Genomic DNA, 144,179 nt, shown 5'->3' on the forward strand with positions numbered 1-144,179 from the left:
TTACCGATTGTTAGTGGATGTTACGAACTGCCGCCTGATAGACGCCCTTTCTTTTGCTTCGTACCCCTGTACACTGGGAGGGGCGGGGGCGCTTTGTCTGTCGAACACGCTTGCCACAGGAGACCTGTATCAACGCCTACTGGCTGAGTTCCCTGACATCACCACGCCCACATTCTCATCAGCGGTGGCTAAGCATGGCGTGGAACACTACATCACCACAGTGGGTCCCCCAGTCTATGCACGGGCCCGGCGTCTCGACTCTGCTAAGCTCGCGATCGCCAGGGAGGAGTTCGCCACTATGGAGCACCTCGGCATCGTGCGACGCTCCAACAGCCCGTGGGCTTCCCCCCTGCATATGGTGACCAAAGCTGATGGCAGTTGGCGTCCCTGTGGTGATTTCCGTCGTCTAAACAATGCTACCACCCCGATAGGTACCCTGTACCACACATACAGGACTTTTCCGCTCATCTAGCCGGTGCCACCATCTTTTCGAAAGTGGACCTGGTTCGCGGTTACCACCAGGTGCCGGTCCACCCGCAGGATGTCCCCAAGACAGCAGTCATCACACCCTTTGGCCTTTTCGAATTCCTACGGATGCCCTTCGGCCTCAAGGAGGCAGCGCAGACATTTCAGCGCCTTATGGACTCTGTCTTGCGGGACATGCCTTTCCTGTTCGTTTATCTGGACGACATTCTTGTGGCCAGCGCGTCCGCAGACGACCACCTGACACACCTCCGGGAGTTGTTCGGCCGGCTCAGTGAGCATGGTCTCATCGTCAACCCGGCCAAGTGTGAGTTTGGCCGGTCATCTATCACCTTCCTGGGCCACCACGTCACCCCGCAGGGAGCCGTCCCCCTCCCTTCCAAGGTGGACGCCATAGTCAGTTTTCCATATCCACGCACTGTGCAGTCCCTACAGGAGTTTCTGGGCATGGTGAACTTTTACAACCGTTTCCTCCCCCATGCGGCCCAACTCATGCGTCCCTTGTACAATGCTTTGCGGGGTGGGAAACCGGCAGATGTGTTGGATTGGTCCCCGGAGATGACCGATGCTTTTGATGCTGCCAAAACCGCGCTAGCCAATGCTGCTCTGCTGGCGCACCCGTCTCCGACCGCCCCAGTTGCTCTTACCACGGACGCCTCTGATTACGCCGTGGGCGCTGTGTGTGAACAGTGGGTGGGCGGAGCCTGGCAGCCGCTGGCCTTTTTCAGCAGAAAGCTCCGTGACAACGAGAGGAGATATAGCACCTTCGACAGAGAGCTCCTTGGTCTTTTCCTCGCTACCCGCCATTTTCGTTTTCTGTTGGAGGGCCGGCAGTTCACGGCTTTTGTTGACCACAAGCCACTGACGTTCGCCATGGCCAAGTCTTCAGAGCCATGGTCTGGTCGACAGCAGCGTCAGCTCTCTGCCATCTCTGAGTACACCACTGACATTCAGCACGTGGCTGGAAAAGACAATTTTGTCGCCGACTGCCTCTCCCGGGCTGTCACGGGGTCTGTCCACTTGGGACTCGACTACGCAGCAATGGCCAAGGATCAGGCCGTGGACGCTGAGGTACAAGCCTACAGAACGGCCCCCACGGCGCTGCTCATGGAGGATGTGACGTTTGACACGGCCAACGCTACACTCCTCTGTGACGTCTCCACGGGCCAACCGCGCCCCATGGTACCTGCTGGCTGGAGGCAAAAGGTTTTTGACACCATCCATAGCCTTTCCCACCCTGGGGTGAAGGCCTCCACCAAGCTGGTGGGAGCCAAGTTTGTCTGGCCAGGCCTGCGGAGGGATGTTAAAGCCTGGGCTGCTGCCTGTGTGGCGTGTCAGCGTGCAAAGGTGACTCGTCATACCAAAGCTCCTTTAGCGCCCTTCAAAGTGCCAGAGAGGCGTTTTGATCATGTGAATGTGGACTTGGTGGGCCCATTGCCCCCCTCCCGTGGTTATACTTACCTCCTCACCATGGTGGACAGGACCACTAGGTGGCCAGAGGTGGTTCCCCTGTCTTCCATTACATCAGTGGAAGTAGCCCGGGCGTTCATTATGGCTTGGGTGGCCCGTTTCGGCACACCATCGGACCTCTCTTCGGACCGGGGTCCGCAGTTCACGTCAGAGCTTTGGACAGCAGTCGCCGAGGTCCTGGGGGTGAAGGTCCACCGTACCACAGCCTACAACCCACAGAGCAATGGGCTTTGTGAGCGGTTTCATCGGGACATGAAAGCTGCGCTCAGGGCCAGCCTCACGGACAACAATTGGGCTGACCGCCTCCCATGGGTTATGCTGGGCCTTCGCTCCGCCCCCAAGGAAGATCTGCAAGCCTCATCAGCCGAGCTGGTGTACGGCCAGCCTCTGCGCGTTCCGGGGGAGTTTCTTCCAGACGCCACGGCCCCGTGGTCGGTTGCTTCCCATCGTGCTGTGTCTCGGGGGATTGCAGACGCTTTTGTTCCCATTCCAACGTCTCACCATGGCCTTCCTCAGTCCTACGTGCCCAAGGATTTACCCTCAGCCAAGTATGTTTTCATACGCCATGACGGCCATCGTACCCCACTGCAGCCCCCCTATGATGGGCCCTTCCGTGTCCTGGCCGGAGGGTCTAAGAACTTTGTTGTGGATATGGGGGGCAGGCCTGAGCGGGTGGCTATAGACCGTCTCAAACCTGCTCACGTGGATATTGGTGAACCGCCTCAGCTGGCCCAGCCCCCACGGAGAGGGCGCCCTCCTGCGGCGGCCTCGGCCCCTGCCCTTGTCCCTGACACTGTCCCTGCTCCGCCTTTTGCCCCTTGCCCCTCTCCTGTTAAGCGCAGCCGGTATGGCCGCCTCATCCGCCCCCCTATACGTTGACTCTTAGGGACTGTTTTGAATTGGGCTGTTCGGTTTTGCACTAGTGAATAGTGTCCCTGTTCGTTTTGGGGACTGTTATTATGGGTGAATTCTGGGGGGGCCTGTGTGGTGCCCACAAGTTGAACATATAGAGACATTCACCCAGAGACTGCCCCTTTAAGGGAGCGGGTTGCGGGATATAGTTTTTCCGGGTTAACGTGGTGAGAGAGTTGTTTACATCTCTCGCTCTACCGCTGTACCGCTGTTGTGTTGTATTGAAGTGGAGAGTAAAACTGACTCGACGTACATCTGTCTCCTGTCTCCTCACTTATTACACTATCAAAATTACCTTCCATTGAAATGATTCATTAAAATGTACCACTCAATAAAAAAAATGTATTTTTTTTTGCAAAATTGATAAATATCACTTAATTAATAAATGTGGAATATATAAATCCAGATCATGTGATCAAAACTGTAAACTCTTGATCAGTGAAAGTGAGCATAATTATTATAATCTAAGCCAGTTTACTTGAAATAAACCTTGTTGTTGTTTTATTTTTTATTTTATAAGTCAAATCATCATCAGTTCAATCCAGATAACATGTGGTCTGAATTCATCATGTAGTGTTGTGGTGAATAATGTCAGTGTTTTCTTTCTATATCTGTCATGTGATCATCCCACTGCTGCTCTCAGTGCTGTAATGAACACAAATAATTCAATATATTAATATACTTCACTTTCATCAGAGCAAAGAGAGTCAATGATGAAGTGTTTCAATAGAGGACGTTAAACACTCTCATTAGATGAGCAACCCATGTGATCTATATTACGGCCTTTGACCTTCCAGAAAGATGAGTCAATCCCACTCGATTATACTTAATTTAATTTCTGTCTATGACCTGTTTTATTTGTCTGTGATTCGTATGTCCCCCTTTTGAGATGCGTACATATAACGGGTGAAAACAATGATATCGTCAGTGTTAGATACAACAAACCACATTACGCATCGGTCAACAAGGAGCTCATCACAGATATTACCATCGAACTGAAGGACGACCAAAACAGCGAAATACCATTCTCTTACGGTAAAGTCATTGTAAAACTACACTTTAACCCTCAGTCTGAGGATTTTTGGGGCCCTGGAGAAGTTTTGACATGCCCTGACATTTGTGCTTTTTTCAGTTATTCATAAACATATTAATGGAAAAAGTGTTATTACACTGTATTCAGCACAAACTAGGCTACAATAATATGTGAGGAACATGTATGTACATGTTTGTATTTTTGAAGGAATAACGTTTATGCATGGTAATTGAAAAAACAAAAAACTTAAGTCACTGAAATAAATATATATTAAATCTGTGTTCACAAGACTTCTGGGTATTGGAGGTTGTAGACTAGAGTTTTTGCTTCAAAATGAGGTAAAATTATGCTGCCTGCTTGTTCATATAAAACAATAGAAAGATTTAAATTTTCTAAAACATCTTTGGTCAAGAAACACAGTATGCGTGGAAGCATGAATCATCATGAATAATGGGTGATTCTCACCTGAGAAGACAAAAGAACCTCTAATGAGCTGCATATTAATGAGCTCTTTCAATCAGGTAGGCTGTGAAAAAACCCTCTGTGATCATGTCTCAAGCTCATCATGGTGTATATCAAACATACAGAAAAAACAGCAATACTGTGAAATATTATTACAATTTAAAATAATGGTATTCTATTATATTCTTTAAAATATAATGCTTTTCTGTGATGCAAAGTGTCTGAACAGTTATGTTACCTCTATGGCATTTCATATAGGCTTTTAGCTTAAAAGCATGCACATTTGGAGAAATATTGATGGATTTTCATGTTTATGTCAATTTTCTATACAGAGGAGTAATATTTATTCAATATTTATTGTCATCACTATGAACGTTGGATACTGTGTTTTCAATTCATACTTGCAGCCGGAGGGTGCTCTGTGCACCTTTAGTCCACAAATTAATCTAAAGAAGAACAGGAACCAGGGACTAAAGGCATGTCTTCTAGAGGTCGCTAACCATGGCTTTAACATCCAGATAAACACTTTTCAAGACAATAAATACACGATTGAGACGATGTATGCAAGTGCCTCAGAATTTGCGTCTGAATAGCTCTGGCTCATTGGGTGTGGCCGCATTAGCGGATAATGAGCTGAATCACGGACTTCTGACATGGCTCTCTTTTCATACAGATTACATAAACACAGAATTTTTGTTTTCGATTTGACTTACACGATTTAAAAACCTGACATTTCAACGTTTCTTTAGACACAAGTCTAATTTTTTTGTCATTAGTATTCACTAAGTTACAGTTCATTTTCTGAGAACTATCAGATTGGACTTCGTTCAGAGGGAGACGAGAGATCACGCATCATGTTAGTTTTCTTTATTTTACAAAAAGCACAACATTTTGTTTTTACTATGAGTGTACACAAATAAAAGAAGATATTCCACATATTAAAATGGTGTAAAATGGTGTAATGGTCTACACCGCAAACAGCAGAGTGGTGGAACTGTTGGCGCCTATTCACAGCGATATTTTCAAGAAATATTGATGATTAAACTGATCAGAGCCAAAGACGAATTCTGTCTGATGAGGGACGGCGATGTGGCGTACAAATTAAATATTATGTCAGTGAGCCTATTTGTCAAGAATGTCTCTGTATCACCCCCTGTGAGACTGGGTCATGCCCAGGCTTTGCTATCGACTACCGCAAAGTACCCTATAGATTGAAATTTCTCCATACCAGCGGGGTCCCGTGTTTCGAATCAAGAAAATTTGTTTTTAGGAACGCTACCAAAATCTATCGTCTTGGCTATGGTCGATAACAATGCATTCACAAGAGCCTACAATAAAAACACTTTCGTGTTCAAACATTACAATTTGGAGTTCCTAGCAGTCCACATCGATGGACAGCAATTTCCCGCCAAACCGCTACAACCAAATTTTGAATCTAGGGCTGCGGTATGAGAATTTTTTCATCTGGATATGGCCTCTGGAAGACATGTTAAAAACCAAACGCTCTCTATCGACAGGGATGACTTTCTAAATGGATACACCCTTTATGCCTTCAACCTCACACCTGATGAAGAGTGCGGTCAGCACATATCGGTCATCAAGTCTGGCAACATCAGACTCGAGGCACACTTCCGACAAGCATTGCCGCAGACTATTAATTTATTAGTCTACACAGTGTTCGACAGTATCATTGAGGTGCAGACAGGTCCTGGTCTAACCGCAGACAGGTCCTGGTCGATTACTATTGAAATGAACACCATGCAGCTCACTGGCATCATGGACAAAATTTCATGCGACGTTCATTTTCTTGGGATACTCCCGAATGATCAACTACCTGAAACGCCATTAAGGAACTCGCCATCCGCATCAATAATTAACACTCACCCCGCACTGCTGCCAGATGAACACTGGTTGGCTGTTTATTTACATAGCGATGGTACCGGGTATTTTTTCGACAGTTTTGGAAATCCCCTCGACAGCACCTGCTTTCTAGGAGCCTTCAAAAACTTTCTGCTAACCAACGCTTCTCAAGTAATATATTCATCCAGACATGTGATTTCACATTGGATACTTGCGGGCAACACTGTGTGTTTTTTCTGTATCATTTGATCAGCGGCCGTAGCTATAAAGATGTGTTGAAGCTGTATAGCAATGATTATATAAAAAATTATAAAATGGTAGCATACTTTGTGAAAAGATTAAAACCGAATGAGTGTAATGAAAAATTCTCATGTATTCATTGTGCGCAAAAGTGTAATGCTTATGAATCATCTTTGAGTTTTCAATTTGCATCGATTATAAATAAAGACTTAAAACTGAAATCTTTTTATTGTGTTTTTATTAAAGCAGACAGAACATATACACAACATTTCATGAATCAAATATTAACAAGACATTTTAAAATTCTAACCATTGACTTCGATCGATAGACAGTGATTTAAACATGGGATCTTCTGAAGCACCCGACATGCCTGCTTTTTTCTTTTTGTTTTTTTAGAAAACGATCTACGTTCTGCTGGAATATGAAAGGACTTTCATATTCCAGGGTGGCTGTCATGATCACAGTCTGCTCCTGTCAGTTCCTGGACTACACTTCCCACAATCCTCCCTGCCAGTCACATGTTCACTCTGCACCAATCACCTGTCGCCACATACAGCCATGCACACACTCCTCACTAATCACTACACCCAGCTGCAGCTTGTTACCTGGACTATAAAAGGACTCTCACTCACACCATCCAATCGCGAAGTCTTGATTACCCAGTGTATCATTTCCGAGCGTTTCCCTGTGTTTATTGTCTGCCTGTTTATTGTTACTGATCCTGCCTGTTTCCTGTTTATTGACCCGTTGCTGCCTGTCCTGACCCTTGCTTTGTATACCGACCTGTGAGTGATATCTGCCTGTCCTGATCATTGCTTGTTCCTTGACCACGATTCTGCCTGTCCCTTGCTGTTCCTGTTTGCTCCTGTTTGACCCTGCCTGTACGACCACTCTCACTTTAATAAAAGCTGCAAATGGATCTCTGCCTCAGTCCCGCTTCGTTACAGTGGCAGTATTGGGTCTCTATAAAGAATTAATTGCCTGTCTAACATTATGATTTGGCACAGTAGAAAACGGAATGATTAACTCGGCAAAGGTGTGTATAAACTCCGACCATCCTGGGGGTCTTCTGTCATCCCGGACCTTTTGCAGCGCTGTGACATTTTTTATCAAATCAACCATGTGCGAGCCGGGTACGGCTTTTCACCTGAACACAAACTCCCCCGACTCGTTCCATGCAGTCCTTTAGCTTTAGACATTTTGTCTAATATGTACCGGCTGTTTTTCACACTTCTTGATGGTACATTCTTCAGAACTTCACTCACAACATCATCCGCACCTCCGTCATCTTCAGGGATACTTGGTGGTCGTTCATCTTTATGGGGTGGTTCAGAATTGGGTAGTGACAACGTTAAAACATTACTTTCCTGTTCGCCTTGTTTAACGATCGTCAAAAACTGGGTCAGGATGTTTGCATAGAGTTTGGCTTTTTCGTACTGATTCAAATCAGACCTGAGTAAGATTTTCCTTATGGAAGTATCCAGATCGTTCTCTACAACCTGTTGAATATTTTCAGAGGTGGGTAGAGTATCCAAAAACTGTACTCAAGTAAAAGTACAAGTACTTATAGAAATATTTACTCAAAGTAAAAGTGAAAGTAAAAATCCTAATAGTTACTTGAGTAAGAGTAAAAAAGTATCCAATAAAAATCTTACTCAAGTAGCTCGTTACTAGTTACTTTTATTATATATATATATAATATACACACACAATAGCATGTTATTATTTAATGTTTATTATTTAAATAGATATTTAATTTATTATCATAATTAGATATCTTTGCAACAAACAAACATAGAAGAGACAAGCATTATTTCTAGCATCTGTAACCGAATGTATCGCTACTATATTAATAACGTATACAGCTAACGTTACATTTTAAAGAAGAGAGATAATATAGCGTTATTTTACTGTCAAATGTCGAGAGCACATTATTGTGACACGAGAGCATATCAATGTAATGCGCGAGCGCAAATCTGTCCGCTCGCGCGCGGATTTCCTCTGCTCTCGCGCAAAACTGGACGCGCGCTCTTAAATATACAGTGCTCTCTTATGAACTGCCTCTCCTCTCGCTCAGATGCGTGTGCACACTCAAACTGTTTCCTGCGTGCTCAAACTGCACATGTGCGCTCACGAATCTCTCCTTGCTCTTGCAGAAATTAATTTGCTTTTGGATTAAACGCTGTCAAAAGTTATCAACCAATCAGAAGAGACGACTGATCCATGAAATGATACGTGGAATCTTATTGGCTGAGAGTGAACTGCGCCTGGAATTCTTTCTACAAAAATGGATATTTCATTTCTTTACAATTTAATAATATTTAATAATATTAATCAAAATGCAGGACATATCTTAGAAATGGCTTGGAATGGGGCGCTTGGATGTTTTCTATATTAATAAGCTTGTTTGTCTAACTGCATCACATTACAGGTCAAACCCCACTGAACGATTTATCCAAAACCATCATATTAGCCAATATCATGGACCAAAACATTAAATTAAACATTAATTAAAAACAAAAGATTAAACAACTAATAATGTTATAAATCAGTCTATTTAGAAATGTGTAAAATGTTATAAAGCCTATTTAAAAATATGTATTAATTTAAATGAATTCATTACAATATCGTTTGAAATTAATGAAGATATCATTCGTCCAGTGTTTTTAAATGAATTTCTTGAATGAATGATTCTGATAATCAAATACATTTTAACAGTCACTGGTCACCACCTACTGGCAGAACAGTGTAATAACATTAGTTTCAAAAGTCATTTATTGCTAAAATCAGTGTATATTCGGACTATAAATTGTTATTGCAATACTTGCATTATTATTTAATGTTTGCAACACAGAAGTAGCAATAGTGTGTTGTTGAAAACGCTTTGTGAAGCTGTTTAAAACATATAGTTCATGACCACTGCTTTCAGCGGCAATGCAAAACCAGGTTTAAATATTCCAGTATGTTCGTAATTTCAAAGGTTTAATAGACATAACCGAATCGTTGTCATTTAGGAATAAGATCGTGTTATTTTGATTAATCATGCATACATAAGAGCTTAAGTATTTTTGTATGTCATGTTTTATACCCGACCTCAAAAGAAATTGACTATGGTGGCAGGGACGTGCACAGGGGGGTTGCTCAGGTTGCCCGGGCAACTGCCCATATGCCCTTTTCGACTCACGTTGCCCTTCCGAGGTGGAAAAAAATAAATAAAAAAATCGTACAATGGATGCAGAATTTCACGTAGGCCTAGATAAAAAAAAAATCGCAAAGCCTCATTCACTTCCATATTCGGGCACCCGTCTGAAAGTGAAAGTCAGTAGGGGAAGGGCAAACTCTGTTTACGTGGCTGCAGCGCTGCACGCGACCGGCACCTGAGCTGAGCCTGCATGAGCGGCACTAGAAGGAGATTGTCGCGGTTGTCGGGTGAGACGACTTAACGTTGTCGGAAAGGTGAGTAAGGTTATAATCGTTAACGAAAACGAACGAAAACTAGGTGGGAAAAAAAATCGTCGTTAACTGAAATAAAAATAAAAACGAGGCATTACAAAAAAAAAAACGATAACTAACCAAAACTGTAATGTGTGTTTGGCAAAACTAATGAAAATAAAATAAAATTATACATTAAATGTCCTTAGTTTTCGTCTTTGTCAATGTCTTTCATAGAGCAAACATTCAGCTGCATTTCATTTCCCTGCGTCTCTCACTCACGCGTCTCTCATACTCGCTCGCGCACAGCCCCTCCCCTCCGTGCACACCGCGCCTCCATGAGAACGAGGCCGTTTCTCAAAACCAAGTTTGCAAACTTCGGACTCGCATCCTTGGTAGTTATGACTTGGCAAGTTCGACTCAGGAGAACGAGCTCCCGTGGACGGGAGAACACAAGTCCGGTGATTCTGCAAATGGAACAGCAGCGTTCTTGATAACGTCACTCAGCTCGCTCTGGCTTCTCCGGTTATCTCTTTATGTATATTTTAGCCAACAATAAAACGAAATTTGTTATAAAACACCACTCTGCCTCTTTTCGTTTTATTTAAAAAAACAAACAAAAACATATTAATAGTCTCAGGCAACGAGTGATTGATTATCTGCAATGTGCATATATTTATAACAAAACGAAATATTAAACAACCCTGCCTCTTTTCGTATATATTTCAAAAATATTAAATGTACTATTTGTGCTTACTCTGATTAACTTCACTGTAATAAAATGAAATAGGCTATAACATAAAACAAAACCATGTCTCTTTGTTTTATGTCAGTTTTAATGATCAATAATAGCCATTATAAAAGGTAAGAATATACAATAGGAAATAAAGCAAACAATTCAGTCAAGCGTACAAAATCAGTGCTTTAGTAGGATACAAAAGTTAAATAGCCATATATAAAGTTATGAACAAACGTCACGTTGCCCTCAGCCAAAACGGAGCCAGCGGCAAACGTCAGAAGGACTAGCCGAGATAAGGCTGCTCTCGGCTGGGTACATGAGCGCTGAGCGTCCGGTGATCGCCTGGATCTCACAACTCCGACAACGTCAGATCAAATTGTCAGAAAGGCGCAATCTGTATCAATAAAACACAAATTTGAGCTTTAAACCAACACATTCTCACCTGAAAAACTCTTAAAACTACATATCATGACATAAAAACAGTAATATGTTTAAATTATGCGGGGTTTCTCCTTTACTATTGACGCTTGCTGGTTAGTGCGAGATGCATTCTGGGATACCTGGCTGTCTCAAGTCTGCACAAGTCACCTCTCGATGCATCCTCGATAAAAAGGGCGGATCAAGAACACATCCGGGAATTTGAACTGAACTTGGCTAGATGTGAACTTTGAATTGGCGTGTGTCTCAATCAGCTCCCTAGTTCAGTAGTCAGGGCACTAATCAGGGTATCAGCCACATTCACTTTCATTATATACTGATTCACGACCTAGGGAGCTAGGGAGCTGATTGAGACACAGGGTTGGAACAGTACTTGGACAGCGACTGATGACGTTTCACAAGTCCACGAGAGCACAAGTACAGACAAGTACGCATATTGAGAAACGGCCCGAGTGTTGGAAGCAAGTTCGCGAAAGGTTCGTATCTCGTGAAAACCTTTACACAATCACACATTAAAAAGTGGTATAAAAATATTTTTAATTCTGAATATAATTTTGTCAGTGTGTTAATGTAGACCTGAGAAGCGATTGCTACTTTAGAAAGTTAACTAACTGAGCTGTGATTCAAGTAAGGAATAATTGACGACGGGCCGTTGAATTATTAGAAAAATAATGCACACCTGAGGTGGCGATTCGGTCACGACTCGAAGCGGAGTCAATTATTCCGCTTATACCTCGGTTATTCTCAGTCCTTCATATAGCCCGTGAGTTTTTTTTTTTGTTTTGTTTTTTTTTGGGGGGGGGGGGGGGGGGGGGGTGTTGGTAGGGGAGTGCCCTTTTTTTAGGTCAGAGCAACTGCCCCTCAAAATTCCTGTGCATGTCCCTGTATGGTGGTATATGTGATCTCCACATTTTAAGTATTAAGGGAATGATGATCTGACCTGATCTTGTTCGGTCTTAAATCAGAAGATGTTTGTTGGTAATACTTTACAATAAGGTTTCATTAACATTATTTAACTGCATTAGTTAACATTAACTAATAATGAACTGCACTTCTACAGCATTTATTAATATTTGTTAATGTTAATTTCAGCATTTACTAATACATTATTAAAATCAAAAGTTGTATTTGTTAACATTAGTAAATGCACTGTGAAGTAAACAACCAGCTGTATTTTTAACCTTAACAAAGATTAATAATTTCAGTAATGTATTGCACATTGTTAGTTTATGTTAGATAATACATTTAACTAATGTTAACAAATAAAAACCTTATTGTAAAATTTTACCTATTTTTTATATAAATTTCAACACAAAACGTATGACCACAATAACTTTAAGAAACATTTTTTGTTTGTTTGTTTAGATAAATTGGGGTTTGACCTGTAATGTGATGCAGTTAGACTAGGTTACATTTGATAAATATTATGAAATATCCATTTTTGTAGAAAGAATTCCAGGCACAGTTCACTCTCAGCCAATAAGATTCCACGTATCATTTACATGGATCAGTCGTCTCTTCTGATTGGTTGATAACTTTTGACAGCGTTTAATCCAAAAGCAAATTAATTTCTGCAAGAGCACGGAGAGATATGTGAGCGCACATGTGCAGTTTCAGCGCGCAGGACACGTTTGAGCATGCAGGAAACAGTTTGAGCGTGCACACGCAATATCTGAGCTAGAGGAGAGGCAGTTCATGAGAGAGCCCTGTATATTTGAGAGCGCGCGTCCAGTTTTGCGCGAGAGCATAGGAAATCCGCGCGCGAGCGGACAGATTTGCGCTCGCGCATTACACTGATATGCTCTCGCGTCACAATAATGTGCTCTCGACATTTGACAGTAAAATAACGCCATAAGAAAACTCTTTACATGTGCTCGTGCTCATATCTGAACTTGACACAAACAATGATCAAATACACATCGACGGATCTTCTTCGGTCTGTTCTCCAAAATGTAATCAAATGTATATTTCTGCAGGCGCGTGTAAACTGCTTAACTGTGTCAACGCAAAGCGTTCATTTTCAAGACGAACAGGTCGTTGGCGCCGCCATTGCGCAATAGTATATGTATAAATTAATGTATAAATTAAGATATATGCCCATAAAAACGGTAAAGAAATACTACATACTTTTGTTATAGTGACGTAATAATCTGTTTGGTTGTAAAATGTCGGCTATTGGCTGTATCATGAAGTAAAATCAAATGAAATCGATAGGCCTACCTGTGGAATTGTTCACAGACAGCATACGCAGCTCAACTAATAAAGGTCTTCATCGCTGGCAAACAATTGGATGCATTTGCAGATTTGCTTTTAATTGACTGTAGGTCCACTGCCACTTCATCCGCTCCAAGTGAGAAACCACTTCAAACGATTCAGCGCGTGCAGGAACTGAACAAATCATTCAAACTGATTCGCGAATCAATTTAGACAGCTTTACTAACTTGTTTGATCAAGTCTTTGAACAGAATCGACTCAAAAGAGTGATTCATTTGTGAATGGGGCATCGTTCATGAAAAAAGAGACAGTGCGCATGGAATAAACTACGCATTTCTTAACATTTACAGTATTGAATTAAAATAAAGTAACGAGAGGAACGTTGCCCATTGTAGCAAAGTAAAAGTACAGATTTTTCATTACAAATGTACTCAAGTTAAAGTAAAAGTACCCACATTTTAATCTACTCTAAAAAGTACAAATTTTCCAAAAAACTACTCAAGTACATGTAACTCAAGTAAATGTACTTCGTTACTACCCACCTCTGAATATTTTCACGAACATTCTCATTTTTCAACATTTCCAGTTGATGTTGTGGCACAAAATACATTTTCACAGCATACTCCACCCTCAACCGCGTCTAGATGATTAAGCTGGAAATAAAGGGTACTGCAATGCTAAGGAGCAGTAAAAGAAATCCTCCAGTCTGATTGAACACTCGCTTCTTGGCAGATTTTTTATTGGAAACAAATTTCCTTTCTTCTGCTTTTAAGTTTTTGGTACTGTCGCTGGTTAATAGGAATCGTACCATAGAGAATGTTAAGGGCCACTTCGCACAATGTTGAAATGAGTTTGTCAGACGCGTCATTGTTTAGGCGTAACTTTATGTATCAGTTTTTACAGCGGTAGATGTTTACAAAGTCTGGCAGACATGACGGCCAATCATGTTCTTTTTTTCAGGAGATAAAGTCAAGTCAAGTCAAGTCAAATTTATTTATATAGCGCTTTTACAATTGGTAATTGTTTCAAAGCAGCTTTACATAGATAAACCACTTGGCGTTCTGAAAGCAAGCCTGTTCTGAGACGGTATTGTTCAGGAGTTTTTGCTTTATATTCTATCATTAAATATCCAAAAGGCCTGCTGGTAGCATCTTGATAACACTCCATAAAGTATTTTGCATTTCCAGGATACATTTGACGTCCTAGCACCGCTACTTGATTGGCATAAGTAAGCAAGGACAATAGCGAAAAATGGCAGATGGAGCAATAATAACTGACATGATCCATGATTACATGATATTTTTAGTGATATGTGTAAAGTGTCTTTCTAAATGTTTCGTTAGCATGTTGCTAATGTACTGTTAAATGTGGTTAAAGTTACCATCGTTTATTACTGTATTCGCGGAGACAAGAGCCGTCGCTATTTTAATTTTTAAACACTTGTAGTCTGTATAATTCATAAACACAACTTCATTCTTTGTAAATCTCTCCAACAGTGTAGCATTAGCCCGTTAGCCACAGAGCATATAGCCTCAAACTCATTCAGATTCAAAAGTTAACATCCAAATAAATACTGTACTCACAGGAATCGATGCATGCATGCAGCATGAATGACGAACATCTTGTAAAGATCCATTTGATGTAAACGGTAGCTTTGATAAGACTGTAATAATTTTCGATCGGTTAAAAATCTTTGAAAATTATTTGAGGGTGACCGATCGGATAGGTTTTCCTAGCCTGACAGAAAGGATATAAGCTTGTAAAAAAGAGTTTATAAGCATTAGTACGTCCCCCAAACAAGGCATCTCTCGAAGGGTCCATCACAGAAGGGTCGGTCCGCTTCATCTTTTCCCATTCACACTCCCAAAGAACCTCAATTTGCAAACCGTACGCATTCCGCAGAATATCAACCTTGTCATCAAATTGCCTCCTAAGAACCCCATAGGGCACTCCTGACATGGGGTGCATCTAATAGGGGTCAAAGCGGCATTCATGACTATGATGCAAACATCCATTGTATTCTAGCCCATGCCATATCCCTGACTTTTCGTAGAAACCGTCTAAAAAGAAACGACCGATTGACACTTCACCGTGGTTTGCAGCATGATGAATATCCACATCTCAAGTCTTTTTTCCATACTCGAGTCATTCGATCATCGCACGGTGCTTTTTTCCCATACAGGATGTGTTTTTTAATGGCCGTTGTAACAGTAACTCGACTTACAAAATCGCAAACAATTGGGGAAATGCATGGTTCTTTTAGGATGTTTGTAACAATCAGCATCAAAACATACATTGCAGATGTGCTTGCATTGATGATCTCTAGTGTTTGAGTAGCCTTTGAAACAAAATTTGCATACATAGTCAACGCCGATGAATGCCTTCAAATTCAGAATCCTATAGTAATGATCGTTGTACAAATAGACACCGTTTTAGGATGAGGTTCATTGTGATTTTTGTACGTTTCTAACAAACCGGCATTCGTCCTATAAAAAATAATGATTTTAACGTCTAAAATACGTTCAAACACATTTCACCCAAACCAATTTTGTCTTGAATTGAGAAGCCTGCATCATTTTGGATGGACACGGCCAGTCTTTCTAACTCATTGTCGGGCGATTGCGGATTGAGGAAATGCGCAAGGCAGATAGAGAAGCATAATTTATTTGTTATATTCGTGGGACAAAATAACGACATCTTTTTGCATTTGATGACCTGATCAAGTGCTAAATCTGTAAGTTTACGACGACGACTGCCTCCTTGTCTGTTCATGGCCACATCAACTTCGACCCTGACTGCATCATCCGTCAATATCTGTTCATTACTTTGTAAAACTCTCTCAATTTGATCGGTAAAATGGTTTGAATGGGTGATGACAGAGAAGACCCCGTAAGGGTCAAATTGATTACACTAGCATCACCGCCAATGTCTCTAGCAAATTCCATTATTTCGCTAAAAGCATTGTGTAAAAAATGTGGTACTACGCTAAATCTGTAGAGTTAATCTCTCTCAGATTCAGCAGTCTTCGCAATTGCACGCTATTGAAACGGGGTCTCGGTAATATACGGTAACCACTTACCTCCCGGCCCTCACGAATCAAAGTATCAATGTCTGGCTGTGTTAGTCATGACGTACCTGTAGGGGGATCAGGGGGTGCTCCATTGCTGGTTGACGGTCGCACCGGAACTGCAGGCTGACAGTAGATGCATTACCTGCTGATCCGTGTCTGTTATTTAAAGCTCCGCCGTCTTGTGTGAATTGTACGTTGCATGTGTTTAATAATATCTGTAATCGTTCGGACAAATTAATATCAGGAATTTGGTCAATAGAAGATTGCAAATGTTCCAAATTAGAAGTTTGTCGTAATGGTACATCATTAAAAGTTGTTTCTACAAAATCCGGATACAAATTTATCAATTGTTTTAATCTTTCACACAAGAGATGCGGATTTGAATTTTGAATTTCAAGCATACTCTGTAACAAGTCTGAGAGAGTTTGGTCTGGTTGACAGTTGGGTGCTTCAGCTGTGGAAAAATATTTCTCTGCATCCATTTTAATCTTTATTTTTAGGCCAAAAGTGAAAACATAATATGCAATATCACAAAATTAAAGAAAAAACAAAAACAAATAAAGGTACTACAATCAGAAAAAATCATGACATGTCTGTTCTGAAAAAAAGTATTACAATCACATGTAACTAATACCATAGAATTGAATACATAATCCATTATACATTTCTAACTTGAATGCACACAGGTAACCATGGCACTGAGAAGACTAACGGTTAATTGTCTTTCTCTCAACTGATCATTTAATTCTCTAAGGATACGCTCATGATTCTCTTCGACACATGTCTGCAATCTATGGAGAGATTCCTCTAATGACTGATTCAGCTGATATAAGCGATCTAATATTTCAGGAACCAATGCGGCTGTTATGAACTTCAAAAAACTCTATTAACCGCTAACTCTATAAACCGCTATTCTGTCACAATTGATTTGAAAGTTGTAATCCAATTTGTTATGAATCGCTAAAAATTCAGAGGCGATTCTCTTTTGATTCTCTTTGAAGTGGATGCCCAATCCGATATTAATGTCATCCAATCTGCTATTAAGTTCATCAAATCGCCTATTAATGGCGGTTGTACTGTTACATCTCTCTATGGCATCATCTAATCTTTTAATGATTTCACGACACAGAGTCCGAACATCATACTGTTCATCATTTCTGCTATCCGTCCCCTGCACTTCTTCTTTTTCAGCTTCTTCTTCTTCCTTTGTCGCTACGTAAAAAGGATACAGCGTCTGCCTGGCTCTCACTGTAGCCTCGTCGTATCGATCACTGGTCCATGACGAACGATCCCATTCGACGACCTGTGATTCCGTCCATGTTAAAATATCATCCACGGTCCTGACGTGTCTATCTGTATAGAATATTTTTTTTAAAAAATTAAAAACAAATTTTCCACATTAATGGTTGTTATGCTGTGGAATACGTTGATAACTGTAACTGTAAATCTGAAAAAATAAGATAGTCTTACCCTGAGGAGTTTGGTGTGAATTAGATCCTATTATGTTTTTTCGCTTCCTCCGAGGTTCGACGAAGGATACGTCAGACTCTATGTCAGAATCTGATGTGAGGTCGATTATTTGTTCAGCACAGCCGATGCCTCTATCTGTATAAAATAATAAATAAAAAACACCAAAACTACTTTCTATATCAAAGGTAATGCTGTGCATATCATAATATTTTCTATAAAATAATAAAAGAAAGATAGTCTTACCATTAATTACATTAACCTGAGGTGTTTGGCCTGGGGTAGAGTCATCTATGTTTTTCCGTTTCCTGGGGGCTACATTGACGCACACCTCAGACTCATCGTCTGAATCTGATGTGAGGTCTACCGGTTCAGCAGTACTGATTTTCCCCACCGGAGATCTCGCTGCCGCGTAAGTAGCCAGGGCGTCTCTTATCCTATCAGCATCTCTGGTGCTAGGACCGTGTTCTTCAAAATCCTGCGTCAGATCAATAAACCCTGGTTGTGTCACTAGAAGTGCTCTTTCTATAAAAGATAAATATGATTAATATTTTACATTAACATTATATAATATTATTACAAGAACAAAAAAATAAAAAAATACCTGTGTCTGAGACGTGTACGTCATCCGGGGTCCCCGTCACTTTAAACAAATTGGTAAATTTAATTTTGTATAAATAAATATAATAAATAAAATATTCATTTATAGAGATTTATGGCAGTGAATGCATCCTGTTCAACATTTGATCCTATTAAATATATAAAAAGCCTGTTATGAATTTACACAAATAATAAGATTCATATTCAAACATTACAATTAACAATAAACCAGAATTTATCTCAATTAAGTGTTAAAAAAGCAGCACTTTATCATCATCTTGTGGTTCAATGTAGAAACAACAATACAGAACCCAAGCATACTTTTAACAGAAGCAAAATTTTATTTAATGGCTAATATTATGTTTAACTTTACGAAATGAAAAAGGTAGAAAATTAGTACGTGAAATATATAACATTTAAAACAGATTAAACCAGAATTTTTCTCAATTAAAACATTGATTAAACCAGAATTTATCTCCAGTAAAACATTGCATCAAAAAAGCAGCACTTTGTCGCCATCTTGTGGTTCAATGTAGAAACAACAATACAGAACCCAAGTATACTTTTAACAGAAGCAAAAATTGTATTAAATGGCTAATATTATGTTTAACTTTACAAATGAAAAAGGTAGAAAATTAGTATGTGAAATATATAACATTTAAAACAGATTAAACCAGAATTTATCTCCAATAAAACATTGCATCAAAAAAAGTGTTTCAATGTGTAGAAATGCATCATCATAACATCTAAGCAAAAGCATTCATACATTATAACTTTTTAATAATAAAATCAGCAGTATGTGAAAGCATTTAAAGGCTGCATTAAGAAAAACTTTTTCCACATGTTAAATATGAAAATGACTGTAAAAAAAAAATAAAAAAAATCACAGGATCAACCAGTGCTTAGCACGTATGAGAAACTACAAGTCTGCAATGCGTGATCGGGATGAAAAACTACATTTTGTCTCATACAATTATTCGTCAGCATGATCACAGAGTTATGACGTTGTCTTGGATGCCAATAACAACCGAACATAACGTTGCAATCTTAAAGGGATAGTTCACCCAAAAATGAAAATTTTATGTTTATCTGCTTGCCCCCAGGGCATCCAAGATGTAGGTGACTTTGTTTCTTCAGTAGAACACAAATGATGATTTTTAACTCCAACCGTTGCGGTCTGTCAGCCGTATAATGTGGGTCAATGGGAACTTCTTTTATAAGAGTAAATAAAACATGCTTAGACAAATCCAAATTAAACCCTGCGGCTCATGACGACACATTGATGTCCTAAGACACGAAACAATCGGTTTGTGTGAGAAACCGAACAGTATTTATATAATTTTATATAACCTCTAATACACCACTATGTCCAACTGCGTTCTGCACTCGTTTAGTGAGGTCTGATCGCGCTCTGACAACGGAAGTGATGTCTCGCGCTTATACTTCAATGAGTGTCAGACATCACTGCCGTTGTCAGAGCGCGTTTTATTATGTTTGTGTGACCGGCAGACGTCCACAAGGGTCTGTCGGCATTACTTTCATTTTGTATTTGTTTATTTTATATTAAAGATTATTGTTTAAACGTTCACCGGTTCCCGCCTCCTTCTTCCCGTATCTACGAACTGTGTTACAGAAGGCTTTATTTTTGTTTTCTAAGAGGCACAAAGTAGATTTCGTTTTTTTTTTTCAGGAAAGTCACTCTACATCTAAAGATACCAAATTTTGGAGGTCACAGTGGGGCAATGAAATTTGGTTATGGGTCAGGATGGGTCAGAACATTCTGCTGGAGTAGGGATAATGAGGTATAATTTTAATGGTAATATTCTGGAAACCAGTATTGATCCTTCAGGACACTTCTTACTGATGATAATTGTCATCAATCATTTTATTTTGATTATTGTCAACATCTATGGATACAACTCTGTTGCAGAAAACAGTGATTTCTTTAACACGCTAGATCAAAAACTCTCGTATGTGTAGCAGTGTGAAGTATATCCTCGGTGGTTCATTGGGTGATGTCAGGTAAAAACGGTGAACCTATCAGAACCCTATAAAATGGGAGGGCGTTGGTTACCTGGGATGCGTTGTCATCCGTACCACCCCTTTACGGGAGTCCGCCATTTATGAATGGAAGAATGTTTGGTGTGCCGTCCCTGCTTCATGCTGCTGCGCGTATGCTGCCCCTAGTTTCAGGTTCGTACATCTTGTTTTAGGGAGGCTTCTTCAGGGAATATTTATTTATAAAGTTTCTTTTTTGTGTAGCTTGTCGACAAACAACTAACTGCACTCTATGATTAGCAACCACGCACAGTACCGCGCTGTGAACGTCTACTGGTATGTACGACAGTAGGTTGCTTGTTTGTTTTTATGATTTTATTAGTAACTCTGCTATTTCTGTTGGCAGGTTGATTTTAAAGGCCCAAGGGTTTCATCGCTGTATGATGCGACGGAATGCACGTCTAGTGATAAAACGCACTGCTGCCTTGCCTGGGCTTCAATTCTGTCAACTGTGTGTGTGTGTGTGTGTGTGTGTGCGCGTGTAACTGTGGGCCAGATTATCGCTCGCTGTGGAGTGAGTGCACCAATGCGTCAAGCGAGGCCATTCTTTGGCCGTTTTGTGCCTCGAGTGTGTGGGTGATTTGTGGTTTGTTTGTTTTTTTCTTTTTGTTTATCCTTTGTTTTTTGCTTTGAATTGTAAACACACTGAATGTAATGTTTGTTTTTTGTTTAAATTTGAGTTATTCTTTTGTTACAGAGTGTGGTGTTGTGTTTCCTGTTTGTATTTTACAGAAGAAGGGAAGGAGTTTGGCCGCTTGTTTAATGGTTCTACCATTGCCTGTCTGACTACGAACACTGTTTAATAAAAGCTTGCAAATAGATCCTACCCTGAGTCCTGCCTCGTTACACTGGGAAAGGGCTAAATCACAAAATAATTATGGACGTAATTGGGAGCTTTTAAAATATGAATTGGGTAAATTCTTAAGAAAATTTGGAAGTGATATAGCAACGCAAAAAAGATTAATAGAGGATGAAGTTCTTTCAAAACTTTCTGCTTTATCATTTAAGGAACCATTGACAGATATTCAAAGTATTGAATATTCCAAATGTATGTAGGTGACTTTGTTTCTTCAGTAGAAATGACACAAATGATGATTTTTAACTGCAACCGTTGCCATCTGTCAGTCAAATAATGGGAGTGAATGGGAACACAATCAATAAGAGTCGAAAAAACTTGCATAGACAAATCCAAATTAAACCCTGCAGCTCGTGACTACACATTGATGTCCTAAGACACGAAATGATCGGTTTGTGTGAGAAACACCACTATGTCCAACTGCGTTCAGCACTCGCTTAGTGAGGTCTGATCGCGCTCTGACAACGGAAGTGATGTCTAGCACTCATTGAAGTATAAGCGCGAGACATCACTGCCGTTGTCAGAGCGTGAAAAAAAAACCATAAAATGAAAAATATTCATGACGCTGATATAAAATTATTTGTCAGAGTATTGACACTTAATGACATTTTAATGACAAATTCAATTTGTACCACTGTAGTTGAGGTCAAGAAAAGTATTCATGACACTATTATAATGGCCTCATGACAGCCAATGTCAAAACCAACCACATGACAGTTTAATGTAATGTTAACCCATAAAGCTAAATAATGTCAAGTTGTCATGACAAAGACACTGACAGGTTATGATGTATTGGTTTATGTCAAGTTGTCATAACTCAGACATCTCAAACAATGTCATCTTTGCATTAAAAATGACATAATCAAGCGAATGACATTTAATGACAGTTGTCATAAACATGCATAAAATCTCCTTCATATTCATGACACGTGTCATGTCATGATTATGAAGGTGTCATGTCAGTCTTATGCACACCCCTTCAAGTAAAGTGTTACCGGATATTCTCTACAAAAATACTTTTCTTTGACAACTGGTTCAAAAATGACCTTCTGTTAGTTGGACAGCTTTTTAATTCACAGGGCCAGAGGATGAATAGCAGAATGCAGGTGAGTAACATAGCGTTCTAATGATCACATTTATGCAGTGCTGTAAGTGGTATATAAGAAAAGCTATTTGCGTTGTCTTTTTTTAAAAAGTTCTTGACCAGGGGTGCGTTTCCCGAAAGCATCGTTGGTGAACCATGGTCGTAAGTCCCATTGAACTCTAATGATAACGACTGAACTTGCGACCATAGTTCGCTTCGGGAAACACGCCCCAGATTTATCTACAGTATGTCATTGTATGACTGTGTCTTCAGACGAACATTACCTTGTGAACTAAATAATATCACACAGAAGACAAAGTCATAGCTTCATCATTAATTAATGTGATCCAGGCAAAATAGACATTGTTTTTATTTAGACATTTTAGACTTTCCTTAGACTTTTTTAGACTACTATTGAGAGATAACAAATTTAATGGACTGAAATAGCCTACAGCTTCACTAATTATACCTGTATATATGCCAAGTTCTGTCATGAAACTCTAGATGGCGCAGGCTTATGGGTCCTTACCTCAAACTGACGATATTCAGTGTTAACTACTTGACACAATCTTATTGGTTCACAATTTTGGCATATGCAGAAAAATCAACATACTTGTTGGCCATCAGATTTTCTAATTCCTTTAGGGACAAATGGAGTATCCAAATCCCAGTTCCTCTCCCACTGCATAGAGAAATTTAAATGGAAGCATATACCCCTTTTCAGTTAGTAAACACTGTAAGGTTTTTTTGTCAGTGGAGCTTAGGTGGTGGCAGAACAATTCCCCTGATCACTTCACTAACACTAGCTAGCAAGGTTTGAGTGGCCTGACATCTACACCTACTTGATAGAGAAACAGGGTGTGTATAGTAAAGAGAAACTGAGGTGTATAAACCTTTATTTGTACGACTAACAAAGTTAGCTAACTTATGCGCTAAAAGCTTTATGTAAGAAATGACTTAACCCAATTTCTGATTAGGTGGGCATGCATGAGAAATCTACAGACATGCAACTAAACCATAATCCATACCAACAAAAGACAATAGTTTATTCAATCTTAAATTATATGAAGTGTGCGCTACAAACGAGCATTTTTGATGATTGTTTCACAAGTTCACACTTGAATAAAAATTAGAATAAAAAGTATGTGTATGTGGGGTGCTGTCCAGGGGAGGGCTATGTATTTATAGACCTCCTCTTATGCTGATTGGGTAGATTTGGGGACATTTGAATATGCTCCTCACTAACTGTTAATAAAACAGTTATGTAGCAGTGACTCTCTGCTGATTTGTATTTGCCACTTCCAGTTTTCCCCGTTTCCCCTTCAGCTAATGCTGTGATGTAATTGTAACGTTGGCACAAAAAGGGTCTATACAGCATGAGACTGAACTACAGCAGCAGCTACTTGTGAATAAACGCACCTGTGCAGATCAGTAGAAGAACCGACAAGAATGAAATTAGAAACAGTCTTTAACTGACATGAATCAGAGTATTAATAGCTGGAAACTCAGGGCGTTGCATTGTACCATCCCAGAGCATGACTGTCCCCCCTCCCCACTTCTCTACTCTGTTGAAAAAACCAGCATATGCTGGTTAGGTATGTTTTGAAGCATGGCAGCTGGTTTGAGCTGGTCCTTAGTTTGTCATGAGCTGGTTTAATCTGGTCCTGAGATGGAGCTAGTACTTTCAACTATCCAAATACTGCATCTTCCTTTGTGTACAGCAGAACAAAGAAATTTACACAGGCTTGGAACAACTTGAGGTTGAACAACTAACCCTAACCCTAAATGATGACAGAATTTTCATTTTGGGTGAACTATTGTTGTGGCAAATTCAATGTTCCTTCAGTTCTTGTTTCAAAGAAAAACTCTCAGAGTTGAAGTTCCAGGTCCCAGGAGTTTTAACTTTATTGACAAGCAAAAAGTGAGATGCTAGCTCCACATCTGAATCTCTCTAACCAGGGCACAGTTTTTATACATTTTTCTTATCTGTTAAAACAGTGTGAGATCCACCCCTACAGTTCTTTTCCATGATCTCATTTACAGGTGCTCTCCTCCCTTTCTCTTCCTGGAGTCTCCCAAGTACTCCCCAACATTTTTACCACAGTCACTTCACCAATTAAACTGCAGGTGTTGCTTATGCAAGAGATAATTCTCTTTGTAAGGGTGGGGCCGACTGCCAACTAGTCTACATCTTTTGACTTAATCTTTCATGGTGGAATTCTGCCGATTAATGGTCAACCCTTTCTCATAGGCAAAATGAAAGATTGTATCAAAAACAATCAACACTCCCCGGAGGCAAGAAGCCTTCACATGACACCCTTAGTAATGATCTTATTCATTTCTCATCCTCCTGTTGTCTGGTGGAAAACTACCAGCAAAATATGCTTAGTGGCCAAGCTAACTTCTCAGATACATCTGACCCTTACAGTTACGTAGGCCAAGAGGCCTCAAAACACTTCTAGCTTTTATAGTAAGCTAACTAATTCTACAATTGTTTTCTATAGGACAGATAAAATACTCTGTCACTATCCCTTTAAACCAGCTCAAACCAGCTGCCATCCTTCAAAACATACCATACCAGCATATGCTGGTTTTTCAACAGGGTACTCTGGCCTGCACTCACATTGCACTTTACGTACCGGGCTGGAGCACGCTTATGTCATTTTGATGCGATTGTTTTGAAGAAACCAAGAAGAAAAGCACTCTCACTCAGCATAATTGAGTTGATCATTTTGTTAACTTTGTGGCTTAATATTTTTAGTTGTTTGGGGCGCGGTGACACATGGCCCTCTCACAAGCTTAACAGATCTATCGCTTATGCCGCTCAGAAATTTTCACTTAATCATGCTGCTCGTATCAGAAGGTTTGTAGGTTTTGAAGTTCAGGAAGGAATTTGCAGCTTTACTAACCGACTACAATTCACATTCATCAATAAGGTGAGAACGAGACCCGTAATAAACCCAAATGTTTTTGAATGGATTGAAAAGTATACTATCCAATTAGTAATGGAACATGTTTTTTGTTGTAATGATGACAGTAGCGTAGTAGCCCTACATCATGCGGCCACACCTTCAAAGAGAGACAACTACATTCAAGAAACCAGTGCCTGTGGACCAGCGTGTAGTAATATGCATCTGGAGACTGGCCACAAATGTGGAACCATCTCTCATTTATTTGGGATTGGTCAGTCAACTGCTGTCACTATTGCCAATCATGTTGCCTCTGCCTCTCAGAGCAGGATCAGCATGCGTGTACTTGCATAGCTAAACCATACATAGCTAAACCGTGGCTTGTGTACTGCAAATACATTCTGTGTAAAATCCATTCTGTTATCTGTTATCCTACAAGGTGTGGTATCACCTTCAGTTCTGGGATATCAATGTGGGTTGCAGGCAAGGTCCATGATACCAGAGTGTTTGGCAATTCATCCTTGTTTGAGAGGTGTCAGAGTGAAGCACTATTCCCTAGTATCACAGAGAGGTTTGCAGGAGTGCCAATGGTGATTTTGGAGGATGCAGCATATCCATTACTGTCATGGTTGATGAAACTATAGCCTGAAAACCAACAAACAACCCCTGCACAACCCCTTTAACAATGAGTGTGGAGAGGGCATTTCACCTTCTTACGGGAAGACAGAGGAGCTTAATGAAGAGGTATGATTGCCACATCAGTACTATTATCGCAGCCTGTTGCGTGCTTCACACGTTTTTTTTTTTTTTTAAGTTAATAGTGAGTTAATAAGACCCGTGAATGGAATCCTCTCTATTCAAACACCACGTCATATCCCACAAGAGATGCCTTGTGTTCATATTTCTCAAATCTGTAGATTTTTTTTTTTTTTGCCTGGGGCTGGCATTTAATTCATATTGTTCATTGCATTGCACTTTGTTAACATGAACTATATTTTATGTGTTGGTGCCAATAAATTCATATTGTTCATTCCAAGAACAGTGCGGACCTCATTTGGTTTTAAAACAAAACATCAGCGAACACCCAAAATATGTTTTATTCAATGCAAACTCTTAAAGCACTTTCAATGGTAATGGTATTGAAGACATTGGTAATTGCAATGATGGATATGGAATGTGATTGCAGCAGGATGGACACAGAACAGGTGAGTAGCCACACACACACATTAAACAGTCACTGAAGAATATTATCTGAGCACTTTCCTTTGTTTGTAGGATGAGAACACTGGACTGGAGACAGGAGACGAGGAGCTGGAGAATGAAGATGTGGAACTGGAGACGAAAATAAGGTGAGGAGTCTTTAGGTGAGTCACATCCAAGGAGCACATACAGTGGGTCATAGACAAGACTAGACAAGGAGTGTGTGTGTGTGTGTGTGTGTGTGTGTGTGTGTGTGTGTGTGTGTTTCATGATGACTGTGTGTATCTGTGCTTTTCTCAAACTCTATTTGTGTTGATGAAAATCAGTCATTCAGTTATTATTGTAGTGTCACATCAATCATTTTATTATTACTATCAATATTACCTTCCGTTGAAGTGATTCATTTAAATGTATCATTCAATAAAAAATGTATTTTTTTGCAAAATCAATAAATGTACATTTATTAATAAATGTGTAATATATCAACCCAGATCATGTGATCATACTGTAAACTCTTGATCAGTGAAAGTATGTGCACAATTATTCTAATCTAAGCCAGTTTACTTGAAATAAACCTTGTTGTTGTTTTATCTTTTCTCAGAGTTGTCAGATCATTCACTTCTGTAAATTCAATCCTGTTCAGGAGAAGGTTTAAGTCAAATCATCATCAGTTCAATCCAGATAACATGTGGTCTGAATTCATCATGTAGTGTTGTGGTGAATAATGTCAGTGTTTTCTTTCTATATCTGTCATGTGATCGTCCCGCTGCTGCTCTCTGTGCTGTAACGAACACAAATAATTTAATATATTAATATACTTCACTTTCATCAGAGCAAAGAGAGTCAATGATGAAGTGTTTCAATAGAGGACGTTAAACACTCTCATTAGATGAGCGACCCATGTGATCTATATTACGACCTTTGACCTTCCAGAAAGATGAGCCAATCCCACTCGATTATACTTAATTTAATTACTGTATTTGATCTATTGTATTTGTCCTATTGTGTGTGATTTGCTTCTTTGTTCTTATTTATAATAACAAAAATTAAATAGCTAAAATATCTATATTGGGATATATCATTACTGTTATCATTATTTGATTTAAAATGTATTATCTTGAAAATTTTGGTCATATTGCCCACCCCAAAATGGCACATAATATGAAGTCTGATTTATTAAGTCATATACAGTTTTAAATGTGTATTTTTAACTCTTTCTCCGCCATTTACGGAAATTTCTGACTTTCTGTGTTTTCACTGTTTTACGGTAGGGGGCGCTATGACAAATTTTCTGAAAGAGTACTGAATCTCTTGACGTGAAGAAAAAGCAGAAACATGCAATATCATATGTAAACAGATGCATATAAGATGATCAACATTAAACAGAAATAAAATATATATTATATATATTATAATATTATATTATATATAAATATAAATAAAACTGCCTAAAGTTAATTAATGAAATGTCGACCCAGGACGAGGGTCGTTGTACTAAATGCTTAGTTTAGTACAGCAAACCTGCAATATTAGATAATAAAAAATCAAAAATAGAAACATTCTTTGGTGCAAACTTGAGAATGAGGCTGTGAAAACCCTCAATCGATGACGTCTGGTAGTGGAGACTGATCATTGAAATGTCTTTTTTAGATGATCTTGCAACACCAGATTTTTTTCACATGCTTTAGTACCTGAACACATCAAATGTATCAATGTGTTAAAGGGAGAGTTCACTCCAAGATGAAAATTCTGTCATTATTTAGTCACCATTGTAGACTTATATAAACATGTGTGTTGAACAGTATTTATATGTGAAGTACAGCCTAAATTAATTCTCAGAAGTTCTGGATTAAACCACTTTCATATGGATTAGTTTTACAATGCCTTTATGGCCCTTTTGGATTCTTAAAGTTTTGGAAGAATAGACTTTCAATAGAGGAACATTCATCTCTCAGGTTGTGTAACATTTTAGTGTTTTGAAGATGAATACAAATGTTTTAGGGGTTTGGAATGACATAAGGGAGGGTAAATAATGACAATTTTCATTTTGGGGTGAACTATTCCCTTAAATGGCAATGTGAGATACAGTGAATAAAGTTGTATGCAGCCAACCTCATCTTCAGGCAGTGGGTGGGCAATAGTTTGGAAACAGATCATTGTCATGTTGGTGGATGTTCTGTACATGATTAGTGATCGATGTCCGTTTCCCCAGAGCCTCTTAACCACAATCTAATGTTGATTCAGATCAGTACAGATGGGTGATTGTGCTCTTCCTCCATTTTTTCACATCTTCACATCCCCACCTCATAGTACGACCCCCCCGAAAATGTATGTTACTGTTGAACTGATTCATACCTTTTGACATGTCATGCATCAAATATATTCTCTGGCTCTGTGAGCATCTTACAACAGTTCCCACAGGAGCCACTTATAGATTATCATGACAGAATATGCTAATTATTGACTTTAAGATAGTAAACTCCACATCAGCTACATAAATTCATCAACTAACCATTCAGAAACATCCTGTTGCATTCTACATGTTCACTTCTTCTTGAGTCTCCATCATTGTCCAACTTTAGTTTGAACATAAAAGGCCGAACAGTTTCTGACATTTTCAGTGAAACTGCGTGAGGTACTGTAATGTTAATCGGAACTGCTAAGTGCTAACACAAGCTCTTGAAACTCCACCCTCTTCTTGAGAGCAGCAGCTCATTTGCATTTAAAGGGACACATACACAAATGTAGTGTTTTTGCTCACCCTCAAAAAGTGACAAATTGTACATGCTATAAAAATTATCTGTTGGTATTTTGAGCTAAAACGTACTGAAAAGGATTAAAGCTGCTGTAGGGAGTTTTTAGAAAATGTTGACTTAGCCTGAAAATTTGAACAAGCACAACACACAGGTCACTCCCCCTTGCTCTCTGCTGCGCTACAGCCCTCCCTCCACAGCTCCTCCCCCATCACAACGGAGCCTGCCATGAACACGCAGACTAGTAAGCAAGCAGGGCCACCGATGACAGCGGATAAACAGTTATGGCACATTCACTGGTACGGACGAAACATCAACAATATGATTTACATTGACTATGGCCTGCCCATACTTTGACTACAAACTTGGTCCTCAAAACATTATGTATTTTGCAATACATGTAATGTAACTATATGATGTTGCACTATTTCTATAAGTAATAAATAGCTAGTATGATAATATAACGGTAACTAACGTTACAGTATGCAAGTAATTATTCTATTGATATGTAATGCTAAATAAGGTTTGCTAGATATTATTTCAGTAACATGACAAGCCAGTGAATTAGTAGGTTTCAATAGTTGCTTTGCACAGTGCGTGACATTTTATCTGTGTAGCATATGCCCACGTATCAGGATAATCAATAAACTTTGGAATGTTCAGAACACTTTTAGCATGCTGGACTGGGTTGTAAATCTCATTTCTGCTCCGACCGGTCTGCATAAGATGAGCCCACTTGACACCTTTGTGGACCCGTGAGGGTAAACAGAAAACTCCTCACTTTGGTGACTTCAAAGGAACACTACCCCACAGAGACTGTCCAGAACACATTCCAACACACACACACACACCCACCCTTGGCTCCAAGGACTGTTTTGTAAGTTTTGCTACTTGCCTTCTCTCTTTCCTTCTCTACTTCCACTCTTGTACATATGTGTATACCTTCTGTATATATTTTAGACGTATAATCTCTGTAGTCGCAGGTTGCATATATTAAACACATTATTCATGCTCGATTGTTCTGTTTGTTCTTTCAACCGAAGACGGCTCGCGGCTCGATTGTTCTGTTTGTTCTTTCAACCGAAGACCAAGTCACTTTAACGTTTTTCGATCACTTTATGCATTGATGCTATAATAGGAATTTATTCTTGTGGCCAAAGAATAAATCCGTTTATAATATTCTGTGAGGGGCTTAGTTTGCTGGACAAACGAACAGTTTCTCTAAATAATTATGAAACCAGAACTAATCATATATATAATTGATTATAATTCGTTGTAATTAATTAACCATATATGTTTAATTCCCCCTTGGGTCGGTATGTGCATAATAATTATTCATAAAGCTTTATGAATTATTATATTCATATTCCACCCATAAATTGATTAATAACTACGAACCACTACATCGTTACATCTGTATGTTATGCGGCTAGAGTTTTGACACTGAGTCAATGGGCTCCGACGAGGAATTCACACCCACAGCGACTTCGAGGAGTCAACGGGCGGGGAGAAGAGGAAGCTGTGGTGTGCGCGGAGCATCAGGCAGGGGACGGGCAGGCCTGTTTTTGAAATTATCTTAGTTGTGTAGTTCTTAAAAAATGAAACAAATCAAGCAGGGATACTTACTTGTCAAGCAGAAAGATGGCTAACTCTGCATCGGTTTTTAATCCTTTCAGGACACGTAGCTCCCTCCACCTCGGAAAAGCCGCTCCGATATTTACCCTTGTTTTATTTCGGGCTCTATCTAATTTTTTCTTTTTGGCTTTTTTTTATCATCGTCATCTGTCTTTTTCCGTTTACCCGTCTTTATTTTATGAGCAGGTGCCACTCGAGGAATTGGCAGTTAGGATTGTTTGTCCGGCATAAGCAAAGCTGCGGCACACCGGTAATCTTGAATTTGAACGCCTGTACGCACTGTGCATGAGAGGGGTGTGATCAGCGCACACGAGCTTGATTGACACTGCTAAGACAATCCTCCTTGCTCTGATTGGTTGTTTCTTACCGGGAGCAGTGTATTTCTGCAAATGGCAATAGGACCACTGGGAGGAGCCAGAGGAGCTTGATTTTTTTCACAGATTATCTGTCTCATATTCTACTGTCAGGACATAATGACAGGTTTAACAAATATGTAAAAAATACATTTTTACAAAAGTTACCTACTGCAGCTTTAAGGCCAACCAATAATAAAAAAATAAAACCATCTCAAGATTAAAGTCATTATTAAGCGAGATTAAACTCGTTAAATTTCGAGAAAAAAGTCTAAATAAAACTTCAAGAAAAAAGTCAATGAAATGTCGAGAATAATCTCATTAAACTTTGAGAATAACGTCATTATGTTTTGAGAAAAAACTTGTGTGTTTATTCTCAACATTTTATTGACTTTTTTTCTTGAAATGTAACGAGTTTAATCTCACTTAATAATGACTTTAATCTTGAGTTGGTTTTATATTTTTTTTATTATGGCTTGGCCCTAATCCTTTTCCGTGAAAACTTCACATACTCACTCTGAGTACATCAGAGACTTATTTTACATCTTGTAAAAGTTAAAATTATATGACCCCTTTAAATAAGAACTGTTCAGACAATAAAATAACTCACCATCTAGTAATCATTAAAGGTGCCCTCGAACGTTATTTTTTACATGTAACATGTAATATAAGTCTAAGGTGTCCCCTGAATGTGTCTGTGAAGTTTCAGCTCAAAATACTCCATAGATTTTTTTAAAATAATTTTTTTAACTGCCTATTTTGGGGCATAATTAGAAATGTGCCGATTCAGGGCTGCTGCCCTTTAATTGCTTGCGCTCTCCTCCCCCCCAGAGCTCTCGACTCTATCACTGCATAAACAAAGTTCACACAGCTAATATAACCCTCAAAATGGATCTTTACAAAGTGTTCCTCATGCAGCATGTCTTTCGCATAAGTATGGTATTTATTTGGATGTTTACATTTGATTCTGAATGAATTTGAGGCTGTGATCCATAGCTAACAGCTAATGCTACACTGTTGGAGAGATTTATAAAGAATGAAGTTGTGTTTATGCATTATACAGACTGCAAGTGTTTAAAAAATGAAAATAGCGACGACTCTTGTCTCCGTGAATACAGTAATAAACAATGGTAACTTTAACCACATTTAACAGTACATTAGCAACATGCTAACGAAACAATTTACAAATATCACTAAAAATATCATGATATCATGGAACATGTCAGTTATTATTGCTCCATCTGCCATTTTTCGCTATTGTCCTTGCTTGCTTACCTAGTCTGATGATTCGGCTGTGCACATCCAGACGTTAATACTGGCTGCCCTTGTATAATGCCTTTCATAATGTTGTGAACATGAGCTGGCATATGCAAATATTGGGGGCGTACACCCCGACTGTTACGTAACAGTCGGCGTTATGTTGAGATTCGCCTGTTCTTCAGAGGTCTTTTAAACAAATGAGATTTATATAAGAAGGAGGAAACAATGGAGTTTGAGACTCACTGTATGTCATTTTCCATGTACTGAACTCTTGTTATTCAACTATGAGCCACAGAAATATATTATATTTTAAAGCATATTAAAATAGAAAACCATTATTTTAAATTGTAATAATATTTCACAGTATTGCTGTTTTTTTTTCTTTATTTTTGATCAAATAAATACAGGCTTGATAAGCATGAGACTTCTTTTAAAAACATATGCATGAGATCACAAAAATCATGTTATCTGTTAAGAGTGTACATAATATTAACATTAATACAGTAGTTTTATCAGCATGCTCACAGAGGGGGTTTTCTTTTATCTCACTGATTTGAGAATCATAGTGACCAGATAATGACCCACAGATAGATATACATCTCTTAAGTAGGATGTACTGTTATTTAATGTGTTTTTGGATTGTTCTGCTGACGAAACACTGCAAAAACATCTTTCTAAGGAATTTCAGCAGACAAAAACTCCAGACAACATGAGCTTTGGAAAATTATAAGTGATTTAGGAGCTTTATACAGCTTTTTACAGCGGATGCCATTAAGAAGACGGTAAGTCTCCCTCACAGCCTCGCTTTTATTTTTCATTCCCATTACAAATCAAAGATGGCGCTGCTCTGAATAGGGTCTATACGGGACATTATGCAGGTCTTTGTCTTTTCAGGTGTGAACTACAGCATTATTCATGAAGATTCACGCCTTCATGAATACTGTCTTACTCAATAAAAAGTGTCTTACAAAATTTAAATCAATATATTGTTTTATATGAACGAGTAGGCAGGATCATTTTTACATCATTTTGAAGCAAAATTCTAGTCTATAACCTCCAATACCCAGAAGTCTTGTGAACACATATTTAATATTTGTTTTGTGGCCTTATTTCAGTGACATACGTTTTTTGTTTTTTCAATAACCACGCCTAAATGTTATTCCTTCAAAAATACAAACATGTACATACATGTTCCTCACATATTATGGTAGCCTAGCTGGTAGTCATGCTGAATACAGTGTAATGACAATTTTTTTACAGAATAAACAATCCAAGGTCATACACGGGAAAACAATACACATGGAAATGTCACTCAGAAATGTCAGACAGTGTGTGTGTGTGAGAGTACGTGTTTTATAGTCCATCGGAAGGGGATCAGCTGAGCGCATGATCAGTGCCAGGCAGTGGGTTATGGGAAATGAAGTCCAAAAGAGTTTAGTACTCTGGTGACGGAGCCCTCAGGTGGTGATCGGAGGGAGCCACAGAGGCCGAATTTGTGACATTCATATGTAAATTGTGCAAGCTTATTTAGTTCATCAGATCGAAAGATCTGAAAAAATAAACTTACATTTACCCACCCATAGACCCTCCCCTCAAAGAAATGAAGAGAGAAGTGGTTGAAAGTGGACAAAAGAGACAAATTGAAATACCAGGTGTAAACGGGTATGTGTCTCCCTGGTCAACTTGTGATCCGATTGAATGAAACGCATCTTAATACCAGGTGGAAACAATGCCTAAGACCTTTTATTTCTTCATCCTATGGAAATCTAAACAGTGACAGTTTTTATTACATCATTGTCATGTACCATTAGATTAAATTTTTATCTGTTCATGAAAAAACAGCTCCATTGGGCATAGATAGCAGTGATACTAGTTTGTAATTTAAAGGGATAGTTCACCCAAAAATGAAAATTTGATGTTTATCTGCTTACCCCCAGTGCATCCAAGATGTAGGTGACATTTTTTCTTCAGTCGATCACAAATGATGATTTTTAACTGCAACCGCTGCCCTCTGTCATTCAAATAATGGCGGTTGATGGGAACTTCATCTATAAGAGTGAATAAACCTTGCTTAGACAAATCCAAATGAAACCCTCCAAATGAATCGCGCTCTGACAACGGCAGTGATGTCTGACACTCATTGAAGTATATGCGCGAGACATTACTTCCGTTGTCAGAGCGCGATCAGACATCACTAAAGGAGTCCTGAACGGAGTTGGACATAGTGGTGTATTAGAGGTATTTTCTCTCACAAACCGATCGTTTCGTGTCTTAGGACATTAATGTGTCGTCACGAGCCGCAGGGTTTCATTTGGATTTGTCTAAGCAAGGTTTATTCACTCTTATAGATGAAGTTCCCATCAACCGCCATTATTTGAATGACAGAGGGCAGCGGTTGCAGTTAACACTCTGAGGTCTAAAAACGCGCCGGCGCGTTTTGCAGTTTTTTTTTCACATTGCAGCAAAACAGACTTAAAATACTCCGTCATTTTTTATCATAGAGACATAAGTAATATATCAAATGAAACTATAGAATGTCTTCTTTTTTTTGTGTACACTCACAATCAAAATAAAACTTTGTGCTTTTTAAAAATAAATAAAATATACAGGGTGTGCTGTCCTGCCATCTCCGTCTCTGCAAACATCATTCTAAAACGTCACTAAAAGTAACTAAAATAGACGGCTTATACATGCTACATGGACATGAGAGATATGTCTTTGCAAAGCTTTAAGTGTCTACTTTTAAACGAAACAAATAAATTCTAAAAAAAATATTCTCCCTTTATGTAATCAGTATAAAAGTAAAGAGAGGTACTGTTTCTCCTGTCTTACCTAATTATCTTTAATGTGTGCCCGCCCACGCGCAGAGCGCTCTATTCATAATATAATGTGCTAAGGCGATCTATGCAAACTGTAAACGCCCCTAACAGCGTCTTAAAAAGCATCAAGTTTCATCAGATTCATTCGCTTTCCTGCGCGTTTGGAAGATGGCACGCTACTCAGGTGAGCAGGCTCTTCAGATGGTCCTGGACAGTGAGGAAGAGTTCACTTTTTCCTCGGAAGAAGAACACGACTCTGACGATGAACGTCTGTATTTTGAAGAGCGACTTGATCCAGCTGAAGATACAGTTTCTGATGAGTAAGTGATTTAGTTTTACTTAAATTATTTGACGTGTTTTTTCTATATAAGCGTACATATATATTTGCCTTATATTTACATCTAGGCCTATCTATATATATATATATACTCTATATAACTATATATATACTCTATATAACTTTATCTCATAAAAATGCTTATAAATAGAATGCTTTTCTGTTGATATACTTAAATTATTTGACGTGTTTTTTTTATATAAGCGTACATATATATTTGCCTTATATTTACATCTATCTATATAACTTTATCTCATAAAAATGCTTATAAATAGAATGCTTTTCTGTTGATATTCGACTTGTTATTAATATGCATAGATACGTTGGATACACGCGTTAGATCGATTAACTGCATGCAGTTGAATAGCATATTATGATAGACGTGAATGTGCTAAAATATGCTTGGTTGTGAAATGCGCGAACGTGTTGCTATTCACTAAATGTGCTAACTGATATAGCAGACTGTAACTGTATTCACCTGCAATTCCCACTAAGAGGGCACCCAGCAACACAGGCGGAAATGAGAAAGAGTAAGTACATGTTCACCCACTATATGGTAGGCCTATGTACACTACCGTTCAATAGTTTGAAATCGGTATGATTTTTCATGTTTTTAAAATAAGTTTCGTCTGCTCACCAAGGCTACATTTATTCAATTAAAAATACAGTAAAAACAGTAATATTGTGAAATATTATTCCAATTTAAAATAACTGTGTACTATTTAGTCTACAGTGTCACATGATCCTTCAGAAATCATTCTAATATGAGGATTTGCTACTCAAGAGACATTTATTGTTTACAATTGTTCAGAAATGTTTCTTGAGCAGCAAATCATCATATTAGAATGATTTCTGAAGGATCATGTGACACTGAAGACTGGAGTAATGATGCTGAATATTCAGCTTTGACATCACAAGAATAAATGACTTTGTGAAATATATTTAAATAGTACACAGTTATTTTAAATTGGAATAATATTTCACAATATTCCTGTTTTTACTGTATTTTTAATTAAATAAATGTAGCCTTGGTGAGCAGACGAAACGTATTTTAAAAACATTAAAAATCTTAGTGATCCCAAACTTTTGAACGGTAGTGTATGTATATATGTGTCTGTATGGCTTTCTTTCTTATGCGTGCACAATATATTAGCATTAGTGCTTGGTAATGTTAATATCTACAATAATAAACATTATATTAGTATTAGTTATTGATGATGCAAATAGTATAGCTCCTTGTGTAATAACCATCTCACTGTTTTTTTTTTCTCCAGCTATAGCCCTAATGAGAGTGCTCCAAAACCCCTTGCAAAAAAGGCCAAGAAAAACATTCAGACAAGCAACAGGCATTCAGCTCTGTCATGGAAAACAGATAATGACACTGACATGGTTCCACAGACTCTGAGATTCCTACCTGCACGGGAACCTGGACCACAGCTGCGTCCTGCTGATGAACACACTCCTAAGAGTCTCTTCAAAATGTTCAAAATGCAAGGAATAATGCCACCGCTGGTCGTCGGAACTGCATGCTTTGCAAAGTACAGCTTGGTAAAAGGCAAGACACACCTTGGAAATGCCAGGCATGTGACATTTACTTGTGTCTTCAGTTGAAAAGGAACTGTTTTCAAAAATGGCACACAGATGTGTGACTGTTCAGATTCTCTGTTCACCACCTCTCACTGACCATTGGGCTGCAAAGATTATCTATATGTGATCAAGCAGGTTATGTATAGGGTGTAAAAGTGGGCTTTTTTTATAAACCTTACCTTTATTTGCCTGTATACACAAAATGTGCCTTTGACCCTAGTTTATATGTGGATTATATTGTTAACTTTATTTTAAATAAAAAAGAAAAAAAACAATGATATGTCTTGTCTTTGCATTTTCTTAGTTGACTCAGTCACATTCCTGACTGAATGGCTCATTATGCGGCTCATTAGGGGCAGGGTCTTAATCTCCCCAGGTGTAAATCACTTCATTATTCATGAAGAGTCACACCTCTTCGCATATGGCCTACCTAAACAAAAAGTGTCTTAGAAATTTAAAATCAATACAATGTTTTATGTGTCAGAGTAGGGAGGATCATTTCCACATCATTTTGAAGCAAAAACTCTACACTAAAATATACAATTCTCAAAAGTCTTGTGAAAAAACATTTAGTATGCATTTTGAGGTATTGTTTCAGTTACTTTTTTTTTTTGTTTTTTCAATAACCACGCATAAACATTATTCCTTTAAAAACACAAACATGTACATACATGTTCCTCACATATTATTGTAGCCTAGTTTGTGCTGAATACAGTGTAATGACACTTTTGTCATTAATATGTTTATAATCAACTGATAAAAGCACAAATGTCAGAGCATGTCAAAACTTCTCCAGGGCCCAAAATCAGCCTCAGACTCCAGAGGGTTAAAAATCATCATTTGTGATCGACTGAAGAAAAAATGTCACCTACATCTTGGATGCACTGGGGGTAAGCAGATAAACATCAAATTTTCATTTTTGGGTGAACTATCCCTTTAACTGTTGAAATCTGGAAGTCATAGAAAGAATACTTTTTATTATATATATATTCATTCATGTAAAAGCATAATATCATCATCATTAGGCATACACAGCAGTCATAAATCATTACAATTCAAGTAATTTATTTATGGAAACTTGGAAGCCATATAAAGAACTTTTTTGTCCATCAAACATACATTATTTACAAAGCAAAAAAAAAAAAAAAAAGCTTTTACCATAGAATTTAGATTATTTCAAAGATATTTTTGTTTGTTTAAAGCAGAATGCACTTAATTTAGATTTTTTTTTTGACTGAATGACAGTATTATGGGTACAATCTCTCTATACCTCTGAAAATTGTCTCTTCAGTTGTGTTTTGCATGTTTCTGAGACAACAGGGAAACCTTTGTCATCATTTCCTTCTGATTCACTGAAGGCAACAACTGCAATTGAATGAATGAGCTCCCTTGCATCTTCCAGTGTATCAGATTGTAAAAGTTGTGCCATGGCTCATAGATAGAATTCTGTATTAGGCATTCCCACCGGCTAATGAGCTTGATGCAGTGTGCAACATCTACTCTGATAAAGCAAGGTGGTAGCTTTGAATCTTCTGACTTCCTTGCCAGCACTCCAAAGCACTGATTGATGTCTGTTTTCAAGTCTGGGTAAGGAGTGAAGGCCTTAACCAGTGCTCCAAGCAAAGCCAAGGAGAAATCACAGACTGCCTCTTTGGGCACATCAGCACCTGCTCATTGCCATTCAGTGAGCCAGTTGGCAATAGAATTGATGGCGTGGCTCTCTGATAGCATTTGCACTACTAGAACATGATCTCCCTGTGAACACAATACTCCTTGACACAAGAAGGCATGCCCAGAGTTTCCACAAGGTCTTCTCAGTCTTTTCACAACTGTACCTGTTGCATCAAAACTCACAAATGAACCAGAGTACTTGGATTTCATTTGATAAACTTGCATCTGAGATGGGGTCCAGTAATGGCAAAAAACCTATCAAGGCCTATGTCATGAATGTTTCCATTGTGGGGTACACTGTATTTTATTAGATGCAATGACATGATTGGGTCTTTGTGTCCAAGCTCTTTGTCACCCATCTCTTGTTTGACTTTTCTCAATGTTGCCAGATTTGGTAGGTGGCTAGGCTCTGGGTCACCAACGTCCATCATTTTGTAAGCCTTAGCTGCTCGCCATACATGTGCTGGTCTTCGGCCTTCCCAGAGTTCTTTAGACACACGTGTTCTCAGATCCTGATAACTTGCGTTTTGCTTTGCCAGTATGGACACTGTCATCAACATTGCAAATTATGCATTTGAGAACAACTGGTTCATTATCTGCTGGCATGTTCTCTGCTGTTATACACATAATTGGACACTGCACAGAGTGTGATGCACATCTGTCTACGTAGTGAGATGCAACATTTGGAAAAATGTTTGCTCTCCTGAATCTAAGAGTGCATGAGGTCTTGATATTTTTACAAATCTCCTCATACATGACGCGTGTCCATGCACCATGTTTCAGGATGGTGTATTCTCTTTTACGTGTTGAGAGATTTTTCATTGTATGAAACTTTTTCAGGACAGATTTCTTGCCATCCTTGATGAGAGATACTTATCTCAAATGTAATGTTGCAGCACTGACCTTCTGAATTTTTGTCTTCCTTTGACTCTGGTGACTGGAAATCATCCGAGCTTTCTTGTGAGCTGTTAGTATTTGGACCTTGATATGGGATTTTCAATTTTGCCTAGCTCAAGGATTTGCCATATGTTGTGCCTGTTTATTTTGACAAAAGTGTAAATGTTCTTTGGTGAAACTTTGTTTAGTTTTTGGCTTAAATCTGCCCACACCTTTTCTGTTGGAACTGCTGAATCATCAGAAATTCTGCAGGTATTGTGAAGCAAGGACAATAGTGAAAAATGGCAGATGGAGCAATAATAACTGACATGATCCATGATATCATGATATTTTTAGTGATATTTGTAAATTGTCTTTCTAAATGTTTTGTTAGCATGTTGCTAATGTACTGTTAAATGTGGTTAAAGTTACCATTGTTTCTTACTGTATTCAGAGACAAGAGCCATGTCGTTATTTTCATTATTAAACACTTGCACTCTGTATAATTCATAAACACAACTTCATTCTTTATAAATGTCTCAAACAGTGTAGCATTAGCCACGTTAGCCGTGCAGCATACTATCAAATTCCTTCAGAATCAAATGTAAACATCCACAAAATACATGCCATATCTACGTGATCTGATATGCTGCATCATGAACAGTTTGTAAAGATCCTTTTTGAGAGTTAAATTGTGAACTTCTGTAGTATTTATTCAATTTTTAATGGAGTCACGAGTTTGGGGGCGGGGAGCGCGATCATTTGAAGGTGTACACACACCAAATCAGAGCATTTTTAATCCCACCCCAAAATAGGCAGTTAAAACATGGTATAATAAAAAAATCTATTCTTTTTTTGAGCAGAAACTTCACAGACACATTCTGGGGACACCTTAGACTTATATTACATCTTGTGAAATCTAGGGAACCTTTAAATCTGGCCACTTCTTCATATTGTCTACGTTACCCACGTTGACGATGGATGGGACCATATGAGACCATCTTCAGGAGGCATCTGAAAGAAATTGTCATACTCACTGGATGTTGCGGAGGAAGTGGCAATCCAGTCACCGTCCCCCGGATGAGTGTACCTCAATGGCGAGCTGTAGATGGCTTCTTGAAGCTGAAGGAAAAGATTCTGAGACAATGGAGTTCAGCGCCGCCCTATAGTGCAGGGGAGCCCGCCTCTATTTCGCTTGAATGCCATTGGCGGGCGGATTCTCGCCCATGACATTTCATAAGGCCTCAATAGATTCAGGGAAGGAGGGGATAACCCCATAGGGCCACCTTCTGGACATCTGCATTATATCTGGTTTGAAATTCTATTATTTCTTCTATTTGTGTATTCTATGTATAATGTTCACTCATGTTATTATTGCTCTGGTTATTTTTTGCAGCTACAACCTTAAATATTAGTTTTACAGTTTGCTGAGATTGTGTAGCCTATAGGCCCTTCTGAGTATATGTGCGATTAACACTTTCTCGCCATTTGTTTAATTACTATTCAATTGTAAATTTACAAAAAAATATCTATAATTCTGTTAAGCCATTCTGTTCCAAGAGCAAATATCGCTGATTTCTGTGTAGCCTATAAGATACAATTTAACAGGCCTAATTTTCATAGAAAAATGTTGTTTGTGCTGAAATGAATAACTGATTCAATGTAAATACTCATGGTGTAGCACAAGCTGTTTCTGAAGAGATATGGGCTAACTCGTGGCAATGTGATCATGTGATGACACAAATTTGCACCTTAATCATAACCATTTGCCTTTTACACACACCAAAACAAAGACAGAAAAATAAGTGACTTTATTGAATCTTATACAAAAAATATGTACAATTATATACAGTAAAGTGCAGTAAAGGTCACGTGACTTCAGTGTTGATGATGTCTCCAGTGGCTCCATATTCATCTTTTAATAGCTGTCAGCAAAGAAAAAACAGACAGTAACATATGCATTACTGCTGACATTTCTGTTCAGTGGACTGAATGATATCATAGGGTTTTTCCTGGATAAAAAATGGTCTTCGGTGGTGGCTGACAAACATGGTCATCCACCCACAAAGTAAAAAGTACCCTACCACGTAATCTGTGAGCCCAATACTGACAATAAATTTAAAATAAATGCAAAGAAACAGTTTGTGATTTTGATTATCTTATTTTGATATATTATGTATGATTTCTTACCTTGATGATTTTTTTTCCTTTTTTTTGGTCCAGCATTTTCTTCTACACAGCAAAAACTGTTTATTTGACTCCACACTTAACAGTGTTAAATGAACACTGAAGCAGTGTTAAAGATAATAAGAAAATTGAGTGGTGATTGATCATTATTGAAGATACCTTATGTTAACAAGCAGAATCACCAAAGGAGAAATCACAAGTTTAAGTCACCATTGTGGAGATCAGTGTTTGCTTTAGTTGGGCTCTTGACCCTTGACTCTTTAATATTAGGTTTTGTTTGATTGCTAAAACTGAATTATAACATCCAGACAAGAGAAGAGAAAAGATTATCAGGTGGCATTGGTTATGTTTATTTGACCTGAATCTCTGAGTTAGATTTACATTATTGATTACAGCAGCACTGTGATTCTACAGCAGAAGATCAGCTTTTTCAATTCAAATGATTTCTTAAAAGTTGTTCTGATTTAAAAAAAAAAACAAAAAAAACAAAACAAAAAAAAACTCTTTCAGGCACACATAAGAATCTTTCAGACATCAAAAATCAGCTTGTGAATCTCAACAATGGTGAGAATAATAAAGCTTGTTGCAGTGCATTCTGGGTGCCACCAATCAAAATTCATCCATGGCTCCCATCATGCATTGCTGCATGAATAAATCATGAGTTGAATTGTCTTAGTAATTTCTTTTATTCTCACTATTTTATTTTTTGCTGTTGTTATGTGACTTTTTAGTAGCTTGTTTTCTAATGTTCAGAGTTGATCTGTTTATCAGAATATGATGCTTGTCACCGTTGTTGAGATTCATACGCTGATTCTTGAGGTCTGTGTGTGCCTAAAAGAAAGATTTTTTTTTTAATCAGAACAACTTTAGAGAAATCTTTTGGATTATATTGATAAAGCTGTAGAATCACAGTGCTGCTGTAATCAATAATGTAAATCTAACTCAGAGATTGGGCTCTAAATAAGTTTGGTGATTCAGGTCAAAAAAATATTGCGAAAACATAACCGACACCACCTAATCTTTGCTTCTCTGGCTGTTATAACTTAGTTACAACAGTAAAACAAAATCTAATATTAAAAAGTCAAGGGTCAAGAGCTCAACTAAAGCAAACACCGATCTTCATAGTGGTGACTTAAAATTGTTATTTTTTCCTTTGGTGATTCGCTTGTTAACATCAGGTATCTCCAATAATGATCAATCATTACTCAATCACTTAATTATCTCATTAACTTAAACACTTATTCAGTGTTAATTTAACACCTTTTAGGCCCCGTTTCACAGACAGGGCTTAGCCTAAGCCAGGATTAAGTCTTAGTTCAATTAGAACATTTAAGTAGCTTTTATAAACATACACTAGAGAAAAACATTACTGGGGGCATATTACAGAAAGATCCTAAATTTAGAATCCTATCTTATCTGTTTGGTAACCATAGCAATTTCAGTTAGGACCTCATTTAGGACAAACACTATTACAGAATGTCATTTAAGTGCATAATTTTATCTTAATTATCTTAACTATGGATAGGAAAACGGGTATTACAGAAGCATCCTAACTCGACAAAAAATCCTAAAAGCTGTCTTAACTTTAGGACAACCCCACTGGTGCCCTAACTTCAAACCTTTTTGAAATCCAAAGGTAAAAAAAAAAAAAATCACAGTACCAAAGCCTTTTTGAGAATGGCATTACATGTATTAATTATACAAGACAAATAGCAGTGACGTTTGATGGTGGACTTTTGAAGGACCCAGAGGATGTGCTGCGCTTTGATGATAAAAAATTTCCTTATCTTCGTGAGTGAGCGAAGGTGAAAACTTGCTGAATAAAACAGGCTTTAACTGTGACAAGCAGGGCGAGGTTTTTTTAGGTTAACCTCAGAAGCAGTTTGCTTGTCTTTGGTTGCTTGGTAACAGGCCTGACAGTTGAATATACGATTGAGCGGTTTAAGATTACCTAACTACAGATAAGATGACATTTTGTAAGATAGGATAAGAATCCTAAATCATGTTAAGATTTGCTTCTGTAAAAAGAATTTGTGAAAAATCCAAAATTAACATATCTTAAGTTAAGACCTAAGATAGAAATTTTCTGTAATATGCCCCCTGTTGTGCATCTTGAGACAAAACAATGGCACGGACATATTTTAAGATCTGTTAGTGCAAGTTGCTTTCAGTTAAAACAGCTCAAACGTGCATTTTAGTCTAGGACTAGCTTAAGCCATGTCTGTGAAACCGGGGATTATTTTAACACTTTAACTCTTGAGTGTGGACTCAAATAAACTCTTATGAGAGATAATTTAACACTGGAGTTTTTGCTGTGTACACTGTGGCTGAGAATTATTCAGTTTTACAACAAATTCAAATTATATATAGGCTATGCAATTATCAGACAGAAATTACCTGACACTCTCGCTCTCACTGTCCTCCTTTCTTGCCCTCTGTGCAAAAAAAAGCTGTGATTTTTCCACTGGCTTTAATAGCTTTGTAAGATAAGATCCTTTTTTGTTAGACCTGATAATATTTTGGTATAATCATTTCAATATTAAAAAGTAGCATTAAAAAGATTATTTTAAAAAATAGTCTACAATGTTTCAGGAACATCATACTAAACTTTAAATAACATTCTAAGATTCTAAGGAAAGTGTACATTTTTATGTTCTTGGAATGTTGCAAATCAACGTTCCTAGAATGTTGGATTTGAAATAAAAATTAAGTTAAGAAACAACGTTCGAGGATCATTATACCTTATAAAAAACCTTCTAACTTCAAGAAAACTGAACATTTTTTTTACATTCCCAGAACCAACACTGAACACTTAGAGAACGTTCTTATAACAAAATTCTGTTAGCTGGGAACTTCCTTTGTTCTGGTTTCACCTCACTACAGTCTAAACTAAATGATTTGATAGGTAATTTACTACACATTGTCAATATAAATAACCTGAAAATAATTTGATTATTAAGGCTCATTCTCATTATCCACTCTTGCTAAATGGGGTTAGCACACTTGCGTTCTGATTTCAGAGGTGTTCTGAGTAAATTATTTGTTATACACCAATTCAGACAAAGTTAAGTCTTGTGAGTTCAGTGTTGGACAGATCAGTTGTTTAAAACATGCATTAAAATGAATTGGTTCAAAGGAATCATTAGGTAGCAAATCGGACATTAACGGATATGGACGCATTGTGTGCTAATAGCAGTGTCATGAGAAATCATTGGGTCTCCTTTAGGACCTAGTCATATTTTTTCGTTTGGTAGAAGTGTGGTTTATGTCAGCTTCATGTGCGGAATTCTTGTCAGAGAAGATAAGGCGATGTTTTTTGAGCACAATTCACACCCAGCGGTAATTCAGGAAAAAATTTCTCTGAATGTTGTCACATGCAACATGGGCTCAGTCTTATGACCGTTTACCATTGTGTTGGTTCAGCTGGTTAATATATGCGAGGGAGAGAGAGAGCAAAGACAGTGCTTAGTTTAAGACAGAGAGAGTGTGTGCACACGAGGGAGAAGCTCCCTGATCGTTCTCTCCCACAGTTAATGTGTGTCTTGTCACAAGCACAGCAAGTCATTAACATCACCCATAAATCTCAATAACTGATCAAATAAGGCTTTGGCAGGACAAAAATGAATTTTGGCGGCCCTCAAATATGTTCAATGCAGGAAAAACCCTGAATATTATATGATTTAGTACTTACAGCAGTGTCTTCAGTTCATAATGTGGATCATCTTTTAAAGCAGAGAGACTCTTCACACTTGCATGTCGTAGATTATTCCCAGACAGATCCAGTTCTCGGAGGTGTGAGTTTGATCTCAGAGCTGAAGCCAGAGCAGCACAACCTACAGTTGTGATATTACAATATCTCAACCTGCAGAACAATGACACACTCTCTCAGTTCAGCAGGAACTGCACAACCAGACTGAGATATTACATACTAAATCTGTGAATATTTGATGTTTTAGTACTTTTTGTTCACTTTTGCTTTATTGTGTGTTATCGTAAATCACTATGATTTGAACAACATAAGGAGAATAATCCCTTAAAATAATTCGATTTTTGTTTAACTTAAGATTAATGCATGATCTTACATCAATTTCTCTAGTTTACAGTGTGGATCCAGTCCATCAGAGAGCAGGATCAGACCTCCACCTCCTATTTTATTCCATGTCAGATCCAGTTCTCTGAGGTGTGAGTTTGATCTCAGAGTTGTAGCCAGAGCAGCACCACCTTCAGCTGTGATACCACAATCATACAACCTGAACAATGACACACACTTTAATCTCTCAGCTCAATGTACAAAATGTCCAGAGCGGTGGCTCCCCAGGACCAGAGTTTAGAATCACTGACATAAAATGCATATAAATATCAGTTGTCACTCTATATGTCAATAACATTTCTTAAATTTATGATCAAAGCTCTGTAATTTTAAAACTTATAATGCAATGCAATGCAATGCAATGCAATGATGATTGAGAGATGAACAAATAAACGTTCCTCAAAAACCTGATGGATCATATTTGATACATTTGAACATAATTATCTTGAAATATTACTAACAATATGAATATTACTAACAATATAAAAGGTAACTCTTATGCTTAATAAAAATCAGTAAAGCAAATAGACACACTGAGAGCTGAAGGGACACGTTTTAAAATTATACTAAAAGGACCTTTTACTTGCTAACAAAAGAACTATAAAATATCAACCAGGCAAGAGAAGGCAAGTAGTAGATTGTGTAAAACAAGTTTTTGATCATGTTGATAATTTAGATCAAATATTATAGAGTAGGAATTAAAAGGTCAAAAACACATTATTCTTGTTTCAGCTAAGATTAATGTTAATCTTACTTCAATTTCTCCAGTTTACTGTGAGGATCCTTCAGTCCATCAGAGAGGAGCGTCAGACCTCTACATCCTAGTTTATTCTCAGTTAGATCCAGTTCTCTGAGGTGTGAGTTTGATCTCAGAGCTGAAGCCAAAGCAGCACAACCTTCGTCTGTGATATTACAATTCCACAACCTGCAGAACAATGACACACTCTCAGTTCAGCAGGAACTACAAGACCACAGACTGAGATATTAAATATTAAATCTGTGTGGGTTTAAAGCAATAAGCCCCAAGAAGCCGTGGTTTACAGTGGATTTTTTCGCTTGAAAAAAATGTGAACAGAAAATGTGACAGTGAACAGTGACAGAAGTTACATTTATTATGCCATTAGATGGCGACAAAGATTGTCTTTATGAGCTAATCACTCAATCGCAAAGACTTTTATTTTGAACACAGAACAAGATGCTTTGACTAAACTTAGTCAGTGTCAGCAGGGCACGGAAAATCCCATTAACGTTAAATGGTAAAAGGACAAGATCGGAGGGTACATTCAAATGGAGGTTTTATTATGAACATAGGACTGACCTGTAGGTAAAATGCTAAATTTGAATCACAATACTCTTCTACATAATTCAGTCAGCTTCAGTGAGCAAAATCAATTGAGAACCAACATTTGTTTACATTGCTAAGCAGTTGCTAAGACACATAGCCTACACATTCAGTGGCGCAGCAATACTTATGTAATGCAGTCATGTTTTCTGAAATTTTACAATGGCTTCGAAGGCGGCTCAACCAATCAGAATCAAGGGCCGGGACAATCCATTTTATAATGTTTTTATTACTTTTTGCATTATTGTGTATTAATGTAATTCACTATGATTTGAACAACATAAGGAGAACAATCCCTTAAAATAATATGATACTTGTCTCTGTAAAGATTAATGTGTGATCTCACGTCAGTTTCTCCAGTTTACAGTGAGGATCCTTCAGTCCATCAGAGAGAAGCGTCAGACCTCCATCTCCTATTTTATTCTCAGTCAGATCCAGTTCTCTGAGGTGTGAGTTTGATCTCAGAGCTGAAGCCAGAGCAGCACAACCTTCAGCTGTGACACCAGATTTATTCAACCTGAAGAACAACAACACAATCTTAATTCATCAAGCACTACATAACAACTCAGCCAACATGTCCATGTGGCCCCACTTGGGTTTTATCTGGGCATGGGGTCAGAATGGGTACTTTTCACCTTGGCTAAAACTGTAAGCCATAGTTAGGTTGCTTTGCATTATTGTTTATTTGAGGGTCCCATATGGGCCACATTTGGGCTATATCCACAGGCTCTACTCTTCAGCACAATGATGACCCACAAATCTCAGATAGCAGAAACCCTTTAAATCCCAACAGAACATTAAACACAAATAGATCTCCACTATATCACTATGTGCAAAAACACATAATAATACTTCTGTTCAGCATTTAATCTCCTTTTATTGAGTTCACGTAACCTGTTTTTCTACTAAATGCAAGGAATTTGAACTCTTTTAAACCAAAAGGAACATCCTGTAGTGTCCACATGACAAAGAGTAAAAATAACACTGACACAGTGCTGCAGTGAGATAATTAAGTAAATATGTCAGTGATTGTTGAGCATTAGTGATGAACACCTGCTGTTAACAAGCAGAATCACTGAAAGGGGTCATGAACTGTGTTGTTTTATTGCGTTGCAATGTTTCCTGGGGTGCACTTATAACGTTAGTATGCTTATTACATTAAAAATTGTCATAATTTAGAAATAAAACGCCTGAATTTAGCCCTTTTATTTGAACGCTTTGTTTTAAGGGGCGTGTGTGATGTGAGACAGTGTAAACAGCCACTGTTGTGATTGGCTAACACCTTTGCATATGAAATAGCTAAATATTACTCTCTTGAAAACTTTTAGAATGTTTTTATTATTATAGTTTCAACTATATTTATTATTATAGTTTAACTAACCGTGAATTTTGATTATAGCATTACATTTAGATCATGGCATGAAAGGTTGCAGTGATAAATTTTTTCTAATTGAATTTAAGTATTTGCTAGTCTAAAATGAACTCACAATGGAGCCTTGACAGCATGTGACCGAACATGTGCTCATGTCTCCTTCAGGTCCTTATTGCCAAAAATGTCAAACACGTGGCACATAGATTTCAGTGGGGTTTTTTTTGGCTGAAGGGGATGTCATATGATAATACTAAAATGTAATTTTATTTGGTTGAATATTATTACTGTATTTTAAATATGATTTTCTTTGTGTCATTTATAAATGACAAGGTACCAATAGAGAGTTATGAAATATTTTTGTATTATGTACTGCAATGTGTCAAAAACATCTTACAGCTCATATAATCATATGTCATTTGTTTTGGGCATTGATTAAACTCGAGCGCGTTTTTATACGTGAAGCCCCGCAAGACCCATGTGTAAATAATATACCGATGCGGTGTTTATGTCACGTTTTTGCTCGTAACTTCATGAAACATGATTGTGGAAATTTGGCACACCATTATTTACAGCAGATTCTCACGATTAAAATGAGTCCAATAGCAACATAATCCAATAAGACGCTAACTAAAATCAGATGTAGCTTTCACGTGGCATTTTTGCTTATAACTTCATGAAACATGCATAGATCATAGAAAATGCCATGTGATGTGTGATCACCCATGTGGGCCAAATAAGGTTTTTTTGTATGTAGCCCACATTGGCCCCATTATTAACATCCATTTGCGACCCAAGTGAGGCCACATAATGAACATCTAAATGGGACACTCTTAGACCCCACTATGGACCCATCATGTGCCCCCATGGACTAACATACATGGGGCCCATGTGGAGACGATGGACAAATTTCTATGGGCCTCATTTGGGTTTGCCCATGCAGGGCCCAATTGACAGCCCATCAAAAACCCACATGGGGACTACATGGAAATGTTGGCTAAAAAGAGAGAGACTGTGCTGTTCTCTATGAACACTTTGCATTCAGTTTATTAACCAGTTGTAGTAGAGTGACCCCTTCTGTTCAAAGTGGGGTATTGCATATAATTGTTCAAATCTTTATATGATGACATCACAAATGTGAGCCTAGTTTCAGCAGCAGCAAGGAAGAGCATTAATTAAGATTAATGTGTGATCTCACATCAGTTTCTCCAGTTTACAGTGAGGATCCTTCAGTCCATCAGAGAGAAACATCAGACCTCCATCTCCTAGTTTATTCTCAGACAGATCCAGTTCTCTGAGGTGTGAGTTTGATCTCAGAGCTGAAGCCAGAGCAGCACAACCTTTATCTGTGATACAACAATCACTTAACCTGCAGAAATCAATACAACACACTCTTAATTCATCAAGAACAACACAGCGACAAAGAGACTAAGATATTAAATACTAAATCAGTGTGTTTAATGTTTTTATTACTTTTTTTTTTTTACTTTTGCTTTATTGTGCGTTAATGTAAATTACTATCTAAAAAAATATAAGGATTATAATCCCTTTTGTAGATCTTTTGTATACTGATCCAAAAAATCAGGCCAAATGAATAATACCATTAACAAAGGAGCACATCACTACAACACGCATATCTGTAGATTGTCCTCGGACTTACTCTGCTGATCTGGAGGCTTCAACTACAGGCAAGAGTTTCTGAAGTACTTCATCTGGTGACATGTGGTTTTGGCCTCGATTTGTGCTTATGTATTTCTTTAACTTAAACTCATCCAAACACTCTGAGGTTAATAAAACAAAGACAACAGCTGACCACTGTGACGAGGACAATCTGGTGTTTGAAAGACCTCCAGATCTGAGACACTCCTGGATTTCATTTACGAGAGAATGATTGCCCAGTTCATTTAAAGAGTGGAAAAGGTTGATTGATTTCTCTGGTGAGGGATTCATTCTTATTCTTGTTTTAATGTACTCAATTGATTTGTCTTTACTGTACGAGATGTTTCTAACATGTGTCACAAGGCCTTTCAGGAGCATCTGATTGGACTCCAGCGAGAGACCCAGAAGGAACCGCAGGAAAAGATCCAGATGTCCATTCTTACTCTGCAGAGCCTTGTCCACGGCTCTCTGATGGAGGTCAGATATTGTGTGACACGTGAACTCATTTGAATGTTTTGAGCTGAGGCTTTCATTGAGCACATCCCTCTTGTGCAGCAGGAATGAAAGCAGCACATAAAGAGCTGCTAGATGTTCCTGAATGCTCAGATGAACAAAGCAGAAGACTTTCCCCTGATACAAGCCCAACTCCTCTCTGAAGATCTGAGTGCACAATCCTGAGTACACTGAAGCTTCTGTCTCATCAATACCACACTCTCTCAGGTCTTCCTCATAGAAGATCAGGTTTCTTTTCACAAGCTGCTGGAATGCCAGTTTCCCCAGTTTGAGGATCATGTCTTCATCCTTCACTTTCTTCTCGTAGTTCTTCTCATGTTTGATGTTGGTCTGAATGATCAGGAAGTGTGTGTACATTTGAGTGAGAGTCTTGGGAATCTCTCCACTCTTTGCTTCGCTCAACATCTTCTCCAGAACAGTGGCTGAGATCCAGCAGAACACTGGGATGTGGCACATGATGTCAAGGCTCCTTGATGACTTCAGGTGTGTAATGATTTTATTGGCCAGACTCTGATCACTGATTCTCTTCCAGAAGTATTCCTCCTTCTGTGGCTCATTGAAGCCTCGTACCTCTGTCACTCGATGGACACACTCAGAGGGGACGAGATCAGCTGCTGCTGGTCTGGAGGTGATCCAGATGAGAGCAGAGGGAAGCAGATTCCCCACAATGAGGTTTGTCAGCAGCACGTCCACTGAGGCTGATTCAGTCACATCACACAACCTCACATCGCTCTGAAAATCCAGAGTCAGGCGACACTCATCCAGACCATCAAAGATGAACAACACTTTATATTCACCACTGAATGGTCTAATTTCTTTTGTTTCAAGGAAGAAGACATGAAGAAGATCTGCAATACTGAGTTTTTTGTCTTTCATTAGGTTGAGCTCTCTGAAAGGAAGTGGAAATATGAGCTGGATGTCCTGATTCTCTTTCCCTTCAGCCCAGTCTAGGATGAACTTCTGCACAGAGACTGTTTTTCCAATGCCAGCGACTCCCTTTGTCAGCACAGTTCTGATGGGTTTGTTTTGTCCAGATAAAGGTCTGAAGATGTCAGAGCATTTGATAAGTGTGTCCTCTGTTGCTGTTCTGCTTGATTGAGCCTCAATCTGTCTCACCTCATGCTCATTATTGATCTCTCCACAATCACCCTCTGTGATGTAGAGTTCAGTGTAGATCTCATTCAGAAGTATTGGGTTTCCCTGCTTTGCTGTTCCCTCATACAGACACTCAAACTTCTTCCTCAGATTTGATCTGAATCTCTTGAGGGTTTCGGAGTGTTGAGGGCCACTACTGTAAGATAAAAAATTGTTAAATAATATACATACATTGTGTCAGCATATTGTATTGGGTCAAAATCCTGCTGTGTAAGTCTCTTTGGATAAAGGTGTCTATTAAATGAATACATGTAAATATAAACATGTATAATCAATAAATATTTAGTATAGACGATTTCATCGGATGCACGTGTGTTGCCACGATAACATGCCTGGCCGAAGTTAACTTCTGGTCTGTGTTTGTTATAGGCATCCAAGCTGAGATATGCCTTGAATGCCTCCCTTGTATATACACACTCCTTCTTGACTAGGTATTCAAAGATGTGTACCTGACTGACCTCCGGTAAATCAGACAGGTTTGTAGAAAAACATTCTTGTCTCAACTGGTCTGGTAGTGTAACATTGTCGAATTTAAGTTTGGCCAAGTAACGGTTCTTTTCTTCTTCTGGCAACCCAAAATAATACTGGCTAGACATAGTTTTAACTTGTTAACCAATGTAATTTTTTTGTTACTTATTTTGCTTGTTATCAGAAATAATCTACTCTAGAGGGACTCTATTGTTATTGATTCTTTGCGGAAGTCAACCAGAAGTTAAGTTTGGGCCAGTAATGTTTGTTTGTGTTGTTGCCACTGAAACTGTCTATAGCACTTGCCTAATCCCAGAATCAGTGTGTCCACTAAGCATAGGTGAAGGATCCATTGACTGGTCTTTCTTCATGGACACACAGCTCAGTTTTGGCTGGTCCGGTCTGTGCAATGAGATGAACACATCAAATTAATGTAAATCACACACCCTTATATTCCTGATTTTTGTAATGAACTGATTCAGGTGAATGGTGAATTATTCCATTAATATCCCAGATAGCAAACAACCATCAAAACAATGTTAACCACATTTAATTAATATCACTTTTGCACCCGCAATTAATGTGAAAAGAATGTTTAAAATTAAAAAATAGTAATAGTAATGGCATTGAATCAATGTGATGTTCACCAACAATATTTTCTTACCATAAATCAGATAGTGATCACAATTTAGATTTTTAGAATACATCATGGCAAAAAATTTTTTAGACACAGACATCAAGAATAAGCATATGAATCTCAACAATGGTGACATGCTTCATGCCACAATGCATGCTGGGAGTCATGAGTAAATGTCTTTATTTCCCTTGATGTATTTTAAAAATCAAAATGTCTGATCTGTGGCAAGAAAACATTTTGGGTGAATATGGTCTATTAATAACAAATAACCACTTTTGTTTAGGGATAAGAATAATAAATGATTCTACTTTATGATGATGATGATAACTATATTATTGATCATCTTTGCTTCTGGTTTTCTTTGCAACAAATTATGTTTTGGTAAACACTGTTGCAAAGACCACACATACATAAAAAGCCAAGAGTCAAACTACCCAACTTAAGGGGAACACTGATCACCATAGTGGTGACCAAACATTTTTAAAGGTGTCATCGAATTGAAAATTGAATTTTCCTCAGCATAGTTGAATAGTCATAGTCAGCATAGTCAGTACATGGAAATGACATACAGTGAGTCTCAAACTCCATTGTTTCCTCATTCTTATATAAATCTCATTTGTTTAAACGACCTCCGAAGAACAGGCGAATCTCAACATAACATCGACTGTTACGTAACAGTCAGGATCATTAATATGTACGCCCCCAATATTTGCATATGCTAGCCCATGTTCAAGGCATTACACAAGGGCAGAACGTCTGGATGTGGACAGCAGAATCATCAGACGAGGTAAGCAATCAAGGACAACAGTGAAAAATGGCAGATGGAGTAATAATAACTGACATGATCCATGATAACATGATATTTTTAGTGATATTTGTAAATTGTCTTTCTAAATGTTTCGTTAGCATGTTGCTAATGTACTTTCAAAGTCCCTTTAAGTGTTATTCTATAGTCTTTGGTACTGTTAAATGTGGTTAAAGTTACCATCGTTTCTTACTGTATTCACAGAGACAAGACTGTAGTTATTTTCATTTTTAAACACTTGCAGTCTGTATAAATGCATAAACGCAACTTCATTCTTTATAAATCTCTCCAACTGTGTAGCATTAGCCTTTAGCCACGGAGCACAGCCTCAAACACATTCAGAATCAAATACCATACTTACGTGATTAGACATGTTGCATGACGAACACTTTGTAAAGATCCATTTTGAGGGTTATATTAGCGGTGTAAACTTTGTTTATGCACTGTTTAAGGCAGGGGTCTCAAACTCAAATTGGCGGGGGGCCGTTTCTGTGATTGACACCTCATAGGAGGGCCATATTAACATTCAAGTGCAAGAAAGTGCAACACTTCAGAAAATTTACTTTCCTTTGCATTATTTCTCATTTACTTCAAATATTACTAAAATACTAAAATATCTACCTACTAAAATATTTTTATACCTATACTATAAATATTTTATTTACCATACTAAATGTAAACAGCAGTGTCTCTCTTTGTTAGAGTGTAATATAATTATATAATATTACTAATATAATACTACTAATATAATACTATTAATTGCAATAGTCTGTTGCAACTTCTCACATCCAACAAGGTGCATGGAATAAAAAAAAAAATAGTATTTTAGGAACAAAACCAGGAACACTTGTGGCGTGGAGGGGTCAGTCAGAAATAAACAAAAAAACTGGAGCTATATATCAACTTTATTTTACCAAAAAATAAAAATATCTCATTGTTACATACATTATTAGTTTTAAAAATTTAGTGGAAGTATTTTCCCTTACTCTATGTTAGCTTTAAACATTAAAATCTTGCACTGAACAACACTGTACTGAACAAATACAATCCCTGAATACATTTGTACACTCTTCTGTTTCTTGACAGACACCTGGCAGCGCTTGTGCTCACACAGCTGAGACACATTTGTCCAAGATGCCGTTTGAGCATTGGTAACATTTAATGGTTGCATCGGATGCGTTTCGGTGGTTTAAATCGACGCTCGTGACTTAAAGTCAAGTGCTTTTACTGTGATTTAGGCAAGCACGCTCATAACAGAAGCTACGTGGTTGAGAGCGCGGCTCATGGTTGCATAGCAAGGACAGACGCCACTGGAGCGAAAGCGCATTGGAAAGGAGAATGCGGCGCGGCCGCTTATGTGACGCGATATGTGAATGCCCCTTAGAACGGCAACATTTTCTTTGCATATCAGACAGGTAGCAACTAGAGAATAATAATAATTTAGCGGGCCGGATTATGTTTTATTTTTGAGATCAGTTGCGGGCCGCGTAGAGGGGGAGGGCGGGCCATAAATGGCCCACGGGCCAGCAGTTTGAGACCACTGGTTTAAGGCAAGCACGAGCTCCGTGGGTGGGGAGCAGGAGAATTTAAAGGGGCCGCAGCGTAAATCGGCTCATATTTAATGATGCCCCAAAATAGGCAATTAAAAAAATTATTTAAAAAAATCTATGGGGTATTTTGAGCTGAAACTTCAGACACATTCAGGAGACACATTAGAGTTATTAAGCTCTTCGTACTGAAATGCACTGCATCGAGCCAGTGTTAATTTTGGCAGCCATTTTTGATTTAGTCTTAAGTTGCGTCCCAAATGACGCACTATACACTATGCACTTATACACTATGTACTTGTGCACTATGCACTCATCCATGTAGTGCGTGAATTGTATAAGGTTATTTTGTCATTTAATATCGGAGTCCGATCCTCCCTTCCCCTCCACTACGTAATTAAAGCTGCGACAGTTGAGTGCACGAAGTGTCCAACATTCCACACTTCATTTTTTCCGTTAATTTAGTGCATCATCCGGGTATTTAAAGTGTACTTTTTCTTTTTGGAATTTTCAGTGTGAACGCACTACTTGCACTATTTATACTTAAAAATGTCATAGAATAGTGCACAAGTACGTGAATTGGGACACACCTTTAGTCTTTATCTTCAGATGAAAATGCTCCTTAGTCTTAGTCACATTTTAGTCTTTCATATTTTAGTCTAGTTTTAGTCGACGAAAAGTCATCACATTTTTGTCAAGTCTTAGTCATTACTTTTAGTCAAACTACAGTTACCAACATTAATTTTGATAGCTATTTTATATGTAGTCTTTAGACAAAATAGTCATTATAATTTTTCTCTTTAGACCAATTAATTCAAGCTTATGAAATCAAGGTAACAGGCTGTATTGACATTGCACACTTATCAGTAGCACTTGTGCAGTTCTACATATCCTCTTTCAGTGGTTCTCAAACTTTCTAGAGTGTCGTACCCCCTGAGGGATTTAACATCCTTCTGTGTACCCTCTCTTTTCCACTTAGACTGCAGTTACACTTTTCCATTAAGGGACAATATTTTTTCCTTTATAAATACCTTTGTAAAATAAATAATGCCTAAAACCACCAGTAGGTGGCGGTAAGTCACTTTTTTTATGAGTGAATCATCGAGTCATTCATTCTTTCAGTATCAAAGCTAGCGGCTGTATTTATGAATGAATCATTGAATCATTGACGATTCGTTCAAAGCCGCAGATTTGTTCATGAAACACAGCTTGTGTGCTGCTCTGCTGTGGCTTTCATTGTAAAATAGAGCAAAAATACTTACAATACTGACAATACAGTATTTACTAATAACTTAATATCACCCTTTTGTTTGTTGAACTGTTGTATAAAATCAATATTCGGGATATTATATATTATATTCGGGCAATATTCTTGCTGGTATAATATGAACAACATTAAAAACAGTAACTTGCAGAAGGGTATGTTTTTGTATCGAAGAGAGTTTTAATCTTAAATATACATGCAGTCTATGTCTATATTTGTTCTTCATGCTAGTAAGTGCTAAATCCCCACTTTCACAAAGGTAACGTTATTGTCGAGAACAGCACTAATATGTTGCGCGATGCTGGCTTGTCTGGGTGCAGTCTGTTTTGACCGCAAAAGATGAGGTAATTTGATTGAATGTCGTGTATTTACGACATTTTACCTGCTAGAAATACATGTTCAGTTTTCATGTTATTTTAAGGTGGAGAAGAATAAAATGAACGGCACTTTTCGCGTCAGTTTGAGAACCACTGCTGGATATCAGCCTGCACTCTGGTCCCAGATTTAGTCAGTAAACGAGCAGCGCAATATAGACACTTTGATGAATGCTGCTATTAAACAGACCTACTGTAGCCTACCTGAAAAATGTAAAGTACTGTTTATTTAATTTGTATCTTTCTTGTATAGACTGTGTCATATTTTTACATGTAAACAGATCTGCAATCGGATTCAATTCATTCGGATTGATGAAAATTTGTGCATGTAAATGTAGCCACTGTGTCGATGACACTTTGGGGAATGCCTCGCGTGATTGCCTCTAAAGCACGTGTGTCAACTAGCCCAATAGCGAGAGTGAACGTCACCTTCTCCAAAACTCCTGGGAGCAGAACAATTGCATACAGATGTATCTTCGGCCATGACTTTACCATGGCATCCAGTCCCAGAGGAGCTGGATGTGTGAGGGAGAACCAAAGCAGAAAGTGCGTCGTATCCTGAGACATGAATAGATCTACTTCTGCTTGGCTGTAAATCATCCATATGACCTTCATCGCCTCAGGGTGAATTCTCTATTCCTCTGGCCTCAGCCCCTGTCTCAACAAGATGTCTGCTCCTTATTTTGAGTCAAAGAGCTTCCCAACACAGGGCCCTGGGACAGGAACCAAGATTTCCTCCATATAACTAAGGCGTGGAAACACCGCTGGGTTATCTTGATTATACAAAGGGGGTTCTCCCTTGGGGAAAACCCTTCGGTTCTTAGCCACCACTGCAAGGGTTTAATGTACAGCAGGCCAAAAGGTATCAAAAGGGGGTTTTAGGCACTCCGCTCTGCTTCGTCCCTAACAACGCCCCTTAGCTGTTATAAATTCACTGTAAACCATGGCTTCATGGGGCTTATTACTTTAATAAACTATTTCCTTTTAATTGACCCTTCGCCAGGGGTTTGACTGACAGGAGATCTAACCAATAATAACGCCGAATCTGCCATTTTGTCCGACAAAGCAGTCAGGGGAGTTAGTAGATTAACGTCGGTGGACTTGAACTTGAATCTTTTCGTGGTTGAAACAACATTCCTTATGATGTTCATTCATTTTTATTTGATGCTATAAATTAACTAGTAGGAAGAGATGATCGGTTCACGAGCCGCTTGAACTGAGGCAGTACAGCGATCTGTCACAACACAAAACAATAATTATTGTTTAAATTTCTTTAAAAAATGACAAAATTTGAGACTTTGTTTCATATAAAAAGTAATCTGCTCTGTCTTGTCTGTCGACGCGTTGTCAGTGTCCTCTTTGCTCTGTGATGTATTTTTCACTACGTGAGAATATGATGTGTGGTGTGAGAGCGGTATGGCTTGTCGGACGTAGTAACAGTAACTAAATGGGGGAGGGTCTTTGCGAACGGTCATCACATTTCATCACAGACCTCATGAAAAATTAAATAAATGCTTTAGTACAGTGTTTACCTAAACCCATGATCAGTGTGTCCACTAAAGTTACGTGGAGGATCCATTGACCTGTCACTCATCACAGACACACAGCTGGGTTCTGTTGGGTCCAGCCTGTGCATTGAGATGAACACAACAAGTGAATGTAAATATTATATTAATCACTTTTGTAATTAACTGATTTAGGTAAATGAGTTATTCCACTAATATTTATTATGCTGTTGGAGATTTTACATCAAGTGCAAATCCACATATCGGAGCTGTTAATTAAGATCTTTTAATTAACTTCTGAAATGCATTGGATAGTCGCTGTAGTCCCTTTTACAGCATTAATGAACAATTTTCTTACTTTTAACACAGATGTAACAAGATAAATGGTTTAGTACAGTGTTTACCTAAACCCATGATCAGTGTGTCCACTAAAGTTACGTGGAGGATCCATTGACCGGTCACTCTTCACGGACACACAGCTGGGTTCTGGAGGGTCCGGTCTGTACAGTGAAGTTAAACACAAGTGAATGTAAAACACACTCTTATATTCATGACTTCTGTAATGAACTGATTCAGGTGACTGAATTACTACATTATTAAAGGGTTAGTTCACCCAAAAATGAAAATTCTGTCATTAATTACTTACCCTCATGTCGTTCGACACCTGTAAGACCTTTGTTTATCTTTGGAACACAAATTAAGATATTTCTGTTGAAATCCGATGGCTCAGAAAGGCCTCCATAGCCAGCAATGTCATTTCCTCTCTCAAGACCCATAAAAGGTACTAAAGACGTTCTACAATCATTTTATGAAGCGACAGGAATAGTTTTTATGTGCAAAAAAAAACCGAAATAACGACTTATATAGAGATGGCCGATTTCAAAACACTGCTTCCTGAAGCTTCGAAGCATTATGAATCAGTGTATCGATTCAAACTGCTGAAATCACGTGACTTTGGCGATCTGAATCATGAATTGATACACTGATTCATAACGCTTTAAAGCTTCAGGAAGCAGTGTTTTGAAATCGGCCCATCTCTATATAAGTCGTTATTTTTTTTTTTTGCGCACAAAAACAATTCTTGTCACTTCATAAAATGATTGTAGAACCACCGTAGTGAGATGGACTTTGTAACAACGTCTTTAGTACCTTGAGAGAGGAAATGACATTGCTGGCTATGGAGGCCTTTCTGAGCCATCGGATTTCAACTAAAATATCTTAATTTGTGTTCCGAAGATGAACGAAGGTCTTACAGGTGTCGAACGACATGAGGGTGAGTAATAAATGACAGAATTTTCATTTTTGGGTGAACTAACACTTTAAGTATTATGCTGTTGGGAGATTTTATGGCAAGTGCACATCTTCATAACTGAGCAGTTAATTAAAGGGTTAGTTCACCCAAAAATTTAAATTGTCATCATTTACTCACCCTCATGTCGTTCCAAACCTGTAAGACTTTCTTTCGTCTTCAGAACACGAATGAAGATCTTTTTTGATGAAACCTGAGAGCTTTCTGTCCCTCCATTGACAGTTTTTGCAACAAAAAGCTTCAAAAAGCTCATAAAGAGATTGTAAAACTAATCCATATAAATCGAGCAGTTTAGTGACTCTATCCCTATAATGAACAGATTTAATTTAGGCTTTTACTCACATGTAAACATTAATCATCGAACATAAGCAGAAGCTCAACCTAACCTGAATAACGCACAAGAACAAACTTCTTTGTGCTGCATAACACATGAGAATGAACCTCACTGGTTATGCAGCATGTTTAAGTTTCCGGAAGATGTTTGTTTTTATGCGTTATTCAAGTTGGGTTGAGCTTCTGCTTATGTTTGATGATCAGTGTTTACATGTGAGTAAAAGCCTAAATTTAATCTGTTCATTATAACAAGTGATCGATTCTCTTCAGAAAATCTGGACTACTCGACTCGGACTACTCAACTATGGATTAGTTTTCTGATCTCTTTATGAAGTTCTTGAAGCATCAAAGTGGTAGTTATAAAGGCAGTCTATGCAAGGAAATCTGACAGCATTCTGTCATCAAAAAGATCTTCATTTGTGTTCCTAAGATGAATGAAAGTCTTACAGGTTTGGAATGACTTGAGGGTGAGTAATTAATGACAGAATTTTCATTTTGGGGTGAACTAACCCTTTAAGATCTTTTAATTAACCTCTAAAATGCTTTATATACAGTTACTTTAGTCCATTTACAGCATTAATGAACAATTTTCTTAAAATCAACACAGATTTAATAAGATTAATGGTTCAGTAAAGTGTTTACCTAAGCCCATGGTCAGTGTGTCCACTAAAGTTACGTGGAGGATCCATTGACCGGTCACTCTTCATAGACACACAGCTGGGTTCAGATGACTTTGGTCTTTGCATTTGGACAGAACTGAAACAAAACATGACAGGAATTTAGAATATTTATGCTAAATTAATTACCACTAGTCATTCTCAGGAAATCATGAAATTGAGCGATATTAATGAAAACCATATTTTATCAACTTTTAATTCTTAACTAAAAAGACCAAATCCTACATATGAAGATACATAAGGTGGTGGCATCACACAGCTTAAAACCACATAGTTGTATTAATGACAGACTTTCAAGACCTCATATGCCAACTCTTTACATGGCAAAGTTTTGAGAATGAATGTAAGAGCAAAAATCGCACAAAAAAGGGCCTAAACTAGCGAATATCATTGACCTGCACCACATTATACAGTCAGTATTCCTGATTTATGTGCAAAAAAAAAAAAACCTTGAAAAACAGTTTTATATTGTGCTGGTAAATCTATAAGAGAAAACCAACACTTTGAAACTCCTGTATATGATGTCAAGAGCTAAATATTATGTAGTGAACAGCACAATATTGTCCAACGCCATCAGATAAAGATGTAAGGACAATATCCAGACCTCTCTTAGAGGGCACGAAGAAGACCTCTTGTACCAAGCCTGAGAAGGACAAGACTTCCCATTGGTCCACATGGAGTTTCTGCCCTTCACCCATCTAGAGACTACTTCCTACGGTTGGCCACAGACCGCCATAAAAATTCCTCGGGACCTTAGAAGCAATGGGTGAAACAAAGAGAGATCACAAAGATCCTTCCAAATCCATTCAAAACTATGTTTGAATACCTTAGAACTGATGCAAACTACACATCCATTTCATACTAATTCACAGAAATAAGTATTCTCAGTGACAGCTATTTGTAGTGCAACATCTGATACAAATCCAGCTGTTAATGTACAATTGAATGACAGTTCAATCTTTTTCCATCATGTTTAGTCTCTATTTGTTTAGAATATTGCCAAAGGTATTCTGGTGGTGGTTTGGAAAGTGAGAAATGCATTGGTAAACTTTAAAGACACTGTAAAGACTTCCAACTTTGTGCTTTATGCAAATGAGTTCCACAGGGGAGAGAAGGGTGGGCCACACTCTGTGTGTCCCCTCTGATGCCAGCAGCCAATCACAGCACTCGAATGGAGAAGCGCCAAATTGCAATCTCCTCCTCATCGGAAAGGGATAAAGGTACCCTTTCAACAGACACTCCTTGTTCTGAGTCTCCCATCGGGTGAGACATAACAGATACATGGTTCTGAGTCACCGTCATCGGACTCAAACACGTGGAACGTAAATATTATGGTGTTATTTTACTGTCAATTGTCGAGAGCACATTATTGTGACGCGAGAGCATATCAATGTAATGCGCGAGCGCAAATCTGTCCGCTTGCGCGCGGATTTCCTTTGCTCTCGCGCAAATCTGGACGCGCGCGCTCAAATATACAGTGCTCTCTTATGAACTGCCTCTCCTCTCGCTCAGATATTGTGTGTGCACGCTCAAACTGTTTCCTGCGTGCTCAAACGTGTCCTGCGCGCTCAAACTGCACATGTGCGCTCACGAGTCTCTCCGTGCTCTTGCAGAAATTAATTTGCTTTTGGATTAAATGCTGTCAAAAGTTATAAACCAATCAGAAGAGACGACTGATCCATGAAAATGCTACATGGAATCTTATTGGCTGAGAGTGAACTGCGCCTGGAATTCTTTCGACAAAGATATGTATTTTATTTATTCACAATTTAATAATATTTATCAAATGTAACCTAGTCTAACTGCATCACATTACAGGTCAAACCCCTATTTATCTAAACAAACAAACAACAAATGTTTCTTAAAGTTATTGTGGTCATACGTTTTGTGTTGAAATTTAAAAAAAAAAGGTAACATTTTACAATAAGGTTTTTATTTGTTAACATTAGTTAATGTATTATCTAACATGAACTAACAATGTGCAATACATTACTGTAATCATTAATCTTTGTTAACGTTAAAAATACAGCTGTTTGTTGGTTGTTTACTTCACAGTGCATTTAATAATGTTAACAAATACAACATTTGATTTTAATAACGTATTAGTAAATGTTGAAATTAACATTAACAAATATTAATAAATGCTGAAGAAGAGCAATTCATTATTAGTTAATGTTAACTAATGCAGTTAAATAATGTTAACGCAACCTTATTGTAAAGTATTACCAACAAACATCTTCTGATTTAAGACCGAACAATATCAGGTCAGATCATCATTCCCTTAATACTTAATGTGGAGATCACATATACCAACATAGTCAATTTCTTTTGAGGTTTTTAACGTTAACAAAGATTAATAATTACAGTAATGTATTGCACATTGTTAGTTCATGTTAGATAATACATTAACTAATGTTAACAAATAAAAACCTTATTGTAAAATGTTACCTTTTTTTTTTAAATTTCAACACAAAACGTATGACCACAATAACTTTAAGAAACATTTGTTGTTTGTTTGTTTAGATAAATAGGGGTTTGACCTGTAATGTGATGCAGTTAGACTAGGTTACATTTGATAAATATTATTAAATTGTGAATAAATAAAATACATATCTTTGTCGAAAGAATTCCAGGCGCAGTTCACTCTCAGCCAATAAGATTCCATGTAGCATTTTCATGGATCAGTCGTCTCTTCTGATTGGTTTATAACTTTTGACAGCATTTAATCCAAAAGCAAATTAATTTCTGCAAGAGCACGGAGAGACTCGTGAGCGCACATGTGCAGTTTGAGCGCGCAGGACACGTTTGAGCACGCAGGAAACAGTTTGAGCGTGCATACACAATATCTGAGCGAGAGGAGAGGCAGTTCATAAGAGAGCACTGTATATTTGAGCGCGCGCGTCCAGATTTGCGCGAGAGCAAAGGAAATCCGCGCGCGAGCGGACAGATTTGCGCTCGCGCATTACATTGATATGCTCTCGCGTCACAATAATGTGCTCTCGACAATTGACAGTAAAATAACGCCATAAATATCACTTAACCAAACCTCTTTCCAGAGACCTTGGCATTGTTGTATATTATCAGTATATAATTTCCTAATTTCCATTAGATGTAATATAGCTGATGTTAGTTAATAACAAATAATCTCTTGGTTATTTGTTTGGTGCATAATAAGGTTCTCCACCTTATTATTTTCAGAGAAACAGTTTATCTTTCCATAAGATAGCGTAACTCTTCCATAGCCACACCCAACTTAATCACTTGTATTCTATGTAGCTTATGCACTTTATTCCTTTATCATTCATGGTATTCATTTGGTAGTTGTATTAGTTATTCTTGTTTATCTTTTGTTAATAACATTTATTTTATTACAGTTGTGTCTTCCTTGTGCTGATAATACAGAAAAGGCTCTACAAGTTAGCAATATCACCAATCTTTCAGATAAATCAGCTGACCACTTTACATTAATTCTAAATGAATGAAAGCCCCTGCTGGGAGTGTTCTCATACGGCCAAGGTAACAGACCTTGACTGGTGCCCTGAACTAGGGAAAGGGGGGGAAGTGGTCATCTGATGTACTCATAATCACACCTTAAGCGACATGTGATCCAAAAATCACAACGTCAGCGGTGACGTGAGTACCAATCCCTATTTTAATTCACGTCCTTGGATGGACAAAGTAAAAATCACTACAATTAGAATAAAAATAAAATAGAAACTATTTTTTTTTTAAAGGAAGATCATCACTCCATAACGTCGTTAAACACTGTTTGTCTATCGTTTCTAGCACTATTGGTGTTCTGAATGCAAATTCATTAGTCTACTTTAAACCATAAAAATGTGTTTAGCATTATATAAAAATTAATGGAAAAAAATGTAATTAGCAAAACAAATGGCCCCAGAGTGGGACATAGCACAAGAAAGAAATGGGTCAATGACGTGGTGTGTCAATTCTGGTGTCCAAAGCATATTCATAATATTAAAAATATATACATTTTTAAATGCACTACATTAAATGCCTCTTAATTTCTCATGTGAGTATAAATAATTATAAATTATAAATAATTAATCTTTAAGGAACCATTGAGCTCAAAAGTTCCAGCTTAAAATCTGAATACAAAAATACGACAAGAAAAAAGAAAAAAAAAAAAGAAGTAAATAATATGAATAAAATTATTTAAATTCTAATTGGGTATAATTGTTTTGATGTTTTCAACTATACCTACAAATATAGTGATGATAATAATCGTATTTATATTTTTATGATAGAAAGAATTTTGTCCCCAAATTGTGATTTCTAATGTCAGTCCTGGATAACAGACATCAATGACCATTTTAGACCATAATGCATTTTGGTATGTCATGTGACATAATATTGTATATATATATAAAAAAAAGACCCTGAAGGAGCCCCAAAGCATGTGCAAAGGTCAATAAGTGTATCTTAAAATGTTGACATTTTGACCTTTTTGGTCACTGGTGCACTGCAATATCGTGTTCTTTTGGATAACACTAATAAAACATTTATATTTTTATAATAAATAACTATCTGTTTGATCTAAAAGATTACCTTAAAGTAATGATAGCTAAGTTGTAGTTTTCCACAGGTGGTTAAGTGCCTGACTATAAAGAGAAAAATATTTGTTTTGTCATTCTTGGAAAACAAATTGGCATTCTTGGATAACGAAAAACCTCTATCCAGTATAACAGTCAGGTTTTTAATTAATATTTGTAAACTTTTAGGCATTATTACAGTTATATTATTAACATTATTTACATATTTGTATGTTTTTGTCATATTTCTGCTGTCATTCTTCTTGATTTCATATGATTCAATGAGTCATTATCACTGAATTGAATTTTGAAATGTTATTGTTAACCCTCTGGAGTCTGAGGCTGATTTGGGGCTTGGAGAAGTTTTGACATGCCCTGACATTTGTGCTTTTTTCAGTTGTTCATAAACATATAAATGACAAAAGTGTCATTACACTGTATTCAGCACAAACTAGGCTACAATAATATGTGAGGAACATGTATGTACATGTTTGTATTTTTGAAGGAATAATGTTTATGCATGGTTATTGAAAAAACAAAAAACTTAAGTCACTGAAATAAGGCCAAAAAAAGTATATTAAATCTGTGTTCACAAGACTTTTGGGTATTGGAGGTTGTAGACTAGAGTTTTTGCTTCAGAATTATGTAAAAAAATATGCTGCCTACTCCTTATCCATATAAAACAATATATTGATTTAGTTTTTGTAAGACACTTTTTGTCAAGAAACACAGTATGCGTGGAGGCGTGAATCTGCATGAATAATGGGCCATTTACACCTGAAAAGACAAAAGAATCACATAATAATGACCTGAAATGACTTGCATATTAATGAGGCCTTTCAGTCAGGTAGGCTGTGAAAAAAACCCTCTGTAATAATGTCTCAGCTCATCATAAACAGCAATACTGTGAAATATTATTACAATTTAAAATAATGGTATTCTATTATATTCTTTAAAATATAATGTATTTCTGTGATGCAAAGTGTCTGAACAATTATGTTACCTCTATGGCATTTCATATAGGCTTTTAGCTTAAAAGCATGCACATTTGGAGAAATATTGATGGATTCTTATATATTTATGTCAATTTTCTATACTGAGAAGTAATATTTATTGTCATCACTATGAGTGCTGGATACTGTTTTCTCAATTCATACTTGCAGCCTGAGGGCGCTCTCTGTACACCTTTAGTCCACAAATTATTCTAAAGAAGAAAAGGAACTAGGAACTAATGGCATGTCTTCTAGAGATCGCTAACCATTGCTTTAACATCCAAATAAACACTTTTCAAGACAATAAATACACGATTGAGACGATGAATGCATGTATAGCGCTGGCTCCGTGGGCGTGGCCGCATTAGCGGATAATGAGCTGAATCACGGACTTCTGACATGGCTCTCTTTTCATACAAATTACATAAACACAGAATGTTTGTTTTCGATTTGACTTGCACGATTTAAAACCTGACATTTCAACGTTTCTTAAGATGTGTCATTTTTTTTGTGATTAGTATTCACTAAGTTACAGTTCATTTTCTGAGAACTATCAGATTGGACTTCGTTCAGAGGGAGAGGAGAAATCACGCATCATGTTAGTTTTCTTTATTTTACAAAAAGCACAACATTGTGTTTTTACTCTGAGTGTACACAAATAAAAGAAGATATTCTATAGTTTCAATTGATATATTACTTATGTCTCTATGACAAGAAATGACGGAGTATTTTAAGTCTGTTTTGCTGCAATGTGAAAAAAATCCTGCAGACCTCAGGGAGTTAAATCATGAATAATGTAATCACACTTATTAATATAGCAACACTTGATTGGTATCAGCTAGCAAAACCTTTTACGGGTTATGAACAATAAGACTATTTAGGAGAGCTCATATTTATTACTCTTTCCATTGAAGTTCCCTGTGGTTGAAAAACAGCAAGTTTAGAGTACAGAGTTGTACAAAAAGCCAGCTCTGCCTGGGGTTTAAAACGTACCTTTCAGCGGACGGGCAGACAGGGGACGCACTGGGGGGGGCCCCACGATAACCCCACTGTGTTGGGTTGCGTCAACAGACGATGATCATGTATCGACGAGCCAGTGATATTGTCAAAAGCAAATATTAACAATATTAAGAGGATTTGGCATTTCCAAATAATGTAGGCCAGTACATTCTTCTAGTCTATTATTATTACTATTAGGTTAGCTACTTTTATTATTAAATTAATATTAAGCTATAATAAATAATTTTTATAGTGTGTCACTGCATAACTGACGTGTTGTGAGGATAATAAAAGATTAGGCTATTAGGTCCTCTTTGAAAATGTTTAATCTATTATACAATGAATTATAGGCCTATAATTAAATTTATTAAGAGTGTAGGGTATAATTGTCACATGTGCACTCCCTTTTGGACTCCTTGTTGGACTTGTTGTTGTTCTATTTCCCACCACCAGTTTGTCACCACAGCAACTGATCACATAATCATCACACCCAGCTGTTCCTTATCACCCTGCTTGTTAGCCATTGTATATAAACGTTCGCTGCGTCCGAAATCGCATACTTCCCTACTATATAGTATGCGAAAAACAGTATGCGAGGCGAGTAGTATGTCCGAATTCATAGTATTCGAAAAACAGTAGGCGAGAAGTACCCGGATGACGTACTGCTTCCGCCCGAATTCTGTAGTAGGCATTCGATGGACGCTGCGCTATCCCGTGATGCCACAGGAGAGGATTCTTCATATTCGAAAATGGCGGAAAGCGGCGATATGCAGCTCATTCAAGTCCTTAAGTACCTCAGGGAAAAACGGTGTTTATTGTGGTTAAATTGCACTTGTTTAACATTATGTAAGTAAACGGCTGACTTATTGAAAGTTTAAACATTGATGTAATGAGAAGATTAAGAGTTGGCTGTAAAAAGATGTTTAATCATTATTACTGACAGCACATCAAGCTAACGAACAGGTCGAGATAACGTTACATCCGCTTGTTAACACTATTTTATTTAACGGAGACGTTCGTTGTTAAGCAGTTTAATGAGATTAGAAAACTTAACGGACAGCAACATTCAGGCGGCAGTAGTTTATAGGGCTCACAGTTTGTAGTTTTTTTTTTAGAATATGTATATTATTATCATTGTATTTATTTGTATATATTGTATATAATATTTAGGCCATGTTGTGTATTTCTCTCGCCCTCTCTGTCTATCTACACATTATTTATTTATATATAATGTATTCAAGTTTGTTTATTGATTAATGTCTTTTGTTTCTCGTGTATTTTTATATGCATTCATTTTTAACAATAAATTACTTAATTTCGTTGCTTCAAATCAGCCTCTGTCGTGATATTCACAGATGTATTTTTATTCTGAGGTAAAATTTCCTAGCTAAATAGGTGATTATACTTTGACATATTTAAATTTTCGCGCTGTTGTGAGGACGCATGACAAGTGACAACATTAACATGGCGGATGTAGTACGTCCGAATTCCATTCATACTACCCATATTCATACTATATAGAACGTACTGTTTTAACGGTCGGGAAATACGTTCAAATTCAAATGTAGTACCTACTCATGTAGTATGCGATTTCGGACGCAGCCCCTGTGTTTCTAGTCTTGTGTTGTCCGGTATTGTTTGTACTACGTTGGTGTATGTTCCTGTGGATTCCTGTTTCCTTCCAAGTAAAGACTTATTCTGACTCTATCTCCTCGTCGTGTGCTTAGTATACCAGCTACCGTAAGAATAATATTTCCTAACACCACAGTCATCAATGAAAATTAAGCGCAGCATTACTTCAAGCACTGACTTTAAAAAAACAACCCGTTTAACACAAAATACCATTCTTCTAATTTGTTTCTAGGGTGACAAACATCAAACAAATCAAATGTGGGACGATTACTAAGTTTGTGTGGGACAATGTGGGACATGTTGCCAACACTAAAACACAACCTGAAGCTATTATGTCTATCTAACTTAAAGCTGCAGTCCGCAATTCCTCCTCTTTGTCCCATCTCTTGTTTGAAACATGCGATTGCAGTCATATGCGGAACAGTTATCTGTACGTGCGTTGTGCCTCGGCACGGCTCATCAGCGCGGATGAATCCAATGCTTGCTGTCAGTCACCGCACCGGTGTGGATACTGAACTTCAGAATCACAGACTCTACGTCTTGAAAGTATGACCAATATAAGAATTTTCACTGGAAAATATCATCTGAACAAGTAACATGTCTGCCACTTTTGTTCTGACCAACTGAGGAAAAAAGCATTAGGCCTACAATAAATCACACTGCCAGTGATGATTAAATCTAACGATCACGTAGCTCTGATCACACCAAACCGTGCAAATTATTATTACTGTTATATTGTTCTCAAATTGTTAATGTTAACAACATCAGCATTGCTATGACTATGTGTATTTAATGTGTATTAGCGTTACCTGTAGATTTCAATTTCTGTATCCACTCCACAGTCCAAAGTCTTTTGCTTTTTGACTATGAGTGAATCTCCAGTTGTCATTGATGATTTTCATTTGGATCTTTCTGGATTACAATCCGCCATCAAAATGATGTTTAATTATTTCAGCTGCTGTGAGAACAGGCTATAAATGATCAGCTACCACCATCATCACGAGATAAAACTTACTAGCCTGAATGGGACTACTTAATTTCTGTTTACGGACATGACGTAATGACGCACAGAGGAACTGCTGCTTGCTCGAATTTCTCGCGGAAATCCGCCAGTTCGCTCTTATTATAAAACATTATTACAAGCTTAACGTTGTGAATCGAGACAAGATAATTGGATAGTTTTGAACACTGGCTGGTTATGTACTTGCTCAAAAATTGTTTTTGGATCATTTTTAACCAAAAAAAGTTGTGGACTGCAGCTTTAATAAAAACATTTGTATTCTGCCTTTCAGCTGATAAAAATACTTTTTTCTTTAGTCCCTTCCAGAAAACACCATTACATCACAATGTAACATAACATGTCTTTATTTTACAAGTAATTTAAGGGTGCCCTAGAATCAAAAATTGAATTTACCTTGGCATAGTTAAATAACAAGAGTTCAGTACATGGAAATGACATACAGTGAGTCTCAAACTCCATTGTTTCCTCCTCCTTATATAAATCTCATTTGTTTAAAAGACCTCAGAAGAACAGGCGAATCTCAACATAACACCGACTGTTACATAACAGTCAGGATTATTAATATGTTATATTATTAAGCCCATGTTCAAGGCATTCAAGCCAGTATTAACGTCTGGATCTGTGCACAGCTGAATCAACAGACTAAGTAAGCAAGCAAGAACAATAGCGAAAAATGGCAGATGGAGCAATAATAACTGACATGATCCAGGATAACATGATATTTTTGGTGATATTTGTAAATTGTCTCTCTAAATGTTTCGTTAGCATGTTGCTAATGTACTGTTAAATGTGGTTAAAGTTACCATCGTTTCTTACTGTATTCACGGAGACAAGACTGTCGTTATTTCCATTTTTTAAACACTTGTAGTCTGTATAATTCATAAACACAACTTCATTCTTTATAAATCTCTCCAACAGTGTAGCATTAGCCGTTAGCCACGGAGCACTATCAAACTCATTCAGAATCAATGTAAAAATCAAAATAAACACTTTACTTACGCGATTAGACATGCTGCATGACGAACACTTTGTAAAGATCCATTTTGAGGGTTATATTAGCTGCTTTTTTAGCTTTTTTTATGTTAAGGCAAGCGCGAGCTCTTGGGGCGTGGAGCACGAGAATTTAAAGGGGCCGCAGCCTGAATCGGCTCATTGTTAATGATGCCCCAAAATAGGCAGTTAAAAAAATTAATAAAATAAAAATCTATGGGGTATTTTGAGCTGAAACTTCACAGACACATTCAGGGGACACCTTAGACGTATATTACTTCTTTTAAAAAGACATTCTATGGCACCTTTAAATTAAATATCATTGACACTAAAGGCAGCAGGCATCATGCAGATAAGTATTTTTGATGGAAACTGGGGACATTTCCTATTTAAGTGGTCAAAATATCACCAAAATCTCATTTGTTATCATCTATTTATTAAAAAACAGGGACAATTCATTTTTGAATGTTTTTGTTTTTAATCGCTGTTGAGTTCCTTATAGGCTATTTTTACATTAATAATTATGATTTAGTTTTATTATTAGGCTTTTTGCTCTGATTTTAATACAATTTACCAAAACATTTTTTTTTACACGATTAATAGTAGGCCTAACCATCGTAAAAGCAGTTCAAAACAATATGCCATATGTGACCTGATCCAGCAAAATTAGTCACAGTGACCCAAATTTCAAAATTGAGATTTTGGTATCAATGGAAAGATGAGACAATAAGCTTTAAAATGATATCCTAATCAAAGTCATACCTTGAATGGTTTTAAAGATATACCCATTTTAATTATGGTCGTCTGCCCTCTTTTTCAAATTGAAAACCTGAGAAAATCGCTTTTAAAATTTTTTGCCCGTTTTTTTGTTGATATCTTTCAAAATCCATTGCATTTAAAGGGATAAACTATTTATTTTACAGCTTAATTTGACCAAAGACATTTTTATATATATATAAATGCTATTAAACCAGGCTGAAGCTCAAATTATTTTAAAGTATTTATTTGAATTAACCCTTTAAGACCTGAAGGCTTTTTTAGAGTTCCTTTTTTTTTTTTTTTTTGTCTGAGCGACACACACAAAAGTAAAGACTCATAACTCCAAAACTCTAGCAAGGAGAGTCAAAAGGTAGGTATCATTTGATACAAAACATTTTAAATTTTAAGAAAATATAATTTACATTACATTTGGACATTTTCTTGCTGAGAAACAGCTGATAAAAGACAAAAAATATATATAATTTTTTAAAAATAATTTTTCTTTTTTTATTTGACATGGAATAACTCAGGAACACAATAAGATCACTAAAAAAACTTTTTTGGTGATGCTCTCCTATATGTGAGCTGCATCTGGTTCAAATTTCGTGGTGATATTATAAAGAATAGTTTGAAAAATTTTTGTTCATTTTTTTCCGCCGCCAGGTGGCGCCAACGGGCGGTAAACTCCGGTTTAGAGGTGCTTCTCAGCACTCGTTAGGAGTTTTTCAAAATGGTTAGATGCATTAAAAAGATTAGATTCTAAGCTTTAAAATGATATCTATTTTGTGTTATTCCACGTTGGAAAACAAACATGCATGGGTCCGGGATCATTGGATACACACTGCATCCAGGAGAGATGATAGACATGTTTTTAGCCAAGTATGTTAAATCATTTTGTGAGTAATATCTTGTGATCAACGCAATATATTATATTGATTTTGGATTCATTTTAATCTTGAGAATCTGCTTTAAATATTGATGTGCGATTTTTATGATCTGTGCATTTTTCATGAAGTTACCCACACAGCAGGAGACTCCTAGGCGGATCCGCATTCAAGTCGCCAGACCCGTGTGACTGTCACATTCGTTTTGGCGCCGCCCAGAGGATCAGCTCCGCCTCCGGGCTGCGCTGTAAATTCTACTGTCAAATTCTACGCGGACCCATTTCGGATCCGCGGTCGCGTACGCGCCTTCACTGTAACGGTTGAACCCAAGAGCCGATAGAGGATATAGCCATATCAGTGGAGATCTTCGCTGGACACGGTTGCGCTGAACCCTCGAGTAAGTTTATTGATATCATCATGTATATTATGACTATAATGACGTGGTTTGATATTAGGACAACTTTAGCATGTTCACTCGTGGATAATTGTTTAACGCTAGCTTTGCAAGTTTGCATTTTGACAATTTTGGTCTCGTGTCTATCTGCCATCCTCTTTATAATGAAAATTAAGCTTTGCCATTTTAATCACTGTTTGAGACGGTTCAGACAACTAATGGGTATTGGTGCCTGTTTGAACGTCTAAAAGTGCGGGCTTATCTGCTAATGTTAGCTACCGACTATTAACGTTACCTTGAAACCATCCAGCAAATAAATGGTCCGTAGGATGATTTAACGTCACCGCTCATTTTACAGTTTAACAACAAAACAAAACGCTGAGTGAACATTACTAGCTATGTTTTTCATGTTAGTTTTTGAGCGCTATACGCAGCCCCACTAGGCGGGAACGAGACACTGCGGAGGAATGCAGCGTCTGCAGCGGGGAGTCACAGGCAGAGGGACCGCAGCGTTCACAAACGTTAGCTTCCTGTCTCGTCTGGGGTATGATAAACCGTAAATTCATCAAATTCAGTGTCCACAATGCTATTTTCATATAAACAGTAAGTTAGCTGTCATTTAATGGGACCTGCGAGTTTTCATAAGGAGCCGCGGTGTACACAGCGGAAATTCTGTTGTGCGTCTGCCCTATTTCTGATACCGTGACAGGCATAGAGGAAACATTGAGCCAACAACACCTAATGACGTTTATGTTAATTAAATTTGTTTTATCACGTGCAGCTGGATGTGTTAGCACATGTAAGGCTTGTTTGACTTCATACTGCGATGCGCAGAGCGATCGGCAACTGACTTAAAGCAGTGCATGCCTGTAATAAGACATTTTGTCCGACTTGAGACAGCGCGGGCGCCACGTGACAGTGACGTATGGCATCAAGTACAGCGAGAGCGATTCGAGAGCACGATCCGTTCTACGCATGCGTAGTAGACTCTTTAGAAAACGCACATGCGCAAATGATAATTCTGTTTTGCGACGACCTGCACGATCCGTTCTGTGTGTGTGTGTGTGTGTGTGTGTGTGTGTGTGTGTGTGTGTGAGGGAGAGAGAGTGTGTGTGTGTGTGTGTGTGTGTGTGTGTGTGTGTGTGTGTGTGTGTGAGAGGGAGAGGGAGAGAGAGAGGGAGAGAGAGAGAGAGAGAGAGAGAGAGAGTGTGTGTGTGTGTGTCTTAAATAAAACTTCTGTGTGCACACATGCTTCTTTCAAGTCATTTCCATTGTCAGTTTGAAATACTCTATAACGTTTCCCCACACTTGTTTGTAGTTCTTTCTTCATGTAAGTGCAGATAGTCTTGGCAGAAATGCATATTATGTTCCTTATTGTCTTCTGTAAACAACATTGAAGGGGTTATTTTCTCATTTAGATTATATAGATATATATTAGCCTATATAGACCCATACTAATACAAAATTACTCAACTTAAAAGTTAACAATTAGCCACGATCGGCCAGATTCACCTCATGACAGTGATCACGTGTGTTTCGTGTTTAATCTAAAACCTTCACCTCCACTAATGCTCACAAATCATTTTTTTTTATAACTGTAAAACCTCTTTTCATGTAGTCGCGATGTTGTGTCACGTTTATCAAAATAAAACGTTTTTAATGATTAAAAACGTAGGCACACTTCATTGATAGTGTTAGGCTTATGTTGAACTTTATTCCTGTACAAACAGACGCTGTATTATGCAGTACATAAAGTATTGAATGAAAATTTATCTGAAATATCTGTGTATTTGACAAATATTGCATTTATTTCACTTCAGCTGTGATGAAGTGTGCAAACACAGCGCGAGCGTCACTACGGCAAGCAGAAAGCAAGCACGTTTCCATTTGCACCTCCTCCCCGCCTGCACGTGACTACTCTCGCCGATCGGTTGCATGCAGCCGATGTCGAACACACTTGTAGTGAAGTCCAGTTAAATACATATCCATGGCAGCATGTGTCAGTATACAGCTGTTCCTATGTCAATGCATGATTAAAAAATATCTAAACACCTTTTCATTGCCCTACGTCAAAAACAGCCAATGGCTTTTATATAAGCCTTCCTTCAATTTGTGTTACCAAGTGCAAACATTAACAAAACATTAACCAAAAAATAATCACAAAAATGTGCACATCATTAAAAGTGTAGGGTATTGTAGAATATCTGACAGGTTAAAATAATATTTTCACATGAGAATATAATAATAGTTTCTCATATAATATTGATCCAAAACCAATCCAATGTTTCAAATCACAAGGCCTGTTATACATCATTAGGTCTTCCTATGAAATGAATACCAACTTTTTTTTTTTTTTTTTTTTTAGATCAATTTTTTATTGTTAAATGAATACACATAAGATAATTATTTTCAAACAAGCACAGGAAATGTCAAGGCCAAGCAGATAGGCCACGGAAAACATGTCCCACCTGGATTGAGATTTTTTTGAAACATTCATTTTCAATGTAAATCTAGACCTATTCATGGGGCCGAATCAAGAAGTGCATCCCAAATTTTCAATGTTGCTCTACAACCCTCTACGCACACCTTGGCAATAGAATCGCCATTGGCTAGTAAATGTTTTTGTTTAGTTGCCACACTGATATACTTGTGTGTGTATTTTTTTTTATAATATATATAGGGCCTATATAAAATTTCCACCAAATTTATCAAAATAAAATGGCACAGCTTTTTAAATATCTGAATGTACACACTTAATATCAGTCAATCAAGCATTAGACTGTTTTGATATTATGATAATCAAGCACTATTTAATGATAGAACTTTAGTAATTAGAACTAAAACTGTTGGTAACCATGTATGAATGCATATTTGTCATTTAACTAAACTTTGGTCTGGTGGTGGTGCTTAAGATATTGTTGGTGTTTCTGTAAAAAAAAATAGATAATAGTAATTATATTATAATATTAAAAGATAATAATAATAATACTAATTGTACTACTAATAACAATATACAACGCACTAAGGATTGATGAGCTGCTGGGTTCATGAATATTAATCACGTTGACTGCATTCGCTCAAACTGATTTGCTGAAATCAAAACAGGGACAGAAAAAAGATGAGCGCCATCCAATGAGATTGCCGTTTGCGCATTAGCTCCGCTCACTACAAAAAAAACGGCATGTCTTCTGCTTGTTCTTAAAAGTTGAATAATTCCAAATGAACTCTGGTATTTTGACAGGAAAATACATCAAAGAATATTGTTAACATGTAGCTCGTCAATTTTGCGTGGTATGTAGCGTGCGCGCGCGCGCGCGCAATGAAACGGACAACACCAACATTCAACAATGTGTTTATTTAAATTCAACATTAGAAACAATGATCAGTTTTACACACCTGATTGCAACCTGTCTTTCTGAAATGTCTTTTTTAGAACAAAGATGAATAGAAAGACTGGGCTTGTCTCCTTATCAACCTTAAGACGAAGGACACGTGTAGACGTTCAAAAGAGGCTTCATCAAATTAGGACAGACATGACTGATATGGACATGACAGGAATAAGGGCAGATGACAGAATTCTTTCTGAGAACACTGTCCCACCCTCTTCAGCTGCACATGCAGTGCCAGAGGTGCAAGTTGTTACTGAAAAGGACATGGAATTGGAGGCAGATTTTGATGATGTGTATTGTGATTGGTGTGATGGGGATGGGACATCAGGTTCGGATTCAGAAAATGATGATGACCTAACATCACTTTCCGATAACATTGCCAACTGGGCAGTGAGTTATGGCATTTCCATCGTTGCACTGACTGCACTGTTGAGCATACTCCATGTAACTCATCCCAATCTGCCAAAGGATGGTAGGACACTTCTCAAGACAAAAACGCATTATGCGATTCAGGAGAAGGCTGGGGGGACCTACCATCACTTTGGCATCCTTTCCTCCTTGAAGGCCACTATAAGCAAATATGCCAAAACACTGGCAGAGGGCATGACATTGGGGCTGCAGATTAATATAGATGGTCTACCTTTATTTAAAAGTTCCACTGTACAGCTGTGGCCCATCCTTGGCTTACTGGTTACCATCCCCATGAAGGAACCTGTGGTCATTGGGGCGTACTGTGGACCAAAAAAACCTAGTTCGGCCACAGAGTTCCTATCTGATTTTGTCAATGAACTACAGGAGCTAGAGGCTGGGTTTTGCTTTGGAGATAAGAACCTCAAAATTGAGCTTCACACGGTAGTCTGTGATGCCCCTGCGCGGGCCTTTGTGAAAAAAACAAAGGCCCATAATGCTTACCATGGGTGTGATAAGTGCCTACACCCAGGGCAATACCAGAACCGGCGTATGACGTTCCCAGGACCAGAGCGCCCTCAGAGAACTGATGTCTCATTCAACCTGATGGTTGATGAACTACACCACCAAGAGGGGCCACATCCATTTAAAAACGTCAAGGTTGGCATGGTATCGCAGTTTCCCTTGGATTATATGCATCTAGTGTGTTTGGGTGTTGTAAGGAAACTGCTCCAGACCTGGCTCCGGGGTCCGTTAACCGTAAGACTGCCGGCATTAATAGTAGACAGGATGTCAGGCAAACTCCAGTCAATGAGGCCCTACGTGCCAATTGAGTTTGCCCGGAGACCAAGGTCGCTTAGGGAGTTGGACCGTTGGAAGGCGACTGAATTCCGGCAGTTCTTACTGTACACTGGCCCTGTGGTGCTGGCGGGATTCCTGGACCGGAACATGTACTACAATTTCATGCTCCTGTCAACTGCTATATCCATGTTGGTAAGCCCTGAACATCTCAACCTTGCTGACTATGCTGGACAGATGCTAAGATCTTTTGTAAACCATTTTGGTGAGCTGTATGGGACAGACCAGATTGTGTACAATGTCCACTGTCTGGTCCACCTGGCAGATGAGGTGAAGAGGCATGGCTGTCTGGACTCTTTTTCAGCGTTTCCATATGAAAACCACCTCGGGAAAATAAAAAAACTCATTAGAAAACCAGAGTTCCCTCTAGCTCAGCTCATTCGGCGCCTTTCGGAAGTTACAGCTACTAAATTGGTTGCTGATGCAGACGTTACACTGAAAAGGGAGCATTTTGTGGGCCCAATTGTTGTTGGCATGGGAGTAAATGCGCAATATGGGGAAATGCGATGTGAAAGGTGGACCGTCAAATTAACAACGGGGGACAACATGTTTCTGGTGGGGGATAAAGTCTGCCTTATCAAAAACATTATCCAAAATGATAATGGTGTGTACGCTATTTACACTGAATTTTCCCAACAGTCTCCATTCTATACCTACCCCTTCAACTCCGACAGAATGAACATATTTGTTGTAAATGATGCATCTGATGAGCTGAAGTCGGTTGAGGTGTCAGCGCTGCGACAGAAATGTGTAGCCTTGCCGTACAGGGATGGTTTCGTGGCCATACCCCTCCTCCACTAAATGAAGAAAAAGAAAAAAATCAGTTCAATCAATCAATCAATCAATCAGTTTAAACAATCAGTTCAAGTTTAAAACTCTAATAATATCGTTGACTACTGACTTCTGACTATGACTTCTATTTCTCTGGATGAAAATTTGCTGTAAGTATTTCACAAAAGTTGGTATTTTTCCATACGCTACACCCATAATTTCATGTTTTCAAACTATGAGATGACCTATTATCCCTCAAAATTCCAGGGGACTTGATATTTTATGCTGAATTTAACATGCATTGATACATGTCCCACCTTTCTCAATACCATGGACTGTACATAGTCCACTATATTATTAGCATTATGCAATGATTTTTGTGAGATTATGAAAAAACACCCAAACACATTCTGCCAAAAAATTGCAATAGTACCCTACTTTATGGTTGAGCTGAAGTTCTATCTGACTATTATGACTGTACTTTTTCCTTCCTTATACTTCGTCCCACCTTGTGGCACCATTCAGGTTAACTTTCAGCCCATCTTACTTGCTTATTTGTATACACTGTACACTTGTGCATGATTTAGTCCATGTTATACCTTTTTTGATGAGGAATAAATACCCCTTTTCTTTCTTTCTACATTAAGGATGCCTTTTCATCTAATTGAATTTCAAGCAAGCGAAGACATTGCTGTTGTGCCAATTGCCTGGTATGATGACGGGATGGTGTATTGGCCCAACTTTAAGAGCACTGAACGTGTGAAAAGGGCAGCTGCTAACGAGGAGAAGCATGAGCCAAACTGGCCAAGATATGACGTAAAGGTCGTCAGAACTTGTGGTATGCCAATTCATTAAATTCTTGTTTAAAAATAATTTCATGGTTGGTTCTCCTTCTGTTTGGAATAACCTATTCATTCTATGTTCTGAAAATGCACATGAAATTGTGCAATGAAACTCATGTTATTTTTTTCAGACAACTACAAAGATGCCGTTAGGCTTATGAATCAATATCAGACCGGCTGCAACACCTCTGAGCTACAGTCTGATGCAGAGCAGGAGGGTGAGCTGCCAGAGAAAAGAGTCAGGAAGCCAGTGTAAGTGTGTTCTATCTTGTTTTTGTTATGTTTCTACAGTAATATGAAGGTTATTTTTTGTAGCATTCAAAAATAGACCAGAGATGCTTGCACTATATGTATATTTGGCAATTTTGGGATTGCAATAACCATAAAGATATGGTTACTTAACAGCCATCGTTTCGGGGACTCTGATGAGAGTGAAGAAGAGCCAGAAAACGGTGACTTTGCATCTCTGAGGTCGCCACGACCTTTCAACTTGCCTGGTCTATCAGTTGAAGCCTCAAGCTCAAGCCAATTGCACTGGCAGAGTAAGAAATAATCTCTTAACATCAAAATAACTAATAATATTATTTTAGAGATATGGTTAACATTCTTAATGCTAAAGATATTCCCCTCTCCTTGTATCCATTCCTCCAGCTCCACCATCTCGCCGAGTGCCAGGCAGGAGAGTAACTACTCCTCAACCTGGAGAAAACTGTCTAGGTAAAGACTGATCTCCAAAATAATATTGAATACAGAGACCCCATCTATATTAACACAGCAAGGGTCACTGTTTCAAATCAATAGATTGCATCTGCATAACCATCTCAGACTTTCAATGTCAATCCATTCATGGGGTTGAAATAGGTAGTGTACCAAAATGTTGAAACATACAAATTCATATTCAGCATGATCAGAGATTTTATGTTTGCCATTGTTTGGCCCTGTAACTCACAGCCTACCATGGTTAACAGATCACAACCATTTAATACCAATTTCTCTCCCTTAGCACCTGACCATGGGGCAGGACAGCAACACCCTTCACCACCTCAACTCCCTGCACCCGCATTTAACATGCGGAGAGTTACTCAAGGTACGGACTGATTTCTGAAATATTAGCGAATAGAAAGGCCCCATGTTTATTATCGGTCATTGTTAACAGACGATTACATTTAATAAAAAATATTCACCCTCTTCTACACCGCCCACCTCACTATGGGGCAGGAACTGCAGGCCCTCCACAACTCCCTCCACCCCCCGCACCAGCCCTCAACATGCAGCAAACAGAGGAGCCCTGTTCAAGCCTGACCTACAGACCAACATGGCGAGGGGGAAGAATGACTGATACCATTCCCTGCTCTGGTGAGCAATAACTGACAAGTACTGGAGGGTCATTCTGTGCCACAACAAAACTTTGTCAATAACTTACGTCAGTATTATGAGTAATGAGGATAAACACTGTAACGCAATATATTTTATACACTATATTTCATGTGTGTCAACAGCGGCTGAGGTCCACATCCTTAGCCTGCTGGAAACGATAAAACAGCAACAAGACCAGCTTGTGGTAAAGGTGAACTACCTCAGCAGCAGGCTGAACAGCACCCCGAGGCCAGATGTTGAGATGCCCGACAATATCCATTTTCCCCTGGAACAATTGGAGGCAGTGGAGGCATTTGAAATGTTTTTAAAGGAACCGTCAAATGGCCCAGCTCGACAGAGAGTGGTGAGTTTTCTTTCTTAATATGAATGATGCCATTAGGTATATTGATTATCCATGATTATTGCAAATATTCTATTGAAGCAGCCCTGAACAGGCCTGTCCTGAAATGCCTTTTCCCAGTGGTAAGATTCTGTCAGTGAGCAACAACCCAGATAGCATCAATGATAGAATTAACGTTGATTCAATGTCGTTACCGTTGACACATTAACATTGATTCAATGTCATTTTTGCACCCTCAATTAATGTTAAATCAATGTTAAATTTCAACAATAAATCAATGGTAATGGCATTGAATCAGGGTTATAATGTGATGTTGGTTCAACGTCATGCTTCCACTCTCAGAAGATGAAACACAACTGACTCAAAGCCACACAGCCTGAAATCAACTGAAGATAAAAGAAGACATTAAATCTCTCAAGATCTCAGCAGAAGCTCTTTTTGAGAATTAACAGGTTTAGATGTTGATGTTTTATTGAAAATGTTTAGTCACCATTGTAGTGGTCAGTGGTTCCTTTAGTTGAGCAGTTTGACTCTGGGCTTTTTGTGTGAGTTTGTGCTCTTTGTAACAGTGTTTACTAGAACACACCATTTGTTGCAAAGAAACCAGAAACAAAATGAAAGCGTGATATAGTTATCATCATAAAGCAAAATCATTTACTAATTGTTTTCCAGAGCCACTTTTAAAGTTAAAATTTTTAGAAACATTTAACACACACAGACATCAAGAATCAGCGTATGAATCTCAACAATGGTGACATGCTTCATGCCGCAATGCATGCTGGGAGTCATGAGTTGTATACTATGATGGCTCCCAGCATGCATTGCGGCATGAAGCATGTCTGTGTGTGTTAAATGTTTTTAAAAATTTTAACTTTAAAAGTCAAGATTCAGAATGTCTGATCTGTAGCAAGAAAACATTGTTGGTGAATGTGACATTAAAAACAAATGTGCTTTGGCTCTGGAAAACAATTAGTAAATGATTTTGCTTTATGATGATAACTATATCACGCTTTCATTTTGTTTCTGGTTTCTTTGCAACAAATGGTGTGATCTAGTAAACACTGTTACAAAGAGCACAAACTCACACAAAAAGCCAAGAGTCAAACTGCCCAACTAAAGGAACCACTGACCACCAAAATGGTAACTAAACATTTTCAATAAAACATCAACATCTAAACCTGTTAATTCTCAAAAAGAGCTTCTGCTGAGATCTTGAGAGATTTAATGTCTTCTTTTTTTCTTCAGTTGATTTCAGGCTGTGTGGCTTTGAGTCAGTTGTGTTTCATCTTCTGAGAGTGGAAGCATGACGTTGAACCAACATCACATTGTAACCCTGATTCAATGCCATTACCATTGATTTATTGTTTAAATTTAACATTGATTTAACATTAATTGAGGGTGGAAAAATGACATTGAATCAATGTTAATGTGTCAACGGTAACGACATTGAATCAATGTTATTCCGATCATTGATGCTATCTGGGAATCTCCCTGGTTTGACATGGTGTTTAAAGGTGGCACAGGTCCATGAGGGTGTGAGCCAAGAACATGTTTAGAAAAAAAATTAATCCAAGAGAACAGGATTTTTTTTTCTTTACAGAAAAGTAGAAACATAGAAGTTTTCTATCTTTTTCTACATTTCTGGACGCTTTCAACAGGAACAAAACTTTTTAAATGCACCTTTAAATGCAACTTAAGCTTAGAAATATTTACCTTGCTGTCTATTTAAAAAAGATGTCTTTGCCTTTTAGATTTCTTCTTTGGCCACCATTGGAGGCCAGGATGTGAAGAGGGTGACCTGGAACATCCTGGGCAGGCTCTTCACAGATGAGGTGTCTCATCAGATAAACTGGAAGGGTGTTAATAACAAAAAGCCCTTCAGTAGGATGGCAACGAAGACCTTTCTTTTCAGTAAGTATATAATTCAAATTAATATTAAATACATTCAAAGTCAATAGTTTGTAAATGTTGGGGCAGCCTTAAAAATCGTAGCAACCATCATACCAATATGACCGTATAGCCTTTTTTAGACTTGCAACTATACCATAAACTTTTTTTTGACCTTTGATGTCTTTTTAAAAAACTAAAAATCAAACATAGTGTGACCATGACTCCCTGAGCAGCTGATGGCTACTTTGCATACGCAAATTTTCAGTCAGGTAGGCCTATATGCCTGATGTTATGTTTAACACACTGCAATAGTTAGCGCGTCAGTGAAAACCTGACATAGTCACGTATTTAGTAGGGAAAATAGGCTACTAAAAATATTCCTGTTAACTATCAGACAGTGCAATAACCATAATAATAAAAAGCCTACCTTTCTGACATGCAGCAAATCTTCGAAATTGCTGTGGGATCCCCTCTGCTGTGAGCCTCCCTCCTTTTGATTCCTTCAGTTTGTTGCTGGCATTGTAAACGGCGTTGACCATGGGTGCGCTTCTAGAAAGTGGAGATGCCAATTTCCGGCACGATCTTAGGTGAAACAGTGGCGTACCTGCACTTGTGCGTAAGATTGCAACTATAGTCGAAGTTGGGCGATTGGAATCACAGTGGATTGTCATGTCAAGAGAAACAAGAAAATTATTATTATTATTATTAATAATAATAATAATAATAATAATAATACACACTGATAGAATGCAGTTTTGTGTGAGTTGTATTTTAATTTAGTGTTGCTTTTGGAATGGTTAACCTAACACTATGGTCTCTGCTGCAACATGTAGCTTGAATGTTAAGTCGCTTTCGATAAATGCATCTGCTAAATGACTTAATGTAATGTTAACCAGTTGTCTGGCTATCACCAGACCAAGCTCAATTTAAAATTGAACATTGGTCTGGAGAGTCTGCTATGTATTTTCTACTGCACAAGAGGCGTGATCAACGAGCATTATTCATGCAATTGGATAGTCCTTCAACCAATCAGATCAACGATCCGGATGACGTACTTTGCAGCGGGGCTAGCTGGTAAATTAGGCTTTTACCAAAGCCGGTCGGTAGTAAGGCAAACATATTCTTCTTTTTATGAGTTGTTCCAGGGCAAGTCTCTGTTCCGTTTTCAAAGAAAACTTGCCTTTGAAATCTTTTAAAACAGCATCGACAGCGGCATCAACTGGTTGCTGCGCTTCGGTGGCTGCCATGTTCAATGTAAACAAAAAGCTGCTTGCCGTCGCTTCTATTTCGTCATCGTGTTATACCGTCCTGTTTCACTGTTGCACTGTAGTGAGAGCACAGCTGAGATCACATCACAGCCTAAAGCCTCATTCACTATTCCCTAAGTTATCCACTTACATTGTTCACTTCAAAGAGTGAATGAAAACAAGTGAGTGAATTCGGACAGCCGTTGTGTGTGCATCGGCTGTACACTCATTATTGCGGTGCAATGTGAGATTGAAAGAGTGCACTCAATAACGTCCACTATGGTTTCGGACACCACTAAAAATGGCTGTCGCCTCAAATAATGCCCTATTTGAGAATATAGGGGGCGATTTCGGATTCAGCCCTTGATTACAGAGGAGAAATCAAACTGCATGCAGCACGCAAGATAGAGCGGTTTCTGCGCGGAGCGCCGTGATGAGATTAACAACGTTCTCCACATGGATCATATTATGTAGACCAGAGCGAGCATGTTTACGTTTTTTATGGACCTATTTCATATACTCTAGTGCTCTAAACATGAACCAGCAGCATGTATGGGCACATATTTCATCACGTCTTCTTCAAATGAAATGTAACGTTATGCAAAGGACACTGAACTGTACGTCTGATCACAACCGTGATGACACGATTGGTTATCACAGTTTAAATGTTCTTCTGCGTTTCTCCCTCATTTTGGCAGTTTGTTGTTGTATACGGTTAGATTTATAAAATGCTTAAAGGGATAGTTCACCCAAAAATGAAAATTTGATGTTTATCTGTTTACCCCCAGGGCATCCAAGATGTAGGTGACTTTGTTTCTTCAGTAGAACACAAATGATGATTTTTAACTCCAACTGTTGCCGTCTGTCAGCCGTATAATGCGTGTCAATGGGAACTTCATCTATAAGAGTCAAAAAATATGCATAGACACATCCAAATTAAACCCTGCGGCTCGTGACGACACATTGATGTCCTAAGACACGAAACGATCGGTTTGTGCGAGAAACCGAACAGTATTTATATCATTTTTTACCTCTAAAACACCACTATGTCCAACAGCGTTCATCACTCGTTTAGTGAGGTCTGATCGCGCTCTGACAACGGCAGTGATGTCTCGCACTTATACTTCAATGAGTGTCAGACATCACTTCCATTGTCAGAGCGCAGACATCACTAAGTGATTGCTGAAGGGAGTTGGATAAAGTGATGTTTTAGAGGTAAAAAAATGATATAAATACTGCAGTTTCTCGCACAAACCGATCGTTTCGTGTCTTAGGACATCAATGTGTCATCACGAGCTGCAGGGTTTCATTTGGATTTGTCTGTGCATGTTTTTTGACTCTTATTGTTCGAGTTCCCATTCAGTCCCATTATAAGACTGACAGACCGCAACGAGTTCATCATTTGTGTTCTACTGAAGAAACAAAGTCACCTACGTCTTGGATGCCCTAGGGGTAAGCAGATAAACATCAAATTTTCATTTTTGGGTGAACTATCCCTTTAAGGTGCCCTCAACTTTTTTCTCTCTCCATGGTCATATTTTAATATTCATGTGTCTTTAATGAGTGTGTTGCAGGTCTGTGTTTTATTGGTTGTTGCCTCCCCACAGCATCTTTTTGTGGGGTATACAATAACAGATATACAATATACAGTCATGCTCAAAATTATTCATACCCTTGGTAAATATGACCAAAGAAGGCTGTGAAAATAAATCTGCATCGTTAATACTTTTGATCTTTTATTTAAAAAATCTACAAAAATCGAACCTTTCATTGGAGAATAATAATTTTAAATGGGGGGAAAACCTCATTATGATAGAAATGTTTTTCTCTAATACACACTGCTCACAATTAATCATACCCTTTTATTCAATACTTTTTGCAACCTCCTTTTCCCAAGATAAAAGTATCTTTAATCAGATATGAAGGATCTGGAGAGATTCTGTATGAAGGAATGGTCTCTGATCTCTTCTCAGGTGTTCTCCAAACTCATCAGGCATTATAGGAGAAGACTCAGAGCAGTTATCTTGGCAAAAGGAGGTTGCAAAAAGTATTGAATAAAAGGGTATGATTAATTGTGAGCAGTGTGTATTAGAGAAAAACATTTATCTCATAATGAGATTTTCCCCTAATTTAAAATTATTATTCTCCAATGAAAGGTTGGATTTTTGTAGATTTTTTTTAAATAAAAGATCAAAACGATGAACAATGCAGATTTATTTTCACAGCCTTCTTTGGTCATATTTTCCAAGGGTATGAATAATTTTGAGCATGACTATCTCATATATTGTATTGTGTAAGCATACTTGGCTTTGGATGCTACATACCATAAACATAAACATATCTGTCTGTTTAATCACAGGTGCTGTGAGGAAAAACGCAGACACACAGTCAGCCACGGATGCAGAGGTCGCCAAGCACGCGATTAGGTGGTTTAACCTGGCGGCGGATCGTGCAGCGAGGAGACGTGTCCCACCTCCTTCCACACAAACAGAAAAATAAACCTTTTTATTGAACTTCTTGTCGTTCACCAGTTATTCATTTTCTGATATTTTAGCTGTGCATAGTGCAGCATTTTATTGGTGTAGCCTAATAGATAAAATATTTTATGTTTGCACCGACCTAGGCCTATAAAGCACTAAATTAGGTTTTGACCACAAAATGAATGTAGAGTAGCCTCACCAACGTAGGCTACTTAACAAAAACAGAATAGGCTATAACCTATAACTTAATGGAAATATAAAATTGATATTTATATTTGTTGAGTAGTGATTACTTTTATACAGTAAATTGGTGACTTGACATGTTATATTGTTAGGTTAAAAATACAAGGCAATGCAGATTTAAGCTTATGCCTATATTGCTGTAGTAGCCTAGGCCGAGTGATAGTTTTAGTTTTATCCTTTTTTGTCCTGCAGCAAGAACAGAAGGGATTTTGAAAATTAGATAAACGGGTCCAAAACGGACCCGGGCCAGATGAGCCAGAATTTTTATGAGACCGTTGCGGGTCCGCGGCGGATGTATGTATTAATTTGCGGGTCCCAAACGGACCCGCCGCGGAGGTAAGGTTTTAATCGCGGATGCAGCGCGGATCCACGGTGGGTCCGCGATCCGCCTCCGTTGCGGATCCGTCACTGCGAGCAAGTGGACGCCGATACGGGTCCGTTTCGCGGATACGTTCCGGAAGCCGCGATACCTCCGCGGCTGATCCGCCGCGGAGTCTTTTTGCTGTGTGGGTATGAGCACGTGAAATACATACTTGTATTCAGTTAGCTGCTGTGCTATTTTTGTTGTAAACGCATATTTCTCAGACTCATTAGAGGGTGAAAATAACGCAACAGAAGCATGTTGGAGGCTTGATATGAAAGTTTAAAGTCTTTGGTTTTGTATGCAAAAATAATTTTTGTGCTACCTATATGGATTCAATTTTTATTGGCTTTTAAAGAGAGACACGCAAATGGGAGTTTTATTTTATAAGGCGCGCTAGTCTGACCGGAGGATGGCTGGACCGATCGCGTGCCTGTCAGTCGAAACGGGGCTTCCCATTGTTAAAAATCAGCGTTTAGGTCAGCTTTTTGATTGGTTCTATACAACGTGTAACACCATATTTGTAGAGCAGAGATAATGACGTTTCAGGGGATACTGGGAAATGCTCATAAGTGACGAGAGGAGTTGAGAAGTTCATTTCCAGCTAATTTAGTGAAACCATATCAAATTTAATAGCCATTTAAACACCTTTACTCGATTATCTGGACTACGAAACTTTGGGAGATTATTTTTGAAAGTCTGTTCTTTGAAATTAGCTTAAAAAAAAAATCGATTTTTTCATTGTTTTTCCACATTATTGGCCCATATCTTAAAATAGAACGTTGCGACTTCCGACTCATTTCGCCAGATCGGGTCACATATAATAACATTAGTATGACTTTACAAATGCACATTATAAAAATAAATATAAGATAAATATAAAACGGCATTTAACAAATATTTAACATTATTGAATTTAATATTTTAATTTTCACAAGCTGTTTTAACAACTGTATACAGAAATTACAACTGTTTAAACTTTTAACTATTTTTAACGTTTATTTTGTGTTTTAGACTCATTTTAAGCACAAAGTACATGTATTATTTATTTTATTTTTTATTTATTCATATCTGAGTGTACCTTCAACACGTAGTTAAGACGTGTTGCGTGGAAATTGTTGTGACTGCAGAACTTTTGTGGACATTTAAAATTGTGCAAAACAATCTCGCATCCTGTTGAGGCTCTGTTATATACAAACAGTATTACTTTAATTTAACACTAATAGTTAGTATGTTACTACCTTGTAAGGTTCAAGGTTGATTTATAGCACATTTAAAAACAGCAAGCATGGCTGACCAAAGTGCTGAACAATAAGGCGAAGGAAAAAAAAGAAAAACAAAAGAAAATACAAAGTGATACATACATTCACACAATATACTCATACTGAATTAAAAGAAAAAAAGTAAGTTTTAAGAGAAGATTTAAAAATAGTTATAGACCTGTGCCGATCTGATATAGGCTGGTAGACTGTTCCACAGCCTGGGGCCAGCAATAGCAAAGGCTCTATCACCTCTCTGCTTTAATCGCGATCTGGGGACAAAGAGAACTCTCTTATCACCAGATCTCAGATTTCGAGTGGGATTGTAAGGGTGGAGTAGCTCAGACAGATAGCTTGGCGACTGGTTATTTAGCGATTTAAAAACAAAAAGAAGAATTTAAATTCAATTCTAAAGTGTACAGGTAACCAGTGCAATGATTTTAAAATTGGGGTAACATGATCAAATTTGCGTTTTCTTTTGAGAAATTTTGCAGCAGCATTTTGCACTAGTTGAAGACGGGCAATAGAGGATATGGACATACCATAATAAAGAGAATTGCAGTAATCCAAGCGAGATGTAATAAGCGCATGGATCGCAATCTCTAAGGTTTTTTCGGAGAGTGAGGATCTAATCTTAGAGAGGAGACGTAGCTGAAAAAAAACAAGAACTAATTACAGAGTTTATTTGTTTTTCAAATGTGAGGTTCTGGTCCCAAAAAAACACCTAAGTTTTTAATGCAGGATGAGGCAAAAGGAGTAAGGTAGTCCAGGTCGATGTTTTTGATCCCAGAGCTATGGTGGGGGCCAAAGACTATAACCTCGGTTTTAGATTCATTCACAAAAAAAAAATTGAGAACCACAATTTGACTTCATCTAGGCATACAAAAAGAGATCTCAGAGCAGCATTTGAGTTACGTTTCAGGGGTAAATAGATTTGGGTATCATCTGCATAGCAGTGAAATGATACACCATGTTTTCTGAAGATGGAGCCCAGAGGAAGTAAATACAGAGAAAAGAGAATAGGTGCAAGAATTGAACCCTGCGGTACTCCACAAGAGAGTTGAGTAGGTGATGAAGAGAAGTTACCTAATCTAACAGAGAAGCTTCTATTCGTCAAATAAGATTTAAACCAACTGAGGACAGTTCCCTGAATGCCCACAGAGCTTTCCAGACGGGACAGGAGAATATTATGATCAACTGTATCAAAAGCCGAGGTTAGGTCTAAGAGTATCAAGATCACAGATTCACCAGTGTCAGTCGCTAACAGTATATCATTAAAAACCCGTAATGAAGCCGACTCTGTGCTGTGTAAAGGCTTAAAAGCAGATTGGAAAGTTTCAAAAATGTGATTAGAGCTAAGAAAAGACTGCAGCTGAATAAAAACAGTTTTTTCTAAAGCTTTAGTAAGAAAAGGAAGAGTCGAGATAGGTCGAAAATTATTGAAATCACTATCATCAAGTGAAGGTTTCTTAAGAAGAGGTGTGACAGTAGCTTCTTTAAGGCTATCAGGGATAGTCCCTGAACATAAGCATTTGTTCAGAAAAGACACAAGACATGGCCCAAATATATCGAAAATTTGTTTAAATAAACGAGGAGGGAGAATATCATTAGGACAAAAGGTAGGTTTCAAGTGATCGATAATTTCTCTGAAGGACTGAAGAGAAACTGGGTCAAAAACACTCCATATGGCTGGAGAACAACAAAAGTCAGGTGAAACATTAGCAACTGGTTGCAACTGAGATCTTAGAGCAGTGATCTTCTCAGAAAAAAAACCTTGAGAAACCTTCACATAATGACACTGAGGGATTGGAAATCACATTCACAGGAGGATCAAGAACAGAGTTTAACACAGAAAATAGAGCTTTAGAGCAATTATGTTTTTTAGCAATTAAATTAGAAAAGTACTTAGACTTAGCAGATTTCACAGTTTTCTGAAAAACACCAAGACAATTTTTAAGCATTTCATAAGAAATTTGTAACTTGTCCTTTTTCCACTTACGTTCTGCACTTCTACATGCTCACCTCAGAGTGCGGATGTTATTATCAATCCATGGTTCTGTTTTGCTTTTAGACTTTATAGGTTTAAGAGGAGCAGTGGTATTTAAGACCTCTAAGCAAGCAGTATTAAGCAGACTATGATGTTGTTCAGCATCTAAGTCTGGTAAGGATGACTCAAGGGACAGAGACAAAGACACCTCGTTGAAGGTGCTGGTGAAGTCATCTTGAAAATGGGAGGAAAAGAAACGAGACCATTGTACAGTATGCGTAGTGATTGAACTTGACTGTGGAAGAGGCATAGTAAATAAGACAGGCATATGATCAGAGATCAAAGTGTCAAAAACCTGAACATTCGTGGTGGAAAAGCCATGGGAAAGAACCAAGTCCAAAGTATGTCCATGAATATGCGTAGGATCTTTCACCCACTGAACCATGTTAAATGAATCAATGAGATTAAAAAACTCCATAGTAAGAGGTTTAGACTGACAACACACATGGATATTAAAATCACCCAGCTATACTTGGTTACACAGTCACCCACAAATGCAGTAAATTCATTAATAAAATCGTTTACTAAGTGAGGAGGCCGATATACCAGCGCTAATAGAACAGGAACATCCCATTCCAGTCGCAGTAGCAACACCTCAAAGCTGCTGTAGATAGGAGATGGGATTGAGCGGCAATAACTACTAAAACTGTTCTTTAAAATAACCGCTAGACCACCCCCGCGACCCGAAGAGCGGGGAGAGTTAAAAAAAATGTGCAGTCAGCCGGCACTAATTCAGAGAAAGGACTCAGATCACCAACCTTCGTCCAAGTTTCTGTAATACACATGAAGTCCAAGGTGTTGGTAGTAAAAAAGTCGTTTAGAATAAACGTCTTATTCACCAGAGACCGAGCGTTAATCAGAGCCATCCTAGAGGGCGATGCAGAGATAACGGGAGTAGATGCTTTATTCAAAGAGCGAAGATTTTGAAGAGTAGCTCCACCGCGGCGAACACGGATAGGAGGGTAGCGGGAAATCGTCGAAGGAGAATCCGTGAGAGTAGAAGGTGAATCCGGGACGATGGGCCGAAGCCAGCGAGCAGGTGGATCCAGCCAGCGCCAGTCGGCATAACGGCCACTGCCAGGATTTCTCATCACAGAGATGGAAAGGCGGCTCGCGCTAAACTCCATTTTCAGTTTAACAGCAGCCCCTCCGCGCTTCCCGCGTCTCCTGCGACGCTTTTTGCGGGAGGCATCATAAGGCCATCTGCACAGATAGTCTGGAATATCCAAGACAAGGTTTGGAAAGCACGATTGCGATCCAGCCACAGAGCTTCCTAACTCTGAGTTGTAAGTGGCCATAAAAGTGTCACGAATATCCAGAAGTAACTGGCGATCATAAACCAGAGGTGAGCAGCAGTTCGACACAGATAGAAACACAGAGATCACAAAAAAGAGCAGGGACGCCAGACGGCATGCCATGAACATCGGTGCCATCTTTCATCAGATCCATCTGCCATCTTGTAACCGATAACAATGTTTATTTTGTTATTCAACAATAATTGTATATAATTGTGTATAATAGGGATTGTATATTATAGGGAGATGAGAGGGTCTGTACCTCTTACCAATGGAGAAAGTGTAACGCTAACTTAATCACGTGCAGCACCTCTCAGCCTATCATGTAATGGCAGTGACGTCAGTTGCAACATTCCCTAGTCTGCCTTTTCTTAAAAATACATTTTTATCAAGCTAAAATCTACATATAGTTCCCAACAAAAGTATTGTTTAGGTGTAAAACAGGCTGTCGATTAATTAAATGATTAGCTATTTCCCCACAAAAGCTGTTTAATCAGCATAGTGAAGTCTCTCATCCATTGACATCCATTCAAAAAACAGCCTCTGGTCTCCTTCCCTGCGTACCGCCGGGGGCGGAGCGTTAGCATTAGCCGTTACACTTTTTTGGCTAAAAGTTGCAGGCTTGCCTTCCAGTGGCTTTGACTGGTCCAGATTAAGTTCCTCATGAAGTAGCAGCACACACACAAACAAGTGTAGCTGCACAGCCCCCTCTGTTGGAGAACATGATCACTACACAATTTCTCCAGCAGTATGCTGTATGCTCGTCTGGCTTTTTGCAGCGTATATGTGGGCTGGTTTGAACGAGCTGTAAAACGGGGACATTTCCAGGGACAGCTCCAGTCAGGGACAGAACACCAAAAACCAGGACTGTCACCCTATTTTTGAAACAGTTCTGACCAAGTCCAACTCCGCTCCACATTTGGATTGACAGCCGTCGCAACCTACTAGTGACCATGTTTACTCCTTTCTTTTCATTCATTGGATAGGATTTAAAAAATGGCTATTGTATTTGTGTGAGGTGGAATGTTAATTCTGTCGAAGCCCTGTTAAATTAGTCATTCTACGAAACGAGTGCCATTTGTATCCACAACGTTGGATCAGATGCATAAGGCACAAAAAAAGTTTCCAAAGCTTAAAGTTATTAAAGGGATAGTTTATCTTGCTTTTTTAAAAATTGATATGATAAAATGTTTTTTTTGAAGATTAACACACTATTTTTAATCATTTTTTATTATTACATAGCTAATTTCAGTTATCCGTGTTAAACAATATGGCAGTTGCATCTAAAATATCACCAAATAAGTTATATGTATTTTTTCAAACATATACTATTTTCAGGATTATATGTGTGACACTGTTTACATAAGATAAATTTATTCACAATAAACCTAATTTTTTTTGTAAATATTTTATAATTTGTGCGCGTCCCTCAGTTTGACTTACCACCCCGTCACACTAACTTGTTTTATCTATAAATAATGCACTGTTCCTTTAAATGACATCACAAAGCTGAAGTGACATCATTTGAGTCTTATAGCCACCAAAAACAAAAGCAGGAAACTATGTACATTTTTTTACATTGTTTATTTGTTGCTTTTTCATGTTATGGCCCGTCAAACTCAAACCTACCACCCTGTCACTCAAAATAGATAGGGAAAACTGTTTTTTATTCATTTATTTACATTATTAATACAAAGAAACTTATATTTCAGATTGATTGAATGCATGTATGCTAGTTGAGAAACTTGACAAAAAATGTCCATTCCAAGGGCTAAATATCATGTTATTTGGGCTCCCTTCAACCCACGGACATGAAAAAAAAACATGCGGCAACAGTGTAAAAGTAGCCCAATTCTGCGGGAAAACCACAGACTTGGCAACACTGTTTGGTTCATTAATTCACTCATTCACTCACTCACTATATCACTCACACACTTTTTACTCAATTTGAATGTCTCCCATCCCCCAGTTTTTAAAGTTTAAAACCAACAGATCATATAGAGAAACACTTTTTCCATACCACCTTGTCACAGTGAACCACCCCGTCACATCAGTTACAACCCCGTTACTATTTCTTGTTTACTACTCCAAAGGCGTACATATTGTCCGTAACGGGGTGGTACAAGAATGGCTTCCTTGCCTGAATAAAAAGGATAATATCAAAGATTTTGTGTCTGAGGTGTGAAAATATGTTTTTTGAAGGATTAACATCTCTTTCAAGTTTTGTTTAAAAAAAAGTTTGTTCTCAATGAAAATTTTGAAAAATGCAAATGGGCAGGGGCGGATCTAGAAAATTATTTACAGGGTGGCAAAGGGGTGGCATGAGGTCTATGAGGGGTGGCAACTCCAAAGCAAGCGCCCATGCATAGTTTTTGGAGATTTATGGCCTGACATGCACAATTGTGTTCACAAACATTGCATTACCACAAAGTAGTTATCTATATGCTGTTTAAAAGTAAAAAAAAATAAGATTTTAATATCCATCAAGGCACCAAGTCAAGACACTATATGAAAAACATCATCAGATTCTAAATGAGTCTGACCTTGTATCACTAAAGGAGATGAGCAGTTTTATAAATATTACACAGGGTACTTCGATGGTATAAATCATGTTTTAGAGCAAGTTAAAGAGCAACAAAAACTTGTTTTTGCAAACAATTTTTGAGTTTCTGTTATTAACAGAGGTGGGAATGTCTGTGTGTGTTCACCCAGAACACCCTATCAACCACATACTCTAGCAACATCCCAGCAATTGCAGAAAGAGCCTAGCAACCACCCAGAATCTCCTAGCAACCACCTAGCAACACTTTAGCAATCACCCAGAACATCTATTTTCTGGCCTAAATTACTAATCTTTTTACATTTTTTTTAAAAACAAGACTTTAAGTTGACTTTATGACAAGACAGCATAAATTTGTCTTTCAAACTTTTCAGTCTTGTTTTTCATGATTGCAAACACACAATTCATAACACAATTCAACATTTTCTCACATCTATAAACACAATCTCAAAACTATATACCAACTTGTACAAACCTCAACCTTCCAGGTCAAAATAAATAAAATGTTCTAGTCAAAAACTTATTCTTGTGACAAAATCAAACTTTGGCATTAGATGAGACACACAATGTAACAAATACACAGACAACTGCACTCCCCAGTGAACACTGAGATCATAAAACACTGTAACAAAAATACCTCTTACTGAGATTCAGGAATTATTTTGCAGATACAGTAAAATACAGCAATGAACTTCTGGAAGGTTTTTTTTTTCTTTTCTTTTTTTTCAGTTTACTATTATAAATTGATCTTTCAGTAGATGAAAAGCATGAGAAAAATATGTATGAACTTGGTATGCACCACAATACAGTATACTGTCAATTTCAGTAGCTAAAGGTAAATTCAGCATCCTCTGCACATTTGGCCAAATTTCATTACAGTATACCAGTGTAGACCTATTGGTCTTCTGACACAAGACTATATCCCTAGGCAATCATTTCTCAGTTCTGCAAAAAATACAATAGGATACACATAACAAATGGCTACAAAGAAAGTTGACAATCACAACACTGAGGGTGCACAACCTGCTACAGTTTACTGTAGGCTACATGGAATAGTGACATTTATCTCATCTAAAGTACTGGTACTGTGTAAGTTTAAAACAAATTAGGGGGGAAATCGTAAGTGAACTTGGCTGCGCTGTGTTTTTGACTCCCAAAGAACCGGTCCATAAGAGTCATTTGTAAATGAAGCTGACTACACTGGGCGCTCTGCGTGCGCGTGCAACCGTCATGCAGTTTATTGAAAGACGTGTTTTCTTGCCATTATTTTGCTTTACTCTGACTTTTTTTTTTTAGGTCATCATCACATTTAACTGCCGCTGCTGAAAAGCAGTACTTGAAACACTGCTTACATTTTTTTTTATTCTGTGATAATTTTGGGGTGGCAGATGGGGTAGCAAAGCTTTTTCTTAGGGTGGCACTTGCCACCCCGGTATATCCGCCTCGGCAAAGTGGCCACAAAATGGCAGCCGTTTCGTAGAATGACTCAAATATAGGTGGAAAAACTACGCAGTAAAAAGAATAAATAAAATGCTTTCTTAAAGAAAAGGAAAAAGAACGCATGCACGTTTTCCTAATATGAACAGACTGATGAAAATGCAGGACATTTTCCTCAATATGCGACGTGCGGGACAAAGAGTGAAAATGCTGTGCAGTACAAAGCGGGACGGGTAGTCACCCTATTTGTTTTACTGTACGAGCCATAAGAGAAATAAGTGAATATATTAAGACAGTTATAGACTAGTGTTATCAGCATATTATGTTGAAATTCGTCTCTCGTCGACTCTGAGGGGATATACTCCGTTAATGCAGCAACAGACAGCTCCGTCTTTTTTTACTTTCACTTTAACTAATAGGCTACTAACTGAGTTTTAAGATGTTTTCATCGGCATAATGGATTTTCGGCTCGCTGGGGGCCCGCGGTTTTCCGAGCATTAATTGTTTGTTAAGCTCCAATTATGGATATCAGTACATTTGTATATGCCAGAAATGTCAAAATTAATTAGATCCAGGATGACATTTTCATGGGCTAAAAATTTCTGATTTACCAAAAAAATAGTTAATTACATTCTTAAAATGAGTAGGCTACATGTCATTGCATTAATTATACACAATAGAATGTCCTAAAATTTGAATTTTTTTGCCTTTTCTTTTTTTCAAATTTTAAATCTTTATCCGTACCCAAAAACACAAAAATTAAAACTTAAGTGATGTATCTGCAAGACTCACCTGTGTTGAAATGTATCTGTGGACAGGTCATGCTGATCATTTTGATGTTCCATTTGGAAGAGCAAAAAGATATTTGATGTTTTCATAAAATGCCTGCATAGACCGTTGGGTTTTACTTTCACTTAAAGGAAACCGCCAGCTGAACAGGAAAACGGAGCGGGTGCGTCACGCGATAAATTTCCTTTTTCTGGTTTCTTTAAACAGCTTAACAGCATAAATATTTTCCTCTACCTAATAGAGCTGACGAAGCGATTTCCTTCAATAACAGATCTCGCGCTCATTTGTGCGTCGAACTAGAGTAGTAACAAAGAGGAAGATTGAAATGTCATTAAAAAAAAATACGACGAACATGGAAACAACAAACTGTTTTTATTTTTGTTGTTGTTGTTGTTTTTGTTTCAACTGCTGGAGTTTGAAAGAGTTAACACTAGAACTGCCATGACGGTCAAAATGACCGTTTTGAAATGTATATGTACAATAACTTTGTTGAATAAAAAAATACAATCTTGCTGGTTTGTGACTTTTCCTAAAAGTGTTTCTATTTTTACTTACAATAGATTTTATTTAAATTACATAAAAGGCAAAAAAAATATGAGCATTTCTACCTATTAAAGCCATAACGGTCATATTGACCGCTCTAAATCTCGCGCGATTCTATCGTTCTTTCCCGCGGTTTATCGTCTCTGTCAGTGTCTCCAGTACTATTAGCATATGCTCATTTGATTATAAATATTAATTCTTGGACTACAAATTATTATTTCCAAATTATTATTATTATTATAAAATAGATTTATAAAGAGTTTATAGCGAGCGTTTAGAAAATGTCTAATACAAATAATAGAATGAAGAGAAATATGACTTTTGCCGAGGCCTTGGAAATGCTTCACAATCTGGACAGTGATGACTCTGATGCAGGGGCGCTGTCTGAGGTGGAAAGTGACAGCGACCTTTCCTGGGTGCAAGACAACAGTTCATCCTCATCAGAGAGTGAGTCAGAGTCCGTAAAAAGGAAAAAGAGGCGGCTATCTTCCTTGGAGATTAGGGAACCAGATGTTCCGTTCACAGCTGACGTTCCAGGTAAACTTGGAAAAACCCATTTACTAGTTCTGCTGTTCATGTTATTATTATTTTATTATATTATAATATTATAAAATTATTATTATTATTATTATTATTATTAGAATATTACTATCATTCTTAGGCTACGTAATTGTTATTGTTATTATTATTATTGTGATATTATTATTATTATTATTATTATTATATTGTTATTGTTATTATTATTCTTATTAGTGTTATATTGTTGTCCTAGGCCTTCCCGAACCAGTACCTGCACTTGAGCCAGCTGGAGTGCTCAGCCCGCCCTTAGAGTCATCTCGGCCGGAGGTGGCTGTGGAAAAGGGAAAGGATGGGACGGTGTGGACTATCCTTCAGTCAACTGAACGTCCAGGGAGAAGGCAGAGCCAAAATGTTCTGACTGAAGCTGCCGGTCCCACCGCGCACGCGAAGCGCAACATCGAAGATGCGCTCACTGCCTTTCTGTGTTTGTTTGACGATGGCATGTTGAAACACATCAGGGACTGCACTGTGGCTGAGGCACATCAGCACCGTGGTGACAGCTCATGGGACCTGACAGTGGCTGAACTGAAAGCCTTCATAGCTCTGTTATATGTCCGTGGAGCACAGGGTGCGAAGAAATGATGTTTCATTAACAAAATTCGGGAGGAGCACTTTCAAATGATCCTTCAATCATCACGTCATTCTGACCAGCTGTCAGCAATCAGTAATCAACAAGTCTACCCAATCAGCATAAGTATAAAGTATAAGTATAAGTATATAAGTATAAATACACAGTCGACTCACCCATGTTCCTCGACAGTTCTTCAGCATTTGGTTACACCCAAATTGTTACAATGTCCGAGATCGATATCTTCCCGTCTGACGACGAATCCCTCGTTGCCCAGGATCCTTCGCCGCATCGCACCGATGCAAGGAGCACATGTGCCCAACCACAGGACACCTGTGTTCCACCACAGGACACCTGCGTTCCACCACAGGACACCGCAACCGAGCCTCCAGTACCATCGCGCGGTCGTCGGCCCAGCCGCGCCGCTTCTCGTACCCCAAGACGCCGTGGCTTGCCATCACCTCCACCTTCGAGACATCCACCATCATCTTCAGCTTCATCCACTTCAGCACACCCCACAATCCCTGCAATAGGAAAGTGGACAGTGTTGGGATTGAGACAAGCTCTAATAAGCGCCGATGTCCACTTTTCCAGAAGGATGAACAAAGCAGAGCTGTATAACCTGTACATTTCTCTTCAGTCGGCAGTCCCATCTCCAAAATCCACTCCACTTTCCAAAACGGCTAACAAGCCGAATAAAAATCGCAGGGGCCCGAACCAACGATCTCAAAAAACACCATCTCCTACCCTCGCGAGAAAGGGCCTCCAAGTTTCAGGCCGCAGCAGCCGGCCCTCTGCAAGCCTGGGCCGCGCCCCGGATTCCGCTGCTGCCAGTCCACACTCTCATCTTCGCTCCGCAGAGCTACAGACAACAGCGCCTCACGTAACAATACCAGCCTCCATAGACACAAACCACCCTGGTAATGTGAGTATGCCTCCGCCAGCAGCACAGGCGCAACCTCAGCCTTTTCCAATCTCTTTTTTCAACCCTACCCCGTGTCAGTGGCCTGCAGCCCCACCATCGGTTTCTAGCGCGAGGCTGCCTCCGCTAGCAGTGCAGGCCCAGATGCCCTATATTCCTCCCCAGTTTCCTTCATTTTCCACTCTCCTCGCTCCAGGGGCTGACCCTAGCGTGAGGTTGCCTCCGCAAGCGGCCTCGGCCCCGGCTTGTCTTCCTTCTAACACTTTCTCCCATGCTCGATCTCCTTACACACTGTTTTCAGCAACGGCGATGCCCATTCCACCAAACGCTACAGCATTGGAACCACCCCCCGTCGCCAGTAACATCAGAGCACAGATCCTCACAGGTGCGGACATAGATTTATCATCATTGCTATCATTACTTCCTCCCTCTGTCTCAAATCGCCAAATCGACTGTGGCGATTTTTCTGTTACCCTTAAAAATCCTGTGCACAATTCTCCCCGCATTCTTTCTTTTTCTGAATTCTGTATTGCTTTCAACCGTTATAGCGAAATCATTTGCGCAGCACTTCCCCACAGGAGACGAGAACTAAATGACTACCTCACGATAATCGCAGAGCTAGCATTATCATATGGAGGAACACACTTTTACACTTACCATAAACTTTTTTCAGCCAAATGTGCCGTCCGCGTGGCTCAGTGGAACCAGTGCCCTTACTGGGGTGCCTTAGACACTGAGTTACACAACAGAGTTTTCTTAGGATGCCGTAACATCTCCTGCGCGGTCTGCAGATCTGTCGCTCACTCCACCACAGCTTGTCCCCTAATCAACCCGTCAATTCCCCCTTGCTCAGATTCATCTCAAGTTAAGTCAACCAGTTATGTCCCGCGGCCAGTAAACACCAACTCCGACTCAACCACAGATTTCAAAAGTCGTACCACTTCTACAAACAGTCAAGTCTGCAATAATTTCAATTCAGGAAGATGCGCAAGGCAGTGCTGTCGTTACATGCACATCTGTAACTTCTGTGGCGGCGCTCACGCCCGCATGATATGCCCTGTAAAAAGGTCTTTAAATAAAGATTCTAAAAATTATTTGTCAACTCCTGTGAATATTTCTCGTCTGTCTACTGAATTGTCTCACCACCCCGACACTAACTTTACAGACTATTTGCTGTCTGGTCTCGAACACGGTTTCAAACCCGGCGTTGAAAGCCTCCCATCCCAAAGCATCATTTGTAACAATCTCCAGTCTGCTCTCGCCGAGCCTGATACAGTCGACCTTCTAATCAAAAAAGAAATCGAGTCAGGTTTTATGATCGGCCCGTTTAACTTTCCTCCTTTTGAATGTTATCGAATAAGCCCAATTGGAGTGGCTACCAGAAAATTTTCAGGCAAAAAACGATTAATAATCGATCTCTCAGCACCACACAACTCCCCGTTTCCAAGCATAAACAGCCTTATCCCACTTGAAGAATTTTCTCTTCATTACCACAACATCGACCAAGCTATAACACTGTTCAAAGACGCAGGTCGCGGCGCTTGGCTGGCCAAAGTCGACATCACTTCTGCCTTCAAAGTGATGCCCATCCACCCAGATTACTGGCATTTATTCGGCATACGCTGGCACGGAAAATTTTATTTTTCCGTCCGTCTAACTTTTGGATGCAAAAGCAGCCCTAAGATTTTCGACATGCTTTCAGAAGCTATTTGCTGGATTCTCTCTAACAACTATGCAATTCCTTATGTCATTCACCTTTTAGATGATTTCTTAATCATCTCGCCTCCCGACTCCATCCCAGCCGCGCATCTTCTCACAGTCCAAAAGGTTTTTTCCGAGCTCGGGATTCCAATCGCCCAGGATAAAACCAGGGGTCCAGCCACATCCATCGAATTTCTGGGCATTAATTTGGACACAGTTCATTTCCAGGCCTCACTACCCAAGGAAAAAATCGACAGGATTATTCTGGTCGCATCCACCCTCCTAGACAATCCAAATCTTTCTAAACGCGAGCTACTATCTTTGCTCGGCCACTTAAACTTCGCGATGCGCATCATCCCGCAAGGCCGCCCTTTCATCTCACATCTCCTCACCCTCGCATCTTCAGTTCACGCGCTAGAGGACCAAATCTCCCTAACTAATTCATGTTGCAACGAGCTCAGTTTATGGATAAATTTCCTCAAGCAATGGAACGGTCTTTCCTTTTTCTATAACACTCTCATTTCTCTCCCCACGGATATTCAACTGTTTACTGACGCAGCTCCCTCTGTCGGTTTCGGGGGATTCTACCAAGGCCGTTGGTTCGCATCTACGTGGCCCCCCCTGCTATTAGACTCACCGCAGTCATTAACATCCTCAGCGCTGTTCGAATTGTATCGACTAGTTGTAGCAGCCTTCCTGTGGGGGAAAGAATGGTCCACTAACAGCATCTTAGTACACTGTGACAACGAAGCAACCGTGCATTGCATTAACAAAGGCCGTTCTCACTCCCCCGCACTAATGCCTCTCCTAAGACGCCTCATTTGGATTTCAGCTTGTGATCAATTCATCATAACTGCAAAACATGTTCCTGGAGCAAAAAATCAAATAGCTGATGCTCTCTCCCGTTTTGCTTTCCAGAAATTCAGATTGCTGGCACCAGAGGCGGACCCATTTCCAACCCCAGTACCTCACTATTCAGAACTGATGTTCCCTTAAACCACCCACTGAAACCCCTGCTGGACGCCTCTCTTAATTCCATTATCCAAGCCGTTTCCCCCAGAACCCTCCAATCCTACCTAACCGCTTGGAAATGTTTTAAGTCTTTCCACTCCACATACAGCCTGCCATTTTCACTGCTCACCATCACTTCATTCATATCCTATCTCAACAGGATTAAGAACCTCCAAGCCAGCTCCATCAAGGGTTATCTAAGCGGAATTCAGTTTTTTCACAAACTCATTTTTGGTTCACCCTCATCAGAAATAGCCAATTCACAGACATCTATGTTGATTAAAGGCATCCAAAAAACCCAACCCACCTGCCCAGACGCCAGACAACCAATAACACTAGACATACTCACCAAATGTATCACCACTCTCCGCCGAGGCTACCACTCTATCAATACTGCCCACACACTGGATGCAATGTTCATATTGGTTTTCTTCGGGTTTCTCCGAGGCTCAGAGCTCACTATCACATCCAACTTTAATCCAAAGGTCCACCCGACAATTTCAGATTTATCAGTGCTAGATGATGATACCATCTCTTATTTCATCAAACAAAGCAAGACAGATCAAACAAGGAAAGGCCATTTTATCTACATTTTCAACCTCTCATCACCAATCCAGCCATACCAATCCCTTTTAGCTTACCTCCATTTCAGGAGCTCGCAGGCCAAATTCCCATCTGACCCACTCTTCACAGATGACTCCAACCACCCCATCACACGTTTCTGGTTCCAGAAACACCTCAAGGCCGTATTGATTCAATCTGGCATCCCAGCAGCCAACTATTCTAGCCATTCATTTCGCATAGGTGCAGCAACTACAGCTGCTCAGAAAGGCCTTTCCCAACACCAGATTCAAGCACTAGGTCGCTGGTCGTCAGAAGCCTACAAGAGCTATATCCGTTCCAATCGTTTCCACATCAAAGAAGCCCAACAAACCCTCATCAGCTAAAGCCCAAACCTACTGGCTCACCGCATCCTCTCCAATTAACATCACCAGTCCACTAAACAATGGAAGCAATTTTACCACCTCCTGCGCATCAGCATCTACCCAGTAGCAGCATCTACCCAGTAGCCCACCTCATTCCTTCACCGCAGCAGTGCACTGACCTCCTCTGTTCCCACAGGAGGTCAGTTCTCTGTCCAAACTCACCCTAAGGACAGTTGAAAGCAAGTCGAAAAGCAAGTTTGCTCAACTGCCGCAGCAGTGTAATCTACTCTGCTCACAGGAGCTCGGCTCACCGTCCTACTTGCTCATTGGATAGTTGAAAGCAAGTTGAAAGTCTGGTCCACTGTCGCAGTGGCCATCTACTCCACTCTGCAGGAGTTCTTTTTATCAGTTCAAACCCGCTCCAGTGCCGCAGCAGTGTCATCTTCTTCGCTCCCGCAGGAGCTCCATCACGCCATGCAAACTTGCTCCACTGCCGCAGCAGCGTCATCCACTTCGCTCCCGCAGGAGCTCCGTCACGTCATGCAAACTTGCTCCACTGCCGCAGCAGCGTCATCCACTTCGCTCCTGCAGGAGCTCCGTCACGTCATGCAAACTTGCTCCACTGCCGCAGCAGCGTCATCCACTTCGCTCCCGCAGGAGCTCCGTCACGTCATGCAAATTTGCTCCACTGCCGCAGCAGCATCATCCACTTCGCTCCCGCAGGAGCTCCGTCACGCCATGCAACTTGCTCCACTGCCGCAGCAGTGTCATCTACTTCGCTCCCACAGGAGCTCTGCTACACCGTACATTGTCTCAGCAGGATCATCTCTTCCGCTCCCACAGGAATCCAATTCCCTGTACAAACAATTCACTGGATGATTGGAAAGCAATTCTGAAGTTCAGTTCCTCCATCACAGGCGTTTCATCGCCACCTCCCCAGCAGGAGCTCATTCTCTATCCAACCAGCTTATTGGATGGCAGCATCACCTGCCCTGCTCCTGCAGGAGCTCTGTTCCATCCAAGTCTCGATCCACAGCCACCGCTCTGGCAGGAGCTTGCCATAGGCGACCATGTTCACATTCTGCAAATTTTGGGGGTTATCAACTTCATTTTCCGGCTGCTGTCCCGAGTCAGTGGCAAATTTTTGGGGGGAGTACTCTGGGTTCGGGCCAAATACCGAGCTCGGAGCCCTCTCCTCGGACAGCACGCCAAATACGCATACTATTTATTTATCTGACTTATTTGCAAGTGTGAACTCGTGAAATGATGTTTCATTAACAAAATTCGGGAGGAGCACTTTCAAATGATCCTTCAATCATCACGTCATTCTGACCAGCTGTCAGCAATCAGTAATCAACAAGTCTACCCAATCAGCATAAGTATAAAGTATAAGTATAAGTATATAAGTATAAATACACAGTCGACTCACCCATGTTCCTCGACAGTTCTTCAGAATCCCTCCACCACCCCATCTCCTCACTCTCGCATAGTTATCTTCCTAACCAATCTCACACGCGCCTGGTTATTTCCTTAACCAGAATACGGGGGGAGTACTCTGGGTTCGGGCCAAATACCGAGCTCGGAGCCCTCTCCTCGGACAGCACGCCAAATACGCATACTATTTATTTATCTGACTTATTTGCAAGTGTGAACTCGTGAACATGGATTTGGGGAGCCTTTGGTCGGAGAAATGGGGCTTCCCGTTTTTCAAAGAAACCATAGCCAGAAATCGCTTCAGGGAGATAATGAGATTCCTGCGGTTCGATAAAAAAGAAACCCGACGTGTGCGTCTGCAGGATGACAGGTTTGCCCTGGTATCGGCCACTTGGAACAAGTTTATTCAGAACAGCATAGCCTGTTACAAGCCCGGTGCCGACATAACCATCGATGAGCAGCTGTTCCCCACCAAGGCCCGGTGCAGATTTCTTCAGTACATGGGGAATAAGCCTGATAAATTTGGCATCAAATTTTGGCTGGCTGCTGATGTCCGTTCGAAATACATGCTGAACGGGGCTCCGTTTCTGGGTAAAGAAGAGGCACGGAGCAGAGGTCAGCTCGTGGGAGAGAGTGTGGTGCTGAAACTGGCGGAGCCATTCTTGGGTAAGGGAAGAAATATTACAACGGATAATTTCTTCACTTCACTGAAACTGGCCACCGCCTTACAGGCCAAGAAGACCAGCCTGGTTGGCACTATGGGAAAAAGTAAGCGCGAGTTGCCCCCCTCCGCAAAAGTGCAAGCGGAGTTGTATAGCACAAAAGTGCTAAAATGTGCGGATGCGACGCTCACAATATACCAGGGAAAGCCGAGGAAGAATGTGTGCATTTTGAGCTCCGTGCACACAAGCGTGGGCATCACCGATGGGCCGAAAGCAAAGCCGGAGTCTGTGACCTATTACAACAACACCAAGTATGGGGTGGATGTCCTAGATCAGATGGCACGGGCATACTCTGTGAAAGGCGGTACGTGTAGATGGCCAGTGGCTGTATTTTACAACATCCTCGACCTCGCTGGAATCAATGCCCACATCCTCTTCAAGGAGTGCACCAGCAGCAATATTGCCCGGAGGAAGTTCCTGCTGCGACTGGCAGAGGAGCTGAGAGCGGAGTTCATGGAGGGAAAAAGGGCAGCATCGCAGTTGACACAAGGTCCCAACCTAAAGCAAAATCAACCCCCGCAACTGACACCAAAACGGAGACCGTGCCAGGTGCGGAGAATCTGCAAACAAAATAAAACGCACGACACCTGCTGCAAATGCCACAAACCTGTGTGTGGAAATTGTGCGAGAAGAACAGAAGTAACTTGTGTTGACTGTGAATCTTAAATAGCCGAGCACGAATTGTAGCGTAATTGTTTTATGGTTCCAAACTTCGTTCGTGACTCTTTTTAACTTTAGAGCTGCTTGTTTCTAGCTTATGTTCTGTGTTATAATGTATCATAAATGTTGTAACACTTTTTTTTCATAATCAAATAGATCATTTTAAATGTTATTTTGTTGTTCTGAGTTATGTAAATAAATACAGTGAAATACTGAATATGCAATAATTACATTTTACTATGAAATGATGCGAATATTTCTAAATTTATAATTATCATTTTTAACTAAATAAAAAATGTACATAGCCTATTGGTGTCATTTGTTTTTTGTTTTTTTTAAAAAAAAGATATCCTAACACAGTTAATACATTAATCTCTCATTTGGGCAATTTATTTAGAGATTATAGAGTTTATAATATAGCGGTCAAAATGACCGCTCACGGCTGTTCTAGTAGTTTTGGAATTCTGGCGCTTCTAGTGTTAAAGATGTCTCATGTCTCAACCACAAGAATCACAAGCAGGAATTGTGAACATGTGTTCATCAAACCATAGGGGAGAGTGGGGTGATTTGTGCCAGGGGGGAAGTAGTCCCACCCATTGTTTCTGGAAAACCATAGAAGAAATTGGTCAGGACCACATAATTTTGAAAAGCCATCCATTTTACTCATCCTCCAAAGAAGAGAAACACATGGCATGAGAGGAAAGCACATTTTAGCTAAAAAAAATGTTAAAGTAGTAAAATTTCTATGATCAAAGTTTTTTGATTGTAGTGTCTGAACAATTATAGACAAGTTTGAAAACATTTCACACGTTTTAGTGCTTTAGCAGGCTACACAATGAGTCTATACAGTTAGCAGTATGTTAGCTCTTAACTGCTGGATCATGCTAGTTTTTCAAACTTGTGGGTCCGGGGTGATTTGTGCCAGAGGGCCTGGGTTAAGTTGTGCCAGTGGCACAACTCACCCCATGTATGATTATTTTCAACATATTATTAATTTGTAATTGTACATTGTACTCTTACATTTTAGCAGTTAAACTATGTGACATTCTTGATTTTAGACCAAAACCCATCATGCCATGCACTTATAAAACGCACTTTCTGAAGATGAAAAGCATGAAATGGTCCAATGTTGTGCAAAAGGCATGAAAACAACTAATATTATGTGAAAACTGAATGGAGATTATCGAATTATCATAAGATTTGTGAGTGATTTAGAGCACAGCAGAACTCGGTCAGATAAAGGCTTATTAATGAAAGTTCCTGTCAAAAAAAAATAATTGTATTAAAAGGGCAGCTATAAAAAAAGCCAGTGTTTAGCAGCAAACAGGTATTTTCATCTTCAGAAAGATCTTTCTTCCTCCCCATTTTGCATGAAAACTGTGACTCGCTTAATAATGTGGAACAACCTCTAAGTGGGGTTTCCATAGTCCTGGCAAATTATTTTGTCTGAGACTGATACCAGTTATAAGTCATGGATAAATAAACAAACATTTTCTTAGAAAAACTAAAATCTGAATGTTTATTCTACTGAAATCTTACTGATATGTCACTTGCATAATAATTTGTAACATGGCGTTATTCTTATAATTGAGAGACAGCGTTATATGTATGTCAACAGGCATATATTGCCAAAGCCTTTTTGCCTGAAATGATTCACAAATATCATATATTGTGTATTTAAGTTTTTTGTGTTTTCCCAAAAACTACAAAATATGACTTAGCCTATTCCAACAGTTTAATAGGGTGACAATATCTAAATAAACCTTAAATGAGTAATTTTGTATTTAATTTGTCTTGCTTTCATATAGCATTACAGTTCATAACATTAAAATGTTCTGTTTTACTTCAGAAATGACTGGCACAAATTACCCCCACGTATTCTCTCCAAAGGCACAACTTACCCCGCACCAGGGGCAAGTTGTGCCACGAGACCACTTTTTTTCCAAAAGCTATATTTCTGAAACAATTTATTTCAGATCCAAAGTTATTGTTCTCAGGCATGCACCACATCCTGAAATATATGTACATTCTTAAGTTGAAGGCATTACTGCCATGGACTCACTTTAAAGTCACTTTGAGTAAAAACTGGCACAACTCACCGCACTTTCCCCTATAGTGCAAAAATACATACAATATTTTAATAACATCCACGGATTTTGGATGACAATTATTTGAATAGAACTTGAATAGAACACTGTTTATAAATCCATTTCCCCATGGAGACAGCTGGCTGTTGGTAATTCAAGTTTTACTATCCTTGTGGGGACATTTGTAAACACACACAAACACACTAGTGAGATCACAATGACTTCAGTTTTGATATCTCTTTGGCCCCAAATTCACCATAATTTGATATCTCAGTAAAATAAAACCTACAAATATGCATTATGGTACAGTACATACTGCTGACACATCTAGTTCAAATTACTTTGTTATATGATGATATAAATCAATACTGCAGTGTCTGTGGATTATCTTTTAAAGGTGGTGTAAGCTATTTTTCAAAAATGCTGTTGGACATTGTTGATATTTGAAATTAACTTGTAGGGCTGCATGATTAATCGCATGCGATTGTCATGCGTGTCTCATCAGTAAAGCCGGTTCTGTGATTAGCGGTAAATGTCCATCACCTGCTTTCAAATGGAGCGGCACTTAATATACAGAGCTGTAGTTCGCGGACAAGCTACGCAATATCGCGTTCATAATCGAAGGCGATTCATCTGCGATTATGAACGCGATATTGCGTAGCTTGTCCGCGTTTAACGGCTTGCCAAAGCGAACTTTCAGGAAAAGTTCGTTCCAGCACCAAAACACCTTCGTACTACCATTGGTCAGTGACGATTACGTAATAGGAGGTGTGCGCTGAGACTCCACCTTCACTCGCGTGAGGCGCGTTTTTGACTCATTTCGTGTGTTTGAGTTCGTCGAGGTAAGAGCTCCGCGGGTGAAAACATGAACACACTGGATAGCCACTTTATAGTACAAAATGAAGTTGTGCTTGTATAAAAATGAGGCACTAACACTGTTTTTCATGTTTGATACTGTAAAGCTGCTTGATTTTAAGCAATCTATTGAATAAAGTGCTATATGAAGACATGACGTGACTAGAGTGATACTTTGCAGAGCTCATGCTAACATGCATGTTGATATTATCAGATGCTTTCTTATGCTTTATATAATAAATGCTTGCTGTTTTCTCATTTTTGTTGTTTATTTTGTTACTGAGAAGAAAGTGCATGGCACATATTTACATATTCATCTAACCGTCGCTCTCAGCAGTGTGGGCGGCATCAGATGTTCGTCTAAAGTATATCGCTGGTCACGCATTTCGAACTTCGTTTTACCCCTAAATGAAGAACGAAAAAGAATTTTGTTTGAAGTATACCGGGGCCTTAATATGTATCCACACTACAGAGTGTTAGAGTAACAGTGAAGCACTGTTGAAGTTAATGAGATAATTCAGTGATTAATTAAGTGATTATTGAGCATCAGTGATGAACACCTGTCGTTAACAAGCAGAATTACTGAAAGGAAACAACAATGGAAAAATCAGATGAGACCAGCAGGAACACAAGAACTGATTAAACAACTCCACAAACAGCTTCACTTATTACTAACCAGTTTGACTTTATTTCTGTCTTAGGTTTAAAGAAGTTCTTATTGAGAATTAACAGAAGTTTAGATGTTATTTTATTGTTTTGTTTGACGTTTCCATGATGGAGATCTGTATTTGCTTTAGTTGGGCTCTTGACCCTTGACTTTTTAACCTTTTTTAACTGTTTATATTTGGATGTTACCCTATACCCTGTGCTGCAAAATACATTATTTTACATTCTTAGTTTAACAGCTTGAATAAAGTCTAAACAGATGATAAAATGATAATAAACATAGCCCTTTCTTTTATTTTGCTCTGTTGTGCCATTTTTCCACAATGTTAACCTAATGATAACAAATGAAATCTTATTGTAAATTATAACCCAAATAACTTTTGTTAACTTTTTCATTCGGGTAAGCTAGTTAATGCTATGGCTAAATTAATACTATTGCTACTAGTTGCTAAGACAACCGATACAACAAAACAATCACAGAACAATGTGATAAACAGAACAAATGTGATTGACAACCACATTTACTTACAGGTGCGAGTCTTAAAGGGATAGTTCACCCAAAAATGAAAATTTGATGTTTATCTGCTTACCCCCAGAGCATCCAAGATGTAGGTGTCTTTGTTTCTTCAGTAGAACACAAATGATGATTTTTTAACTCCAACCGTTGCTGTCTGTCAGTCAAATAATGCTAGTGGATGGGAACTTCTAAAATAACAGTAAATAAAACTTGCTTAGACAAGTCCAAATGAAACCCTGCAGCTCGTGACGACACATTGATGTCTTAAGACACGAAACGATCGGTTTGTGCGAGAAACCGAACAGTATTTATATCATTTTTTACCTCTAATACACCACTATGTCCAACGGCATTCATCACTCGATTCGTTTGGTCTGATCGCGCTCTGACAACGGCAGTGATGTCTCGCTCTCATTGAAGTATATGCGCGAGACATCACTGCCGCAGGGTTTAATTTGGATTTGTCGTGTTTTATTTACTCTTATAGTCCAAGTTCCCGCTGACTTGCATTATACCACTGACAGACGGCAGCGGTTGCAGTTAAAAATCAACATTTGTGTTCTACTGAAGAAACAAAGACACCTACATCTTGGATGCGCTGGGGGTAAGCAGATAAACATCAAATTTTCATTTTTGGGTGAACTATCCCTTTAAAATGTCTTGTTCACACAGCATCTTACAGCAGCGTCTGGAACCCTGTCTGTATGAATGTGCAATGAGAGTCAAGCACGTATTCTCTTACTACACTCTGAGAAGAAATGATACATACAGTTGCAAGAAAAAGTATGTGAACCACTTGCAGAATCTGTAAAAATTTGAATAATTTTAACAAAATAAAGGAGATAATACAAAATGCATGTTATTTTTTTATTTAGTACTCTCCTGAGTAAGATATTTTACATAAAAGATGTTTACATATAATCCACAAGACAAAAAAAAAATAGCTGAATTTATTAAAAATAATCCCATTCATAAGTTTGTGAACCATTGATTCTCAATACTGTGTGTGGTTACCTGGATGATCTATGAGTGTTTTTATGTTTTGTGATGGTTGTTCATGAGTCTCTTGTTTGTCCTGAGCAGTTAAACTGAGCTCTGTTCTTCAGAAAAATCCTCCAGCTCCTGCAGATTCATCAGTTTTCCACCTTTTCCATATTTAAACCTTTCCAGCAGTGACTGTATGATTTTGAGATCCATCATTTCACACTGAGGACAACTGAGGGACTCAAACACAACTATTAAAAAAGGTTCAAACATTCACTGATGCTCCAGAAGAAAACACAATGCATTAAGAGTCAGGGGTTGAAAACTTTTGAACAGGATAAAGATGTCCAAATTTTTCTTATTTTGTTTAAATATACATTTTTTCATTTAGTACTGCCCTTCGGGAGCAACAGAATATACTTTCATGTTTCGCAGAAGACAAATTAAATACAATTTACCTTGATCTTCAAATTCCAAATGTTTTCAGCCCCCAATGCATCGTGTTTTCTTCTGGAGCATTCATTTTGAATGAAATTTTTCAATTTATGAATTCGGAGCATGTATCAAACTGCCAAAGTCATGTGAACTATTGAAGTTTCAAAACACTTAGGATGTAACAAAGCTTCATATACTGAAATCACGTGACTTGGGCACTCCGAACCAAACAAAAGATTCGTAAAGCTTCATGAAACAGTGTTTTGACATCGGCCATCACTAGATATAGTTGAATAAAGTCGTTATTTTGTTTTTTTGGCGCACAAAAAGTATTCTTGCCATTTTATAATATTAAGGTTGAACCACTGTAGTCAAATTAACTGTTTTAAATAGGTTTTAAATTAATGCACACACGGCATAGACTAACTGTACGTCGTGTGTGAGACACCAGTAAATTTATTAGGCAATTATTACCTCACGAATAAATCTCTCAACGAGTAACTGGTGGTGGTGTCTATATTATGATTACAGTCTCAAGTTTTCTTGTGCGCAACTGTGCATGACTTGAAACTAACATTAGTGCAAAGGCAGCAGGACTCAGGTCAGGATGTCATGTGTAGCCTCTAGCTCTTAACTATGTGTTGAAACTATGATGCTACATCATCTATTATTCATATAAGTGCTACGAAGAGTTCATATGGAGTAAGTCATGTGGAGCGAAAGCACAAAGAAAGGTAAGATTAAGAACTCAATTTCTGTATATGCAAAAAATTTCAGCATTTTGACAGCTAATGCTTAGTTTGGTGTAGGAAAAAAAAAAAGAAAAACAAAAATGGTGCCTTTTTTTTTTCCATTTTCCGATTTCTATATCAAATCAAAACATGAATGAACGGAAGATACCCTGATTTAAATGCTATGGTGAATACCAAAATTTAAATTAAAACCGAATACACAAATTTCATGTGCTCAAAATAAATATTGACTTCTTTTCAGATTTTTTACATTTTGCATCTTTATAAACCAAAATTTAAAAAGGACAGATTAAATTTGAAAAAATGTCAAGTTTTCTTTTGTAAAATTGTTGTTTCTCCCACACTTTTGAGAGCCATGTCTCTGAAACATGATAATACTTGACTTGATTTCCACCCCATTCTCACTCACTCACTCACGAGGGGTCCGATACTGCCGCTTGACCAAGAGAATGCATACTGGCGGCAAATGCATTCAGCGAAGCGGCACATTCTAAGTGCTTAACAAGAAAAATAAGTGTTTAATGTAGCCTACTAGTGATATTGAAGGAGCAAATTCACTACACCTTATAAGCAGCCCACTATGAACAATTAATAACGCGTTAAGCATTTTCCTATAAAATAAAACAAAGTTAAGAAGAAAACACTTAATGCATTAAGACAGTGATATTAAAGGACCAAAAAAGATATGCGGACAAGCAGGTCAGGCTGAAGGCAACGCGCTTTCAACGTTCACCATTTTCCACTAAAACCGTTACAAACGCTTAACATAAAAATATTGTCCTTCCACTTTGTTTGCATTGCCGTTGTCTTTGCAGATGCTGTTGATGACAAGAAAATATGTGAGAAAATAGTTTCTCCCTGGTTGTTGTTTTAGTAGGATTAAGCCACATAAAGCATTAATGTCCCAGCGACGTGGCCATAACAGATTGCTTTCAATGATAATTGAGAAACATTTCATGTCAAACCTCCACTGAGGCACAGGGTATGGGAATTTTGTCTTCATGAAAATTACATATTGGGGTATAATTTTGTCATCATAGTGTAACCCCTCACCCAGGTCCTACGGGCCCTCTGTGCGGGCCTCGGCTCGAACCTGGGACTCCGGCGTGGGAGTTGGACACTCAACAACGAGGCTAAAGGCTGCAACCTCTAGCATCAGTCGCTAGACCATCTCTTGAGATCAGAGGAGTGAGGTTTACTCGCACAGCGACTACTAGCTGGCCTCCATTACAATAACATGTTGGTATCAATTTAAACAGCATAACATATAGCCTATAAAGTGACTCCTAATCCCAAACAATTTCTTAAAATAAAACAATATAAAATAGACAAAAAAGTCACAGTAAAGCCGTGGTCACTAGACTTTGAACGTCTTCGGATGCTGTAATGGTCGTGATACGACATCACGGTCTACAGCGTCTTTTTTATAAACATGAATTCAACATATAAATTAAAAGTATACCTTCAAAATGTAAAAAATATAGAACATACTCAACTTTACTGAAAAAATATCATTCTTTTAATTCAGCCAAGAGGTCATGCCGTGACGAATCCATCTTCTACTGGTCGCACGTCATCACGTGATGCGAATTCGCAGGTCAGAGTGCACAAAACTTGAACTTTAGAACGCAGCAAAATGCAAAATTTTTCGCACCAGCTTGCATTTCCGGTCTGAGGCATTTGCATGCGTTTGAATGGAATTCAATTCAATTCAATTAACTTTATTGTCCCCAATGGGGAAATTTTTCTTGGATTCCGGTGCCCACATACACATACAATTGATCAAAGACATAATACAGAATACAAAAAAAAAAAAAAAAAAAAAAAAAAATCAATGAAGTCAATGGAACGAAAAGTGCAGTGTGACCGCACCTCAATTTAGATGTCGTTTTGGCCTTTATTCATATAAAATTGAAACCACAATCTGTCCGAACTCGATAATAGCGCTAAACAAGATCTATAAGGTTTAGAAATGTGATGTTTATGTTAAAATGTAAATGTAAAAATAATAATATTAATTTAACGAATGAAAATTAATCAAATGTCATTTAGGCAGACTCTTGAAGCAAGTCATTCTATTGACACCAGAGGAAAAGGCACTAGAGGGCGCTTTAGCGTGTATGACGCAAAACACTGGAAAATTTAGCATTTTTACATATTAAAAAAGTTGTATATTAATAAAGTTGTATATCATTTATATTATTACAAAATAATAATCTTGCATAAGGAAAATTAGCTTGTATCTGCTAATTCTATTCATCAGTGATAAAATAATATACAAAGAAACCACATTTTCCATATTTCATTTCTGGTTTAAGAAAGGAAAAACGAATGGACACAAAAGTACATGGACAATTTAAAAATAAATAAATAAATATAAAGTGAGTCAGCAACATTAAGAGATTAGCCCAGAAACAGGAAAAAAATAATTAACAAAAGAATAAATTAAAAAAATATTAAGTGAGTCATTAACATTAAGAGCTGGAATTAACACTCTAGGCAAGATCATAACAGTACTAACTTGAACTCTATCACAGATTTCAGTTTTTTTTTTACTAAGGATTAGTTAGTTAACAACAAACCATAAGGCAACAATTGTCTGGGGCTGCAGAGAAGGTCCATGTGGAGAAAGAAGCAGCTCTGTTTCTCTCCTCTCTTCGTCTGTGCTTTCTTGATGGCTTTTATAGCTGGTTTCCTCACTGAAAAAGCAAATGAATGAAGTGCTTGTTGGCTATCAGAAAACGAGCATCAGGTGCTAACAATCATCTCCTGTTAGAGCAGCAGCACAGAAGAGAGAAGAAAAAGAAAACACAACATAGAGAAAAACAAAAACACAACTGCCCTTGTTGCTTTTTGTTCATTTAAATGAACTACAACACTTTCCGGCATGCCCGTCTTAAAATCTTCTAATAAAGATCCCTTAATTCTTGCAACTCCTCAAGGGTGGTAAATTTGCTGGCAAAACACCACTTCTCAAAAAGAGTTTTTTCTCCCTGGCAAATTCAACGCAAGTTTGTCGGGCTTGCTTTGAACATAATCAATTTCTGTTGATATGCCTCCAGCACCAACTCATATGCTTTCAAAACCACTCCTTTCACAGTGTCTTAGTCTAATGACTCCTCAATTGGCAAATCCGCAGACACCCCCTGCAGTTTGCCAACAAAGTTACACTGAAGCAGCAGAGCCCATATGTCCCTCGGCCAACTCAATTTAGTCATGACACGTTCAAAGGCAATAAAATAAGAGTCTACCTCTGCTTCACGAAAGGGTGGCACTAACTTAACGTACTTGCCTACATCAGATTTTGGTGTAGCAAAATCAGTAGAGGAAGGCGATCTAGAGCGAGGTACAGTAATCGGTCGACTGTGTAAAGTTTGGACCTCAAGCTTTTTTTCTACAATGATTAACTCCTCCAATGTAGGAGAGAAACCAAATCTTCAAAACTTCACCTTACTTCCATATTTTATTTAATGTTTTCACAAACAATATGGAATTTCCTCACTTACTAAAGTTTATAGCAGCCAAACAAAATCACCTATGATGAGAATATTAAATCCACCATAATCCATTGTAACTAGACGAATGAATTAATCCCGGACGAGCCCCCAATTGGAGCTTCTCATTCCCAGTCCCAGTAGTAAAGAACACTGTCAACTACTGAAATCTACTGCAGGGTTGATTTATTGTGTAAAGAAACAATAAGAACACAAAAATGGCTTCAGGAGGGGGCATAGACAAAATAACAAACAAACAATGTCTAACTAAATTTTAAATCTAACGTACCCATCACAGAAATAAAAACTCTTAACTCCCTAACTTAGCCCAGAAACAGGAGAAAAATAATTAACAAAAGAATAAATAAAAAAAATATTAAGTGAGTCATTAACATTAAGAGCACAACAGCAGTACTAATTTATCACAAAGTTCAGTATTTGCACTAACAATTAGTTAGTAAACAGCAAACCATAAGGCAACAATTGTCTGGGGCTGCAGAGAAGGTCCATGTGGAGAAAGAAGTGGCTCTGTCTCTCTCCACTCCCCTCTCTTCATCTGTGCTTTCTTGATGGCTTTTACAGCTGGTTTCCTCACTGAAAGAGCAAACGAATGAAATGCTAGTTGGCTATCAGCAAACGAGCATCAGGTGCCAGCAATCAGCTCCTGTTAGAGCAGCAGCACAGAAGAGAGAAGAAAAAGAAAACACAACATAGAGAAAAAACAAAAACACAACTGCCCCAAAATTACTGCAAACTATGTCACAGGATTGTAACATTATTAAAGATAAGAAAAAAAGGGCTTTTCACACTTGAAATAGTTAATAACCCTGGGTCATTCTAAACCCATGGTAAATGGAATCCTGGGTTATCTTTATTCACGTTTCACACTGCTCATACTATACCCGGGGTTAACAGTTAATCCCAGATATTCAAAAGATACCGTTTCACACTGAACATTCCTAAACCCCGGTTATGTCCTTATCTGCATATTTGCGGTGTCAGTGTCACTGACTGGACATACGCCTTTATTTTACATAAAGGCACGACCATTGCGCACCCTCATATTACACTGACTGCAATATCAATTTTTTTGGGGGGTGAACTTTTTCGAACTATAAAAGTAAGAATGACGGTGGTCTCTTCTTCACTCCAATTGTCATGTTGCTGTTTGACATTTTTTCTATCATATGCCGAAACTACTGTTTATACGTCACACTGTGTTTCTGTGACTGCCCAAAGTGTTTGAATATAAGTCACACGGTTGGTTGTCGGTTGCTAAGCATCTAGTTGTAACATTCTAACACTGCATTGTTTTATACCAGGGGTCTCCAAACGTGGTCCTGGAGGGCCACTGTCCTGCAGAGTTTAGCTCCAACCCCAATTTAACACACCTGAACCAGCTAATCAAAGTCTAATTAGGCACAGTAGAAACTTCCAGGCAGGTATCTTGAGGCAAGTTGGAGCTAAACTCTGCTGGACAGTGGCCCTCCAGGACCAAGTTTGGAGACCCCTATTTTATACTGTACAATTTGCCATCGGAATGTGGGGTTAAAACCACAAAAAGCAGTGCTAACCCTGGATCTAAATTACAAGTGTGAAATGCTCCTTTACCCGAGTTTAAAAGCAGTGTTTAGAACGACAATAACTGCATTATTCTGCTATCAAAGCTCAAGCCTCCATTATGAAATGTTTTGAAATAAACAAAAATAACAAATGTCTTGAAATAAATCAGCTGAACAATGTCTTAAGGTGTGGTAACCATAGTATAAGCGGAATAATTGACGACGGACCATTGAATTTGTCAATTATTCCTTATTGAATTATTTGTGTTTATTACAGCACTGAGAGCTGCAGCAGCACGATCACATGACTACATGATGAATTCACAGCATGGTATTACCACAGCTCATGTAGAAAAACATGGTTTTATCATGTCAGGCTACTTTCTAGATCAGGACAACCAGCATGAACCAACATTTGACAGAAGTTCAGCTGTAGTATTAATGTAATGAAGACAAAATAAGAGACTCTATAACATCTCACTGTTACTGATTCATCATGAGCTCAAAGCATTATGGGTAGAATCTCTCTACAATCTATTCTGATTCAACACAGTTTCATTGATGATCCAATATAAACACCAAACCCAGGATAGAGCGGTTGAGTGAATGTGGTCTGGACTGTGTGGATGAGGCTCATTGTGTCTCCAGAGACGCTGTAGAAGGACAGAGTTCCTGCACTGTGATCCACATACACTCCTATTCTACTGCTGATGGACTCTACAGGGAGACGGATCTTCATGTTATTGTGACTGAATGAGTAATTGGAGGAAGAGCAGATCAAACTCCAGGACTGATCATTAGATCCAAACACACACTCATCACCCCGTCCCTTCCTGCTGATGCTCTTATATGACACTGATATAGACACACATCTCCCACTCCACTCAATCTCCCAGTAACAGCGTCCACACACACTCTCACTACACAACACCTGAAACACACGATCAAATCTGTCTGGATGATCAGGATACAGCTGGACTGTGTTAGTGAATGTAATGACTCTGTTCTCTTCAGACAGACGGAGGCGTTTATTCACTGTGTTCAGATCCAGATTGAGCTGATGGGAATCTGATGGAGATAAAACACATCAGAATCAGGAATTATGAATATGATCTTTTAATATATCTGAACTTTTCATGTTCAATATATCAGCAGTGTCTCAGTACAGTTTACCAGATATCCTGTGAAAATCATCATTTATATCAATGGATCTCAACCTTATTAGGGCTAGTCTTCCCTGAATATTAATGTTTATTATTATTCTGTGTTTATTATAATTAGGCCAATTATTATATTTACACCATTCAAATGTTTGGGGTCAGTATGAGTCATTTTTAAACTGATATAAACAGCAAGTATCCATTTAAATAATTTTACAATAATTTTAATAATTTAATTTATCAATTTGAATTGATAAAGTTTGTTAAGCATTGTAGGTCTATTGTTGGTGATTTTCAGTGCTGTACACTTTGGCAATCTTAAAGGTCACATATTATGCCCATTTTTACAAGATGTAATTTAAATTCAGGTGTCCCTAGAATGTGTCTGTGAAGTTTCAGCTTAAAATAACTCACAGATCATTTGTAAATCCATGTTGTAAATACCCATTTCTGATTACAGTAAAGAACAGGCTGTTTTCATGCATGTGCCTTTAGATGCAAATGAGCTGCTGTGCTCCGCCCCCCTCTCCACTATCACAGTTCCACGGATTTCTCACTGGCATAAAGTTGGTTTGAGGTTGGACATTCGATATTCGCAAATTTAGGGACCTGTCTCTAAAGTTACATTCGACATTGGTATGCACATTTCTAAATTCAATAACATTTGAAGAGAACACTTTACAGCCATACACTTTACAGCTATCATGCACACCTTTTAATTTTTTAATAATTATTAAAATAAACTTTCAAATCATGTTCAAATTATTGCATTTTTCACTACAGTATATACACTCATACATAAATATGCCTTAATTTAAAGCTCAATAACATTTTAATGAAATAATTTATAGTCATAAAAGAATCTGTAAAGTGTTCATCTAGGTGTCAGCTATTGTGTACACCTAAATTAATTATATTTTTGATGAGCCCATATACAGTAGTGAAAAATAGCAATTTTTACATATGATTTGGCAGTATATTTTAATAAATAAATATAAAAGGTGTGTATCAGCTGACACCTAGATGAACACTTTACATTTGGTTTTATGGCTGTAAAGTGTTCTCTTCAAATGTTATTGAAGTTAGAAACGTGCATACCAATGTTGGATGTAACTTTAGAGACTGTCCCTAAATTTGCGAATATCGAACGACCAACGTCAAACCAACTTTATGCCAATCGGATACTCCAAATATTAACAAGACATTTGTTTGGTTTTGATTATCATCTATATTGCAAACACTCTCGCGGATAACATAGTTCTTCTTTCATCATTAAAGTGTATTATTTCCATGGCTTTTAAATCGATATCAGTTTAAACATGTAATGGATCGTTTTCTGAATGTACTTATCTGAAGCGCACACACACAAAGACAGCTGTCAAATGTCAAGTCTTGTGATTAACTTCTCTTTCACATTTTTTGTTTTGTTTAAACTGTCAAAAACATACACAGTTCACATAAACACAGTCAAGTTATGTGAACGTATTTAGCAGGCAGCGTTACAGAAATCATATGTGTATATTAGATCTGTGGTGCATTCCCTTCAAAATATAACTAATCCACTGCGTTCAGTGGATCAGATGTCAGTAGACTAAATGAAGATTGCTATGTTCACTCTTGCATCCAGCAACAAAACATTTCAGTGACTTACCAGACATTGTTGGACAGCATACAGCTCACTGAGGGTGAAAACTATTACGCTCCATCTCATTTCGGAGGCTGTGTCCTCCGGAGGTCATATTTGAAGGCTGTATATGTCATCGAGGCGGTCGCATTTAAGAAAAGATATTACAGTATTTTACACTTCACAAGTAATGACAGTCAATTGTGTTACGGTTACTTTTCTTAAATAAGATATCCTTGATGACGTATGCAGCCTTCAGTTGCAACCTCTGGAGGACACAGCCTCCGAAATGAGATGCAGGTAATGCAGGACTGTCAGTCAGTGGGTGTGGGCGGGGTATGGGGAATGTGACATCTCATTACTCAGTGAATCAAAACTGCTTGTCTAGACTGCTTTAGTTTAATGAGGATTTAAAAAAAATAAGTGGGTGAATTTTTATCATTGCAGGGTGGTTGTGCTCACACACTGCCAACACATTTTTATCCAAACACCTTGTTAAAGTGGATTTAGCATAATAGGTGACCTTTAAGCTTTCTTTACATTTCTATCTGTCGCCCCAAAGGTTAAAGAGACTTTTTACAAAACCCTGTTTAGGATATATCCATTGTCATGTTCCTTGTCTGTGTTCCCTGTATCTCCTCTATCTCCTCATGTTTCCCTGCTGCTCCCCTTGGACACTCATTGGACCATGCCCCTTGTTAACTCATTATCTTGTTTGTGTCTGTGTATAAATAGTGTCTGTGTTTCACTCATGCCCTGCTGAGTATTGTTTAGCCTTGTATCCGACCTTGTCTTCGTGTTCCTTGTTCCTTGCTTTGCCTGTGTTTTTTGACCCGGGACTGTTTCCTTGTTTAATGATTGTTTGCTGCCTGCCTTGACCCTTGCCTGTGTTTTTGGATTACACTTTTGCCTTGTCTTCTTGTATCTGTTTGCTGGTGATCGACCTACTGCCTGTTTGACTACACTCTTCTACTTAATAAAGCCTGCACTTGGATCTCCTACTCCGTTGTCATGTCCCATATGTTACATCCATAGTGGAATTTTTCCAGAATAGTTTTCAGTTTCTTACTTTCCCGAAACTCTTAAAAAGCTTTTACTACTGTGATTTTACCTGTAAATTTTGGATGAATATTTTTAATTGGCCTTCAGTGAAAAATAATCATATTTATTCATTAGTTTTAGAAGATTTCCTGTAATTGAAGAATATATTGAATCCCCAGTTCAGTGCTGCCCTGATTTACATCTTTGTTAAAGTCACAAGTTCATTCCATTTCAAATGTTTTTATTTCATATTTCCAGTGCTTTAAGTGGACCGATTTACACTTATCTATTTTTACCTTTAGTGTACCGCCAGTTCCTTGCATACTGGCTCTTCCGACGTGTTATATTGTGTTTGAATACTAAACGCAAAAGTTGTTTTCACTGGAAATAAAACAGTCTATTCTGATCACATTGGTTTAAACTGGCAGGTCACACTCTGTCGTGAATGGCACTACATATCACGACAAAGGCATATACAACCCATTATAATCAGTGATTTTTCTGTCTAAACTGGACACACGCCGACAGTAAATGGATGCTATGTTCAATTGCAATTGATGCAATTGATCTAGGCACTTAGAATGTTAGAATGTTGCAGAACATTTTCTTTTGCAAGTTTCATCTCATAAATCTTTGGCATTTACATTCCTTAAACACCACCCAAGAACCCCTCAACACCCCCCGATGTTCTCTGAATGCCCCGTTGAGAAAGGTTAATTTAGATGATCAACTATAAAACTCTTCTGTCATGTTTTCTTTCTCCTTCTACAAGAACATGAACACACTTTGAGTTTCTGCTTGTTTTCTTAGTGACTTACATTGTAGGAAGTCGCTCCTGAAAATCAACAGACATGAGTCTGTTGAGTGTGATTGTGATTGTGAGTGTGATTATCATGTCAAGAGAAAATGATCCCTGCATCCGTTCCTAAGACATTTCGGTCCCACTTTTTATTAAGTGGCCTTAACTACTATGTACTTACATTTAAATTAATCATTTGATACAATGCACTTAATGTGTACATACATATTTTTACATTGTACTTATATTTTAAAAACACCTGCCTGTAATTACATCTGTAATTCATTTCTGTAATTACGTATATAATTATACTGTTGACCCATCCCTTATACCTTACCCCTACCCTTAAACCTACCCATACCACCAAAGCTTTCCCTAACCTTACCAGAATCCACCTCAATAGGATAATGAACAATATGAACCCAATAAGTACATTGTGCTTATTTTTTGATGCAAGTACATAGTAGTTAAGGCCACTTAATATAAAGTTGGACAGACATTTCTAATATGATCTTTTACATGATATGAGATGATGGAGGATCATTTCTGAGAGCAGATGAATCTACAGGACCTTACCTCTGTCATAGATCTTCTTCAGCTCCTCTTTGCAGAAATCCTCCAGTTTGTCTCTCAGCTGAAGGACAGATTCTCTCACAACATAAAAAGAGCAGAGAGAACTGAAGGGATCGTCATTTACATCTGTAGATTCAGGAGGAGCTGAGAGAGACTGGAAACTCTACAGAAAACAGAAATAAAAGCTCATCACCTCCACACTTCAGCCAATAAACTGCACTACTGTCAGATTTGAGCAGCTCTTGATGATCTTTAGTAACTCTCCTCAATCCAGCACTTTCACAGCATCAGATTCATTCTTCTCATGTTCATTATATCACGTAAGAGCTATAAGTTCTAGTGTTTGACACTTACACTATATGTGAATTTTCTAGAAAAACACTTGAAGATCAAACATAAATTAAACAGATCAAGTTCACCAATGGAGTCACATGACAGGGTTGAGTAGATTTGATCAAGAAAAGCAGTTGATCATAACTTCTGAGTGGCTTTGAAATTCACAAGGACTCTTAGGACACAATCCCAAGTTCAGGTTTTGTGGTTTAAATACACTGAAGCATTGCTAATATACAGCATCACTTCCTGTTTGAGGACTTCACTGTCAAATTCATTAATGTGTTATGAAAATTATTATAAAAGGTTACAGCAGGTTTACATCTCTTTCAAAAGAAGAAGATCAGATGAGAGTCTGACTGATGATTATATAATAACTGAACACACAGATCAACACTTCAGTCAACGGCTCATTCTGCTCTCATGAAATGTTTCTCTGTGAGTCTCTTGCTCAAGTTCACTATGATCCTGTTCTTCTAGATCTCTGTTACCTGCAGGAAATGGATGTGATCCTGTGTGTGTGAAAGCTGCTCCAGCTCAGCGTCTCTCCTCCTCAGATCATTGATCTCCTGCTCCAGTCGCTCCAGTCGTCCTTCAGCTCGACTCACTGCAGTCTTTTCCTGATCTCTGATCCGCTGTGTGGCCTCAGAGCGGCTTCTCTCAATGGAGCGGATGAGCTCAGTGAAGATCCTCTCACTGTCCTCCACTGCTGTCTGTGCAGAGCGCTGTTAGGACACACATCACAATCACACAGTGGCTTCAGTGAGTCCTGACTGAGACTTCTCAAACTTCTCTTCTTCTCCAGACTCACCTTATGAGACTCCACAGCCTCTCTCAGCTGCTGAAGATCTTTCTCTCTCTGCTGGATCCTCTGCTGGAACAACCTCTGAGTCTCCTTCAGCTGGTGCTAAAGGACAAATCAATAACAGGAAACAGCTTTGACTATATAATTATGTGAAGAGTTATCCAGTAACCGTAGAGTTAATAACCAATGGCTATGGGTTCAAACTCTTAAAGGGATGATTGACCAGTTTCCACCATTGTACATGAATTTACATGAAGCATACGGTCTTTTTCAGAGTGCAAGTGCCAGTATCATTAAAGCAAAACTGACAGAGATGTAAAGCTTCACACAGACAGTGTTTCTGCTGCAAGACTATATGATAAAAAAAAAATTATTGGATGATTACGTTGAGTATTTCTGTTAATAACTGCCTTCAGTTATTAAATGTTAATTGAGGTAAGTTCAATGCGGAGCACAAACACGCACAGCAGTGAAAGTCCACATGCAGCTACTGTTCACTTCTGATGTCTGCAGCGTAAAGGATGTCACCTAATCATATAGATACTAATATAGCATTATTTCATCAGTTTCTAGTTTAAAGTTCATACCTGTTTCTCTGTCCTCTGTGCTGCAGCTGATACAGTGTCATGGTTTTTATGTTCATACATCGTACACAGCACACATATATACTCCTGATCAGTGCCGCAGAAAACCTCAAGGATCTTGTTGTGTTTCTGGCAGATCATCTCCTGCAGTCGTCCAGTGGCTTCAGTCAGATTGTGTCTCTTTCCTTTAAACAAACTCTCATGTTGTTCAAGGTGATTCTGACAGTAAGAGTTCAGACACACCAGACAGGACTTGACGGCTTTGTGTTTTCTTCCAGTACAGACGTCACACTGCACATCTCCAGCTCCAGCGTAACAGTCAGCAGGAATTTTAATATTCTTCAGTTTCTCCACCAGTTCAGCCAGAATGGTGTTTTTAGCTAAATCAGGTCTTGGACTGAAGGTCTGTCTGCACTGAGGGCAGCTGTAGACTCTCTTCTGATCCTCCTGATCCCAGCAGCATGTAATACAGATCTTACAGTAGCTGTGTCCACAGGAAGTGGTCACTGGATCCTTCAGGAGATCCAAACACACTGGACACATGAACTCTTCCTGAGAAAATCTGGCTTCTGCCATTTTACTGCATGCTTCTGCCATTCAACTACACTTCAGTTTCAGTTTCTCTGAACTGAAGAGTTTCCTGTTTCCTGGTTCTGTGTTTGAGTGACATGTGCGAATGTCTGCAAGTCTTTAAAGTCACAGATCATAAAACTTCCACTAGATGTCCATTTCAGACAGACAATATATGTTACAGAGAATCAGAACACCATTGATAACTGCAGTAAAACGGCATCCTAATGATCACATCTATGCAGTGACATGAATGTTTTAAACTATATAAGAATAGCTATTTGCTTTTTTTAACAGCTCTTGACTAGATTTATCTCGTGAACTTAATATCCAGGCAAATTATGTGGCATAGACATTGTTTTTATTTAGACATTTTAGACTTTACCTTAGACTTTTTGAGACTACTATTGACAGATAACAAAATTAATGGACTGAAATAGCCTACAGCTACACTAATTTTACATGTATATATGCCAAGTTCTGTCATGAAACTCTAGATGGCACAGGCTGATGGGTCCTTGCCTCAAACTAATGATATTCACAGTGTTAACTACTTGGCACAAGCTGATTGGTTCATGTTGCATTTGCAACCATTCAGCTTGCTGCTCAACTTTAAATGTCTGGTTAGCAATCACTATAGCAGTTTCCAGCACACTTTCAGAGTTCCCCAGCTCCACTTGTATAGATCTAATGTGTGTAATTTATATATACAATACTTATGAATACTTGGAATACCGAATATTATTATTACAAGTATTCATAAGTGTGTAACAAACAGAACCACCTGAAAGCCTCTGACCTGTAGCACAAATGGAGACATACAAGTAGAAGAGTCACTTACTTTCTTACTTTTTACATTTACATTCAAAATTATAGCAGCCCTGTACAGGTTTTTTTTTTTTTTTTTTTTTTTTTTACAGACATTGTCAAATCTTTTTTTTTTTTTTTTTAGACATTGGCCAGGAAGAACATGGCATATCATCTTTAGGTGTCAAAAAGCAAGCTGGTTACTGTTAACTTCTACCTCACCTCAACCTTGTAAGTCTTCTTTTTCATGGATGCCTGAACCCTACCCTTGATTATACTAACTGGAAGAACAGCTACACTCAATAGAGATCACTCTATTGGAGTTGAAAGATTTCAGACCCTTTTTAACTTTCAATGGTGCTTCATTAAAGAATAAAGTGATAAAAAGATTCACAGGTTCCACCATTTCTGTTCGCTTTTGGGATCTTAATGAGCGTTTGGACCCTGAAATGGCTTGTACATTAAGTGTGACATCAGACTAAACAATCAAATAGACAGGTGAGCACTGAGAATGATGAACAGCATCCTAGGAATGGTATTTTGCCACAGATGAGGCATGGACCCTCCATTACTCACCGACCCTTATTGCCTGATCTGGCTCAGATGTTGCTGTGACCACACCATCTTCAGTAAACCCAGAGCCAGAGAGAATGGTGGAAAATAAAAGACTCTGAGGACCTAATTTGGTAGATGGAGGAGAGGAAAGCTGAGAGGGAGAAGAGATGAAGGTCAGGAAAAATAGAAAGAGCAACAAGTGTGAGAGGAGAGACGAGAACAAAAAGCCAGAGAATGAGAAGAAGACACCAGGAAGCAACTGAGAGAGAGGGAAGCCAAGGAAAGGGAATAGCAATGTATTTGATGCAAATACAAAGTCCTTCCTCTTGGCTCAACTGAAGATCTCTTTAAAGAAGTGTCTGAAGCACTGCAACAGCGCCAACTAAGGTAATTTTGTGGGCAAAGGTACCAAACAGCAGTTCCCCAGAACCAACAGCTGAGGTCGTCACAGATGAGACTTGGTGAAATCACTGTCAATATAATTACCCGCTGCCCCTGAGTCAATCATGGCAATGGTTATCCCAGACTTCTCAAAAAACATTAAAACTATGGGTAATTAAACACATGACGAGGAACGTGATATTTGATCATGAGAACTCACTGCATTGGTATTACGAGGAGATGGTTGGGTTAGACGAGGCTTTTAAATGTCTAGGCTGTCCACAGTACAAGAACAAATTTTGGCGAATGCATCTGTCTATTTCCTCAGAAGAAATACGGGTAAATCCGACTTGCATGAGTTCAGGGTCACTAGAGTTGGGTAATGTGGTAGTGTTGTAATCCATAGATCTCGTGGGCCATCATGATCAGATCAGGTTATCAATGTTAATGGCTAGATCGATTAATTGATTAATTGAGTTTTCCCTTTATTGCGACAAGCGAGTTCAGATTGGAGCTCCAGATTCCGTTCTTTTCCTTAACAACTTATAACGTATACTCTACCCATACCGTTTGAGCTGCCAGTGTCCGAAAAGAGAGAGCAAACTCAGCTACTGTGTGCGTTTCCTGCCAGAGAGCTAATAACTTATTACCAGCATTTCTGCCACCTTCTGGGTGTTTAAACACTTCACAAAATCGCTGCAGAACGTTATTAAGTGAAGGGAATGATAGTAGCAGATAGTACAAAGTATATTCAGGGAAACGCAGCAAAATAACAATGGCAGGCACCAAAGAGTCGTAACAAGGGAAACAATCCAGGGTCAAATACACGGCAATCAAGAAACAGGAGAAAATGCTGAGAATTGTCAGCAGGGCAAAATCAAGACTTCGCAAAGGGTGAAAGAAACAGGGCTGTATAAATAGTTCAGGGAATGAGCTTCAGGTGTGCATGTAATCAGTACCAGGTACGGAATTATGGGAAATGGAGTCAATATTCCAGTGAGGGAGCCCTCTGGTGGTGAGCAGGAAGGACCACAGTAGCCTGATTTGTGACATGTGCACATATTTTTATTCTTTTTTTTCAAGATGTCACTGATATGAGATTACAGCAATACCAAACCCTGATATAATGGACTTCATAGAGAGCAAGCATACAAGTTTCTCACTACTTAAGTCATGCAGGTTTGCACAAATAAAATGTACATAACTGATGCGGTTTAAAGACAGGCTACAGAGAACATTTCTGTTGTTGCTACATAACAATGCTTACTATTACACTCCACCTAACATGCGCTTCTTGTATTCCCTGAGCTAGGGAGTGGTACTCCCCCTGGATGTGGTTATGAGAGATAGAATTTAGAAGTGAGGAGATGGGGTGGTGGAGGGATGCTGATAAACTGTCAATCGCACGGAGGTAAGTCTGCAGTATATATACCTCCGTTGGTTGATTAGCTGAATGCTTTCCACCTGTGATAATTAGTCTAATTATCTGCACCTGCTCCTCCCGAATTTTGTTAATAAAACATCATTAAAAAGGAGGTTAGAGAATTTAGGAATTTAGGAACTGGTTTGTTCACAATAATAATGAATAAAAGTATTATGGGTAGAATCAATCAATCATTTTTCAGCAGTTTCAGTGATGATCCTATATATACCTTAAACCCAGGATAGAGAGGTTTAGTGAATGTGGTCTGGACTGTGTGGATGAGGCTCATTGTGTCTCCAGAGACGCAATAGAAGGACAGAGTTCCTGCACTGTGATCCACATACACTCCTATTCTCCTGATGATGGACTTTACAGGGAGTTTAGTCTCTATGTCATTGTGATAGAATAAGTTACTGTAGGAAGTGCAGATCAAACTCCAGGACTGATCATTACGTCCAAACCAACACTCTTTACCCCGTCCCTTCCTGCTGATGCTCTTATATGACACTGCTATAAACACAGCAACAAGTCCACTCCACTCAATCTCCCAGTAACAGCGTCCACACACACTCTCTCTACACAACACCTGCTCACAATAATCAAATCTGTCTGGATGATAATGATACGGCTGATCTGTGACAGTGTTAGTAATCACTCTGTTCCTCTCAGACAGACGGAGCTCTTTATTCACTGTGTTTGGATCCAGAGTGAAGTGATGGGAATCTGATGGAGATAAAACAGAATCGGGAATTATGAATCTGATCTTGAACTCTTCATGTTCAATATTATCAGTGTCTCAGTACAGTTTACCAGATATTCTGTGAAAATCATCATTAACATAATCAACAATAAAACTCTTCAGTCATGTTTTCTTTCTCCTCCTACAGGAAGAACATGAACACACTCAGTGAGTTTTTCTGCTTGTTTTCTTAGTGACTTACATTGTAGGAAGTCGTTCCTGGTTCTGGGAACAATGTTGGTGAAAGTGACTGTGGAAATCAACAGACATGAAGAGTGTGATTATCATGTCAAGAGAAAATGATCCCTGCATCCGTTCCTAAGACATTTCTAATATGATCTTCTACATGATATGAGATGATGGAGGATCATTTCTGAGAGCAGATGAATCTCCAGGACTTTACCTCTGTCAGAGATCTTCTTCAGCTCCTTGAGATTGTCATTTACGTCTGTAGATTCAGGAGGAGCTGAGAGAGACTGGAAACTCTACAGAAAACAGAAATCAAAGCTCATCACCTCCACACTTCAGCCAATAACCTGCACTACTGTCAGATTTGAGCAGCTCTTGTTGATCTTTAGTAAATCTCAATCCAGCACTTTCACAGCATCAGCTTCTTCTCATGTTCATTATATCATGTAAGAGCTGTAAGTTCTAGTGTTTGACACTTACACTATTTGTGAACTCTATAGAAAAACACTATGATCAAACATCTGGCAATAACTTAAATGTAACAGATCAAGAGCATTAATGGAGTCAAGGTTGACATTCAGGGTCGTTTTTAGGCACAGTTGAACTAGGCACTTGTCTAGGGTCCCATCAGCTGGAGGGGGCACCAATGAGCGCCTCAATGCCCCCGTTCCCACAGTGACATAATCACACTGCACTTTAGCAAGAATTCACCATATGTTAAGTGCATTTAAGCACAATATTAGGATAAGAAAGATAAGAAATATTTGATATTATTGTTATCATTAATTGAATTTACTTAGAATGTGAAGTAGTATTACTTAATAATTTAATATATGCTTGGACTTGGGCTAATTTAACTTTTAATAAAGCTCTAGGTTTTACTGAAAAAAATAATAGGCTACTGTTGCATTATTGAAAGTGGTTGGGGTGGTTGGGGAGTGGCATCACGATGGTGTCTCTCCATCTTGGTGTCAGTCAGCCAACACAATGGATGACATCATCATTAGGGCACAACCCTAAGCTACACACTGACAGTGTTTCTGCTGTGGCTCTATACGATTAAAAAAAATAAACATTAATTAATGGATGATTATGTGGAATGTTTCTGTTAGTGACTGCCTTCAACTATAAAATGTTAATCAAGTTAATTTCAATGCAGAGGACAAATACGCTCAGCAGTGAAAGTCCACATGCAGCTACTGTTCACTTCTGTTTTGCTGTGTGATTGATGATCATATGGATAGCAATATAGTGACCAATATAGCATTATTTCATCAGTGTCTAGTTTAAAGTTCATACCTGTTTCTCTGTCCTCTGTGCTGCAGCTGATACAGTGTTGTGGTTTTTATGTTCACCCATACATAGCACACATATATACTCCTGATCAGTGCGGCAGAAAACCTCAAGGATCTTGTCATGTTTCGGGCAGATCATCTCCTGCAGTTCTCCAGTGGCTTCAGTCACTTTATGTGGCTTACGTGAGTGAAATTCCTCATGACAGTCAAAATGAGTTTGACAGTAAGACTCCAGACACACCAGACAGGACTTGACGGCTTTGTGTTTTCTTCCAGTACAGACGTCACACTGCACATCTCCAGCTCCAGCGTAACAGTCAGCAGGAAGTTTAATCTTCTTCAGTTTCTCCACCATTTCATCCAGAATGGTGTTTTTAGCTAAATCAGGTCTTGGACTGAAGGTCTGTCTGCACTGAGGACAGCTGTAGACTCTCTTCTGATCCTCCTGATCCCAGTATCCATTAATACAGCTCTTACAGTAACTGTGTCCACAGTGGATGGTCACTGGATCCTTCAGAAAATCCAGACACACCGAACACATGAACTCATCCTGAGAAATTCTGGCCTCTGCCATTTTACTGCGTGAATACAGAGACACAAACACACAACAGCTCAACTACACTTCAGTTTCTGTTTCCCTGAACTCATGTGATTCCAGTTTCCTGGTTCTTTGTTTAAGTGATGTGCATATGTCTGCAAGTCTGTAAAGTCACAGATCATAAAATGTCCACAAGATATCAGTCTCAGACTGACAGTCAAAGAATATAAGTTAAGGAGAATCAAGAAAAGACCCCTAATAATTGCAGTAAAACTGCATCCTAATGATCTCATCTATACAGTGCTGCAAGTGGTTTAAAAAAGAAAAGCTTGCATTGTGTTTAGACATTTTAGACATTCCTTCACATTTATAGGCAGATATCAGATAATATTCTACAGCTACATTAATTATACATGTATATATGCTAAATTCTGTTATGAAACTCTTGCAGTTATTGGTGGAGAGAGGGATATATAAGCGCCTCGCAACGTTACTTGCGGAGCTTGTCAAGTCACTTGCCGGTCTTCATCAGACTCAAGTGCTGATGGACCTCAGGTGGAACAGGAGGATGTTTTCGTCTGCTGGTCCAAGTGCAGGACGAAGCCCGGCAGGCCGAGTAGAGTTTACTCAGCCTAAACACACAACATCGCCAGCACTTCCACTCAGTGGACCTGGGGGACAGTGGCCAAACTTTCGTCATGGCCCAACAGCACCGGGACGCTTGGCACAAGTGACTTATGGCCAAGACACACAATGTCGAGGAAGTGGTCAATCTGGGGGCACTGGAGCAGTTTGTTGCTTGGCTTCCACAGGGAACGGCCAAATGGGTCCAGTGCCACCGCCCGACATCGTTGACGCAGGTATCCAGCTGGATGAGGATCATCTGGTGTTGGTGAGCACCTAGCTAACCTCTCCCTTCAAACCCTCTCTCTCACCCTATTCCTGCTTCCAGGTCACGTAGTAATGTGCCTCCTCGAAACCCCACAGCGGGGAAGTTTCCAGGAGCTAGACCGGCAACACTAGGGGGCATGGTGGAGAGCGCTGCAGCCGCCACTCCTTCTCCACCTTTCTCCTCATCTCTTGGCCATCCTTCTGCCACTGGGATGGCGAAAAGACCTTTGCCAGCCTGCTGGAGATGTGGGGACCCAGGTCATTTCCAGGACCAGTGTCCAATGATGATGGATGTTGATAACGACTCCCTGACTCCCCATATTTCTAACGTGTCCTTTAGATAACAAAAAAAATCCTGGTCAATGGCGCAGTCGTTTTCAGTTGTCTCAAAATAGCAATGCGCCAACAATGAACCTGAACACACCTCGTTTTCAGACCAGCACACCCATGGGCCCAAGTGCATTTGCTATTTAAACAACGTGTCGCGGGACAAGCTAAAAATAACTGTGTCGAGCTGAAACTAGCAAAAAACACTTGCGAACACTCGCATTGCGCTGGGTGTATGACAGGGCCCTTAGAGTCTTTGGCCATTTCTCAATATGTATTCTTGTCTGTGCTTGTGGACTTGTGAAACGTCTTCAGTCGCTGCCCAAGTACTGTTCCAATTCAAAGTTCACATATAGCCAAGTACAATTCAAATAGATAAAGCTATAGTTGCATATGTTCTGTGGTTGTGTAAGGAACCCCCCCGTTCACCATCAGTTCATCATCACTTGTTGGTTGTTGTGTTATCCCTCGTGAATGTGGAACTGATATAAACAGAGTAGATAATGAACTAATGATGAACAGCTGTGATGGTGAGTTAGTGTCCTACAGGGAAGACACACTAAGCCTGAAAACAGACCTTTCTGCATTAATTTATAAACAGACTCTTCTATAATTGAACATGCATATCCCCAAGACATGGTATCCTGTTTGTGCATTGTCTCTTGTATTGTATTCCAAATTGTATTTACATGTTTTACGATAGATCCAACACTTAATGTAACTTTACCTATGCCATGTTTAGTGTCTATGAGTTCGTATCGTGAAGATTTAAATGCTTGTGTATATGATATGTTGATGTCTATGCAACATATTAGTATTACAAGAAACTTTATTAGTGTCTTCATCTGTAACCTATCCAGTTACATATGCAAACAATCTGTTCAAGGCAAAGGATTGTAAAACTTTCCTTCTTCTAGGAGGTGAAGCCATCAACAGAGCTTATTGAGTGTTTGTTTGGATGTAATGATCAGTCCTGGAGTTTGTTCTGCTCTTCCTCCAGTTACTCATTCAATCACAATAACATAAAGATTCGTCTCCTAGTAGAGTCCATCATCAGTAGAATAGGAGTGTATGTGGATCACAGTGCAGGAACTCTGTCCTTCTACAGCGTCTCTGGAGACACAATGAGCCTCATCCACACAGTCCAGACCACATTCACTCAACCGCTCTATCCTGGGTTTAATGTTTATTATACTGTATCATCAGTGAAACTGTGTTGATCAGTGGAAGTATGAGCACAATTATTATAATCTAATCCAGTTTACTTTGAATAAACTTCCTGCTGAACAGAAATGATGTTACAGATCTTATGCTCTGACAACTCCGAGAAAGGATAAAACAAGGATCGAGTCAAATCATCATCAGTTAAATCCTGATAACACAGAAATGTATGAAGTATGAAAGAAGTAAAATTGTAACCTGAGCAGTTCGTGTACGTTACGATCGTTTTATTTCCTATTTGGAGACCCCTTGAAGTGGAGCAAGAGCTGAACCCTGAAAGAGAACTTGGATCCTTTTTGGTCCACTTAAATAGTAATGTGGTCTCAGACCTCTTTGTGTTCATACTGTTGCTTTTTGGATCAAGTCCAGTTCAGTGTTTTATGGTTGAAATTATAGCCTCCAAAATTTGATTCCATTAAAGGATAGTTTTATTTATTTATTATTATTTTGTAAAACAATGTTGCTACAAATGCTGTTGATTGAGCTTAACTTGAGCTTAATTTGAACATATGTTGTATGTTTTGCACAAAAATATGTTTTGTTGCAATATTCTTGCACTACATCACACATAAATCATGTTTAATTTGAATTGTTTTCTTTGAATCATATTTATTGCAAAAGGTTCCAAAATAGAAATACTCATTCTACTTTGCTAAAAATACATAAATGTATTTAAATTATTAGTTTTTAGTATGTTACTGTGTTTTTGCAATATATCAATTAAATGTTATTGTCTCTTGTATTATAATTTTATTTTTGCTTTATTTGGAATATTTCAAAAATGTCATTGATTATACAGTAATGCATAGTGATGTAGTTTATTTAAATCTACTGGTGAAATCAGACATTATGAGAGCTAGCTTTCACTCCATACATTATTAAACACACATTAAGTCTTACATACAGTAGTTTATTAATTCATTAAATATCATATTGCATGCTTAACATGAAAATATAAAGAAGCCATTGATGCGTCTCTCTCTCACTGTGTTTGTAAGTAGTGGGAATAACAGACAAGAGTATGTTATGAACTAATAATCTGGATAGATTTGCCTGCAGAAGCAGCTATTATGCACAGGCTTACTTGTATGGAGGCGAATCAAGTGAGTCCAGGGCGATTGGTGTTTTCGGTCAGTCAGTCCAGTTTTTTGCAATTGCTGAATAAATCAACAAAATAATATGGGTGGTTATGCCTTGAGTGAACAAAGAGTTTGGGGGAAAAACATTTTGAAACATGTTTCAGTATTGGATCCGTGCGAATTTAAGTCTTAAAGGTGCCCTCGAGTGAAAAATTGAATTTATCTTGGCATAGTTAAATAACAAGAGTTCAGTACATGGAAAAGACATACAGTGAGTCTCAAACCCCATTGTTTCCTCCTTCTTGTATAAATCTCATTTGTTTAAAAGACTTCCGGAAAACACTTGAATCTCAACATAACACCGACTGTTACGTAACAGTCGGGGGCTCCGCCCCCCAATATTTGCATAATGCCAGTGTTCAATGCATTACATAAGGGCAGCCAGTAACGTCTGAATCTGCACAGATGAATCATCTGACTAGGTAAGCAAGCAAGAACAACAGCGAAAAATGGAGCAATAATAACTGACATGATCCATGATATCATGATATTTTTAGTGATATTTGTAAATTGTCTTTCTAAATGTTTCGTTAGCATGTTGCTAATGTAGGCTACTGTTGGTTAAAGTTACACTGTTTACTGTATTCACGGAGACAAGAGTCGTCGCTATTTTCATTTTTAAACATTTGCAGTCTGTATCATGATGTCTATGGTCTGTATAATTCATAAACACAACTTCATTCTTTATAAATCTCTCCAACAGTGTAGCATTAGCCGTTAGCCACGGAGCATAGCCTCAAACTCACTCAAAATAAAACGTTAACATCCAAATATATACTTTACTCACATAATTCGAAGCAGGCATGCAGCATGCATGATGAACATCTTGTAAAGATCCATTTGAGGGTTATATTAGCTGTGTGAACTTTGTAAATGCGCTGTAATATAGTCAACAACTCATGTGGCAGGGAAGACGCGAATTAAAGGGGCGGCGTCGAGTGTAAATCAGGGCATTGTTAATGATGCCCCAAAATAGGCAGTTAAAAAAATTAATAAAAAAAATCTATGGGGTATTTTGAGCTGAAACTTCACAGACACATTCAGGGGACACCTTAGACTTATATTACATCTTTTAAAAACTGTTCTAGGGGACCTTTAAAAGCTTAAATGACTGAAGAAGGCTGATTGCAGAAACGTTTGATCTATATGTGCTTTGTTACATAATAAAAAAGTAATAATTTATTAAGACGACATAGTTGAGTGTGGATCTTTTGTTCTTTATTTCTGTCACGGATGCACACAGAAACAAGATGTTAGAACCAAGCGCAGCTTTATTATAGGGAAATCCAAGGTCGTAAATCCAAAAAACAGGCAAGGGTCAAACTCCACGTAAACAGTCCACAAAAACAAAAAGCCAGGAATACAAAAGTGCACGTAACATAGATACAACGAACAACAAACAAAGGCAGAAACAACATAGTATAAATAGACAGACACTAACGAACAAACACAAAACAGCTGAGTGCAATGAAACGAGGATAATAAGTCCGGGAAGTGTGTTATGGGTGATGTAGTCCAAGGGGTGAACAATAGTCCATGTTGGAGTGCCCTCTGGTGGCTAAACGGGGCACTCCAACTCATGATCATGACAGTACCCCCTCCTTACGGAGCGGCTACCAGACGCTAAATTAACAATTTTGCACCCCAAGTGATAGAAATGTACCTTTAAGTTATGGTTTAAAATTATATCCTGATATTCTCCCAGAGCATTTCACTAATATCCTGCTGAAGTGATTTGTCCTAAAAATAAAATACTGGCTGAGTAAAAAAAAAACAAAAAAAAAAAAACAAACACTTGCATGGAGGTTCTTAATTCTTTAAGAAGCATTAGGCTTCATGAGCATTTTGTTAACCAGTTTTAAATACAAAACAGAGAGGAAGTGCACTATTTGTTTTACTTCTTTTTTTTCCCACAAAAGTAACAAAATTCTGAGTATAAAATACAGAACATTCTCAATTAATTTTCATAACACTTATACTGGATATTCTGTACCCAACATGAACAAAATTCAGTTAATATAGAATCAAGAAAATCAGAAAATCAAGATCTTGGTGTCTGTGGATTCCTTGGATCATGCCGAATCCGATGATATTGATTTTGTCAATATTGGACGAACCACGTGTCTGCCATTTTGAATTTTGTCATAAATTGCAATAACTTTTAAACAATTTGACATATCTTCACAAAAATTGGTACTGTCATCATCAGAAGGTCCTGAAGGTACCTGAGAAGTTTGAACACAGCACCACCTAGTGTTCCACAGATATAAGCAATTTTGCAAAAATCGTTATAACTTTTGAAAACATTGCCTAAAATGTATACGCTTTATGTCACTTTATTCCCTGGCTTATGCTGATTCCGACAATGTGTCATTTGTAATTTTCCTTAAATGTACCTGTCTGCCATATTGAAGTAAATGAAAACTGTTTTTTCGCTACTCCGCATACAAATTTTGTTCAATTTTGTCCAATATCAGCTCAGATGATCTTTGGACCAAGCCTCACAAAAACGACTGAACAGATTTTTGATATTCGCTACCATTCCCGAGATATTCGTCTCTAAATGTGACCTTGCTTGTGTTTGTTGTCTTGAACATGAACAAGATTCAGTTAACGTAGAATGTTTCATTTCCTTCAGAACTGACAGCATCATGCCCAGTGAATGGTTAATAAGTTTTAAGTGCTGAACACATAGGTAGTGCATGTTTTACAAGTGTTTAAACAAAATTTTATTCATTAGGAGAATAAAATACAGAATCTTAGCAACTCAGCTGTAACATATACTTGATATTCTGTATAAAACATGTTAGTAAAAATATTTAAAATGAATATGTACAATGCATTTCAAGTCCTTCAGAGCTTAAATACAAAACTGAAAGCATCGGGGCTAATGAACAGTTCATTAATCAGTTTTAAATACTAAACTCTCAAGCATTTTAACACATCCTATTCTCAAGCTTTTGCAGACTTTCGTTTTGTCCCTCTTTAGACCAACCATCACTAATTATCAGTATGTCAACATGTATTTTGGACATTAAACCACATGTGTGACAAAATCTGGACAGAAGACTTGCATTAAACAGGTAGTTCATCCAAAAACTTAAAATTCTGTCATTTACTCATGTAGTTCCAAACCTCTATGAATTCTTTCTTCATTTGAACAAAGAAGGTATTTTGAAGAATTAATCAGACAGTTGGTAATCAGACAGTTGATCGGAAACTTCCTACTTCCCACTGTTGAAGCCGTGATTACGAGCTCATCGCATTCAAATTTTAACTTTTAAATTGTACCATCATGTTGATTGTCAGTTTTCTCCAGTAAGTGTCTGATGTCCATTTCCTTCTCCAAGGATGCTATAATTTCCCTGCGTTTTGGAATAATGGTTCCTCATCAGGAAATGGGAGGGAAGTCTTCTTTCCCATCTGTAAGCTTGGAAAATTCAGTGTCCACCTTAAAACATAAACAAATATTTCTAAATTATGGAATACAAGCTTTATATAAAGTTCTCTGCAGCTTAGGTAAGCACGGCATTACCAAGGCTGGCATATCCCAAAGTAGGGATCTTTCCTGAAGATTTCACCAACGGATGGTGATTTTGACGGTGAATCTCCTAAAGGTCACATCCTCTTTATCAGGGTCAACCACTCCACTTGACACTGTTTCATCTAGAATTGACAAAGAAGGTTTCTGTGTACAATGATGGCGTTTCATATTGTAGATCCACCGACTATCACTGACCCACTTACCTTGAGATGAACCCATAGATTGGATTCATTTCTGTTAATTATTTTCAATTTAAACATTACAGTGTGTCTAAACACACAAAACTCCTGATGAAGTGACTGAGATCTACGTGACGCACTATTATAAAGATGGCATTATTAAAGAGAATAAAGACATGAAGATTGAAGAAACATTCTGAGTCAAATCACACAAGGAGAACAGAACTGAGAGACTTCCACACGTACATCCATGGAAGAACAACTGACAATGAACAAAGGAAACACAGGTGTACATACACAGAGAGAATAACACACTAACAAGACACACCTGGGAACAATCAGAGAACTAATCAACAAGAAATCCACAAACTGACTATAAAATGGAGATGAGACAGAAACTTAAATGTTCAAACACACAAGTCAGGTAAAATATCTTGTACTGAGGAACAAACAGGCTAGTTTCATTCTCAGAGCTGAACTCAGTCATTTGATCCTTATTAAAATGTCCAGAAATTAATGATATTTTTGAAGATTGTCATAAGAGTGTCACAGACACGCCAGGCTCCAGCACCCTCCAATCACAGCGCACACCATCCCCTGAATACTAATCACCGTCACCTGCACCTCATCAGCACGCTCATCACCAGCACTACTTAAGACACACTCACACACAGTCACATTACCTGGTCTCGTTTGCATCTAAGGACTTACCTGAATGCTTACCTCAAGGACTCCTCTTGCTACTTACCTGTACTCCGTGTACCCAAGCTCCTCTCCTCGTCTTTGATCTGGTGTGAAGTGTTGTTTGAAGTCATCTACTCCATTTAGCAAGTATCATTCTCCATTGTCACTCTGCAATCACAAAAGGACTGTCATTCTCCATATCAGTCATCAGTCATGAACTTGCATCTGTTTACTCACCTGTTGTCATCCATATACTCTGCTTGTGTTCAATAAACTACCTGTTAACCTATCTTCTGTCTCCCGGCTGGTCCTATTGTAACAAAGAGTGCCCTAATTAAAGTGTTTTGTTTGTGTTTTTTTTTTTTTTTTTTTTTTTTTTTTTGACATGGAGCGGGTCACCTCATGTTGAGATCACATGACCAGACAAAGGGCCTGTTTACACCTGGTCTCTTCATGCATTTTTACTGATCGGATATCAGTCTGATTTATCAATTTTTCCATTTACACTTGGTCACATAAATGTGTTTCTGCAAAACGGATATAAATCCAATCTTCAATTCCTGCACTATATGCAGATTTAATGGAGTTCATGTCACCGAAAGCAACAAATATGAGCTGCATTTTATTGACCATCTGCAGATTTCAAAATCAAAGAACACAATAGGAGAGAGAGCAGAAACAGCACTGGAAGATCATTTAGTCTCATTACTTTAATGAAGATGATTATGTGTTGACTGTCTGTGACTTAGTTTCAGCTTGATTTGTGGAAGTTTGTGCGTCGACTTGCTTAAGAGAACATCATCTGCAGTGATGCATGTTGCAGTAGTGCTGTCATACATAGCTATAACATGTTTTTTAACCCATAACATGCTCTCACGTTTATTTTTTAGGAGGAGTAAAGGCTGATTTATACTTATCTGTTGAGTGTACGGCGTAGGTTGTTTGTACCACGCGTAGCCTACGATGTAGCCTGACGTGCACCTCTTCAAAGAGGTAAAGGCTCCGGTATACTTCAAACTAAATCGAAGAACGAACTGATGTTATGCCATTTCGAACAAAATCAGGCCAAAACGAAGTTCGTTTTGTGTTCTTCTTGGAAGTTCAAAACGGCTTGCCAAAGCGAGCTTTCAGGAAAAGTTCGCCTCAGTGGCAAAACACCTTCGTACTTCCATTGGTCAGTGACGATAACGTAATAGGAGGTGTGCGCCGAAGCGCCATCTTCATTCGCGTGGGACGCGTCTTTGACTCATTTGGTGTGTTTGAGTTTGTCGAGGTAAGAGCTCCACGGGTGAAAACATGAACACACTGGATAGCCGCTTTACAGTACAAAATGAAGTTGTGCTTGTAAAAAGAGGCACTAACACTGTTTTTCGTGTTTGATACTATAAAGCTGCTTGATTTTAAGCAATCTATTGAATAAAGTGATATATGAAGACGTGACGTGACTGGAGTGCTAATTTGCAGAGCTCGTGCTAACATTCCCATGTCGTTATGATCAGATGCTTTTCTTATGCTATATATAATAAATGCTTGCTGTTTTCTCATTTTTGTTGTGTTTATTTTGTTACTGAGAAGAATGCATTGACATATTTACATATTCATCTAAACGTCGATCTCAGCAGTGTGGGCGGCATCAGATGTTCATTTACAATATAATCGCTGCTCACGCATTTCGAACTTTGTTTTACCCCTAAACGAAGAACGAAAAAGAACTTCGTTTGAAGTATACCGGGGCCTTAACAACGCATCAATTCTACGCGGACCGCAAGCACTGTGATTGGTCTGCTAGTACCCCTCCCTCAGGTCAAAAAACTGGTGTGGAGCATTTGGAGAAGAGCGAGCGTTTAACACTCTGTTTCAGGGGACACATGCAGTCGTACTGCAATAAAAGTCATTACCTATTTGCCGCTTCCGTTTGTAAGCTTCTTTTGCTTCGTTTGCTTCTTCTTCGGCTTTTGCCTTGATACTCAACATGACCGCGGACACTGCCTCCTAGTGGTCTGTATGCACGTCAATGCGGACAACGACACAGAAGTATAAATGAAAACAGATGCATAGCCTACAGCACAGAGGCTCCGGCATAGGTCCGACGCAGAAGTATAAATCAGCCTTAAAATTTTCACATTTGTTCAGTTTTGACTGGAATGCGTCTCAGACCACCTTCTGAACTGATTTGAGTGATCAGATTTAAATCTGTCTCGAATGCGTCTCAGAGGGCATTTACACCTGAACAGACAAGTACACAGAGCTTTTTCCAGGAATTCTGTTGTGACCCAAACATAATTTTGTGGAGCACTACCCTGAGCTCATAAAGCTAATATGGTCCACTTGTAGGTTAATGGACCATGCATTTGAAGCTAAGCACAGCTTCTTCAAGCAGATCTCACAGCATACAAAATGCTTTAAGAATGTGCCACTGTCATTAGCAGTGAAACACCAGCTGATGATTTCTTACTACATGATGTTTAATTAACAAAATTCGGGAGGAGCAACGTTCAAATAATCTGACTAATCATCACATCATTTCAGCCAGCTGTTAGCAATCGGTAATCAACATATCTACCCAATCAGAATGAGTGAAAGCATATATATGTAGACACAGTCAACTCACCCATATTCCTCGACCGTTTTACAGCATCCCTCCACCACCCCGTCTCCTCACACTTGCCTGGTTACTTCCTAACCAGAATACAGGGGGAGTACTCTGGAAGTACTCTCAAATACCGAGCTCGGAGCCCTCTCCTCGGACAGCACGCCAAATACGTATACTATTACGCATACTATTTACTATCTGATTATTTGTAAGTGTGAACTCGTGAAATGGCCTTTTGTAGCCTACAGAAGCCTGACTTTGAAGCCCATGGTGTATCAACAGTTTCAATTGATGATTTGATTCAGGCAACTGCTGAGAGAATTAAGTTCCAAGTATAAGTGTAACACCTGAGCAAAAGTGTGATCAATAAACGCGTTGAGTTCAGAAATGGAATGATAGTTGCACAAGTGGGTCAGGAGTTGGAGCTAGTTTCTAAGGACCAGCTTAGGACCAGCACTTGACCAGCTCAGGACCAGCATAAACCAGCTCAAACTAGCTGCCATGCTTCAAAACATTCCTAACCTGCATATGCTGTTTTTTTCAACAGGGATCACCTTGCTTGGAGTTGCTGATTTACCAGATACCCTTTGGCAGCTTACTCCATTGAGTATGGTTTTTGAAACCGAAGATGAGCGAAAATCTTACGGGTGTGGAACAACATGAGGGTGAATAATTACTGACAGAAATTAAATTTTTGGTTGAACCAACCCTTTAACATACAAAGTAATTAGATTCATTTAAGTTAATGAATAAAATCGTTTATTTTGTATGCAAGGGATGAGATGTTTTCATTACGTGAAAAGACTGATACAACACTTGTTTAGGTGAATTACATCACATCAATGTATGTTACTTTAAAAATAAAATAACTTACAGAATAATAACGAATAGATTAAATTAAACATACACAAACCTGTATTTTGTCAAAGAACTGCACCAGTTTGGCAGCACCGAGGACCGCTCTCTCCTTAAGAAAATGGAAAAAGCTTGTGCTCAGTAACTCAACTGTTTTAACTGTCCAGCTTTTTGCTAAACATAATTGTTGATTTGAAATAAGTAAGAATTATGGCTCTTGAATCTGATCCGTATACGTTCTTCATTCTTGAATATTTTGATTGAAAGTGAAATTATGATGTATATTTTAAAAACCTAATTTGTTATTCAAATACTAATTTCTCTCCATGACAAAAAATGTGTATTTTAACAAAATTCTTGGATTTTTATTTTTGGTATGTCCAACTCAAACAGTCACTTTGTCACGGTTTGAGTTGTGCTTTGTTCTGTTTTATATGTCTAGAGTTTGTTTTTCTTTGGTCATAGTTATTGTTAATTAACCTTCACTGCTGCAATTAGATCCTGCTTCCTTTCTTGCTGCAACCAACCGTAACACACTTGAATGATATTAAGTGATTTTATGGTAGCATAGATATTTGTTATTGTGATATTTACAAAGCCATTGAATTATTTTATTTTATAGATTGTAACACGTCGGTCTCCCAAAGGTGTCCAGTTGGGTTGAGATCTGGTGACTGAAGGCCATAGCATTGTTTCCAAATGGCTCATGGCTGTATGAATGTGCAATAGAAGTCAAGTAGTTTATTGAAAATTAGTTCCAACTCTAGGTTTGTTTCTCACCAACAAATGTGTAATTTCCGTGTCAAATTGTCCTTTTATTTATAATGTTTTTGGGTAAATAGTACATTTTTATTATTACTACAACTTATTTATTCATTATGAACTATTCCATTGAGGTCCACAAGTCTAAAACAAGCTGAGTATACATGTTTTTTTAATTACTATATTGCAGTTTTCATCAAGAAGAAAACAACAACAAAAAACAAGGCATCACACATTTTCTATATCTCGTCCCTGACATGATATACAAATTGATATATAAGGTACAATACGGTGCTATTGTGACATGTATCCGAGTGAAATGGTCTCTGGAACAAGAACAAATGTAGGGCGGAGCTTGATTTTGTCCATGGGGAATTGATTGGATGGTTGTGGTCTGCTATTGGTGGATCTCATGTGAGTGACAGGTTGCCCCGCCCTCGTCATCAGAGAAGAGATGTCAATGCAAGAGGGAGGGGAAGTTATTTTGATTAAAGATTACGAGAGCACAAGAATTTAACAAAAAATGATGTGTATGAATAACTCATTCATAATAAATACTGCAGTATTCAATAAAAACAAGATTTGACCATTTAGATTTCATGATGACTTTAAAGGGTTAGTTCACCCAAAAATTATTTGCTCACCCTCAAGTTGTTCCAAACCTGTATACATTTCTTTCTTCTGCTGAACACAAAGTAAGATACTTTGAAGAATATGGGAAACTGAACAGTTCTGGGGCACCATTGACTTCCATAGTATTTTTCCTACTATGGAAGTCAATGGTGCCCCAAAGCAGCCTGGTTACAAACTTTCTTCAAAATATCTTTCTTTGTGTTCAACAGAAGAAAGAAATGTATACAGGTTTGGAACAACTTGGGGGTGAGTAAATGATGACAGAATTGTCATTTTTGGGTGAACTATCCCTTTAAGGAATTGTCCAGCATTACACAGTTTTCAGTCCTGCAGTACCAGTGTAGTATTAAGATACAGATTTACTGAACTTTGTTTTGCTTCTCTGTAACTTTAAAATATTTTTTGAGTGTGTCTGAGACTGATTAAACACAATGTGTGTGGGAACACAAATGAAAACTAAAAACTTTGCAGCAATGAGGTTTTTCAGGACCAGGAATGAGGAAGCTGCTTTACAGACACGCCTGTTTTACACACGTCACTCAAACACAGAACCAGGAAACGGGAATCACCTGAGTTCAGAGAAAGAGAAACTGAAGTGTAGTTGAGCTGTTGTGTGTTTGTGTCTCTGTGTTCATGCAGTAAAATGG

General features: G+C 38.5%; 5 protein-coding genes and 1 long non-coding RNA gene across 8 annotated transcripts in view; 3 read left to right on the plus strand and 3 right to left on the minus strand.

Moving 5' to 3' along the window:
• Positions 1 to 36,154: 36,154 nt before the first annotated feature.
• LOC125244947 lies at positions 36,155 to 37,547 on the plus strand. The gene is made up of 2 exons (XR_007179404.1): positions 36,155 to 36,215; positions 36,960 to 37,547. It is a non-coding gene; the product is annotated as an uncharacterized LOC125244947 (long non-coding RNA).
• Positions 37,548 to 41,615: 4,068 nt separating this feature from the next.
• Positions 41,616 to 97,002, minus strand: LOC125244892 (NACHT, LRR and PYD domains-containing protein 3-like). 3 transcript variants are annotated; one of them, XM_048155275.1, is made up of 12 exons: positions 96,874 to 97,002; positions 61,019 to 61,132; positions 59,139 to 59,234; positions 58,762 to 58,857; positions 52,909 to 53,004; positions 50,468 to 52,270; positions 50,006 to 50,176; positions 47,785 to 47,955; positions 46,851 to 47,021; positions 46,089 to 46,256; positions 45,698 to 45,868; positions 41,616 to 41,744 (listed from the first exon to the last, which is right to left on the minus strand). In XM_048155275.1, exons 1-12 carry the CDS (start codon positions 96,957 to 96,959, stop codon positions 41,738 to 41,740), a joined length of 3,150 nt encoding a protein of 1,049 aa, XP_048011232.1. In that variant the 5' UTR covers positions 96,960 to 97,002; the 3' UTR covers positions 41,616 to 41,737. The 3 variants fall into 3 exon arrangements, with proteins under 3 accessions (XP_048011232.1, XP_048011233.1, XP_048011234.1); XM_048155276.1 differs by lacking the exon at positions 96,874 to 97,002 and adding an exon at positions 61,658 to 61,885; XM_048155277.1 differs by lacking the exon at positions 58,762 to 58,857.
• On the plus strand, positions 73,157 to 86,912 carry LOC125244910. The gene is made up of 10 exons (XM_048155297.1): positions 73,157 to 73,280; positions 79,351 to 79,541; positions 79,677 to 79,797; positions 79,951 to 80,087; positions 80,197 to 80,262; positions 80,549 to 80,632; positions 80,764 to 80,901; positions 81,045 to 81,265; positions 83,014 to 83,173; positions 86,759 to 86,912. Exons 2-10 carry the CDS (start codon positions 79,352 to 79,354, stop codon positions 86,896 to 86,898), a joined length of 1,257 nt encoding a protein of 418 aa, XP_048011254.1. The 5' UTR covers positions 73,157 to 73,280; position 79,351; the 3' UTR covers positions 86,899 to 86,912.
• A 20,218-nt stretch (positions 97,003 to 117,220) lies between the features above and the next one.
• Positions 117,221 to 124,834, minus strand: LOC125244906 (tripartite motif-containing protein 16-like). Its single transcript, XM_048155293.1, has 5 exons — positions 124,211 to 124,834; positions 123,630 to 123,725; positions 123,310 to 123,543; positions 122,489 to 122,648; positions 117,221 to 118,356 (listed from the first exon to the last, which is right to left on the minus strand). The coding sequence occupies exons 1-5, from the start codon at positions 124,802 to 124,804 to the stop codon at positions 117,833 to 117,835; spliced, it is 1,608 nt and encodes a 535-aa protein (XP_048011250.1). The 5' UTR covers positions 124,805 to 124,834; the 3' UTR covers positions 117,221 to 117,832.
• Positions 124,835 to 126,940: 2,106 nt separating this feature from the next.
• On the minus strand, positions 126,941 to 130,955 carry LOC125244911 (E3 ubiquitin/ISG15 ligase TRIM25-like). Its single transcript, XM_048155298.1, has 4 exons — positions 130,171 to 130,955; positions 129,086 to 129,167; positions 128,885 to 128,932; positions 126,941 to 128,666 (listed from the first exon to the last, which is right to left on the minus strand). The coding sequence occupies exons 1-4, from the start codon at positions 130,738 to 130,740 to the stop codon at positions 128,131 to 128,133; spliced, it is 1,236 nt and encodes a 411-aa protein (XP_048011255.1). The 5' UTR covers positions 130,741 to 130,955; the 3' UTR covers positions 126,941 to 128,130.
• Positions 130,956 to 143,798: 12,843 nt separating this feature from the next.
• The window catches only part of LOC125244905 (tripartite motif-containing protein 16-like), a 20,215-nt gene continuing 19,834 nt past the window's right edge, over positions 143,799 to 144,179 (plus strand). Inside the window, exon 1 of the mRNA XM_048155292.1 lies at positions 143,799 to 144,179. This exon is cut by the window's right edge and continues 566 nt beyond it. Coding sequence (XP_048011249.1) covers positions 144,176 to 144,179 — 4 coding nt within the window. The 5' untranslated portion in view covers positions 143,799 to 144,175.

This window comes from Megalobrama amblycephala, linkage group LG14, assembly GCF_018812025.1.
Source record: "Megalobrama amblycephala isolate DHTTF-2021 linkage group LG14, ASM1881202v1, whole genome shotgun sequence".
Classification (NCBI taxonomy): domain Eukaryota; kingdom Metazoa; phylum Chordata; class Actinopteri; order Cypriniformes; family Xenocyprididae; genus Megalobrama; species Megalobrama amblycephala.

Coding starts and splice junctions, on each gene's coding strand:
- LOC125244910 (XM_048155297.1), top strand. CDS start 79,352: ATGCCTTTTCATCTAATTGAATTTCAAGCAAGCGAAGACATTGCTGTT. Junction 79,798..79,950: donor AAAAGAGTCAGGAAGCCAGT/GTAAGTGTGTTC, acceptor GTTACTTAACAG/CCATCGTTTCGGGGACTCTG. Junction 80,633..80,763: donor CATGCGGAGAGTTACTCAAG/GTACGGACTGAT, acceptor ACTATGGGGCAG/GAACTGCAGGCCCTCCACAA.
- LOC125244892 (XM_048155275.1), bottom strand. CDS start 96,959: ATGAAAACATCAAATATCTTTTTGCTCTTCCAAATGGAACATCAAAAT. Junction 61,133..96,873: donor ACAGATACATTTCAACACAG/GTGAGTCTTGCA, acceptor GTTTTGTTTCAG/TTCTGTCCAAATGCAAAGAC. Junction 50,177..50,467: donor GAAGCCTCCAGATCAGCAGA/GTAAGTCCGAGG, acceptor TGATTTCTGCAG/GTTAAGTGATTGTTGTATCA.
- LOC125244906 (XM_048155293.1), bottom strand. CDS start 124,804: ATGGCAGAAGCATGCAGTAAAATGGCAGAAGCCAGATTTTCTCAGGAA. Junction 123,544..123,629: donor AGGCTGTGGAGTCTCATAAG/GTGAGTCTGGAG, acceptor GTGTCCTAACAG/CGCTCTGCACAGACAGCAGT. Junction 118,357..122,488: donor GAAGAAGATCTATGACAGAG/GTAAGGTCCTGT, acceptor TATCTCCATCAG/ATTCCCATCAGCTCAATCTG.
- LOC125244911 (XM_048155298.1), bottom strand. CDS start 130,740: ATGGCAGAGGCCAGAATTTCTCAGGATGAGTTCATGTGTTCGGTGTGT. Junction 129,168..130,170: donor CACAGAGGACAGAGAAACAG/GTATGAACTTTA, acceptor TGTTTTCTGTAG/AGTTTCCAGTCTCTCTCAGC. Junction 128,667..128,884: donor CAGGAACGACTTCCTACAAT/GTAAGTCACTAA, acceptor TATCTCCATCAG/ATTCCCATCACTTCACTCTG.